This window comes from Scyliorhinus torazame, chromosome 15, assembly GCF_047496885.1.
Source record: "Scyliorhinus torazame isolate Kashiwa2021f chromosome 15, sScyTor2.1, whole genome shotgun sequence".
Classification (NCBI taxonomy): domain Eukaryota; kingdom Metazoa; phylum Chordata; class Chondrichthyes; order Carcharhiniformes; family Scyliorhinidae; genus Scyliorhinus; species Scyliorhinus torazame.
In genome coordinates, this window is record NC_092721.1 from 113704459 (window position 1) to 113826354 (window position 121896).

Here is a 121896-nt window from a genome sequence, read left to right on the forward strand (position 1 = left end):
AAATCAAATCAAATCAAATTCTGAGTGTCAACCCCGGACCTGGCGAATCCCGCACCATTTTCCATTGGAATTGATCGTATTCCACGCGGCGCCTGCGCTAGCCCCTCCACAATTGCTGAATTGATGCAGGTTCGGCATCTGTCTTGCTGTCGTGAAAGTCCACGAATCCTGCGTCAGCATCTCAGAAACGGAGAATCCCACTCCTCATCTCTTGCATGCAGAAAACGCGATGGATCCACCACCTCCCCTTCAGTGGACGAGTTTGAGGTATATCAGTGTACATTTGACTCGCTTTGATTGTCAGGATTTGATGGAGCTGAGATCCATACTAGATTGTTGGAGACATCAAGCGAAGGAGAGCAGAGTGGGCCTCGGGGGAGGTGGGAACAGAGTGGGCCTAGAGAATGTGAGGGTGAGAGCAGAGCAGACCTGGGGTGGGGGTGCCTGCACCCAACTTGATGTCACAACGAGGCCATTGAATCTCACGAGATACGACTCGCGAGATTCAACCGAACCCATGAGATGTTGTGATCTGAATCTCCCCATCAGCATATTTAAATGAGCCATTTGGCTAAGTTAAACATGCATGCACCCAGATTCCCCCGGCACCCGGGAACTAACATCCACACCAACAAGGCCTCGACTGGGTGCTTTTTAATACTGGTCCACACAAATGTGGACCAGGTGTATCTGCACCTGGGGGGTTCTCCCAGGCCATTGGAGACCCCTGGGTGGTCGGGAACAGGGCTGTGTGGCACCCTGGCTCTCCCTCTGGCATCCTGCCAAGAGGGGGATGAAGGGCGGGTATGAAAGGCCTAATAAAGGTTGGGGGGGGGGGGGGAAGAGCCGAAAGGGGGATGGGTAGGCCTGAAAAGGGGAGGCCCTGAGCGACTCCATAGCCGGGGGTTGGAGGGGTTGTGAGTGACCCTCAAGCTCACTTAGAGATCAGGGCACCCTTTCAAAATGGTAACCCAATTTCTGAGGAGCTGGTGTCACCGGCGGGTTCAGCTCTCCATTGCTGAAAAAAGATTTGAAGTGTGGGCTAGACCGGGGAGAAACACTCAAGGCACAAAAATATGAAAATCTCCGCCCCGCCCCCGCCCCCACAGCCCAAACACACTATTGGAGGGTCCCTCCCACCAGGCACCCCAGGCCCGATCGCTTGCGTGCGCACAATGCCAGCTTGGCACCTTGGCAGTGCCAATGCCATTTGGCAGTGCCACCTGGGCAGGCTGGCACCCAGATGACACTGTTGAGATGCCAGGCTGGCACTGTCAGGGCACCCATGTGGCATCTGACATGCCAGGACACCCACCTGCCCAAAGGGCATGCAGCTGGGGGCCTCCAATCCCATTTGCCATTTCTCTGTCCAAGTCTCCAACCTATCTATGTCCTGCTGTATCCTCTGACAATCCTCAACATTATCTGCCACTTCACCAACCTTGGTGTCATCTGTGAACTTACTAATTAGACCATACATTTTCCTCCAAATCATTTATGTATACTACAAACAATAGAGGCCCAAGCACAGATCCCTGTTAAACACCACTAGTCACACCCTTCCATTCAGACAAACACCCTTCTACCCTTTGCCTTCTGTGACCGAGCCAGTTCTGGATCCATCTTACCACCTCACCTCTGATCCCATGTGACTTCATCTTTTGTACCAGTCTGCCATGAGGCACCTTGTCAATTCCTGTCTAATGTTATCATAATTTGCCATTACCCAGTTTAGCACCTTAACACAAGGGTTACCCTCATACCTATCCAAAAGTACCCTTAAAATCTTATGGAATTGTGGTCACTACTCCCAAAATGTTCCCCTATTGAAACCTCAACCACCTGTCCAGGCTCATTCCCCAATACCAGATCCAGTACTGCTTCTTCTCTAGTTGGACTATCTACATATTGCATCAAGAAGCCTTTGGGAAATCAGACCATAAGACGGTGCTCCTTCTCCCGGCATACAAACTGAAACTCAAGCGGGAGAATCCAGCTAAGAAGGTTGTGCAGTGCTGGTCCGAGGAGACAGAAGAGCTCTTACGTGACTGCTTAGAGACAGTGGACTGGTCCATATTTAAGAATTCAGCGACCAACTTAAATGAGTATGCCACCACCGTCACAGACTTCATCAGCAAATGTGTGGACGACTGCGTGCCAAAGAAAGCAGTAAGTACGTTCCCCAACCGGAAACCATGGCTCAATCGCGAGATTGACTCCCTACTGAAGGACAGATCTGAGGCGTTCAAGACAGACGATCCTGACCTATGCAAGAAATCCAGTACGACCTCTGCAAAGCCATCCGAGATGCCAAGAGAGAATATCAAACCAAGCTAGAGTCACAGACAGACTCTCGGCGGTTGTGGCAAGAACTAAACAACATAATGGGCTACAAAGCGAAGTCGAACAGGATCTCTGGCAGCAGCGCACCCCTCCCCGATGAACTCAATGCATTCTATGCTCGGTTCGAGAAGGTAATCAACAATCTGCTGTTGAGTGCCGCAGCAGCCCATAATTCACCCATACCCACCATCACAGTTTCTGAAGTCAGATCGGCCTTCCTGAAAGTGAACCCTCGGAAAGTGACGGGCCCGGACGGGATCCCTGGTCGTGCACTCAGAGCCTGCGCGGACCAGCTGGCAGAGGTATTCGCGGTCATCTTTAACCTGTCCCTACTCCACTCCGAGGTCCCCACCTGCTTCAAGAAGACTACCATCATACCGGTACCAAAGAAGAACCAGGTAACGTGCCTCAATGAATACTGTTCAGTGGCCCTGACTTCAGTCGTAACGAAGTGCTTCGAGAGGTTAATCATGAAGCGCATCACCTCCATACTACCAGAACGCCTTGATCCACTGCAATTCGCATACCGCTGCAACCGGTCCACATCAGATGCCATTTCCCTGGCCCTACACTCATCCCTAGAGCATCTCGAAAACAAGGACTCCTACATCAGACTCCTATTTATTGACTACAGCTCCGCCTTCAACACCATAATCCCAGCCAAGCTCATATCAAAGCTCCAAAACCTAGGACTTGGCTCCCCACTCTGCAACTGGATCCTCGATTTTCTGACCAACAGACCACAATCAGTAAGAATGAACAACACCTCCTCCACAATAGTCCTCAACACCGGGGCCCTGCAAGGCTGCGTACTTAGCCCCCTACTCTACTCCCTGTACACACACGACTGCGTGGCAAAATTTGGTTCCAACTCCATCTACAGGTTTGCTGACGATACGACCATAGTGGGCCGGATCTCGAATAATGACGAGTCAGAATACAGGCGGCAGATAGAGAACCTAGTGGAGTGGTGTAGCGACAACAATCTCTCCCTCAATGCCAGCAAAACTAAAGAGCTGGTCATTGACTTCAGGAAGCAAAGTACTGTACACACCCCTGTCAGCATCAACGGAGTCGAGGTGGAGATGGTTAGCAGTTTCAAATTCCTAGGGGTGCACATCTCCAAAAATCTGTCCTGGTCCACTCACGTCGACGCGACCACCAAGAAAGCACAACAGCGCCTATACTTCCTCAGGAAACTAAGGAAATTCGGCATGTCCACATTAACCCGTACCAACTTTTACAGATGCACCATAGAAAGCATCCTATCGTGCTGCATCACAGCCTGGTGTGGCAACTGCTCGGCCCAGGACCGCAAGAAACTTCAAAGAGTCGTGAACACCGCCCAGTCCATCACACAAACCTGCCTCCCATCCATTGACTCCATCTACACCTCCCGCTGCCTGGGGAAAGCGGGCAGTATAATCAAAGATCCCTCCCACCCGGCTTACTCACTCTTCCAACTTCTTCCATCGGGCAGGAGATACAGAAGTCTGAGAACACGCACGAACAGACTCAAAAACAGCTTCTTCCCCACTGTCACCAGACTCCTAAATGACCCTCTTACGGAATGACCTCATTAACACTACACCCTGTATGCTTCATTCGATGCCAGTGCTTATGTAGTTACATTGTATATGTTGTGTTGCCCTATTATGTATTTTCTTTTCTTCCCATGTATTTAATGATCTGTTGAGCTGCTCGCCGAAAAATACTTTTCACTGTACCTCGGTACACGTGACAATAAACAATTCCAATCCAATCCAATCCTGGATACACCTTACAAAGTCTGCCCCATCCAAGCCCCTAGCACTGTGAGTCCCAGTCAATATAGGGGAAATTAAAATCACCTACCACAACATCCCTGTTACTTTTGCGCCTATCCAAAATCTCTCTACCTATCTGCTCCCCTATCTCTCGCTGGCAGTTAGGGGGCCTGTAATAAATTCCCAACATTGTGATTGCCCCCTTTCTGTTCCCAACCTCGACTCAGATTGCCTCATTGTACATGCCCTCCGAGGTGTCCTCCCGCAGTACGGCTGTAATATTCTCCCTAACCAGTAATGCTACTCTCCCACCCCTTTTACTTCCCCCTCTATATCTCCTGAAGCATCGGGACCCTCCAACATTCAGCTGCCAATCCTGCCCTTCCTTTAATCGTGTTTCTGTGATAGCCACAACATCATAATTCCAAGGACTAATAAGTGCTCTAAGTTCATCTGCCTTACCTGCTATACTTCTGGCGTTGAAACAAATGCACTTCAAACCACTGCGTTTGAGCAGACAGGGTGATGTTGTTCTCTTATTTTTGTTCTCTATTTCCCCTTATACCTTCTAAGCTAACACTCTGGTTCCCACCCCCTGCCATACTAGTTCAAATCCTCCGAGTGACTCTAGCAGACCTCCCAGCTTGGATATTTGCGCCCCTCCAGTTTAGATGCAACCCGCCCTTCTTGTACAGGTCACGCCTGCCCTGGAAGAGATCCCAGTGGGCCAGAAATCTGAAACCCTCCCTCCTACACCACCACTTTAGCCACGTATTTAGCTGCACTATCCTCCTATTTCTAGTCTCACTGGCACATGGCACAGGGAGTAATCCGGAGTTTACAACCCTAGAGGTCCTGCTTTTTGGTTTACTACCTAACTCCCTGAACTCCTTCTGCAGGACCTCATCACTCTTCCTGCCTATGTCGTTAGTACCTATATGTACTACGACCTCTGGCTGTTCACCCTCCCCCTTCAGGATGTCCTGTGTTCATTCAGAGACATCGTGACCCTGGCACCAGGGAGGCAACATACCATACTGGAGTCTCTTTCACACCCACAGAGGTGCCTCTCCGTGCCCCTTACTATGGAGTCTATAACTATTGCTCACCTGCATTTTTCCTCCCCTGCTGAGCAACAGAGCCAGATATGGTGCCACTGTCCTGCTGCTGTTGTTTTCCCCTGATAGGCCCCCAACAGTATCCAAAATAGTATACTTGTTAAAGAGGGGGACAACCGCAGGGGATTCCTGCACTGCCTGCCTGCCCTTTCTAGCGGTCACCCATCTGTCTGCCTGTTCCATGGGTGTGACCACGTCTCTATAACTCCTATCTCTGACGCTTTCCTGCATGCTCCTAAGTGCATCCAATTGCTGCTCCAACCGAACCATGCGGTCTGTGAGGAGCTGCCATTGGTTACACTTCCTGCAGACGTAGTCGAACGCTGGAAGCGTCACGGATCTCCCACATCTTGAAGGGCAGCACGGTAGCATTGTGGTTTGCATTGTGGCTTCACAGCGCCAGGGTCCCAGGTTCAATTCCCTGCTGGGTCACTGTCTGTGCGGAATCTGCAAGTTCTCCCAGTGTCTGCGTGGGTTTCCTCCGGGTGCTCCGGTTTCCTCCCACAGTCCAAAGACGTGCAGGTTAGGTGGACTGGCCACGCTAAATTGTCCTTAGTGTCGAAAAAAGGTTAGGAGAGGTTATTGGGTTAAGGGGGTAGGGTTGAAGTGAGGGCTTAAGTGGGTTGGTGCAGACTCTATGGGCTGAATGGCCTCCTTCTGTATTGTATGTTCTATGTTTATCTCAACAGTTAGAGCATTGCTCCGCACTGAGTGACATTAAGCACTGGTTAATTAATTCAAAATAAATACTTAAATCGATATTAGATTAAGTTACAATTAACTATATGGTCCCCGCCGCTAGATTTTTACTGTAAAATTGAATGCTAAATACTAATCTCTGCCCTCAGGTTTAGTTACTCCTCTACCTAGTTAAGCAATTAGTTTTTTCAATGGTTTTTTTCAAATTTAACACAGATTCAATCAGGTCACAGCTTTAGTGTGACATCAGTTCTCAGTCCCCCCTCCATTTGAAAACACAAGAGACACAGACACAAATACCACTTACCTTCCCAGTCTGCACTCCCCATTTCTCCCGCTCAGCTCCCGTGATCTACCTGCTACTCACCAATCAGCCCTCTCCCTTGTAGTCACCTGCAGCAGGGCACCACCACTCACTGGGAATTTGATGGTAGCCATGATGTGGAGATGCCGGCATTGGACTGGGGTGAGCACAGTACGAAGTCTTACAACACCAGGTTAAAGTCCAACAGGTTTGTTTCGATGTCACTAGCTTTCGGAGTGCTGCTCCTTCCTCAGGTGAATGAAGAGTATGTTCCAGAAACACATATATAGACAAATTCAAATATGCCAGACAATGCTTGGAATGCGAGCATTAGCAGGTGATTAAATCTTTACAGATCCAGAGATCTGGAAGGGAACATTCCTGCCTGGTGATTGTTGCGCGATGTCCGTTCATTCCCCGGAGCGGAGAAACTACGTCATCTTCTTCACAGCCTTCAACACGTCATTGATGACGATGAACATCTTGCCAAGGTCATCCCCACTACTTGCCTTCAAACAACCACGCAACCTCAAACAAACCATTGTTTGCAGCAAACTACCCAGTCTTCAGAACAGTGACGACACCACACAACCCTGCCATGGCAATCTCTGCAAGACGTGCCAGATCATCGACATAGATACCACTATTACACGTGAGAACACCACCCACCAGGTACGCGGTACATACTCGTGCAACTCGGCCAACGTTGTCTACCTCATACGCTGCAGGAAAGGATGTCCCGGAGCGTGGTACATTGGCGAGACCATGCAGACGCTGCGACAACGAATGAACGGACATCGCGCAACAATCACCAGGCAGGAATGTTCCAGTCGGGGAACACTTCAGCAGTCAAGGGCATTCAGCTTCTGATCTCCGGGTAAGCGTTCTCCAAGGAGGCCTTCAGGACGCGCGACAACGCAGAATCGCCGAGCAGAAACTTATAGCCAAGTTCCGCACACATGAGTGCGGCCTCAACCGGGACCTGGGATTCATGTCGCATTACATTCATCCCCTACCATCTGGCCTGCGAAATCCTACCAACTGTCCTGGCTTGACACAATTCACACCTCTTTAACCTGGGGTTACCCCATCTCTGGATCTGTAAAGATTTAATCACCTGCTAATGCTCGCATTCCAAGCATTGTTTGGCATCTTTGAATTTGTCTATATATGTGTTTCTGGAACATACTTCTTCATTCACCTGAGGAAGGAGCAGTGCTCCGAAAGCTAGTGACATCGAAACAAACCTGTTGGACTTTAACCTGGTGTTGTAAGACTTTGTACTGGGAATTTGAGTGTAACAAATCAAGGGCTAAAAAAGCACCTCCTCCCACCCAGCCTCGAATTCCCACCTAGCTTCAAATTCCCAGCTCCAGGCTGCTCACACCACTGGCCTGTTCAGCGTCTACAGGTTGTGATTTTCCAATTAGGAAGCTGTCCCCACCGCCTCGCACAGAGGGGGCGGCCAGGCGCACGCGCGCGCGGAGCCGGGCGGCCAGGCGCACGCGCGCGCGGAGCCGGGCGGCCAGGCGCACGCGCACTGAGAGGGGGTGGAGCAAGTGGCTGCTCCTGGGGCCCAAACTGATGTGGAGTAGGAGCGGCCGCTTGTTGGGGCTGACTTTGCCCCCAGGTGTCTCTGTTATCCTGCGGAGAGGGGAGAGTCTCTGTCTACCGAATAGCTGCAGGAGTGACTCCAGACTGAAGGTGGTCGAGGCGCTGTCAGGAGCGGCGGTCGAAGAGCAGGAGGTCCAGATCCAGGTAGCCATCGGCTCCAGGGTATAGAGAGGGTGGCAGGCCGGGTTTTGGGGTAAGGACCTGTGTCCCAACACCCATGAAATCAATTAGCTCATCCTTTCAGGGCGTTTATAATTGATGTTTTCTGGCGTTAAAATGATTTGGTTAAGTAGTTCTTGGGCTGGAACCGAAGAAGTGTGTGGAAGATGAGGACATTAAGAGTCGTTCAGAGTTTGTTCAGAATCAGTTGAAAGAGAAAGCAGAGGCACTGTACTCTGAAAGAAGAGAAATTACCTGAAACTGGCAGGCAGCATTTGCAAAAGAGAATGGAAAACACAAGAACAGAAATGAGGACGCGAAGGATAGAGCCTTCTGGAAGGGGAGATTAGGATGCAAAATAAAAATACGTATTGAGACCCCATGTGAGGCATTGCAATGGAAGCCAGTGCAAAAGACGAGCAAGAACTGAGTTAGCAAAAAATGAGGCGTTGGAAGATGTGGGATAAAGGTAATGCTAAAATAAAACCAAATGTTTTAGTAAACTCCAATAACAACACTTCAGCCTCCCTTAATGCCCGTTGTATCTGGTTGTTTTGAAAAAGGTGGTTATTGATGCACATTTAAGAGGTGAGCCTGCATTTGAAAGACATGATTGCTGACGAGATATGCAACAATTGATACGTTTTTGCTTAGTTTAAAAATGTACAATATGTAGCTTCTAACAAGTGTAAGCCACACTGAGCATCACTGAATCTTAAATTGGTTTTCAGTGTAATTCTTTAAGCAATTCGGATTGTTTAGTATGTATTGTCCAATCGCAGAATCACATCTTTGTTTTGAGTTTTGCATCATGGGCTGGTTGGGCACAGTCTGTACTTTGCCTGTTTCAAAAAGCTGAAGGCACCTATATACCTGGCATACTGGCGCTGAAATTCATACATCACATTGCTAATTTGTGTGGGACGTTTTTTTTGACGCAATATCCTATTCATAGCGAATGCCACTTGTGTTGCTGCTGCATGGTAACAAGTAACAGCATGTAAAGGCTAACTTCATCCATTGCTCACATTTTTGAGCCACCTTCCCCATCCAAGGTTATCTGAGTCATTCCTTGGTTCATTCCCAAGGACAATGCCTTGATAAACCAGAGTTGACTTGCCTGATTTGTATTTGAACAAAGCTTGGTAGTTAACTGTTCTGTGCTGCATTATCCATGGCAACATATCCACCAATTAGAGACTACTTGCCAACCAATCCGCATACTTCTCTCGTGTAGTATAAATTCCTGTTACTGTGGAAAATTCTTGTGAGCTATTCTTATAAGTGCAAGACGAAAAGCTTTGATAGCAGGTCTCAGACACAAATATTAAGCAGCCTCTTTGGAATTCTGTGGTCTTAAGCCTGACATCGATGTTTCCACAGGTTTCTTTATATTACTCAAAAGTACTTGAGAGGGTATACAAAAATTACTTTGGTGTGACTCCTAGATCGGAGATACTCAACACATTGAAAAATTCCCAGGCAAAGTGATTTTAGGAATTTATCATTGAATATGATTTTCACACTAGCACATTTTATAAATCAACTTCAATTTCTTTTTAACAAAAACAAAATTTGGATTGTCCAGTTGTCTTCAAAAATGTAGAAAATGTAATGTCATCTTAAGATCACATTAGATCACATAAGTAATATATGTTATAAGTTATATCTGCAGCTTGGCCCGAGTCATTTAATACCTACCAGCGAATACAATACTGCCTGTCTGCCACATTTAGTCCTGTACCTGCATTTCAGCACTAAAGGTTAAGTTTTGGAAGGAAACTTAAATTCTGGACGTCAAAATAAATTGGACTTTCGGTGGCGGCCATAAGGTGAACCGTCGCACAAGGTGATTCCTGCTTGGGAATTCCATTTTTGGCACTTTTTACCTGTTTAACAGATGTTGTTTGGGAAGAAAAGTGGTGTCATTTGAGAGTTTTGGTTCGTTCTTTGGCTTGTGATGTCTGGAGGTTATAATACAAGAACAAGTCAAACAAGGCGTCCTCATCTGACTTGTAAGGCCCTTGTGTCACAGGAGGGGCACAAATGGCGGACGTCCCTGTGTCGTCATTGCCCTCTCAGTGGTCAACTGAGAGGATGGTGGAATTCCCAACAGAGGAGTTTAAGAAACAGACAAGCAGTCTCTGTTGACCTGGCGAAGAAAATTGAGGTGGCGGTGGCACCATTTGTGTAACTTTGACAGGGTGGAACATGGCTGGAGGTACAGGGGTCAACGAATCAAAAGGTGGAGGAAACGGTTATGGGCCATTGTGATCAGATTGTCTCTTTGGAGGCAGAGGTAGCATTTTTGGCGGAGAGACAGAAGATATTGAAGGCCAAGGCCGATGACCTGGAGAATCATCTGAATTTGAGGATCAGGGGCTGCCAGAGGGCATAGAAGGTGCGACTGCCACAGATTATGTGACGAAGATGTTTGGGTAGCTGGTGGAGGAGGGGGTCTTCGCAAACCCAACCAGATGTGGATCGTGCCCACCAGTTTTTTTTTAAATTATATTTTATTCAAATTTTTCGGCCAAACAGAACCGCACAAAGGTTTTCCCTTTTTACAGCAATAAGACAATATAAATAACAGTGACCGTTTTTTAACAAATAGATAAATAATATCTAAACTAAATGGCAACTGCCATAACAAAAATAATATCTCTCCCAAATAATAAAATCAAACAATCCAATATATATAACCAAGTACAAATATCTATACAAAAACACCCCTGACAACCCACCTGAGCCCCCCCCCCCCTCCCCCCTGGGTTGATGCTGTTACCTTCCCCATTTCCTTTATCATTCTGCGAGGTAGTTAATGAACGGTTGCCACTGCCTGGTGAACCCCTGAGCCAAACCCCTTAATGCAAACTTCATCCGTTCTAGTTTTATAAACCCTGCCATGTCGTTTATCCAGGTCTCCACGCCCGGGGGTTTGGCTTCCTTCCACAGATGCAATATCCTTCGCCGGGCTACTAGGGACGCAAAGGCCAAAACATCAGACTCTCTTGCCTCCTGCACTCCCGGCTCTTCTGCAACCCCAAATATAGCCAACCCCCAGCTTGGCTCGACCCGGACCCCCACCACCTTCGAAAGCACATTCGCCACCCCCACCCAGAACCCCTGCAGTGCCGGGCATGACCAAAACATGTGGGTGTGGTTTGCTGGGCTCCTCGAGCATCTACCCCGTTAAATTTACTGAGCCTTGCTCCGGTCATATGCGCCCTGTGCAAAACCTTGAATTGTATCAGGCTAAGCCTGGCGCACGAGGACGAAGAGTTTACCCTACGTAGGGCATCTGCCCACAGCCCCTCTTCAATCTCTTCCCCCAGCTCTTCTTCCCATTTTCCCTTCAGCTCATCCACCATGATCTCCCCCTCGTCTCTCATTTCCCTGTATATATCCGACACCCTACCATCCCCCACCCATGTCCCTGAGATCACTCTATCCTGAATCTCCTGCGTCGGGAGCTGCGGGAATTCCCTCACCTGTTGCCTCGCAAAAGCCCTCGGCTGCATGTACCGAAATGCATTCCCTTGGGGCAACCCATATTTTTCCGTCAGCGCTCCCAGACTCGCAAACGTCCCGTCTAAGAACAGATCCCTCAGTTGCCCAATCCCAGCTCTCTGCCATGCTCTAAATCCCCCATCTATTCTCCCCGGGACAAACCTATGATTATTCCTTATCGGGGACCGCACCGAGGCTCCTGTCATTCCCCTATGCCGTCTCCACTGCCCCCAAATTTTCAGTGTTGCCACCACCACTGGACTTGTGTATTTCTTCGGGGAGAACGGCAACGGCGCCGTCGCCAGTGCTTGTAGGCTGGTTCCTTTGCAGGACGCCATCTCCAATCTCTTCCACGCCGCTCCCTCCCCTTCTCCCATCCACTTACACACCATTGAGATATTGGCGGCCCAATAATACTCACTTAAGCTCGGTAGTGCCCCCCCTATCCCTGCTACGCTGCAAAAAAAACCTCCTCACTCTCGGGGTCTTCCCAGCCCACACAAAACTCATAACACTTTTCTCAATTTTCTTGAAAAAAGCCTTCGTGACCATCACCGGGAGGCACTGAAACACACAAAGGAATCTCGGGAGGACTACCATTTTGACCGCCTGCACCCTACCCACCAGTGACAGCGGCACCATGTCCCATCTCTTAAAATCCTCCTCCATCTGCTCCACCAATCATGTTAGATTAAGCCTATGTAAGGTTCCCCAACTCCTGGCTATCTGAATCCCTAAGTACCGGAAATCTCTTGTTACCTTCCTCAGTGGTAAATCATCTATTCCCCTGCTCTGCTCCCCCGAATGCACCACAGACAACTCACTCTTCCCCATATTCAATTTGTACCCCGAGAATTCCCCAAACTCCCTGAGTGTCCGCATTATCTCAGGCATCCCCTCCACCGGGTCCGCAACATACAGCAATAAATCATCTGCATACAATGATACCCGGTGTGCTTCTCCTCCCCTGAGTACTCCTCTCCACCTCCTGGAGCCCCTCAGTGCTATGGCCAGGGGCTCAATTGCCAATGCAAACAGTAACGGAGACAGGGGACACCCCTGCCTCGTCCCTCTATAAAGACGGAAGTAGTCAGACCTCTGCCTGTTCGTGACCACACTTGCCACCGGGGCCCTATATAGCAGCTGTACCCATCCAATAAACCCTTTTCCAAAGCCAAATCTCCTCAACACTTCCCACAGATAATCCCACTCCACTCTGTCGAATGCTTTCTCGGCGTCCATCGCCACCACTATCTCCGCCTCCCCCTCTGATGGGGGCATCATCATCACCCCAGCAGCCTCCGTATGTTCGTGTTCAGCTGTCTCCCCTTAACAAACCCGGTTTGATCCTCGTGGACCACCCCGGGACACAATCCTCTATCCTCGTCGCCATCACCTTGGCCAGGAGCTTAGCATCGACGTTCAAAATGGAAATGGGCCTGTAGGACCCACACTGCAGCGGGTCTTTATCCTTCTTCAAAAGTAGCGATATCGTCGCCTCTGACATAGTCGGGGGCAACTTCCCCCTTTCCCTGGCCTCGTTAAAGGTTCTCGTCAAAAGCGGGGCCAGTAGGTCCATATATTTCCTATAAAATTCCACCGGGAACCCATCCGGTCCCGGGGCCTTCCCCGCCTGCAAGCTCCCAATCCCCTTTACCACCACCTCCATCTCAATCTGTGTTCCCAGTCCCGCCCTCTCCTGCTCCTCCACCTTCAGGAATTCCAGCTGATCCAGGAAACACATCATTCCCTCCTTCCCTTCCGGGGGCTGAGCCTTATATAACCTCTCATAGAATGCCTTAAACACCCCGTTCACTCTCTCCGCTCCCCGTTCCATCTCTCCCTCCTCATCTCTCACCCCACCTATCTCCCTCGCCGCTCCCCTCTTCCTCAATTGGTGGGCCAGTAGCCGACTCGCCTTTTCTCCATACTCGTACTGTACACCCTGTGCCCTCCTCCACTGTGCCTCTGCCTTACCCGTGGTCAGCAGGTCAAATTCCACATGTAACCTTTGTCTTTCCCTGTACAGTCCCTCCTCCAGTGCCTCTGCATATTGCCTGTCCACCCTCAGAGGTTCTTTCAACAATCGCTCCCTTTCTTTACCCTCTTGCTTCCCTTTATGTGCCCTTATGGATATCAGTTCCCCTCTGCCCACCGCCTTCAACGCCTCCCAGACCACTCCCACCCGAACCTCTCCGTTGTCATTAAGCTCCAAGTACCTTTCGATACACCCCCTCACCCTTAGACATACCCCACAACCGCCAATAAGCCCATATTCATTCTCCAGATTGGGTGCGGTTCTTTTTCCTCTCCTACCTCCAGGACTACCCAAGGTGGAGTGTGGTCCGAAATGGCTATGGCCGTATACTCCGTCCCTGTCACCTTCGGAATCCGTGCCCTTCCCAAGACAAAAAAGTCTATCCGTGAATATACCTTGTGAACATGGGAGAAAAATGAGAACTCCTTACTCCTAGGCCTAATAAATCTCCAGGGGTCTACTCCTCCCATCTGCTCCATAAAGTCCTTGAGCACCCTGGCCGCTGCCGGCCTCCTCCTGGTCCTGGACCTCAACCGGTCCAGCCCTGGATCAAGCACCGTATTGAAGTCTCCCCCCATTACCAACTTTCCCGCCTCCAGGTCCAGGATATGCCCCAACATACGCCTCATAAAGTTTGCATCATCCCAGTTCGGGGCGTATACGTTCACCAGAACCAACGCCTCCCCTTGCAATCTGCCACTCACCATCACGTATCTACCCCCACTATCCGCCACTATGGTCTTTGCCTCAAACAGTACCCGTTTCCCCATTAATTTTTTTTTAATAAATGTTTTATTGAAAATTTTTTCCCAAACAATAATTTTTCCCCTCTTACAAAGCAAACGCAACAATAACAATACAGAAATTTTAAACAATACACAAGTAACAAAACCCCTTTATCTTTGACCTAAACTAAAACCCCCCCCCTCCCCCTGGGTTGCTGCTGCTGGTCATCTGTCTTCCCTCTAACGTTCCCCTAGGTAGTCGAGAAATGGCTGCCACCGCCTGGTGAACCCTTGAGCCGATCCTCTCAGGGCAAACTTTATCTGCTCCAGTTTAATGAACCCCGCCATATCATTTACCCAGGCCTCCAGTCCGGGGGGTTTCGCCTCCTTCCACATGAGAAGGATCCTGCGCCGGGCTACTCGGGACGCAAAGGCCACAACGTCGGCCTCTTTCGCCTCCTGCACTCCCGGCTCTTCCGCAACTCCAAATAGAGCTAACCCCCAGCCTGGTTTGTCCCGGGCCTTCACCACCCGCGAAATCACTCCCGTCACTCCCTTCCAATACCCTTCCAGTGCCGGGCATGCCCAAAACATATGTGCGTGGTTTGCCGGGCTCCCGCCACACCTCCCACATTTGTCCTCCACTCCAAAGAACCTGCTCAATCTTGCTCCCGTTATGTGTGCTCTATGTAGCACCTTAAATTGAATCAGGCTAAGCCTGGCGCATGAGGAAGAGGAATTTACCCTGCTTAGGGCATCAGCCCACATACCCTCCTCTATCTCCTCCCCTAGTTCTTCTTCCCACTTTCCTTTTAGTTCGCCCACCGACTCCTCCCCCTCTTCCCTCATCTCTCGGTAAATCTCTGACACCTTGCCCTCTCCGACCCACACCCCTGAAAGCACCCTGTCCTGTATCCCCTGTGTCGGGAGCAACGGAAATTCCCTCACCTGTTGTCTAGTAAATGCCCTCACCTGCATATATCTCAAGAAATTTCCCCGGGGCAAGTTATACTTTTCCTCCAATGCTCCCAAGCTCGCAAAAGTCCCATCTATAAATAAATCTCCCACCCTCCTAATTCCCAACTGGAACCAGCTCTGAAATCCTCCATCCATTCTTCCTGGGGCGAACCTATGGTTGTTCCTGATTGGGGACCCCACCAGGGCTCCCCGCACCCCTCTCTGTCGCCTCCACTGTCCCCAGATATTCAATGTTGCCGCCACCACCGGGTTCGTGGTAAACTTTTTAGGTGAGATCGGTAGCGGCGCCGTCACCAGCGCCTCTAAACTCGTCCCTTTACAGGACTTTCTCTCCAGTCTTTCCCACGCCGCTCCCTCACCCTCCATCATCCATTTACGTATCATTGCCACATTGGCGGCCCAATAGTAATCGCCCAAGTTCGGTAGTGCCAATCCTCCTCTGTCCCTACTACGCTGAAGGAACCCCCTCCTTACTCTCGGAACTTTCCCTGCCCACACGAAGCTCGTGATGCTCCTGTCTATTTTATTAAAAAAGGTCTTGGTGATTAGTATAGGGAGACATTGAAATACAAATAAGAACCTCAGGGGGACCATCATCTTAATTGCTTGCACCCTGCCCGCCAGCGATAGAGGCTGCATGTCCCACCTCTTGAAGTCCTCCTCCATTTGTTCTACCAACCGTGTCAGATTAAGTCTGTGCAAGGTTCCCCAGCTCCTAGCGATCTGAATCCCCAGGTATCGGAAGTTTCTTTCCACTTTCCTTAGAGGCAAGCCTTCTATCTCTCTACTCTGGTCCCCTGGATGTATCACAAATAATTCACTCTTCCCCATGTTTAGCCTATACCCCCGAGAAATCCCCGAACCCCCTCAAAATTCGCATAACCTCTATCATTCCCCCCGCTGGGTCCGACACGTATAACAATAGGTCATCCGCATATAACGAGACTCGGTGTTCTTCTCCCCCTCTAATCACCCCTCTCCATTTCCTGGAGTCTCTCAACGCCATGGCCAGAGGTTCAATTGCCAACGCGAACAACAATGGAGACAGCGGGCATCCCTGTCTTGTTCCCCTATATAGTCGGAAATACTCCGATCTATGTCGACCTGTAACTACGCTTGCCGTTGGAGCCCCATAAAGAAGTCTAACCCAGCTAATAAACCCGTTCCCAAACCCAAACCTCCTTAACACTTCCCATAAATACTCCCACTCCACCCTATCAAATGCCTTCTCTGCGTCCATTGCCGCCACTATCTCTGCCTCCCCCTCCACTGGGGGCATCATTATCACCCCTAATAGTCGTCGCACGTTAACATTCAGTTGTCTCCCTTTTACGAACCCTGTCTGGTCTTCGTGCACCACCCCCGGGACACAGTCCTCTATCCTCGATGCCAGTACCTTTGCCAACAATTGGCGTCCACGTTCAACAATGAAATGGGTCTATAGGACCCGCACTGCAACGGATCTTTATCCCTCTTCAAAATTAACGATATCGTCGCCTCCGACATCGTCGGGGGTAGAGTCCCCCCTTTCCTGGCCTCATTGAACGTCCTCACCATCAACAGGGCCAACAAGTCCACATATTTTCTGTAATACTCCACCGGGAACCCGTCTGGTCCTGGGGCCTTCCCTGCTTGCATGCTTCCCAGTCCCTTAATAACCTCGTCCACCCCAATCGGTGCCCCCAGGCCTACCACCCCCCGCTCCTCCACTTTCGGGAACCTCAATTGATCCAGGAACTGCCGCATCCCCTCCTCTCCCTCTGGGGGTTGAGACCTATACAGTTCCTCATAGAAGGTCTTGAACACCTCATTTATCTTTCCTGCCCTTCGCACCGTGTCTCCCCTTTCGTCTCTAATTCCTCCTATCTCCCTCGCTGCTGCCCTCTTTCGCAATTGATGAGCCAACAGGCGACTCGCCTTTTCCCCATATTCATACCTCCTCCCCTGTGCCTTCCTCCACAGTACCTCCGCCTTTCTGGTGGTCAGAAGGTCAAATTCCGTCTGGAGTCGTCTCCTCTCCCTGTACAATTCCTCCTCCGGGGTCTCTGCAAATTCCCTATCCACCCTTAAAATCTCCCCCAGTAACCTTTCCCTTTCCTTGGCCTCTGTTTTCCTTTTGTGGGCCCCAATGGAGATCAGCTCTCCTCTGACCACCGCTTTTAGTGCTTCCCATACCACTCCCACAGGGACCTCGCCGTCGTCATTGACCTCCAGATATCTCTCAATACACCCCCGCACTCTTGCACACACTCCCTCATCCGCCATCAGTCCCACATCTAATCGCCAGATTGTTCTCTGCTCCCTTTCCTCTCCTAATTCCAGGTCCACCCAATGTGGGGCATGATCCGAAACCGCTATGGCTGAGTACTCAGCTTCTTCCACCCTAGAGATCAACGACCTTCCCAAAACAAAAAAATCTATCCGGGAGTACACTTTATGGACATGGGAGAAGAAGGAAAACTCCCTAGCCCTAGGTCTAAGAAATCGCCATGGATCCACTCCCCCCATTTGGTCCATAAACCCCTTAAGTACCTTGGCCGCTGCCGGCCTTCTTCCGGTCCTTGAGCTGGATCTATCTAGCCCCGGGTCCAGCACCGTATTAAAGTCCCCCTCCTAAAATCAAGTTTCCTACCTCCAGGTCCGGTATACGCCCCAGCATCCGTCTCATAAATCCCGCATCGTCCCAGTTTGGGGCATACACGTTAACCAACACGACCTCCATTCCCTCCAGCCTGCCACTCACCATTACATATCTACCTCCGCTATCTGCTACGATGTTCTTTGCTTCAAATGCGACCTGTTTCCCCACCAAAATGGCCACCCCTCTATTCTTTGCGTCCAGTCCTGAGTGGAACACCTGTCCCACCCATCCTTTCCTTAGCCTAACTTGGTCCGCCACCTTTAGGTGCGTCTCTTGGAGCATAACCACGTCTGCCCTTAGTCCTTTCAAATGCGCGAGCACTCTGGCCCTTTTTATCGGTCCGTTCAGGCCTCTCACGTTCCACGTGATCAGCCTCACTAGGGGGCTACCTGCCCCCCTCCCGTGTCGACTAGCCATTACCTTCTCTAGGCCAGTCCCATATCCCGCCTCCGCGCTCCCGCTCGCTCCCCCAGCGTCGCACACCATCCCCGCCCACCCACTCTTTAGCCATTTCCTTTTGGATTTCCGCAGCAGCAACCCAGTTGTCCCCCCCCCCTCCCCCCCTCCCCGCTAGATCTCTTTCTAGCATGATTGCTCCCCCATATTACTTCCGTAAGTCAGCTGACTTCAACTGACCCCGGCTACTCCTGCTCACTCCTCGACCCCCCCCATGTGGGGAACTCCCATCCGCCTTGCGCCTGTCTTCCCGCCTTATTCTTTCTGGTGCGGGAACATCCCTTTACCTGACCCGCCTCTTATGGCGCAGCTCCCTTTCCCCTCCCCCTCCCCTTCCCCATTCTCCAACTATGTCCCGTCTTTCCCCCCTCACCGGCGCCCACATTTCCCCAATGTCTCCCCCCCTTCCCTGTTTACTTCTCAATTAACTTCCACCTTAACATTAACAATAACATTTCCTGCAGCATCAGTCCCTCAGTTCCGATCCAATTTCTCTTCTTTGATGAAGGTCCATGCTTCCTCCGCCGTCTCGAAATAATGGTGTCTCTCCTGATACGTGACCCATAGTCTTGCCGGCTGCAGCATCCCGAACTTCACCTTCCTTTTATGCAACACTTCTTTGGCTCGGTTGAAGCTCGCCCTCCTTCTCGCCACCTCCGCACTCCAATCCTGGTATACCCGTACCACTGCAATCTCCCATCTGCTACTCCGCACCTTTTTAGCCCATCTCAGGACCTCTTCTCTATCCTTAAGGCGGTAAGATCGCACGATTATCGCCCTGGGTGGTTCTCCCGCTTTTGGTCTTCTCGCCGGAATCCGATTTGCCCACTCCACCTCCAAGGGGCCCGTAGGGGCCTCAGCACCCATCAGTGAGCTCAGCATCGTACTTGCGTACGCTCCACAGTCCACTCCTTCCGCACCCTCAGGGAGACCCAGTATCCGAAGGTTCTTCCTTCGCGCTCCATTTTCTAGGGCTTCGATCCTTTCAGTACACTTTTTATGAAGTGCCTCGTGCGTCTGTGTCTTAACCGCCAGGCCCAGGATCTCGTCCTCAATATCTGTCACCTTCTGCTCCACCACACGGAGCTCTGTCTCCTGGGTCTTTAATGTCTCCTTGAGCCCCTCAATTGCCTGTAGCAACGGGGTCAGCACCTCCCTCTTCAGCAGCTCCACGCACCGTCTCACAATTTCATGCTCAGGCCCCCATGTCGCCTGCGCTTTCTCCGCCGCCATCTTGTACTTCTCTCTTTCTGACCCTTTGGTCGACGATTCCTCGCGCTGCAGCCGCCGCCGCCAACAACGGTTTTTTCCTCCTTCGTTTGGGGGGGACTCCCTTCTCACACGCCCCACACCGGGTTGCGTCGTCGAAAAATTCCCCGTTGGGGCTCTTAAAAGAGCCCGAAGGTCCGTCGGAGCTGGAGCCGCCGAAGCGTGCGGCTAGCTAGGCATCACCGCAACCGGAAGTCCCTTCAGTGGCCTTGATGAGGTCTTTTCACAGTTGTTCCCTCTGCTGCTAGAATTCACTTTTGATACAGGCCCTCAGGTCAGCTTGCAGCTTTAAGCTTGCCCTTCCCCCGCCTGCATGCTGGAAGAGGCCCTGTTTATCCTGCAGCTGCAGCCAAATCTTTTACTGTTTCTGCGTGTGTCTGGCAACCAAGAGACATACCCTTCCTGGGGGACACTGTCAGGGGAATATTGCAGCCTTCTTCCCACACCGGGAAATGTCAAACAAATGCCGTGGGGGCCCTGTAAAAGAGCCCAAAAGTCCGTTCCAAGCAGGAGCTGCCGAATATGCGACCTAGCTCTGCATAGCCGCACCCGGAAGCCCGTTTCCCCATTAAGATAGCCACCCCCCTATTCTTCGCATCTAAACCCGAATGAAACACCTGCCCCACCCATCCTTTACGTAGTCTGACCTGGTCTATCAGTTTCAAGTGCGTCTCCTGCAACATAACCACATCTGCCTTTAATTTCTTTAGGTGTGCGAGTACCCGTGCCCTTTTAATCGGCCCGTTCAGCCCTCTCACGTTCCACGTGATCAGCCGGGTTGGGGGGCTCTTTACCCCCCCCCCCCCTTGTCGACTAGCCATCCCCTTTTTTAACCCAACTCCTCACCCGGTTCCCACGTAACCTGTATATCCCACCGACGGTGCCCCCCCGTCTTGACCACCCCGTCCCATAACAGCTCCCCCTTCTCCTTAGCAGCAGCAACCCAGTTAACTCCCCCCCCCCCCCCCCCCCCAACTAGATCCCCCATTAGCGTAGTTGCACCCCCCATGTTGCTCCCAGAAGTCAGCGAACTCTGGCTGACCTCGGCTTCCCCCTTTGCCCTCGGCCCCTCACTGTGCGAGGCCCCCTCCTTCCTGCGTCCCTGTTCCTGCCACAATTACCATAACGCGGGAGCAAAGCCCGCGTTTCCCACTCGGCCCCGCCCCTGATGGCGCATTTCCCTTCTCCTTCCCCTTTCCTTCCCACCGGCGCCCACAGTTCCTCATGCCCCCCCCCCCCCCAACGAGGGGAAGAGAGAAAAGTTACAGGGTCGAAGAATTAACAAATTGAAAAATCATCTCCCCCCCCCCCCCCCCTTCCCCTTCCTCGTCCCACATAGTCACCCCACCACTTTGTCCCAGAAGCTCTTCCTCTCGCCAAACTATTCCAGCTTCTCGTCCACAATGAATGTCCACGCCTCTTCTGCCGTCTCAAAGTAGTGGTGCTTTCCTTGGTGTGTGACCCACAGTCTCGCCGGTTGCAACGTTCCAAATTGAACCTTCTTTTTTTGAAGCACCGCCTTAGCCCGATTGAAACTTGCCCTCCTTCTCGCCGCCTCCGCACTCCAATCCTGGTAGACGCGGATCACCGCGTTCTCCCACCTACAGCTCCGAGTTTTCTTCGCCCATCTGAGGGCAGTCTCTCTGTCTTTGTAGCGGAGAAACCTCACCACTATAGCTCGAGGTATTTCTCCAGTCTTTGGTCTTCGCGCCAGAACTCGATAGGCTCCCTCCACCTCCAGGGGGCCACCCAGGACTCTTAAATTTTTCCTCCTCGAATTATTCTCCAGTGCTTCCAACCTCTCCACATACCTTTTGTGCTGTGCCTCGTGCGTCTCTGTCTTCACCACCAGGCCCTGTATTTCATCTTCGTTTTCAGCAGTCTTTGCCTTCACGACCCGAAGCTCCAGCTCCTGGGTCCTCTGCTCCTCCTTTAGCCCTTCAATCGCCTGTAATATCGGGGCCAACACCTCCTTCTTCAACTCCTTCTTCAGCTCTTCCACACAGCGCCGCAGGAATTCTTGTTGCTCCGGGCCCCATAACAAACGGCCACCTTCCGACGCCATCTTGCTTCGAGCTTCCCTTCCTTGCCGCTGCTCTAGAGGATCTTCTGCAATCCGGCCGCTATCCTCTCCTTTTTCCATGTGTATCCGGGGGGATTCCCTTCTAGTTTACCGCAAAGTGATTTTGGCCGTTTAAATTGCCATATGGGCTCCTATCAAGAGCCCAAAAGTCTGTTCCAACGGGAGATGCCGAAACGTGCGACTCAGCTGGTCATTGCCGCACCCGGAAGCGCGCCCACCAGTTGTTGAGACAGAAGCCCAGGTCTGGGGAGCTACCGCAGGTGATTATAGTCCAACTCCACAGATACTTGGATAAGGAAAGGATCCTGAGGTGGACGAAGGACTCTAGAATGTAGATGGGAGGGCCATTCTGTCAGAATTTTATCAGGATGTCGGGGCAGCACTGGTAAAAATGTGTGCAGGGCTTAACCAGGCCAAGGCGGCTCTTTATAAGAGCAAAGTGCTTTTTGGACTAGTGTACCCAGCTCGCCTTCGGGTCATGTTCAGAGACAGGGATCACAATTTCGACACATCGGAGGGGGCGATGATCTTGTAAAGTAGCATGGACTGGGGAGCATTGCATGAAGTTGTTGGTTGCACCTGAGTGTAGTTTTTGGATGTTTTTTGCTATTTTTCTTTTTTCTGGAAATTTGGTTCTTTGTTTTTTTTTATTGTATTGTTGGAAATGTTTTTGGGGAGAGCAATTGGGTGTGTGTATATATTTTTCCTTCCTAGAATGTTTGATATTAAAGTTGGATTTGGGGAGAGGTTTGCTGGTCAACTGTTTGTATAACTTTGATTTTTCTTCCCCCAGGTGGGCAGTTATGCTAGTTAATGGGAGTGAAGTGAGGGCGAGAGCTGTGGCTGGTTGCCTGATGGGAGGTGTTTTTTTTTGGGTTTTTTTTGCTTCATTTGTTCGTTAAGGTAACAAACCGAGGTTGGTTGTTTTTTGGGGGGGGTGGGAGAGAGGGGGGTGGGGTTTCTGTTGGTGTTGGGTGGGTTGTTTGGTGCCGGGGTAGGGGTGGGGGGGGGGGGGTGCAGATTGCTTACAATGAGGGTTTCTTTGTTCATGTACTGGCTTGAGGAGGGTGACGGTAGCCATCTTGGGTGGACCTGGAGCCGGTACAAGCTGGGTCCTGTTGACCTTCCTTGGCGGTGGTATATGGCTGGTCATAGTAAGGGCGGGGGGAGGAGCTGCTGGTGTTCATGGAACAGATGGCGTTGTGGACCCATGCAGCTTTAGATACCGAGGAAGGAGGTGTTTTCCTTCTTTATGCATGTGCACCAGATCTACTCCTATATTGATTTCTTTGTAGTGGGGAGGTCGGTGCACCCCAGGGTAGTGGGGGCGAGGTCTCAGCGATTGCAATATCTGATCACCCTATGTGGATACGTGGTAGGAGACAGGCTGCGCTCAGCGACCCCAGTGGAGTTTGGATACGCCGCTGCTCACGGATAAGGTTTTTTTTATGAGAGGATATCTTTTCCTATTGGAGATTGTGTGGATTTTAATAAGAATGAGGAGGTCTCGCCTTCCACATTCTGGAAAGAATTGAAGGCGGCCGTCAGAGGGGAAATAATCTCATTCAAGGCCCATAGAGATACGTCTGGTAGGGTGGAGAGGCTGGTTCCATCCTTTCGGTGGACCGTCAATACTCTGCTGCTCCAACGGCGGAACTTTTAGCGGTGAGGAAGAAGCTACAGATGGAGTTTGTTGGTGTCCATGGGGAAGGTGGTGAGCCAACTTCGCCGTTTGGCAGAGTCGTTTTATGAGTACGGGGAGAAGGCCAGCCGTTTATTGGCTCAAGTTGAGGTGGCAGGCAACCTACAAGTTAAGGACTCAGGGTGAGAGTTGGTTTCTGTTCCAGAGAAGATCAAGAGGTATTTTGAGACCTTTTACCAGCTATACAAGCCTAAGCCTCCAGAGGCAGACTAGACTATGGTACAGTTTTTGGATGGGTTAGTCTTCTCAGTGGTGGAAAGAGAAAGAAGGCAGGAACTGCATGCGGTGTTCGGGCTGGAGGAAATTATGAACTGTATTCCTCCGATGCAATCGGGTAAGGCACCAGGCCCGGATGCATTTCCTGTGGAATTCTATAAACATGTCGCAACAATGTTAGGGCAACATATGTTGGACATGTTTAATGATTCTCTGTCCCAGGGGTGTTACTGGCTACACTGGTGCAGGCATCGATCTCCCTGATTTTGAAAAAAGGGCAAAGGTCCATGGAGTGTGGGTCATATAGGCCCATCTCTCTGTTGAATGCTAATGCAACGCTGTTGACTAAGCTGCTGGCAGCCCATTTGGAGGGGTGCCTGCCGGCGGTAATTTCTGAGGATCAGAGGAATTTGTTAAATGCCGGCAGTTGTTGGCCAACATTAGGAGACTTCTGAATGTGGTGCTGTCACCCTCCTTGGGGGTCGATCCTGAGATAATCACCTCCATGGATGAAGAAAACGTGTTTGACCAGGTGGAGTGGTGGTACCTTCTTGAGGTATTGGGGTGGTTTGGCTTTGGGTCTCAATTAATTTTGTGGGTTAGGCGTTGGTAGAGGGCCCCCACTGCGAGCGTCTGTACCAATGTACTGAGTTCGGGTACGTTCTCTTACACGGGTACGAAGCAGGGATGTCCACTTTCGCCTTTTCTATTTGCTTTGATGATTGAGCCGTTGGCCATCACACTTAGGTCATTGGCCGGGCAGAAGGGAATAGAGAGGGGGGCATAGTGTCCCTGTATGTGGACAATTTGTTGCTGTATGTCACAGACCCTCTTTTTTTTTAATGTGGGGAAGATAATGGTGGTGCTTAGGATGTTTGAGTTCTTCTCAGGATGTACACTGAACGTGGGTAGAGTGAGATTTTCCAGTGAATCTTTCAGGGAAGGGAGCTGATCTGGGGAGGCTACTGTTTCGGCTGACCAGGACTAGTTTTAGGTACTTGGGAATATGGATGGCTCAGGACTGGGCCTCGTTACACAAGTTGAACTTGGCCAGTCTGGTCATGGAGGTGAAGGTGGACTTAATGAGGTGGGATGCACACCTGTTGTCTTTGGCAGGAATGGTTCAGACAGTTAAGACAAACATTCCGAGGTTCTTGTTTGTATTTCAATGTCTCCCAGTCTTTCTTCCTAAATCTTTCTTTCGCAGGGTCAGCAAGTTAATTTAAATGTTTGTTTGTGGGGGTAAGGCCTCCTGGGTTCGAAGGGTTTTCTTGCTGCGGGATAGGTAGTCGGGGGAGTTGGCATTACCCAATTTGATGTATTATTACAGGGTGGCAAACATTGAGAAAGTGCAGGGGTGGTTTAAGGATCTGGGGTCATTATGGGGGTAGATGGAGGAGGCATTTTGTATCGGTTTGAGCTTGAGGGCACTTGTTACTGTTCCTCTTCTGTTCTCTTCGGCTAGTTTCTCTTCGAGCCCAGTGGTAATAGCCTCTCTGAGAATATGGAATCAATTCAGACAACATTTTAAATTATGTTGCTACTGGTGCTCATCTGTGGGAATCATAGGTTTGTACAGGCTGGGAAGGATTCACATATAAGATCTGGGAGAGGGAGGGAGTTGAGAGGGTTAGAGATTTGTTCATGGGGGGTATGTTTGCTGGGCTGGAGGAGTTAGTGGAGAAGTTCCATTTCTAGGGATGGAATGTTTTTAGGTATTTGTAGATGCGGAACTTTGTGCGTAAGAAATTCTTTGTTTCCTAGCTTACTGGCGCCTTTACTTATGGATAAGGATCTTGGTGAGATTAGACATATATGGACAGACGATAGCGATGGAGAAGGCTTTGCTGGAGGAAATAAAGGGGAAATGGGAGGAAGAGTTGGGTTTGTTTTTTGAGAAGCGGGTGTGGAGTGAGATTCTGCACGGTCAATTTCACCTCCTCGTGTGCAAGGTTGAGTTTGGTACAGTTTAAAGTGCGTAGGGCTCACTTGAGGGGTGGGGGGGGGGGGCTGTCCTGGGTAAATCCGGGTTAGGTGGGGCTGGGTTGTGAGGTTATTTTTATAAAAAATTGTATAAATGTATTTGACTATTCTGTATGTTATAATTGAAAGATTTTCTGATTAAAAGTAGTTTTTAAAAAATCAACAGATTTTTGGGAAAGTACGAACATATAATAATTATTGGTGTCACAAGTGAGATTAACACTGCAATAAAGTTACTGTGAAAAGCCCCAAGTCGCCACACTCCGGCGCCTGTTCGGGTACACTGAGGGAGAATTCAGAAAGTCCAATTCACCTATCTTTCAGAGCACCTGTAGGAAACCTACGCAGACGGGGAAAATGTGCAGACTCCGCACAGACAGTGACCCAAGCTGGGAATTGAACCCGGGTCCCTGGTGCTGTGAAGCAATGAAGCAATAGTGCTAACCACTATGCTACCCTCATATGCAGTTCAAGCCCAGGTAAAATAATTTTAAATTATTTTGATTTCTATCCGGAAAATGAAAATTGGAAATAAATCAAATTTCTTGATGTTTTTTGAATATACAAGCTGGTTAAAAACTGACTCGATAGAGCACTTGTTATTTGTAAAGCTAAAACGTGGGTTTCTAACCAATAAAATGGTAATGCGAGTTAAGAGTCAGTAAATGAATCTGCAAAACCATGCGCATCGGAAAGTTGTCAGGCTAAATCTGTGGTCTGCTGTGTTAACCAGGGCGTGTGTTGTAGTGCTGCAGTTGGCCCCCCTTTCTATTGAGATTATGGTTAATGATCTTCGCTTGATGTGTGCATGCCAATATTTATTAAAGAGAAGGGTTTCTTTACAGAAGTGTTTTTGACTGCTGGTAATATTACATACAGGGCCTTTTTGTAACTCCAAAGAATAATTGTGTACTTAAAGAAACATCAGGTCATTTGTTGTATTTTTGCATTTTCTGATAAGAAAAATAGGTCTTTGGATGGTAGGGAAGAATTTTGGAGTGCATTACTGTAGTTACACCGTTGAGAATGAATGGAATATTGGCAGGAATACCACATGAAATTCCAATGAACTGATGTCCGATGCCTGAAATCAGGAGCTATTTGAGAAGCAGAAGCACGCTGAGGCTTTCCTATGGAAAATGGAGGACATGAATGGCATGGGGAGTTGACCATGAGATGAGATGCCAGTGGATGTGAGCAATGGCTTTGATAATTTGTAGTCTACATAGGCAGGTCCAATATACCCCAATGACTACAGCAGTTAAGAAGGCAGCTCATCACCACTTTCACAAAGGCATTTAAGGATGGACAAACTTGCCAGCAATGCTCACATCCCATGAATTAATGTAAAAATATTTATTATATGATGCCTTCAACATAATGTCCCAAGTCACTTCATAGAGGCATTATAATACAAAATATGACACCAAGCCACATGAGACGTCCGGGCAGATGATCCAGTGCTTTGTCATAGGTAGGTTTAAAGGATTGTTTTAAAGAAGGCATGCAAGGGAGAGAGGTGTAGAGATTTTGGGGAAGGAAATTCCAGAGTTCATGACCAAGGCAGCTGAAGGCAGGGCTAACAGTGGTGGAGTGATTAAAATCAGGGCTGCTCAAGCGGGTTGAATTAGAGGAGCACTATATCTCGGACTGAAGAAGTTTAGAGAAATAGGGAGGGGCCAGGCTAAGGAGGGATTTCAATACAAGGAGGAAAGTTTTGAAATTGTTGTGCTGAACCAGCAGTCATTTTAAGCCATTTTGTGAGTTAGGACACAGGCAGCAGAGCTTTGGATGACCTCCACTTTACGGTGGGTAGAATGTGGGAGATGAACCGTGATGAGGTCTAAAGATAAACAAAGGCATGAATCAGGGTTTCAGCAGCAGATAAATTGCTTGTGGTGAAGGTGCAGATACATGGTTAAAAACAAACCTTGTGGTGAGTTATGGCACCAAGGTTGCATCCAGCAGCCTGGTTTCAGCCTGACACATTTACCAGGGAGAGGGATGGAATCAGTGTGAGGGCAGAGTTTGTGGCAGGTACAAAGACAATGGCTTCAATCTTCCAAATATTCAATGGGAGGAAATTTCTGTTCGTTCAATACTGGACGTCAGATGAGTATTCTGATAATTTAGAGATGGTGGAGGGGTCAATAGAGGTGCCTTTGGGTAAGAACGAGGGTTGTCAGCATGCATGTGAAAATGAACTTGTTTTTAGATAATGTCACTGAAGGACAACGTACAGATGAGAAATAGGAGAAGGCCAAGGAAGGTAACTGAGAATGGGAAAAGAGAAGCCATTGAAAACAATACTTTGGCTACTATAAGGTAACAGAACCAGGTGTGTGCGGTCCCACCCAGTTCAGGACTGGTGCGGAGGCATTGTAGGAGGATGGTATGATCAACTGTTTCAAAGACTGTGGATAGGAAAGTTTGCCTTTGTCACAGTCAGATCAGATATATATGACTTTAATGAGAGCCATTTCAGTACAGTGGCCGAGGCAGAAATCCTATTCGAGTTATTTGAGCATGGAGTTCTTGGAAAAATGGGCATGGATTTGGGAGGCTGTAGCACTTTCAAGGACTATATGTGTATATATCTATTCTTGACACATATTTTGCATAACTTTAAATTCTTACCCATTTCTTTCTTTCACATCCCTCTTGCAAGTATAAACTTCTGTCTAACGCTCATTTTTCCTTCAAGGGCTGGGTACGGGCTGTACGTGTACAGAAGGAAATTACATTTTTGAATATTAATGATGGAAGTTCATTACAAAGTCTTCAAATAGTTGCACGCCCAGATTTAGATATCAGGTAAGGAAATTGACTTATTCCGCCCCCGCCCTTCCAAAATGTTGATTATATAGTGCATTATTTTATAAAGTTATGCACCTTCTTCCATGTCATGCATGTACAGGCTTTGGTGAAAATCTACACATTTGCAGTAAAGGGGACCTTTTGTTTTGTAACGCAAGAAGACCAGTTGGCCCATGTTCCTGCCAGCTGTCTGCAAGAGCAACTCGGCTAGTCCTACTGTGTTTAAGAAGAAATGTGCCTCCTTTTATATAGCAACTTATCACATCCTCCAGACGTCCCCAAATCACTTCTCCAGCAATGAATCACCTTTTGAAGTAGTATTTGTACAGCAAAGTCCCATAAATAGCAAATAAAATAAATAACCAGTTGATCTGTTTTTAATAAGAGTTCTTCCTTTTCACGTAATCAATTTCTTTAGACAGCAAATGAGAACGAGATCTGTAGACAGAATATGCTTTTTAACATTTACTAAAGGAATTGGTTCTGAAAGACAAGAAAAATCTTGATAAATTTCTCATTCTTAGGATTGGGATGATTTGATCTAATCTTTCTGTGCAACCTGTTTGAAATAAACAGGTGAACACTTCCAGTAAGTTACAAAGAAGAATTATCCAATAGACCCGTTAATCAACTTTATGTATCATGGCATAATTACAGGGCCAGTTTCGTGGAAGGTTTCTAGTAATTTATGGCCTCAATTGGATTATTATTAATCTAAAATCTTGAATATAGATACTGGATTAATTTGAAGTACTGTACATAATGAGAACTTTGGTTTGTTTGTCATTACTTTAATTACTTACATAATTTGTACCTTGTGGGCAAGGCGCCTGGAAATCTGCAGAGGACCTCAGGTAAAAAATTGTGATTTACCCTAATCTCTTAACGATTGTTGTGAATATAAATTGGTCTTCTGCTGTATTTGGTATTTTTAAAAATCCATTTATGGGATGTGGGCATCACAGGTTGCTCCAGCATTAGTTGCCCATCCCTAGCTGCCCTTGAGAAGGTGGTGATGAGCTGCTGCCTTGGACCACTGCAGTTTCTGAGGCGTAGGCACACCCATAGTGCTTATCACAGAATTGCAACAGCACAGGAGGGGAGGCCATTTGGCCTGTTGTGTCTGGGCCAACTCTATTGGAACATTTTACCTAGTACCACTTCCATACCTTCTCCTATTGCCCTGCACATTCTTCCCTTTCGGGTAACAATCCAATTCCCTCTTGAATATCTCGATTGAGCCTGCCTCCACCACACTATCAGACAATGTTCCAACCACACACTATGTGAAAACATTTTTCCTCATGCTGCCATTACTTTTGCCAATTACATTAAATCCGTGCCCTCTTGTTCTTTCAACAATGCGAACAGTCTCTCCTTATATACTCTGTCCAGATGCCTAATGAGTTTGCATACCTCTATTACATCTCCTCTTGACGATCTCTTCATGAAAAACAGTCCCAACTTTCCAATCTATCTACCTGAAATACTTCGGCCCTGGGATTATAAGACATAGGAGCAGAATTAGGCCATTTGGTCCATTGAGTCTTCTCTGCAATTCATTCATGGCTGATATGTTTCTCATCCCCATTCTCCTGCCTTCTCCCCATAAACACTGAGTCCCTTTTTAATTAAGAACCTATTTATTCTCATGAATCTTTTCTGCACTCTCTAATGTCTTCATCTTTTCTAAAGTGTGGCGCCCAGAACTGGACACTACTCCAGTTGAGGCTGAACCAGTGCTTTATACAGGCTCAAGACTTTCTTGCTTTAATCTTCTATGCCCCTATTAAAAAAGCCTAGGATGCTGAACGCTTTATTAACCGTTCTCTCAAACTACCCTGTCACCATCAATGATTTATGCGCATATACACCCAGGTGCCTCGCTCCTGCACCCTCTTTAGAATTGTACCCTTTACTTTATATTGTCTCCCTGCATTCTTCCTATGAAAATGAAACATTTCACACTTCTCTGCATTAAATTTCATTTATAACTAATAAGCCAGTATAACTCCTTGATGCACGCTACATCAATATGCTGATTTTGACTAGTTCAGTACAGTCCTATGCAGTTCCAAAGGTTCATTTAAGAATTTAAATGATGGTATTTGAGGTTATACAGACACGTGTTAAAGCTGCAAAATTTAAATACGTGATTTAATTCCCCTACGAAGCATGATATTCTCTCATCCACGCTTCACATTCGCATTCATTCTCTTATATCTCCAAGCTGAGTTTTATAAAAGTGTTTCTGATCCTTGTTAATATAAACTCTGTATTTTGTTTTACAGAGGTATAACCTTCGGCAGTGCAGTTGAAATTTGGGGGAAACTGGTACAGAGTCCTCACAAGAAACAAAGTATAGAGCTGCTAGCTGATAAAATCAGATTGGTTGGAGCCTGTAATTCAGTGGTATGTTTGGTCTCCAAATTCTATCTGTCAATTCCTTGTTATAACACCATGCAATTTACTTAATTTAAGATTTGTTTCTTCCTCAATATCCTTCTCTTCCATTAGTCCTGCTGCAAAATATTTCTCAACTATCTCCAATGTCAGTCTCTTCTCTCCTAATGTATTACTCTTTATTTAGGGTCCCATGTCACAATTCTCTGTTTACTGATCCATTTCTAGAATGCTGCTTGTTTTAATTGTCAGACTTGGCTCAGTCATTGCACCCTCACCTCCAGGTTAGAAGGCAATTGGTGCAGGCTCCACTCCATAAATTTGAGCGCATAATCCATGTCGACCTTCCATTGTAGTACTAAGGAGCTGCTCCATTTTTGGAAGTGTTGCTATTCCGATGACGAATCAAGGCTCTGTCTACTCTCTTGTAAAAGATCCCCCGGCAAAGCTCGGAAGAGCAGGGAGATTTTCCAGGTGTGCTGACAAGCATTTCTCCTTGAACTAACATAAATGATTAAATCCTCCGTTTTAGTTATCTCATTTGTGGGTCTTTGCTGTATGTGATTTGACTGCTGTATTTACCTGTATTTCCACTATGTTTGCCAAAGGACATCTTTGCAACATCCTGAGGTTGTGAAATGTACTACAAAAATGCTTGTGTCTTAATGTTTGAGATTCTCTCCTCAAATTCCCTCCTGTTTCCTCTTCCCCCTTTAAATTTCTTTCTTATTCTATCATCATTTTTTTGATCATTTATCATACCTGTCACTTATGTATTCCTCTACTTCAATTTTAGTCTATTTCCATCCTCCTAATTTTATAGGTTTGAACGCTTGAAAATTTGTGTGGTGTATATATCTAATCCTTTTTTAAAACTGTAGATCAATAATGGAGTATTTTATGTGCCAGCTTCTATCTCATTTTGGCTAGCTCACTGATCTTTCCAAATATCGCTTATTCAACCACTTCTCCCTGTTTTTGAATTCACTTTTTTCCATTTCTATTTGGACCTTAAATCTAATAATTTTATGATTACTCCTGAAGTTCTCTGTTAAGCTGATTATTAAGGGATCAATGTTAAGACAGGGCAATTTGGTTCACCGTTTGAGGGATAGGAGATGATGAGAATGTAAAGTGAATATGTACCCTGGTTATACACAGAGAACTTTGAGAATCATTCATTTTATGCATACTTGCACAGTAAGTCAGGGGCTTTTCCTATGTTTCTTTGATATTCATCATGGAATTTATAGTGCAGAAGGAGGCCATTCGGCCAATCAAGTCTGCACCGGCCCTTGGAAAGAGCACCCTACTGAAGCCCACCGTATCCCTGTAACCAAGTAACCCCACCTAACCCTTTGGATACTAAGTGGAAATTTAGCATGGCGAATCCACCTAACCACACCTTTGGACTGTGGGAGGAAACCAGAGCACTCGGAGGAAACCCACGCAGACACTGGGAGAAAGTGTAAACTCCACACTCCCCCCGAGGCCAAAATTGAACCTGCGTCTCTGGAGCAGTGAGGCAGCAGTGCTAACCACTGTGCCACCATGCCACCCCATTGGACAATGTGCCTATGTTACAACGACATCTATTCAAGTGCATCATTGCCTATAATGCATTTTAGGACAACCAGAGGTTGTAAAAAGCTCTATATAATTGCAGGTCTGTCTTTTTCATATGGACAACTTTCTGTTCCTATGGTGTGAACATTTGGAGCCCCCTTCTGAATGTGGTCAACATGTTTAACACAATCCTTTCTCGATAAGTTACCACAACAGAATACTGCCTGTATTTTTCACAATTGTTTTTTCTTTCTCATATTGTGTACGTTTATACTTGATGTGAAATTATAATTCATGATTTAATTATGTAAAAAAGTGAAAAAATCTCCAATATACTGTGGAGTACTGTCCCACACCTGGGGCAGTCTTGCAAATATTCTTGTAACTGTCATTTAAGAGTGACATTAACAAAGATCTGGAAGTATGCGAAATGTCTTACCATTCAGCTTTCCGCTGGGGGGGGGGAGAATACATTGCATAAGGAGACCATAAAGGGAAGAAAATTAAATTAGAATTCATGTTGATTTTCTCTTTGCCGTTCTGTGCCATCATTTTTTGTAAACTTCTGTCAGTTTTTGTTTAATTTAAATTTAGTATTAATCTTTATTTCTATTGTCTGCTAGATAACTTGCAAAGTATTCTCACATTGTTTACAGTGTAGATCAAATTTGCCTGAGAATATACTTGCAATAGTATTTTCGATGTTTTTATTTAATCATAGGATTTGCCATTTAAGATCAAGGAAAGGCATTCACTGGAATACATAAGACAATTTCCTCATCTTCGTTGCAAAACAAATGTTTTCAGTTCTCTCCTCAGGATACGAAGTGAAGCTTCTGCAGCTTTTCATTCATTTTTCAAGGTAAGTTCAGTACAATATACAGAAGTATTTGTATTGTACACATAAAATTATGGTAAAGTTTTTATGTATGCTTAGAATCTGTGCTTTTACACAACTTTCTAAGATTCAAAAATTGCTTCATGAATTCTGCCTTCCTGTAATCTGACCAACGCAGCGAAATTTTCACTGATGCTAATAAATTTCCAAGATGAGGGACTTCCAGGGACAGCCATGGAGTGACCGGTCACACATTTGGTAGCTCCCGCTCAAGGCGGATTTTTTGGGGCTTTTCCCCGCCCAAAGGGCAAAGCATTTGAGTGCAAGAGGTACAGGAGTGCCTGGGGAAGGTTTTACTCTGGTGGATGGATCCATGGACTAGGAGTGGGGCAAGAAGGAAAGAGCTGCTGGAACAGGAGTCTTTGTGATGCGCCACAGGAAAAGACAACGGAGGGCAAGGGGGCTGCTCTGCCACCCAGTGGTCAATGGAACAGTTACTAGAGTTCCTTAATGGAAAGTTCTGCCAGCAGAGGAAAAAGGCCCTGGAAGACCTAGTCAAGGTGGTGGAACCGATGGGATCAAGTGTGGAGCAGAGGCTGGAGTCCCAGGGCCGGGCGATCCAGATAGTGGAAGAAGCGGTGGGGGAGCATGAGTAGCAGCTGGCCTTGTTGGTGGCTGAGGTGGGTGTGATGCAGGAGACCCAAAAGAGGCTGAAGGAGAAGGTGGAGGATCTGGAAAATCACTCCAGAAGACAAAACCATAGAATCTTGGAGATGCCCAAAGGCATCAAAGGTACGGAGGCCGGCATGTACGTGGCTAAGATGCTGGAGCTGATGGGGGAGGGAGCCTTTGACTGGCTCCTGGAGGGCGACCGAGCGCACAGGGTGCTGATGAGGCTGCAGATGGGTGAGCCGCCAAGGGCGACGGTGCTGTGGTTGCATCACTTTTTGGACAAGGAGAAGATTCTCCGATGGGCGAGGCAGACAAGGAAATGCACCTAGGAATGGAACAAGCTGCAGGTGTATCAAGACCTGGGAGCAGAACTGGTAAAGAGGAGGGCTGTGTTCAACCGGGTCAAGGTGGCCCTCTTTAAAAGGGGAGTGAAGTTCAAAGTATTGTACCTGGCCAGCCTATGGATAACTTTCCAGAAGCGAAAGTACTATTTTGGCACGCCAGAAGAGGCGATGGACTGGGAAGAGTGAGGACATTGAATTTTGGAAGAGTTTGTGTGGTTTTTTTTTCTTTTTAGTTTTTTCGTTAAAAAAAGTATTTGGCGGATTCTCTGGAGAGCAGGTTTTTGATGGGGAAACATCGAGGGTGGGTGCATCTATTGTTACTTTTTAGGGGAGTGTGGCTAGGTGGTAGGAGGGGAGTTGGGTGTGGTATGGAAGCTGGAGGCTTTCGGCGAGGGCCACCATGCTAGCTGGAAGGGCTAGTTGACGGGAGTAAAGTTGGAGGTTGTCAGGAAGCAGGCACGGGGATGGAGTTGGTATTTTCTTTCAGGATGAGGGAGGGTTGCTGACAAGGGTGTGGTTGATGTAGCGCAGTTGGAAAAGGATCGACTACAGTGGTTGCATGACACGGGCCAGGAGCTGGCCCCCCCTCCCCCTTCCCGACCAGGCTGGTCTTATGGAACATGAGGGGGCAGAATGAGCTGGTCAAACGGTCACGTGTGTTCATGCACCTGAGGGGTATGAAGGCGGACGTGGTCCTTTTGCAGGAGATGCACCTGATAATAGGGGACCGGACAAGGTTGAGGAAAGGATGGGTGGGGCAGGTGTTTCTCTTTGGACATGAAGATGAGGGGGCTGGCGGGTGGCATTCGAGGTGGGGAACATTGTGACAGATAGGGAGGGGGATGGTCGTGATGGTTAGCGGAAAGCTGGAGGGGATGCTGGTGGTTGTGATAAGCGTTTGTGCCCCAAATTGGGATTATGTAGATTTTATAATGCAGGTGTAAGGGAAGATTAGGGAATATCAGGCACTCCAGATTTTAGTACGGTTATAGAACAAGGCTTAGACCGGTGGAGTCCAAAGTCGGTGATGGTGTCGGCAGTGGCGAAGGAGCTGAAGGGGTTCATGGAGCGCATGGGTGGGGTGGCAGGGTGGACCTGTGGAAGTTTGGGTGGCTGAGGACAAAGCAATTTTCATACTTCTCCCATGTGGACTGCGTGTGCTCCTGGATTGATTTTTTTCTTGTTAGATAAGGCGTTGCTGGCAGGGGTGGTTGACTCGGAGTATTCGCCGATTGTGGTTTCCGACCATGTGCCGCACTGGTTGGATTTGCACGTGGCCTGAGGGGCATGCCAGCGTCTGTAGTAGAGACTGGATGTGGAGGTGTGCAAGTGGGTGAGGCTGTCATTCGGGGGTACATGGAGCTAACCGACTCGAGGGAGGTCACGGCTGCCACGCTGTGGCAATAGTCAAGGGGAGTTTACCTCAATTCGGGCGCATAGGGGCTGTTTAGCACAGGGCTAAATCGCTGGCTTTGAAAGCAGACCAGGCCAGCAGCACGGTTCAATTCCCATAACAGCCTCCCCGAAGAGGCGCCGGAATGTGGCGATTAGGGGCTTTTCACAGTAACTTCATTGAAGCCTACTTGTGACAATAAGCGATTTTCATAGGAAGAAAGCAGAGCAGGCGGAGATGGCAAAGCTGGTGGACGAGATTTTGAGGGTAGACCGGAGGTATTTGGAGGCCTCGGAGGCAGGGCTGTTGAAGGAGAGGCAGAGGCTCCAATGGAGTTTGGGTTAGTGTCTCCGGGAAGGCGGTGGGGCAATTATGGAAGGCCAGAGGGGCCGTACATGTGTACGGGGAGAAGGCGAGGAGGATGTTGGACCATCAGTTGAGGAAGCAAGAGACTGGCAGGGTGATTAGTAGAGGAAGGGGTGATCAGGGTGGGGTAGTGTTGGACCCGGAGGGGGTGAATGGTGTGTTTCAAGCATTCGACAGAAGGCTATACGAGTCTGAGCCCCCCCCCCCCCCCCGGATGGGCTACAGTTTCCCAAGGTAGAGTAGAAGCTGGTTCAGGGATTTGGGGCCACTATTGGGTTGAGGGAGGTGATGGACAGCATGAGGGCGATGCAGGTAGGGAAGCCCTGGGGCTGGATGGGTTCTCAGTGGAATTTTGTAGAAAGTTTCAGGTGGAGCTGGGGCCACTGCTGGTGAGGGCATATAATGAAGCAAGGGAGAGGGGAAACGTCTCCCTACATTGTCCCAGGCTTCCATCTCCCTGATATTAAAAAAAAGGACAAGGATCCGGAGCAGTGTGGGTCGTACCACCCGATATTGTTACTGAATGTAAACAAGCTGTTGCAAAGGTGAACAAATCGAGAACTGTGTCCCGGGGATGATAGGCAAGGACCTAACGGCGTTTGTGAAGGGGAGGCAGCTGACGGCGAACGTGAGAAGGCTGCTTAATGTAACCATGATACCTTTGGAGGGGCAGGAGGCAGAGGTAGTGGTGGTGATGGACGCGGAGAAGGCGTTTGATCGGGTGGAGTGGGAGTATCGTCTGGGGCTGTTGGGCAGTTCAAGTTTGGGCAGGGGTTTGTGGACTGGGTCCGGCTGCTGTACAAGGTGCCAGTCGAAAGTGTGCGGGTGAACCGAGTGAGTTTGGGGTATTTTAGACTGCATTGGGGGACGGGATGTGGGGGGGCTGGCGCTGCCGAACCTGATGAACTGGACGGCGAACATCACTATGGTTAGGAACTGTGTTGTGGGGGAGGAGTCCGTGTGGGGGCAGATGGAGGCTGCATTATGTGGGGAACGAGTTTGAAATTTGTTATCAGCGCCTCTGCCATTCTCGCCGGCCAGGTACTCCGTGAGCCCAGTGGTGGTGTAAGCTGTAAGGTTGTGGTGGCAGTAGAGGCAGCACTTGGGGCTAGAGAGTGCCTTGGTATGGGCACCGATCTGCAAAAACCATAGGTTTGTGCTGGGGAGGGAAGGGGGGATGGATATGAGGTTTCGGGAGTGGTGTCAAGCAGGGATTGAGCGATTTGGTGACCTGTTCGTAGGGGGCACATTTGCGAAGTTGGCGGACCTGGAGGAAGAGTACGAGCTGCCCAGAGGGAACGGGTTTAGGTACCTGCAGGTCTGGGATTTTGTAAGGAGAGAGGTGCCGTCCTTTCCTGGGCTGCCACCCCTGGGATTGCAAGACAAGGTACTGTCGAGGGACAAGATATGGAAGGGGAAGGTGGGAGGGGGCTCTGGTGGGAGATATAAAACGCAAGTGGGAGATATAAAACGCAAGCGGGAGAAATTGCTGGGAGCGAGGTGGGGACCGAGAAGGTCGCTGCCTGGGGTGAGGTAAGTACTGATTAACTTACTTACCTTGCCGGTCAGCTGTTTAGTTCGGGAGTGAGAGCTGGGACCTTAGAAACAGCGCGGGAGCTGCGAGGCAGAGGGGACCGTTTAAAAGGTCGCTGCCTGGGGTGAGGTAAGTACTGATTAACTTACTTACCTTGCAGGTCAGCTGTTTAGTTCGGGAGTGAGAGCTGGGACCTTAGAAACAGCGCGGGAGCTGTGAGGCAGAGGGGACCTTTTAAAAGGTCGCAGCCTGGGTGAGGTAAGTACTGATTAACAACTTACTTACCTTGCAGGTCAGCTGTTTAGTTCGGGAGTGAGAGCTGGGACCTTAGAAACAGCGCGGGAATTTGAAAAAGCGCGGGAGCTGCGAGGCAGAGGGGACCGTTTAAAAGGTCGCAGCCTGGGTGAGGTAAGTACTGATTAACAACTTATTACCTTGCAGGCCAAGTCGATTTCAGCAGGAGCGGAGCAGGCTAGTCCATTTCAGCGGGGGCAGTGCGGAAGTGATTTCTGGGAGGTAAGTCTCTCCTTTAAATTTTTTTTTTAATTTTAGTGTTTAAGGTGGGAACAGGAAGTCGACCCGCGGACTTCTGGGAAGACCCTCACCAATAAATTCTGGTGGAGAGGAAACCCGAGAAACTACACGTGTAGTGTCTCCCACCCGCCCTCCTCCTCTAACCTAATAATAAAACCCATTGGTGTGAGGTAAGTACCATATTTTATTATTGTTATTAATATTTTCTTTTATATAAAAAATTTAATTTAGTTGTTAGCCAGATCTTGGTAGAAAGTTAGAGGGATGGCAGGGAAGGGAGTGCAATGTTCCTCCTGCAGGATGTTTGAGGTGAGGGATGCCATTAGTGTCCCTGCTGATTTTACCTGCAGGAAGTGCTGCCATCTCCAGCTCCTCCAAGACCGAGTTAGGGAACTGGAGCTGGAGTTGGAAGAACTTCGGATCATTCGGGAGGCAGAGGGGGTCATAGATAGAAGCTTCAGGGAATTAGTTACACCAAAGATTGGAGATAGATGGGTAACTGTAAGAGGGACTGGGAAAAAACAGTCAGTGCAGGGATCCCCTGCGGTCGTTCCCCTGAGAAACAAGTATACCGCTTTGGATACTTGTGGGGGGGGGGACTTACCAGGGGTAAGCCATGGGGTACGGGCCTCTGGCATGGAGTCTGTCCCTGTTGCTCAGAAGGGAAGGGGGGAGAGGAGCAGAGCATTAGTAATTGGGGACTCGATAGTCAGGGGCACAGATAGGAGATTTTGTGGGAGCGTGAGAGACTCGTGTTTGGTATGTTGCCTCCCAGGTGCAAGGGTACGTGATGTCTCGGATCGTGTTTTCCGGGTCCTTAAGGGGGAGGGGGAGCAGCCTCAAGTCGTGGTCCACATTGGCACTAACGACATAGGTAGGAAAGGGGATAAGGATGTCAGGCAGGCTTTCAGGGAGCTAGGATGGAAGCTCAGAACTAGAACAAACAGAGTTGTTATCTCTGGGTTGTTGCCCGTGCCACGTGATAGTGAGATGAGGAATAGGGAGAGAGAGCAATTAAACACGTGGCTACAGGGATGGTGCAGGCGGGAGGGATTCAGATTTCTGGATAACTGGGGCTCTTTCTGGGGAAGGTGGGACCTCTACAGACAGGATGGTCTACATCTGAACCTGCGGGGCACAAATATCCTGGGGGGGAGATTTGTTAGTGCTCTTTGGAGGGGTTTAAACTAATGCAGCAGGGGCATGGGAACCTGGATTGTAGTTTTAGGGTAAGGGAGAATGAGAGTATAGAGGTCAGGAGCTCAGATTTGACGTCGCAGGAGGGGGCCAGTGTTCAGGTAGGTGGTTTGAAGTGTGTCTACTTCAATGCCAGGAGTATGCGAAATAAGGTAGGGGAACTGGCAGCATGGGTTGGTACCTGGGACTTCGATGTTGTGGCCATTTCGGAGACATGGATAGAGCAGGGACAGGAATGGATGTTGCAGGTTCCGGGGTTTAGGTGTTTTAGTAAGCTCAGAGAAGGAGGCAAAAGAGGGGGAGGTGTGGCGCTGCTAGTCAAGAGCAGTATTACGGTGGTGGAGAGGATGCTAGATGGGGACTCCTCTTCCGAGGTAGTATGGGCTGAGGTTAGAAACATGAAAGGAGACGTCACACTGTTGGGAGTCTTCTATAGGCCTCCAAATAGTTCTAGGGATGTAGAGGAAAGGATGGCGAGGATGATCCTGGATAAGAGCAAAAGTAACAGGGTAGTTATTATGGGAGACTTTAACTTTCCAAATATTGACTGGAAAAGATATAGTTCGAGTACAATAGATGGGTCATTTTTTGTACAGTGTGCACAGGAGGGTTTCCTGACACAGTTTGTTGACAGGCCAACAAGAGGCGAGGCCACATTGGATTTGGTTTTGGGTAATGAACCAGGCCAGGTGTTGGATTTGGAGGTAGGTGAGCACTTTGGGGACAGTGACCACAATTCGGTGACGTTTATGTTAAGGATGGAAAGGGATAAGTATACACCGCAGGGCAAGAGTTATAGCTGGGGGAAGGGCAATTATGATGCCATTAGACGTGACTTGGGGGGGATAAGGTGGAGAAGTAGGCTGCAAGTGTTGGACACACTGGATAAGTGGAGCTTGTTCAAGGATCAGCTACTGCGTGTTCTTAATAAGTATGTACCGGTCAGGCAGGGAGGAAGGTGCCGAGCGAGGGAACCGTGGTTTACCAAAGAAGTGGAATCTCTTGTTAAGAGGAAGAAGGAGGCCTATGTGAAGATGAGGTGTGAAGTTTCAGTTGGGGCGATGGATAGTTACAAGGTAGCGAGGAAGGATCTAAAGAGAGAGCTAAGACGAGCAAGGAGGGGACATGAGAAGTATTTGGCAGGAAGGATCAAGGAAAACCCAAAAGCTTTCTATAGGTATGTCAGGAATAAGCGAATGACTAGGGAAAGAGTAGGACCAGTCAAGGACAGGGATGGGAAGTTGTGTGTAGAGTCTGAAGAGATAGGCGAGATACTAAATGAATATTTTTTTGTCAGTATTCACTCAGGAAAAAGATAATGTTGTGGAGGAGAATGCTGAGCTCCAGGTAAATAGATTAGATTGCATTGAGTTACGTAGGGAAGAGGTGTTGGCAATTCTGGACAGGCTGAAAATAGATAAGTCCCCGGGACCTGATGGGATTTATCCTAGGATTCTCTGGGAGGCCAGGGAAGAGATTGCTGGACCATTGGCTTTGATTTTTATGTCATCATTGGCTACAGGAATAGTGCCAGAGGACTGGAGGATAGCAAATGTGGTCCCTTTGTTCAAAAAGGGGAGCAGAGACAACCCCGGCAACTATAGACCGGTGAGCCTCACGTCTGTAGTGGGTAAAGTCTTGGAGGGGATTATAAGAGGCAAGATTTATAATCATCTAGATAGGAATAATATGATCAGGGATAGTCAGCATGGCTTTGTGAAGGGTAGGTCATGCCTCACAAACCTTATCGAGTTCTTTGAGAAGGTGACTGAACAGGTAGACGAGGGTAGAGCAGTTGATGTGGTGTATATGGATTTCAGCAAAGCGTTTGATAAGGTTCCCCACGGTAGGCTATTGCAGAAAATACGGAGGCTGGGGATGATTTAGAGATGTGGATCAGAAATTGGCTAGCTGAAAGAAGACAGAGGGTGGTGGTTGATGGGAAATGTTCAGAATGGAGTTCAGTCACAAGTGGAGTACCACAAGGATCTGTTCTGGGGCCGTTGCTGTTTGTCATTTTTATCAATGACCTAGAGGAAGGCGCAGAAGGGTGGGTGAGTAAATTTGCAGACGATACTAAAGTCGGTGGTGTTGTCGATAGTGTGGAAGGAAGTAGCAGGTTACAGAGGGATATAGATAAGCTGCAGAGCTGGGCTGAGAGGTGGCAAATGGAGTTTAATGTAGAGAAGTGTGAGGTGATTCACTTTGGAAGGAATAACAGGAATGTGGAATATTTGGCTAATGGAAAAGTTCTTGAAAGTGTGGATGAGCAGAGGGATCTAGGTGTCCATGTACATAGATCCCTGAAAGTTGCCACCCAGGTTGATAGGGTGTGAAGAAGGCCTATGGAGTGTTGGCCTTTATTGGTAGAGGGATTGAGTTCCGGAGTCAGGAGGTCATGTTGCAGCTGTACAGAACTCTGGTACGGCCGCATTTGGAGTATTGCGTACAGTTCTGGTCACCGCATTATAGGAAGGAGGTGGAGGCTTTGGAGCGGGTGCAGAGGAGATTTACCAGGATGTTGCCTGGTATGGAGGGAAAATCTTATGAGGAAAGGCTGATGGACTTGAGGTTGTTTTCGTTGGAGAGAAGAAGGTTAAGAGGAGACTTAATAGAGGCACACAAAATGATTAGGGGGTTGGATAGGGTGGACAGTGAGAGCCTTCTCCCGCGGATGGAAATGGCTGGCACGAGGGGACATAACTTTAAACTGAGGGGTAATAGATATAGGTCAGAGGTAGGTTCTTTACGCAAAGAGTAGTGACGCCGTGGCATGCCCTACCTGCTACAGTAGTGAACTCGCCAACATTGAGGGCATTTAAAAGTTTATTGGATAAACATATGGATGATAATGGTATAGTGTAGGTTAGATGGCTTTTGTTTCGGTGCAATATCGTGGGCCGAAGGGCCTGTACTGCGCTGTATTGTTCTATGTTCTATGAGCAGAGGCCCTGCTGGGGGTCAATGCGTCCTCGTTGTGTGCGAGGCTAAGCCTCATTCAGTTTAAGGTTATACAGAGGACACGTATGATGGTAGCAAAGATGAGTAGGTTCAGTGCAAGATAGGTGTGGGCAGTGTGCTCCACGAATCATGTCCACATGTACTGGGCGTGTCCAAGGCTGAAGTGGTCCTGATGGGTTTGCGGTTATATTGTCTGAGGTGCTGGGGATGGAGGTGGCCCCGAGTCCAGAGGTGGCGATATTTGGGGTGTCGGAAGATGCAGGAGTTGAGCGGGTGAGAGAGGCCAATGTTTTGGCCTTTGCCTCCCTGTTGATCCGGAGACGGATCTTGCTTGGCTGGCAAGACTCTGAGCCACCAAAAACGGGGTGCGAGTGAGCGGCCTGGCAGAATTCCTGAGGCTGTAGAAAGTCCAGTTCATCTTGAGGGGGTCGGGGGATGAGTTTGCTCGGAGGTGGAGGCCGTTTATTGATTTCTTTAAGGAGGTTTGAAGGGTCAGCAGGTGGGGAGGGGGGGGAATGAGGGTCAGGGTAAGGGGATTAAAATGGGGAAGGCGGGATGGAAGATGTGGCCGGTGTTAGGGGAGCGGTGGTGGGAGGGGGTGTGGGTGTTGTTTGATCTTCTGCTTTTGTTTGTTTACACGAAATGCCTTGAATAAAATATTTTAAAAGAAAATGAATTTCCAAGTTGATGAGCAAAATCAATTATCACAAAAAGCTTCTGATGTCATCCTTCTGTTGCTAACTTTGGTTGGCTCTTAATTTATTGCCCGTTGGGTCTTTACTGAATTTGCTCTGTTTCTATAACCTTTGCTCTAGAGTCACCAGGTATCTTTATGATACCGCCACGAGGTTCAAGTTCAAGTACTGATCAATAACTCAACACACCAATTAGTAAGATTCAAATCAACACACATTTATTATACACAGTAAATCACTACTCATGCATAAAACTCTACTTACTAGACTATCTCTACCACTAAAAGGCCTATACTTAGCTTCGGAACTGGCCCACTAGGTCAGGGGAGCAAATGGCCTTTCGTTCTATTCTGAGTCTGCAGGATTCGAAAGCTGGTATGGACTGGTAGCTAGGAGCGCCTATCTCGTAGCGTGACTTACTTGGTTGTTGCGGCAGCTAGGCAGGTCACTGTCAAGGGTTGTTTCGTGCTGCTGAGTGACCCTGCCAAGAAGGACGAATTTAACTTGGGGGCTCTACTTTATAGTCCCCAGGGGCTTTGCGCCGTTCGGGGTGGACCCCGTATCTGGTTCCAAGTGATTGGACTACGTTCCAATCACTTGGATCGATTTCTCCAATACTGGACCCGTTCCCTGATCGCTGGGCGGTCCTGAGTGTCCGTTGGCCTTCCTTTGTCTTGGCCCCTGCTGGCGCCGAGGAGTCTGGCTTGGCCTTATTCACCTTAAATGTTTCAATTGTTCCCGGGGATCGCCAATTAATATGCAGATGGCTGCTGGTTTCAGAACTGTCTGGGTTTCTGCAAGTTCTAATACACAGGAGACTTTGCACCTGCTAGTTTTTCCTGGCCTGGCTGAATTTCCCTGCATTCTTTGCGGATCTCCATTTTAAGTCGGGAAGTGGCCAACCCAGATGGCTACACTTCAAACCAACTTCTGCTTTAAAACAGCATTAAAGTATTCCACCTACTCTTCACTGCAGAGAGGGGAATAGAGTTAAATCCAAAATGCCTAGCCCGCTAGTTGACATTCCTTCCCTCCTATGTTTGATTCCCTCTTGAATCAGCCTGCAACTTCCACTCTCTGCGCCTTTTGGCATCTTCCTAAGGGCCCATTTGAGACATCTCACCACTTGCAGGTAACTCATTGCATCAGCATAATGACTTTAGTAGAAACTTGGTTGATGGATCAAGACAGCTTCCCTCTGCTGATGATACCCTCCATCACTTGTCTGGCCCAGAACACATGTGGCAGTGTGGTTCTTGGGACTAAATCATATTTTCATTTGACCTACTCTGATACCTCCTCCTTTGAGTAACTTGCCTTATTCCATCTCTCTCGTCTTTCTTTTAAAATCCTCATTTCCTATTCCACACATGACAAATTTCTTAAAGATGTCTTCACTCCTTCGCCTCTGCACAAGTGGCTTCTTCATCCAGAGAGTGGTGAGCCTGTGGACTTCGCTACCACAGAAAGTAACTGAGGCTGAGGCCCCAAAATTATATGTTTTCAAGAGGGAGTTGGATATAGCTTGGGGCGAAAGGAATCAAACAATATGTTGGGGGGGGGGGGGGGGGGTGCGTGGGAATAGGCTATTGAGTTGGATCATCAACCATGATAATGAATGGTGGAGAAGGCTCGAAGGGATGAATGGCCTATTCCTGCTCTTATTTTCTTTGTTTTTCATCTTCCGTTAATTCAACCTCCATCTCAATTCATCATGCTCTCTGATTTTACTGCCGTTCTATCACCCCTTAATTTCTCTCTCTACATAAGCTTTCCAACCCATATTCACAGCTAGCCTGTTGACCCTGCCATCTTCACAGGTCCTCCCTGGTTCCATCATACCAATTACAGTTAAGACCTTTTCTGATTTTTTTTTTCTCACTTGTATCACTTGCTACCAATCTTTCTCCTTCCTCATCTCTACCCTCAGTTCCTTCATTTTTCGCCCTGATAAAGCACTTCTTCAAGTCACTTGAGCAGTTGTAAATTCTTAACTGTCCATCCGATGATTTACTGTTCACTTCATCTGCAGTTTTGATGTCCCTTTCCCCATTAGAACTATTGCCTTTTTTACTGGTTGTTCCTCTAGTAGGGTTTTCAATTCTGTGCCCTTAAATCTATGGGCACAGGCTGGACTATTAGTGGTGGACAAGTAGTTTAGTCTTCCATCGCTGGGTTTGGTTGGACCAAATTCAGTTTAATGCTCTGTCAATATTGGTCACTATTCCAGGATCAGTCTGGAATGCAATGATGGCCACAGCTTCTCTTCACTGCAGATGGACAAAGATGGACCCAGATAGCTATAAATCAGAGCAGAAACACAACATAAATCCCATGGGACATCCAGTACTGGGGCCACTGTTTTAAAATAAAGGCTTGCCAATTTAGGGCAAAAGGTTTTTTTTTTTTTTTTTTTAAAAAAAAAAAAACATTTTACTGCAGGCATTTTCAAATATATACATAAAGAAGAAAAAACACAAAAATGAACCGCAGCAACAGCAGTCAAAACATTCTTACAATCCCCCCCCCCTGCTTTTTTAACTTGTAACCCAACTTGAACTGAAAAAAGACCCCCCCGCCCTGACGACTCAATACTCCTTAAAGAAGTCGATGAACAGCTTCTGCCTCGAGGTGAACCCCTCCTCTGCCGCCCTAATGGAAAACATATCGTCTCTAAGCGCAGGAACTCTGCCAAATCACTACCCACACTCCTCCGCTCCACGGCTCCGAGTCCCACCAGCCCAATAAAATCCGTCTTGGGCTATCAGGGTGGCAAAGGCCAATACGTCGGCCTCTCTACCCATCTGCACTCCTGGATCCCCCTACACTCCAAATAATACCACTTCCGGACTTGTAGCTACCGTTATTCCCAAAATCTTTGACATCATATCTGCAAATCCTGTCCAAAGCCCCTTTAACCATGGACACACCCAAAACATATGAACATGGTTCTCTGACCTCCCCATTGCAATAAGCGCTATTCCAAAGGCTCAATCGCCAGGGCAAAGAGCAGCGGAGAGAGCGGACATCCCTGCCTCGTCCTGTGCAATCCAAAGTAATCTGAGCTGACCCCTGTTAGTCCAAAGACTTGCCTTAGGCGCCTTATACAACAGCAGAACCCAGTCGACCATCCCCTACCCAAGCATAAACCGCCCTAGTACCTCGAACAGCCTCAACACCCGACCAAAGGCTTTCTCCGCTTCCCTCGCCACAACCACTTGCACTTCCCGGTCCTCTGAGGGCATCATAATGACATTCAATAACCTCTGGACATTTGTCAAAAGCTGAGGCGCCCCTTCACAAAGCCCGTCTGGTCCTTGTCTTATCACCCCAGCACACACTCCTCTATCCGCGTAGCCAATACCTTTGCCAGCAACTTTGCATTTACATTCAACAGCAAAACTGGGTGGTACAACCCACACTGCTCCAATCCTTGTCTGTCTTTAAAATGAGCGATATCGAAGCCTGAGACAACTTTGGGAGGGGGGTGTGCTCACCTCTCACCATTGACTCTTTATACATCTTGACCAACGGGTCCCCAGCTCCGACACAAACTTCTTAGAACTGATGTGGAGATGCCGGCGTTGGACTGGGGTGGGCACAGTAAGAAGTCTTACAACACCAGGTTAAAATTCAACAGGTTTGTTTGGAAGCACTAGTTTTCGGAGCGCAGCTTCTTCAGAAGGAGCTGCGCTCTGAAAGCTAGTGATTCCAAATAAACCTGTTGGACTTGAACCTGGTGTTGTAAGACTCCTTTCTTAGAACTGGGCTGGAAATTCATCCAGACCTGAGCCTTCCCTAAATGCATCGACCCCACACAATCCTCAGCCCGATCGGGGCCCCCAATCCCTGCATCTCTGCCTCCACCACCCTCAGGAACTCCAGCCCATCCAAAATCCGGCTCAAACCCTCATCCCTCACTGGAGGCTCCGAGCTCTACAATTTCTGGTAAAAAGCCTCAAACACCCCTTTCACCCCGTCCGGCTCCTTTACCACCTCTCCCGCCATCTCTCATCCTGTCTATTTCCTTCACTGCCACCTGCCTCAACTGATGCAGAAGCATCCTGTTGGCTATGCTCCATATTCACATAATGCCCCCCTGGCCCTGTGCAGCTGCCCCACCGCCTTTCCTGTGAACACAAGCCCAAACTCCAAATGGAGCTTCTATCTCTCCTTCAGCAGTGCCTCCTCGGGCGCCTCCGAATACTTCCAGTCAACCCTCAGAATGGCCTCGACCAACATCAACCTCTCAGCCTGTTGCTACCTCTTGTGCGCCTGGACCGAGATTAATTCCCCCTTTACCATTGTCTTCAGCGCCTCCCACAAGGTGGAGACAGAAACCTCCCCTGCCTCATTCTGCTCCACATAGTTTCGGATAGCCACCCCACTTCTTGCAAACCTCCTTATCTGCCAATAACCCCACGTCCAACCTCTACTGCAGCCGTTGGGGCCTCGACTTTGCCACCCACAAATCCACCAAATGCAGCGTGGGGTCAGACACCACAATCATCAAATACTCCGATCCAATCACCCCCACCAACAGCAACCTTGTCCAGGACAAAGAAATCAATCCGGACGTGCGAGATGTACAAAAATTTGTCATCCTCGGCCTCTCAAACAGCCACGGATCTGCCCCTCCCATGCACTCCATAAACCTCAACAGCTCCTTTGCCATAGCCGACACCTTCAGGGACTCGGACAGAACCAGTCCGACCTAGGGTCCAGCGCTGTATTAAAATCCCCTCCATAATCAGCCGTTGCGTGTCCAGGTCCGGAGTCTTTGCCAACGCCCACCTCAAAAACTACATATCGTCCCAATTTAGGACATACACATTCACCAGCACCATGGACTCCCATTCCAACCTCCCACTCACATCACAAATCCATCCCCAGGGTTTGTCACTCTTCCCTCGTCACTCAAAAGCCACCCTCTTATTGATCCAACACTGCCACCCCCCTCTTCTTCATATCCAACCCCGAATGGAATACCTGCCCTACCCAACTCTCCTCAACCTCGTCTTGTCTCCCATCTTCAAATGCGTCACCTGAAGAAGCGCCACATCGACCTTCAAACTCCTTAAATGAGCAAAAATGCGAGACCTCTTAATCGGCCCATTCAATCCCCGATCATCCACCGAGAGTTGTTTCTTTGGAACTCTCTTCAAAAGGCAGTGGAAGTAGAGTCTTTGAATATTTTTAAGGCAGGGTGGTAATAATCTTTATTAGTGTCACAGGTATGGGCACTAAACCATGCGCTGGTTTAGCACAGGGCTAAATAGCTGGCTTTTAAAGCAGACCAAGGCAGGCCAGCAGCGCGGGTTCAATTTCCGTACCAGATTCCCTGAACAGGTGCTGGAATGTGGCGACTAGGGGCTTTTCACAGTAACTTCATTTGAAGCCTACTTGTGATAATAAGTGATTTTCATTTCATTTTTCAAGTAGGCTTACATTAACCCTGCAATGAAGTTACTGTGAAAATCCCCTAGTCGCCACGCTCCGGCGCCTGTTCGGGTACACATGGGAGAATTCAGAATGTCCAATTCACCTAACAAGCAGACTTTCGAGACTTGTGGGAGGAAACCCACGCAGACAATGGGAATACGTGCACTGTCTGCACAGGCAGTGACCCAAGCTGGGAATCGAACCTGCAACCCTGCTGCTGTGAAGTAACAATGCTAACCACTGTGCTACCGATAGATAGATACTTGATAGGAAGAGGGTGAAAAGTTATTGGGGTAAGCGGAATGTGGAGCGGAGGTTAAAATCAGATCAACCATGATCTTATTGAATGGCAGAGCAGACTTGAATGGCTAAGTGGCCTCCTCTTGCTCCTAATTCAGAAGTTTGTACCTTCCTTGTGAGAACCAAATCCAGCACTACATTTTAAAAAACTTTTTCATGGGTGTCACTGACGAGACCAGCATTTGCTGCCCATCCTGATTTGTCATTAAACCACCACCTTGTACCGCTACTGTCCACCTGGTGCAGGTAAACCATTCAGTGCTGTTGGGAAGAGAGTTGCAAAATCTTGGTCCCAATTTTAGTCTCTTTAGTAATAAAAGAATATGCTGGAAAACTCAGCAAGCCAGGCAGTATCAGGAGAAGAGAAATAGAATTATCGTTTACGGTCCATAACCTTTCAACTAGCTCTACTGCATGATGGAAAATATAATTTTTTTCCTATTTCACATTCCGTGAATTTGTTCAAAATTTACTGCTGCACTTAAAAGCTTTTTGGACTTGGATGCTGGACTCTAATTTTGAAATAATGGGCGATGGGGTCTGCTATTTGTACTGACATTTGTTTTTTGTAGAAATAGTTTATTACTGGTGGATTTCAGATTTGTACGTGAGATCACTTTCTTATTTCTACTGTCCAAGCCTGAATTTATTATGCATGTGTTTTAAAAAATATAATTGGATGTTGAGCTCCAGAAAAAATCCTAAGTACAGGAGGAAAGCTGTGCTGCTGCATAGTGCTGAAGTTTGTAATGACTAAATTGAATGCAGTAGTTGCCAACAGCATAGATGAGAATTTGAGTGTCAGCAGACAAATCCTAATGCAAGTGCATGATCAGTGAGGCTTTTCAGCAAGTGTGGACAAAATTTGTATTAAATTGTTTAAGGCTCTTTGCAGTGTGCAGAACATAGTTAAATGAATGAGTATATAATAACTTTGTAATTTTTTGTTCAATTACAGGATAATGGATTTGTGCACATACACACACCCATAATAACATCAAATGATTGTGAAGGAGCTGGGGAGCTCTTCCAAATTGAAGTAAGTACTGTCCAGAATTAGAAATTAAGTAGACAGATAATATACAGAAGATTTCATAGAATCCCTATAGTGCAGACATTCGACCCTCTGAAAGTGCACTCTGCCGAGGTCCACTTCCCCGCCCACCCAGCAACTTAACCTGCACATCCATGGACACTAAGGGGCAATTTAGCATAGCCAATCCACCTAACCTGCACATCGTTGGACAGTGAGGAAACCGGAGCACCCAGAGGAAACCCACATAGGCATGAGGAGAACGTCCAAACTCCACACAGACAGTCGACCAAGATTGGAATCGAACCTGGATCCCTGATGCTATGAGGCAACAGTGCTAAACTCTGTGCCACCACATTTCTAAATTTCTCATAGCGCTGATGCACATGCATTGAAAAACCCTACAGTAACCAATCAATTTAATGAACAAGAGCTTGCAGGTTTTCTGTTACTTAAAGCAACTGGATTTGGATTTTGTTTATTGTCGCGTGTACCAAGGTACAGTGAAAAGTATTTTTCTGCGAGCAGCTCAACACTAGTGGTCTGAAATGCAATGGTGTCACTCTAAATTATAATTAGCCGAGCTGAAAAATGATGATGATGTTGATTAGCTCTAATGGAGTTTCATTATCATCAAAGAGACGCCCTAGAGCGTGGTTGCTAGATTTTTCCGCCTCCTGTCTGAAGTGATTGAGTCCTGTTGAGGTAGAATTCTCCAAGCTCAGCTATGTCCTCATTCTCCAAGTAGCAATTGTAGGTGCATGTGTGTGGGTGATCCCACACACTAACATTGTGCTTGAAGTCCAGTGGTCCTGTGAGACATGTTGTGAGATTTATTGCTCGCTCAGTATAATCCAGAAGACTGTAGTAGCCACCTGCTGCTATGCGGCATTTACAAATGCAATGACGAAATGAGTAATTACCACAATATTGAATATTTTGTTGGCGTGTGATATCCATGCCTTAAATACCTCTAGACTTGTCTATTCCAAGATACTCTTGGCTATATTCCCATATTTTACCCTCTATAAACTTGAGGTCATTCAAAACTGGCAACAATCCCATTCCCCTATTGCCCCTGTGCTTGCTGACCTTCAGTGGCTCCCTGTCAAACAATGTCTTAATTTTAAGTTTCTCATCCTTGTCCTCAAACCTCACCTTGGCCTTGCCCTTCTCTGTAATTTCCCACAACCCTCCCAAGATATCTTCACTCCTCTCATTCTGATCTTTTGAGCATTCTCAATCCTCATTGCACCGCCACTGGTGACAATGTCTTCTGTTATCTCGGCCCCAAGGTCTGAAATTCCCTCCCTTCCTCTCCATTTCACTTTTCTCCTTTAGGATACAACTTAAAACCTAGTTATTTAACCAAGCTTTTGGCCATCTGATCAAATACCTCCTCATGTGACTCGTGCCATACTTTGTTTTACATTCTCCCTGTGAAGCGCCATTGGCTTTTATTACGTTAAAGTTCTCCAGAAATGTAAATTGTTCATTTCTATACCTGTTACATAACTATTTTCTACCATCAAAATAAAACAAATCTTACTGTGTACAATGTAAGGAACTGTATTTTCCAATTACAGGTAGGTTTTACATGTGTAACTTATGTATACTTTATATGATTTAAAGAACAAAGTATTATTTTAAACAGCACATTGCAAGAATATACTTATTAAAAATGCACTTTACACCATAATATCAAAGATACAAGAAGGTAAAGGAGCAAAACCCATATTCCATGAGTGCTGTAGAAATAAGAATGAAGTTGTCACTCAATTTAGCCAACTAAAATAGAGCCATAATCAACAGAGTAAATACAATATTGAGTTGTATATTCAAATCCATGAACTCCAAGCCAGGATGCTATAGGGTAAGCTGTACACTGCTTTGGTCAAACCTCACTTTGAATATTGTCTTTAATTCGGCTGACCAAGACACAAAAGTAGGAAGCAGTGCAAAGAAAATAGCCATAAAATCAGACCCCAACATCAGAGGTCTGAATGTGTGGAAGAACTAGCAATCCTTGGGCTTTTCAGTCCACAAAGGAATCATCTGAGAGGTGATTTTATAAGACCATAAGACATATGAGCAGAATTAGGCCATTCAGCCCATCGATTCTGTTCCGCCATTCAATCATGACTGATATGTTTCTCATCCCCATTCTCCTGCCTTCTCCGCATAATCCCTAATCCCCTTATTAATCAAGAACCTATCTATCTCTGTCTTAAAGACACTCAGTGATTTGGCCTCCACAACCTTCTGCGCAAAGAGTTCCACAGATTCACCACCCTCTAGCTGAAGAAATTCCTCCTCATCTCAGTTTTAAAGGATCATCCCCCAGCCTCGGGCTCTAATTTTTCCTACAAGTGGAAACACCCTCTCCACGTCCACTCTATCTCAGCCTCTCAGTATCCTGTAAAGTCCCCCTTCATCCTTCTAAACTCTTGAGTACAGACCCAGAGTCCTCAACTGCTCCTCGTATGACAAGCTCTTCATTCCGGGGATCCATCTTTTCCACAGTAACTTCATTGCAGTGTTAATGTATGCCTACTTGTGACAATAAAGATTATTATTATTATTATTGTTGTTGCAAACCTCCTCTGGACCCTTTCCTAGACCGGCACATCCTTCCTTAGATAGGGGGCCCAAAACTGCACACAGTATGCCAAATGGGGTCTGACCAGAGCCTTATACAGCTTCAGAAGTACATCCCTGTTCTTGTATTCTAGCCCTCTCGACATGAATGCTGATGTTGCATTTGCCTTCCTAGCCGCTGACTGACCCTGCATATTAACCTTAAGATAATCTTGAACCAGGACTCCTAAGCCCCTTTGTGCTTCTGATTTCCTAAGCATTTTCCCATTTAGAAAATAGTCTATTTTCTAAAATCTATACCTCCATTCTTCCTACCAAAGTTCATAACCTCACATTTTTCCACATTGCATTCCATCTGCCACTTTGTCCACTCTCCTAGCCTGTCCAAGTTCTTCTACACCCCCCCGCTTCCTCAATATTACTTGTCCCTCTACATATCTTTGTATCATCTGAAAATGTAGCAACAGTGCCCTCGGTTCCTTCTTCCAGATCATTGTATGTATATTGTGAAAAGCTGTGGTCCCGACACCGACCCTTGAGGCACACTACTAGTCACCGGCTGCCATCCTGAAAAATACCCCTTTATCCCCACTTTAATAGATTTTATTAAAATATACAATGAATAAAGAGTTGGATCAGTAAATTTACTTTAGACTAAGTACTTGAGTAGGACCAAGGGATACAGATTAAACTAATTAAGAACAAGATTAGGATGCACGTCTAGCAGTTTTTCTGTATCTAGGGTGATCAATACATGAAATTAATTTCCAAAACCTCTGGATTAATTTAAGCAATAATTTGGTTTCTTCCCAATTGCATATTGGAAAGACCAAAACCTTTGGTTTGAAGTCTCCACCACGAATTCTATTCCATAACCACTTACTCCATCCCACCAAGGCCCGGACCAAGGGGATGCACAAGATGCAAAACACCGGAGCCTGTGCCTTAAGAGGGTCTGGGCTCATGATACCGAAGACAGTCAAAAAGACAAACACAAAATGCTGTCGGGAGAAGATCATATACTGAATAGCAGACGGGTGATTGGCAGTGACAGGTTGACGTGCTAGGCAGTTCACAGTTGCGACTTTGTAGTGATACGGTCATGCGTTGGACGTAGGGGATTGAAACCCTGTGTTGAGGGACTGGTTGGTTTGTGACAGGATCACTTGTAAAAGGCCTGATGGGTGACAGTTAGTCAGGGTCACGTGTTGAGCGCATTGAGGCATTGGGAGTGGAGGGATTTGAGGGAATGGGAGGCAGCCATGAAGCGGTGAAGAGCAATGGAGGAGGCAGCAAAAGAGCTGTTGGAATCAGACCGCGTTATACAAGTCAGATCAAACATTATCAATCTGGGGGGGGGGTGGGGGGCAGTAGTGTTGGACAGGTTTGGAGAGTGACAAATATGACACCATTGTTCAAGAAAGGATGGTGTAAGGAGTTTTCTAGTAACTATAGACCAGTCAGTTTAACTTCAGTGGTGTGTAAGGTTAATCAGGCAAAATCAGCACTTGGAGAGGTTTGAGTTAATTAAGGAGAACCAGCACAGATTTCTAAAAGGCAGATCGTGCTTGACTAATGTTGCTAACTTTTGGTTGGTTCAATTGGCTCTGTTTTATAACCTTTGCTCTAGAGTCGCCAGGTATCTTTCTGATACCGCCACGAGGTTCAAGTTCAAGTAATGATCAATAACTCAATACACCAATTAATAAGATTCAAATCAAAGCACATTTATTATACACAGTAAATCACTACTCATGCATAAACTCTACTTTCTAAGCTATTTCTTTCACTAACAGGCCTATACTTAGCTTCGGACTGGCCCACCAGGTCAGGGGAACAAATGGCCTTTCGTTCGGGTTCTGAGACTGCGGGATTCAAAAGCTGATATGGACTGGTAGCTAGGAGCGCCTATCTCGTAGCGAGCGTTGACTTGAGACTTGCGTTCTTGGAGGCAGCTGGACAGGTCACTGTCAAGGGTTGGTTCGCGTTGCTGAGTGACCCTGTAAAGAAGGATGATTTGAACTTGGGGGCTTTACTTTATAGTTCCCAGGGGCTTCCCGCCTTTCGGGGCGGACCCCGTACCTGGTTTCAAGTGATTGGACTTTGTTCCAATCACTTGGTTTGATTTCTCCAATACTGGAGCTGTTCCCTGATCGTTGGGCGGTCTTTAAGTGTCAGTTAACCTCTTTTGTGTTGGCTCCTGCTGGCGCCGAGGAGTCTGGCTTGGCCTTGTTTACCTCAAATGTTTCGATTGTTCCCGGGGATCGCTCATTACTATGTAGATAGCTGTTACATTACTATGCAGATGGCTGCTTGTATTGATGCTGTCTGGGCTTTTGCAGAGTCTAATACACAGTAAACTTGCACCTGCTAGTTTTTGCCTGTGTTGGCTGAATTTCTCTTCAGCCTTTGCTGTTCTCCATTTTACATCTGGAAGTGGCCAACCCAGGTGGCTACACTCCCTCCTTGTGATCCTAACGCGAAGCACGAAGGATCACGTAACTGCGTTGTCTTCATTCCCTGACCCGGTGAGCACTCTTCTATGGCCTCTACACTGACCATAACTATGCAAGAAAATTTTAACTGACAATTCTAAGTGGCGCTATGTCAAAACAGGGACATGCATTATAAAATAAGAAAAACGGTACCTCTAACTGTCCTTAATAAACTACACTCACTCAAACATTCAATCATACTAACTTCTTAAACAATACACACAAAACCATGGTGGCATTATTCACGTTTTTCCTGGCTTGGCAGTCAAGCTCAGGATTTGTACGATTGCTCATGGAACACATTTATTTATTCACAAAAAAAACGCAAACAAATGTTCTTTATTATAGATCGCAAGGGTCTGGTCATAACCGAAAATAGGAGATATTATCCTATATACCGGGCGCGAGCGCGGTAGGCTCTCCTTCGCCATTTCCTCAGACGAATAGTCTGCACGATGCAGCAGAGTATCGCCAATACTCGTAGGCATTCTATCAAGTAGGACAGGGAGTACCAGGTTATAAATCTGTCACACCAAGAAGGTGTGGTGTCGCTTGTGACTGGGCTCTGGGTGCTATGGGGAAGTGAATCAATGGCTGGAGGGGTTGGGGTCAGGGGGTTCACGTTTGCGCGCAACCAAATGTTCATTAGGGTGATGAGCAACACTGAGGATGTCCTCATGGTTCTTCTTTCTCTTCTCTTCTCTGGAGCTTCTGGGGTTCTGTGGGATCAAGCATAGTGTCTGTTACTATCTTGGTTTAATATCTCGTCTGTTAGTATGTCTGTTCTTCAGTACCAATTCTCCCTTTACAATTTGTCGCCATGTGTGACTCCCTCATTTATTTTTTTTAACCGAATATTCAGGACAAGACACACTTAACAATACTGAAACAGTGCGAGCCGTCTCGCAGGCTGTGTGATTTACCATCCAAATGTTTGAGGATGTAAATAGCATAGGGATGGCAACCTAAGGGTCACCTGAAACAAAATAAACATTTTTGAACGAAAATTGCCGAAATGAGGTGCGTATCGGCCGCGACGGGTAAGATTTGGATGGAATCCCCGGGTAGGACGGCGACCAATGCCGTGTGTGCTCTACCCGAGCGTAGCTGACCAGAGGGGGGTTCCCAGGCAGGGCGGGTCCCAATGCCGTTTCTCCATTGCCTGAGCAACCAACAAGAACCGGCAAGAAAAGTAGTCATCGTGGGGGTTGCTGTATTGGTTCTTCCTTCGAACCAGAAGGGCAGTTACGAACGGGGGTCTGTGTTTCTGTCGACAGACTAGTTCCACTGAACTGACGTCTGGGACATTAACAAGTCTCTGTGGACAGACTAGTTCCTCTGAACTAGCGTCCGGGACAAACTAGTTTCTCTGACTGCCAGTGGGCGTCAGAAGGGTGGCATTGGGCTGTGAAATTTTTTTTTCCGGGCGTACATACAACATTTAACAATACAACTGCAAACAACATTAAACATGCTGCAGATTCCATCAGAAAGGACAGCGTTTTCTCCCAAGCAGTTCCTTTTTACAACATCATCTGGACACCTGTTATCGGTTGCGAACAGGGTCGCAAAGGGGTTCTCGTTTTGGGAGTCAGACTCAAATTCGTCATCTTCTCCCGGATGCCAAGCTCTCGAGTGTTTTTAGAGCGGATAGGGCTGCATGGTGTGATCTGGGATCCGTCTCGTCATTCCGGACGAGTCTGTATGAGTTATTTCGGTGCCAAAAGGTGGTGTCTAGTTCTGTGGGGACGGAATCGGGGTCGTCATTGTAGGTCGGTGGTGGGGTTTGTTTAGGAAAGTGATCATGAAGGGATCACTCGAATCATGGTCAGATACGCTGGGTGTGGGTCCTGTTGCATGGGGACAGTGGGAGGCGTGCTGTGGCTATTGTCCGAGTCACAGTCGCTGTCGCCGCTGCTACAGTCTGTGGGCGATCCGGGGTGGAGTGTATAGCTCGGGGGTGGAGTCGGGGTTGAGTCCGTGGCTGGGCTGGACGTGTTGGGGGAGGGTAGGGTTACGTTGGCTGTGGGTGGGGCGTGGTCTGCTGCGTCGAGCATGACGTGGTGTGTGTGGATCGACTGTGTTCCATATGCCTTCAGCTGATTGATATGGATCCATGCAGTCTTTCCTTTGGGATACTTTATTTTGTAGACGGAAGGGCTGACTTTGTCCGCAATGGAGTACGGACCCCAATACTTCGGTGACAGGAATGTGCTGGAATTGTATACGGAGAGCATGACTTGCTGTCCTACACTGAACTCAGTCGCATGCACTGTCTTATCGAAACAGGCCTTGCTCTGTTTCTTTCTTGTGCCCAATTTCACTGCGGCTGTTAGCTGAGCCGTTTTAACATTCTGTACCAGTTGTTCCACTGCTTTCTCGTATGTGAGGGCCGTCACCTCGGGGCTGGTCAAATCTAATCCCAATAAAAATTCTGTGCCTTTCATGGGGCGTCCGGTCATGAGGGTGTGTGGGGTGTAACCTGTAGATGTTGAAACCGTATTTCACAAAAACATCAGCGCAAAAGGGAGGACTGAATCCCAAGTGGTGTTGTTTTGCTGGACTATTTTTCTGAGGGTTGATTTTAGGGTCCGATTCATGCGCTCCACGATACCACTCGACTGGGGGTGGTACGAGATGTGGAATTTTGGGGTAATGCCAAATATCGTGAGGACGTTCTTCATGACACGTCCCGTAAAATGGGAACCTTCGTCGGATTCAATGCTGTGGGGGAGTCCCCATCTCGTAAAGATGTGGTGGGTTAAAATCTTGGCTGTGGTCTTTGCCGTGTTCGTTCTGGATGGGAATGCTTCCACCCATTTTGTAAACGTGTCTATCACCACGAGTACATACTTATAACCATTCCTGCAAGGGGGCAATGGTCCAATATAATCAATCTGGAGGTTAGTCCAGGGGCCATTAACGGGTCGGGTGTGATTAAGCTGAGCCTTTTTGGCATATCTGTCCGGATTGTTCTGGCCACAGATGAGGCAATTCGCAACATAGTGAGTTACATCGTCTTTTAAACTCGGCCACTAACAGAGCTGCCTGAGGTGGGCTGTAGTGGGATCAATTCCCTGATGTCCATGACTGTCATGGAACAAACAAATGAGCTGATTCCTGTCCTGTTCAGGAACCACACAAAGGGTGTCTTTTAACACCACACCGTCATGTGTGGTCAGAGCATTTTTAAACCTATCGTAAGGTGCCATAAATTTTCCTTTTAAATTCTCCCTGAGATTGCTATCCTGCTTATGGGCCTGCATTAACTCCTCGATATTAGTCTGCGAGACCTGAACCGCATTCACTGGTGCGCTTTCGGGGGGTGTCCAAAAATATACGTGCCTGGAATCTGCTTTTGCCAGTGCGTCGGCTTTTACATTTCCAGGGGGGGGGGGGGAGGAACAATGGTGACTACGAACTTTAACTGTTCCAAAAGTCCTGCCATGGGCTTTTTCTAGAATGTGACGGAGCAATGGGGCTGAAGGGAGGGGTTTTCCGTTTGCGGAAACGAATCCTCTTGCTTTCCACAGGGGTAGGAATTCCGTAAGGCTGTTGCGGACATAGAGGCTGTCCGAATATATGTCTGCTGGGCTGGGGAAGGAATCTGGGTATTCCACTATGTATGTGATGGCCGCAAGTTCTGCAGCCTGCGCGCCTAAGTGTCCTGGTAGTTTTATTGCTATTTCTTCTAGGGCGCGTTCCTGCGCGTCCTCGACGTAAATGCCGCATACTGTTATGCGCTTCCCTTCTAATATTGTGGAAGATCCATCCATATATATCCTAATGGGTTTGCGCGTGTCTGTGTGCTTGGGGCTCTGGGTTGAACTACCTATCTTTCTGGGGGGTGTTTTGCAATAAAGGGGCCTGTGTTGTGGTGCGGTGAGATGATTTCACATTCATGGGAGTTCCGGGGTACTGTAGGTTATCTGCTAAGAAAGTGTGGTTCTTGGTCCTTTTAACAGTGATGCCCCGTCCCTGCAAAAGAAGGGTCCATCTGGCTGCTCTTATTTGACTGACTGTACCGTCCTTGGGTCGTCCGTCCAGTAAAAGTTGGGTGGGGGTGTGTTCTGTGAGGGTTGTGATGGGGTTCCGTCCAGTTATGTAAGAAAAATACTGAACTGCCCACAGACCTGCGAGCAGGAGCCTTTCACAGGCTGAAAATCTCTGCTGCACAGCATCTGAAACTCTGGAGGCGTAAGCCACGGGCCTTAACTATTCGTGCCGTTCCTGGAGGAGCACTACCGAAAGGGTGCGGTCTGTGCTTGCTACCTCTATAGCGTAAGGGGAAAGCGGGTCTGGAACTTATAGTGCGGGGGCTGCTATGAGTGCTCTTTTCAACGAGTCCACAGCATCCGTATGCTGCGGACGCAATTCCCAGGGGGCTCCTTTCTTTAGGAGGTCTGAGAGGGGTGCTGCCTTGCTGGCAAAACCGTCAATTGGTTTTGGCAATAGCCAACCAGTCCTAAAAACGACCGAAGGGCTGAAACGTTCTGGGGAAGGGGCAATTTGGCAATCGAGTCAATTCTTTTGTGCTCGATCTCGCGTTTACCATGTGTGATAATTGTACCCAAATATATCACCTTGTTTTCCAAAATCTGGGCCTTTTTGGGGTTAACTTTACATCCAATCACTTGTAGGAGTTCCAGCAGTTCGGACAGAAGCTCGATGTGCTTCTGTGTCTGTCTGCAGTAGTAGGTCGTCTACATACTGGACCAGACATTCGGGGCAAGAAAATTTGGCGAAACCATTTGCCAGCTGTCGGTGGAAAATGGAGGGGAGTTGTGGAATCCTTGTGGAAGGCATGTCCACGTGTACTGCTGATTTTTAAACATGAAGGCAAATTTGTATTGGCACGCTTTTGCCAATGGAATGGACCAGAATCCATTACTGACGTCCAAAACCGTAAAGAATTGTGAGTTGAGTCCCTGTTTAAGCATGTTCTCGGGACTTGTGGCTACCGTGGGGGCTGCTGCGTGGGTGACTTTGTTGAGTTCCCGGTAATCGATGGTCAGTCGCCACGATCCATCGGGCTTTCTCAGTTGCCAAATCGGGGCATTATTCGTGGAGGCTACTGATCGGAGTACGCCCTGCTCTAATAAGCTGTCGATAACTTATTGCGATTTCTCCCTCTGCCTCTTGAGAAAATCCATATTGCTTTTGGGGTCTAGGGTCAGGTCCTGTGATTTGAACGGAACCAGTCATCCGGCCAAAGTCGTGTTTATGGGTCGCGAATGCTGTTTTGTTCTTTTGTAAAACTGCCCTAACCTGCTTGTCCGTGCTAATCATAGTCGGGTCAAACCAAAATTCGATACTGCGCTAATCTTGTTTGCATATTCTCCTATGGTGAGCGTTACGGGGGCTCTTGCGGATTTTGCCATTCTCCAGACACGCTGGTTGACTGGATCAAAGGACAGATTGTGGGAATTCATAAAATCTATGCCTAAAATGTGTTCTGCTGTGTGGGGTAGATCAACTAAAACTATGGGGTGATTGGTGGTGATGTTGCCGATTTGAATGGGTACAGGGGCTGTGAAGTGTCCCTGCTGTGAGTGGCCTGTAAAGCCGCTAAGGGTGATGGTGGCTGTAGTGGGCCACGTGTCCTTTTGAAACATGGTGGAGGAATTGATCGTGGTGCGGGACCCTCCTACGTCCCAAAGAAACTCTGGGCTGTCCCCGTATTTTTGCTGCAACTACCGGTCGTCCGGACCTATCCCAAAGGGTGTCGCAGACCCAACTGGGGGAGCCCGAACACCGTCAGTCCGTTCCGTTCAGGTCCGTCTGATCTGAACGGGTGCTCACACTGTGTATGGGCTCTGTCTTATTCTTATTCAGAGTGCCTGCCTGCTGGGCTCTCTGTTGCTTTTATGGGGCATTCCATTCTCTTGCAAAGTGTCCCAACTGTCCACAGTTGTAACACTCCTGTGACTTTTGTGGGGGGCTGTTCTTACCTTCATTTACTCATGCGGGGTTCTGATGTGCCTTAACTGCGTGTATGTCTGCTTCTGGCTGCTGTTCTTCAGGATTTTTATTCGTGGGTTTGTTTTGAACAGATTGCTCCCAGGTGCGGGACAATCTTTTTACAACCCATTTCTCATTATGAGCCTCCTCTGAGGGATCATAATTGGCTTCAGCTTTTCGTCCTGTTTCGGTGGCATGGGAGATAAGGGTGCGGGTCCATTTGGCCATGTTGTCTGGGGACAAATTAGTGCGGTCTAAGTCTCCGAAAACTGCTGCGAAATGGATCCACAAGCCTCCAGCAAACGCTGTGGGATGCTCGGTTTTCTTTTGCCTGCACTTATTGAGGCTGTCTATGGGGTCACCCCTGTTATACCCGATCGCGTCTAGGATCGCGGTTTGCATTTCTGCAAGGGTGCCTCCTCCTACATTCTGTGGGTTGAGAAGGGCTGCTACGACCGAAGGGTCTAGACTCAAAACTGTGAGCTTTACATGCTCTCGCTCATCCAGGCCGTACATGGTAGCCTGCTGTTTTACTCTGGCCAAGAAGTGGTGGGGGTCTGAGGTGGGGAGGAACGTTTTGATTTTATCGCACGCGTCCCATAATTGGGTGACTTAAGGGGGTGGTGTACAGAAATTCCGTGTCGTCCGATGTGGCTGTGCGGTGTGTGGTGACTGGGTTCATTAGAGCCTGAACTATCTGCTCTGTGGGGGGTTGGGCGCTTTTCTCTTCTGGGGCTTTCCCTGTGCACATGTTCCCTGAACATATCTCTGCGCTGTCTCACTCAATTCTTCCCAATCAGGGCCGTCTTCCTCATCTAGCTGTGATCCAAAGGTTTCCTGGAATCCTTTTTGAACTGAAAGCAGAGATTGCAGTTCTGCAATCTGCTTCCGGCACTTTGCGTGGTCTAATGAGCTTTGTCTTTGCTCCGTGGTGGCAGCATGGAGTGCTCTTAACGCTGCCTTCAGGTCACTACACTGCCTCTGCAAGGCCTCTACCTGCTTCTCGGTTTCCTCTCGTACCAGGACTGCACGTTGTGTGTCCTAATAGGCCTTTTCGTACTGGGATTGGAAGCTGCTTAAGTGCGCCAGACAAGACTGGTGTGCCCCCTTGGCATCATCCACCTCTCTGTCCTTTGCTGCTAATTTCCTCCTCAACTCTACGTTCTCTTTCTCTACCTCACTGACATCGACCTTGCTCATTCGATGTATGCCTTCTATCTCTTTCCGGAGCGTCCTAACGGCCTCCTCTGTGCCTCGCAATTGTGCCAAACAGGACACGATTGCCATCGGCTCGCGAGCTTTTCCTAAGCTCTTCTTGTGAATCTCGCTCAGGTTCTCCCACCAAGTATGTCCTATACTCCCGGGACCTGTTCCCTCATTTTCACAGAATTCGTTCCAAAGGGGCCATCCTTTCCCTTTGAGGTACTTCCTGATTTCCTCTTCCCAAACGGGACACTGTCCTACTTTGCTGCTGCTCGCTGCGACCACAAATTCTTCGGGGTTCATGAGGCGTTGCATTGCCATCTTTCTTATCTGAATACTTCTCTTAAAATTTGGAACGAGGAGTATTAAGGCGGTTCTGTAATTACGGGTACGGCTTTGCTATTTTCCGGAATACAAACTCCCGACAGTTTTGTCGCAACAAAAATCTATCAGTATTACCTTATTGGCCTGTTAGTTACGCATGCATTAACACACTTCCGAATTATGAGGATTGATCAGAACTGCTTGAACACCTGTGGTTTTTCTGTTCCCAATTGGATTTCTAATTCAGATTTTTGGGTTCTCCCGGAGTGGTTAAGCCACTTCTCGATCGGGTCCCGTCAGGATGTCACCAGTAATATGTTGCTAACTTTTGGTTGGTTCAATTGGCTCTGTTTTATAACCTTTGCTCTCGAGTCGCCAGGTATCTTTATGATACCGCCACAAGGTTCAAGTTCAAGTAATGATCAATAACTCAATACACCAATTAGTAAGATTCAAATCAAAGCACATTTATTATACACAGTAAATCACTACTCATGCATAAACTCTACTTTCTAAGCTATTTCTATCACTAACAGGCCTATACTTAGCTTCGGACTGGCCCACCAGGTCAGGGGAACAAATGGCCTTTCGTTCAGGTTCTGAGTCTGCGGGATTCAAAAGCTGATATGGACTGGTAGCTAGGAGCGCCTATCTCGTAGTGAGCGTTGACTTGAGACTTCCGTTCTTGGAGGCAGCTGGACAGGTCACTGTCAAGGGTTGGTTCACGTTGCTGAGTGACCCTGTAAAGAAGGATGATTTGAACTTGGGGGCTTTACTTTATAGTTCCCAGGGGCTTCCCACCTTTTGGGGCGGACCCCGTACCTGGTTTCAAGTGATTGGACTTTGTTCCAATCGCTTGGTTCGATTTCTCCAATACTGGAGCTGTTCCCTGATCGTTGGGCGGTCTTTAAGTGTCAGTTAACCTCTTTTGCGTTGGCTCCTGCTGGTGCCGAGGAGTCTGGCTTGGCCTTGTTTACCTCAAATGTTTCGATTGTTCCCGGGGATCGCTCATTACTATGTAGATGGCTGCTACATTACTATGCAGATGGCTGCTTGTATCGATGCTGTCTGGGCTTTTGCAGAGTCTAATACACAGTAAACTTGCACCTGCTAGTTTTTGCCTATGTTGGCTGAATTTCCCTTCAGCCTTTGCTGTTCTCCATTTTACGTTGGGAAGTGGCCTACCCAGGTGGCTACACTGATCGACAGGAATTGAATTTATTGATGAAGAGAATGCACTGGTTGTTGGCTGTAGGCATTTTAAGAAAGGGTTTGACAATATCTCTCAAAAAGCCTGTTAACAGAATTGAAGGACATTGAATTGGAGGGTCATTGTCAATTTGGATAAAAAATTGGTGTAAGGACCAAGTGCGGTAGTTATTCTTCATACTGGAGGATGGTAGGGAGTGGTGTGTCCCCAAAGGTCAGTGCCAGCACCATTGCGTTTCTATATATAAATGACTTGATTATTGGAATACAAAGTAAAATTTCACAACTTGATGACGATACCAAACTTGGCAGTGTGGCAAGCATTAAGAATGATGGCATCAACTGCACCATGACAGATAGGGTAGCAGAATGGAATTTAGTACAGATAAGTACGAAGTGAAGTTAAAACGTATGTGCAGGGTCAGAAGGACCTGGGGATTTGTTTATGGATCTTTGAAGGTTGCAGGACGTGTAGAGAAAATAATTAGCAAAGCATGTATGTTCTTATGATTCATAAATAGAGGTATTGAGTGCCAAAGGTGGGATTTACTGCTGATGTTTCTAAAGTTCTGGTGGAATATTGCACCCAGTTCTGGTCACCACGGCTGCGAGGAAGTAAGAGGCTCCAGAGGAAGAGATTTACCAGAGTGGTTTCATGATGAAAGATTTTAGTTAACAGGTTCAGTTGGAGAAGCTGGGGTTGTTCTCCTTAGAGCATGGGAGGTCAAGGGGAGATTTAATGGAGGGGTACAAGATCATGTACGGTTTAGATAAGGTGATAGTATTAGGCTCACGATACAAGGATTAGAGGGCACAGGTTTAAAGTTTTGGACAAGAGCTGCCGGACGATGTGTCAAAGAGCTTTGGGTTGGGGGGGCAAAACCCACGCAAACACAGGGAGAATGTGTAAACTCCACACGGACAGTGACCCAGAGCCAGGATCGAACCTGGGACCTCGGCGCATGAGGGTGAAGTGCTAACCACTGCGCCGCCTGGGTGTCGCTGTCTAAGCTTGAGAAAAGTTTTTTTTTAATGTACTGCCTGCATCTATGGACTAAAATTGTACAGGTATATTAACACTTGAGCTGTTATAGGTGTCTTAGACAATATTTGAGGTGTTAAAACTTGCCATTATTGGTGTATTCTTCACATTGTTAAAATAAACAGCATTGAGAGTTACATAACATATTTTAACTCTTTTAACAAGTTTATCATGAAATGGTTGTTTGAATTCAACTAATAGAAATAGGTGAACTTGCATTACTTATTTCTTTTATGTTTCAATAGAATGCAAGGCAATAGTTATTTATTTTACAGCTTTACCAATTGCAAGGATTAACAGCAATGAATTAGTTTACAAAGAAAATGTATATATCAGAAAAGCAAGGTGGTAAATTCCATGCAGTGATTCTTTGTTGCCACAAGATGGTAGCAGTATGTTTTTAATAATGATCATCAATGTAACAATTGCTGAGCATCATCTTAGCAGCAGGCTGGCAGCAAATCTGCAGCTAAACCAAAGCTTGGTATTATTTGTATGTTTGCGAATGTAGCAGAAACCCTGCATGCTTGCCATATTGATTTTTCTGGCTAACCACCTCTTCCAATTTACAAAAAGACAGGAAGTATTCGATACATGGTAGGTCCATTGGCATCGGACAAACAAACATTGGGCTAGTGCTTTGGGTAGGAACTCTTTATTGCAAATAATTTATTACTGTATTAAGTCTTACTGAACATTTCGTTATTTTTTGGAAATTATGTTTCTTAAATGTTTTCACATTTTATTCAAACGATACAAAAGGCATAAACAAGCAATTTTTACAAAATACCAACCCCAATACCACTCCCCCACCCTATCCCCAAACCAACAAAACTAACCGCACAAGAGGCAAATAACGCCCCCCCAACAGCTAACCGTGACCAATTCTCTACAGTACAATACAAGCAACCGCCATCTTCGATAGAATCCCTCAATCAACCTTCTCGTAGTGTATTTGATATCTCGAGGTGCAAAAACTCTTAAGTCCACAAGACATGCCTAAGCACTCGGCAGTGTCACCAACCTCCAACCCAATAGGATCCGCCTCCATACCACCAATGAAGCGCAGGCCAGTACATCCACTCCTGCCCCCTCACCAATTCCAGCACATCAGAGACCCCACAAATCGTAGGCACTGGACAAGGTTCCAACCCCACATTTAGGATCGCTGATATGGTGTCAAAAAAGGGCCTCCAGAACCCCACCAGCTTGGGGCACGACCAGAACATGTGCGCGGGCCACCTCAAGCAGTGCATGCACCTGTCCTCCACTCACTCAAAAAAGCAGCTCATCCTCGCTTTAGTGAGCTGCACTCAAAATACCACCTTCAACTGGATAAGGCTCAGTCTTGCACAGGGCGATGTCAAGTTCACCCTCCTTGGCTCCTCACTCCACACCTGTTCCTCCAGTACTGGCCCCAACTCCTCCACCCATTTTGCCTTCACCCACTCCACCGAACTCCATTCCTCCCCCACTATTCGCTGGTATATGCCAGACGGTACTGCCTTTCTCTAATCCTGGGCAGGATAGAATCCGCTCCAACAAGGTCGATGATTGTACCACCGGGAAAGCCAGAAAAACACCTATTCCCAGTTCCACACCTGGAGGTACCTAAAATACATTTGCGTTCACTAGCCCAAATTTTTCCTTTAACTCCTACAAGCAAGAAAACCGCTCCTCCAGAAATAGATCTCCCACCTTCTCCAACCTACTCTCCCACAATGCCCAAATGTGGCATCCAGTTTTGCCCGCTCGAACAGTTGTTAGCACAAATGGGAGCCAGCCATGAAACTGCCCCCAAGTTCAAATTCTTGGCGGACGTGCCTCCAGATTTTTAGCGTGGCCACCACCACTGGATTTGTTGATTATTTTGCCGGGGATGTGGCGCTGTTACCAATGCCCTCAGGCTTGTCCCCCTAACTGATTCCGATTCCATTCGGTCCCAAGCCCCGCCGGATCCCTGTGCCACCCCAGCACTTTCTCCCCGATGGCCGCCCAATAACAATACAACAAATTTGGCCACTCCAGCCCCCCTACCTGTCTCTCTGAAGCAGCCCTCTCCTCGGACCTTGCCCACCCAAATAAATCCAGTAATAAGTCGGTCCACCTCTTGAACAAACAACTTTGTCAGAAACACCGGGAGGCACTGGAATAAAAATAGGAATCTTGGCAACATATTCATCTTAACCGACTGAACTCGGCTCGCCAGCGATAACAGGAGACTACCCCACCTCTGCAAGTCCGCCTTGACCTTCCCCACCAACCTCGTGTAATTCCTCTGATGGAGCTGTCCCCAATGTCCCTCCACCTGGACCTCCAGGTACCGAAAGCGAGTCACTACCAATCGAAATAGCAATCTCCCCAATCCAGTTCCTTGCCCCGGTGTCCCTGTTACTAAGTGTCCGCACTTCCCTTTGTTCAGCCCGATAAAGCCCCTAAGCGCCACAGAATCCCCATAATACTCCCCACGGATGCCTCCGGGTCCCTAACATAATATTACATTGTCAGCATATAACGATACCGTGTTCCACCCCGCCTCTAACAATCCCATTCCGTTCCATTGAGGCCCTCAACGCCATGGCCAAAGGCTCAATTACCATTGCAAACAACAAGGGTGTCATCAGGCACCCCTACTTCGTACCCCGACGCAGCCGAAAGGCCCCAGAGGTTGTCTTGTTCGTACAGGCCCTAGCAAACTGAGCCGCATACACAGCCGCACCCAAGACACAACCAAAGTGTTTCTAGTACCATAAAGAGGTACTCCCAGTCCACCCGGTCAAATGCCTTCTCCGCGTCCAGAGATCCAATGACCTCCATCACTGGACTGGCCGCAGGAGTAAGCACCACATTAAACATTCGCTGACAACCACCACCCTTCACGAACCTTGTCTGATCTTCCCCTAATATCTCCCAAGAGGCACGGCTCTAGTCTTAATGCCAATACCTTGGCCAGCAATTTGGCATCTATGTTCAGCAGGGAAACCGAATGATATGGAACCCACACTCCTTGGGATCCTTGTCCTTCAGGAGTAGCAAGGTGGGCACTGCCCCAATGTCTCCGGAAGGGAGTCCGCCTTATTGAACATTTGTATGGGAGATTCTATTCCTCTTGCACTCTCTGCTTATAGTGCACATGATACCACTAAATAAGACATTAATGTTCATGTGGTTAACTGTAGAGATATGCTCCTTCATGAAGTACTGTATTAAATTTAGTGAAACAGATGCAGTAAGGGTCAAATGGAATAAACAAAAGGATTGTATGTTTGTTATTAGGATTTTAGTTTTGCACCAAGTTGGAAGGCTTTGTGACTGTAGCATATTTCTGTCATGTTTGCAAACACTGCAAAGACTTCCTATAATCGAGCAATCACATTAGCAACTATCTGAAGTGGATACACTGCAAGGATTATTCTCCTGGTCAGCATTATCCTATCACATCTATTCTGCTGATTATGTTGAATACTGTACATGGCTTTTGACAAAAAGAAATACCTGTCTGTTTCATTGACACACATATTGCTGCAGTCAATTTTCAATCACTTAGTTTTAAGGAGAAGTCTGGAAGATAAATCATTTTGAATGAAAGGATGAGCAAATAATTTACCATCTCTGCGAAAATAAACCTCGATTCATGTGCAATGTTTTACTTACACTACCTTGTATAAGGGCACTCAGAAAAACCACAGCGTGGGGCAAGCTGAATATTTGGTGTTGCAGACTCTGGGCCAATGGTCAAACAAAGTCGGATTGGAACTCTGCTCTGTTGCACTGAAATAAAAATGATGCTCTGAAGATTGTAGCTTGTGTTTACAAATTATAGGAAAATCGATTGAATTTATTACACAAACAGCTTTTGTTTACTTTTGTGCCTTTAACAGAGTAATATCCCAGAACACTTTCATCTGAGGTGTAATTTTTAAAAGATTATCACTACGCGGGGTTATTTGCACTGGTGGCCATTAAAGCTTACCATCGCAAAATATTAAAGGGAGAAAGGGAGTTGGAGAAGGAGGGGCAGTTAGGAACGGAATTTGTGTGGTGTCCAGACAGCTGAGGGAAATGTTTGGTCAGTGAGTGGTGCAGGGCTAGAGGATGTTATGGAAGTAGAGAAGGACAAGCTACGAAGGCACTTAAACATGCACTGAGAGTTCTAAGCATGATGATAGGAGGGCCCAGGCAAATGCAGATTACTGACGGTAGGAGTATGAATGAGGGAGACTTTGACGCGGAGAAGGCATTTGACCAGGTGGAGTGGGAGTACCTCTGTATGGTACTAGAAAAACTTTGGTTGGGTGTGGGGTTTGTGTCCTGGGTGCAGCTGCTGTATGCGGCTCAGTTTGCTAGGGCCTATACTAACAATACGTCCTCTGGGGCCTTTTGGCTGCATCGGGATACGAAGTAGGGGTGCCTGATGACTCCCTTGTTGTTTGCGATGGCAGTTGAGCCATTGGCCATGGCATTGAGGGTCTCAAACGAAGATTCAGATGGGTGAGCTAAAGATTAGAGGGTGGAGAATGGGAGGCCAGGAAAGAGCATCAGAGGTAGTGGTGCCTGGAAGTGTCAAAAGGATGGATGAAAAGTTTCAGCAGTAGATGGGCTGAGGTACGGATAACAATTTGGTGAAACTACACGACTATGATGGAGAGGATATGGAGTTGGAAGTTCAATTTGGGGTTGAATAGGATGCTCAGGTTCAGAACCGTCGGGCTTAACTTAAGTTCAGTGGTGGTGATCAGGAAGAACGATGGAACCAGTGGTGAGGGTACAGAGCTTGTTGCGGGGTTTATAATTTCCCAGTGTTTATTTGGAGAAGATTGTGACTCATGTAACACTGCACATTGGACAAGTAGTCTAACCACAGAGATATTAGAGGGGTCGAGAGAGGTGGAAGAATTGGGACTGTTTCTCCTTTCATTTGCTAAAGATGCAAAAATAATTTAAATAAACATCTTTCAGCCACTAAATTCAGATTATAATTTAAAGATTCTGAATTATACACTAAATATGAAAAGATGCTTAATTCAAGGAATCTTTTTATTTTTTTACAGCCTGCAAGTAAAACAGCTGAGAAGCAGAATAATGCTCATTTCTTTGATGTTCCTTCCTTCTTAACTGTGTCTGGACAGCTGCATTTGGAAGTGATGATGGGGTAAATAGCATTTTGGTATCTACTTTCTGTGTACAAAGTTGTTGTCCTTTATTTGACTTTTGATTTACATTTCATTATCCCGCTTTAAGAATGGAGTTAGAACGTAGAACATACAGTGCGGAAGGAGGCCATTCAGCCCATCGAGTCTGCACTGACCCACTTAAGCCCTCACTTCCACCCTATCGGTAGCACAAGTGGATAGCCAGGGTCCCAGGTTCGATTCCCCGCTGGGTCACTATCTGTGCGGTGTCTACACGTTCTCCCCGTGTCTGCGTGGGTTTCCTCCGGGTGCAATGGTTTCCTACCACAGTCCAAAGACGTGCAGGTTAGGTGGATTGGCCATGCTAAATTGCCCTTTGTGTCCAAAAAGGTTAGGAGGGGTTATTGGGTTACGGGGATAGGGTGGAAGTGAGGGCTTAAGTGGGTCGGTGCAGATTCGATGGACCGAATGGCCTCCTTCTGCAATGTATGTTCTAAATTCTGGTAAATGAAATATACTTGGATTTCCAAAAAGCATTTGATAAGGTACCACTCAAAAGCAGTAAAACATTTAAAGAGCCTGTAGAGATCTACCTTTCGCTTCAAGTGCAGTTTTGCATACACTTTAAAACTCGGTAGAAATTTGAGCTACACTTCTTGGATGCGAAGTAAGAATCTTTTAGTGCCTCTACTGATTACAATTGAGAGAAACTTAAATCTATTCTCAATGAAGCCTGGCCAGCAAAAGTCTTAAAGTGAAGTAATTTATATAACAATTTTAACTTTCAAAAATAATACAGAAATGGTTTCTTGCTTGAGACAAAGACAGCTTGCGCAGACTTCAAGAGTTTTAGAAGGGAAAATATGAAAATAAGGATAGCGAATAGTCAAGTAAAAGTATAGATTGATCCGGATAGAAAATGGCTGTCCGAACTCTCATGTTTAAGGAAAATGTTATCAGTCTGAGGCCATCTCTCCCTACCCCTATGTCGTCTTGATTGGTTTGGGTGAGTTTCAAATACATTTGATTGGATAGTTAACTGTCAAACCTCAATGTGCAACATAAGTTTTAAATTTTTCATGTTTGAATTTTTATTTGTGCTATGGAATGTGATTTTGTGCTGTAATCGAGTCTGGTTCTTACTGGTTTTCTGCTGATTCACATTCTGTCCATATTCTGAACAATGGTGGATTCATTTTGCTATGGTGCTCATTCTGACCATGATCTGATTACTGGTACAGCTCATTTTTAATATGAAACTAATTTTGAATTCTGTTCATTAGAATAGTCAGTTCATATTGTCAGTAAAAATGTTGCATTTATCTCCAGCTAGTTTGTGGATATGTCAAGTTCTGTACCTCTGTTCAAGTTGTGTGTTTTGTCATGACCTAAGGTTATGAATACTGAAATCCTTTTTAAAATGGGTTTTAAAGACTGGGCTTTAATATTTACATTAAAATGGCCTTTTACCTATCAGAAATAGCTGATTTCCTTCAGTGCCGATGGTGTCGGGGGTAGTATATTAGCATGGATAGAGGATTGGCTAAATAATAGAAGGTGGAGTTGTGTTAAGAGGGGCATTTTCAGAATGGTAACCTGTAACCAGTGGAGTGCCACAGGGATCAGTATTGCGGCCACAATTATTTACAATATAAATGACAGACAAGGGAAGGGAATGCAGTATTGCCAAGTTTGTGCATGACACAATAGGTGGGAAGGCAAGTGGCGAGGATGACATCAAGCCTACAGAAGGAAGTGGGCAAAAACTTGGCGGTTAAAATGTAATGTCGGAAAATGTAAAGTTATGCACTTTAGTAGGAAGAATAAAGTTGCTGAATATTATTTAAATTGAGAAAGACTGCAGAAAACTGCAGCACGGTATTGAGGGTCCTCATGCATAAATCACAAAAAGCTAGTATGCAAGTTCTGGTAATTGGGAAAGCAAATGGAATGTTGCTCTTTATTTCAAAGGGACTGGAGTATAAAAATAGGCAAGTCCTGCTATAACCGTATAAGGCACTAGCTAGACCACACCTGGAATACTGTGAACAGTTTTGGTCCCCTCATCTATGGAAAGTTATACTGGCATTGGAGGTAGTCCAGGGAAGGTTTGCTCGGTTGTTCCTGGGTGTGAGATTTTATTATGAGGAGAGGTTGAGTAGGTTGGGCCTGTACTGATTGGAGTTTAGAAGAATGAGAAGGGCCCTTATTGAGACATAGGATTCTCAGGAGGCTGAAAGATTGTTGTCCCTCTTGGGATCAGCGGGCATAATCTCAGGGTCACCTTTAAGACCGAGATGAGGAATTTCTGTGTGGCATTGTTTGCCGCAGAGGATAGTAAAAACAGGGATTTTATGTATGTTCAAGGCTGAGATAGACAGATTTTTAATTGATAAGGGAATCTTCAGGTTATGGGGATAAAGCATGAAAATTGGCATTGAGGATTATCATATCAGATCAGTCATGATCTCATTGAATGATGGAGCAGACTCAATGGGCCAAATGGCCTACTCCTGTTCCTACATCAGGAGTGTTGTTGGAACTGCTCGCATCCAGGCAAATGGAGTGTATTCCATCACACTACTTTCTAGTGTTTTGTCGATGGGGACGGGCTTTGGGGAGTCGGGAGGTGAATTACTTTCCATAGGATTCTTAAGCCACTTATCTGCTTCTGGAGTCACAGTATTTATATAGCTTACCCAGCTAAGTTTCTGGTCAATGATAACCCCCAGGCTGTTGATCGTGGTGGATTCAGTGATGGTAATGTCATGGGGCAATTGTTAAATTCTCTGTTGGTGGAGATGGTCAGTGTGGTACGAATGTTATTTGCCATTTGTCAGCCCAAGCCTGGATATTGTACATGTCTTTCTGCATTTTCACATTGACTACTTCAGTATCTGAGGAGTCGTGAATGGTGCTGAACATTGTGCAATTGCCAGCGAACATCCCCACTGCTGACCTTTATAATGGAAGAAAGGTCATTGATCAAGCAGCTGAAGATGGTTGGGTAGATCTCTACCCTGCATAGCTTTGGAAATCCGCAAAATTGCATAAATCTAATCATAGAAAGGAGCAATTCACATCCCAGAACATAATTTGCTTTAATCCGTCTGTATTAAACAATCAAATTAATATTTCCATATTCTTCATCTACCAGTATATAACTGAGCTACTGACTACTTCATATTCTCCAAGGTTTGTGAAATAAAAATTTCAAACATTCTTCCCTCACTTGTATGTTTTCAAATACTGTAGCAATTATCCTCTTCTCCAATTTACATGCAGCAAGGTCCAATAGACAGATAAATGACTAGTTCTTGTTGTTTTGAAGGTGTTGGCAACATATATTCCTGTCCTCCTTTATATAATGCCATGGAATCTTGTGTCTGCTGCGACATGGCCCTTCTCACAATGCCTAGATCATGTGCTCAAATGCTGGAGTGAAGCTTGAAATACTTTGTCTTAGGTGCAAGTGTTCTACCACTGACCCAAGTTTACATTTGACTAATAATGTAAGTACAGCTTTATTAGCCTGTTTCTGATCCTTCTGACGTCGGCGTGGTTTCACCAGTTGTCTTGGGTAAAATATCTAATGATTTCAAGAACAAAACAAGTCTAAACAACATTTGCTCAAGTGTTCTTTGTCCAATGTCATAAAGATCTTCAATCTGTAGCTAGTTATTTTGGGAAAACTTCCATTTTCTGTCTCCCCTGTGGCTGATGATATTTAAGGTGAGATACTATTCCCAGGCACAAGGACTATATTTAGGACTTGTTTTCATCAAAATTATTTATTGATGCAATAAAACATAAGAAATAGGAGCAGGAATAGGCCATACGGATCCTTCAACCTGACTTTAATTGCAGAAACAATGTGAAGAATGGGCAGGAGTGCTGCATGTGAAGGATACATTAGGTTCAGAGAATAGGGGAAACATTACTGAAGGTAAATAAATGTTTTCCCTCACTGATTATTTAAATACCTAATAGGTAGGCGGGCTTCAGTGGTGCCAACAACTAGAACTGGAAGAGTTATGCTTTCATCTTCAATGCATGCGTTAAGGATCAATACTTTAAAATGAATTACTCCTTTGAACACTACATTGAATTGATTAAATATAAGCAGAAAATGCTGGATAAACTCAGCAGGCCTGGCAGCATTTGTGGAGAGAGAAACAGTTAACATTTCAAGTCGATATGACTATTTGTGACGAATGCAGGATTTTAGAGATATTGGATTATAAACATTTGGCAATTTAAGGGTTAACAGCCTGGGTTAGTTATGTTTTACTGCAGTAGTCATGTTTTTAAAAGAATCTTGTTTTGCAAGGCCAGAGGTGAAATTGACCAGGGTCAAAGGTCTGGGCTAATGCACTGGGTTGTTTGACTAGCAGGGGAGTCCTTGGGGAGTTGGTGTTTTCAGCCTGGGGAGATGGTGCCATTGCTGGATGAAGCTAAGGCATTCAGACAGTTTGACTAAGCTTTGGAGTTGAGTTCTGATCTGGCTACCCTTTAGACCACAAGTAAAGTCCTTTGCTCTCATAGTAGGATTGTTTAAAAAAATTAATATAGATTGAGCATCCCTTATCGGAAATGCTTGAGGCCAAGTATGTATCGGATTTCAGAATTTTTTAGATTTCGGAATATGACGTGCATCTGGAGCGCGCCTTGGGAACTGCACATGTGCGACGCACCTTGGGAACTGCGCATTGCCCGGGAACCTTCCCAGAGCCTTATGGGATTTTCCACTTGTGATGTCATGTCAGCACTCGAAAAATGTATGTGGATTTTGGAATTTTCTGGTTTTTGGAATTTCGGATAAGGGATGCTCAACCTGTAATATTTAAAGCAGTGCAGACTTGCCTGAGGACAAGGGAAGAAGCTGAAACAAACTAGTTGAAATAGCTTTTTAAACGCATCCAGTCAGAGTCTGCAGGGATTCTAACAGGAGTCATATCTGTTCTGGAAAGCAAGTATCACTCTGTACCATTGGGATTTGGGATGGATTGAGAGCTGTAGATTTGTTTTTGTTTCTTGTTGTTTAATTGGAAATAAAGATAGTATTTAAGGGTATTGTATTTACTGTATTGAGTAATATTGTTTAAGGGATAATTATCAGTTATATTCGGGTGTGATTGTAGGAGCGGTTTCAAGACCTGTGTATTGAGTCAGCTTCCACGTGGGGTTAATCCCTGTGGCGCAACTCAGTACAGCGAGGGAAAAAAACGACAACCTGGACAAAATGGCTATTTAATCAAGCTTGTTACATGTACACTCAGAACAGACTGGATATCTGCCAAGATCTGTTCTGCCGAACAAAGTCCAGAACACAGTACTTATACAATGTTCAAAAATCAATAGCCCACCCCAGTTGGATGCGATCCAATCCCTGAAGCCGCTATGTTTAAACTTATCCAAAAGAATTGCAAGCAGTGTCTAAATGTCATCCAATAGAATTGCAAGCAGCACATGATTGATCCTCATCCTGACAGCTTTGCTTACTAGTAATTTGCTGTCCATTCAATGTCTGTGAAAAGCAGGACAGAAAAACCAGCTTCTTTTTTGCATTGTTTCACAAAGACAAGATATCAGAAGTGACGTCCTTCCGGACAAGTTAGCTATCCTAAATCCCATTTGATTACCTACTACTGCTAAGTCCTAAAAATACATGTTTAATGGTTAATAATGATTACTCAGTCCTATAATTCATCTCAATCCTTAATGAAGTAATTTATGTAAAGTTACTCTAGTGGCATGCTAACTATTCAGTTTTAAGAGGTATCATGGCTGAACCCCACCCCCCTTAAATCCCCCCTTTTGGCCCTTGGCTAGCCCAAGAATAGGCCATTAAAGAGACATACTGAATTTGTTGGAGTCCGGCTGATGTGTGGAATAGTCAACAGGTAAGAGCTGTAACAGTTCCTTTTTTACTAGGGAGCGACAGTCTGTCTGCCAGCCCTTAATGCGGCGTCTCACACAACAGAGCGTAATAAAAAAGACGAACAATATAAACAGCCGCAAAAGTACAACAACATGCAATATAATACGTATCCATGGATGGATATTGCCATTCAGTCCCCAATTCCATATTTTAGAGAAAGAATTCTGTGACTGAAACAGTTCCGCAGCCTTCTCGCGTGAGTCTGGATGAGCTCCCGCTCCTTGTTCCAGAGGTGGTCAATTTGCGTTGCCTCCTTCCGAAGTCCTTCCCAATCGGCCCGCAAGCGCGGGATGCGTGGAACTCCCTTCTGGACATATCAGTGAATCCGCTGGTCATCGTCAGTTCGCTCAAGGTCATCCGCGTCCACGATGGACACATCCCTGTATGGAGTCAGTTCATGTCAGCCAATGGTAATAGACTTTGGATAAATTGGTTAGAACAACATTATGCCCAGACAATTCACACACACTGCCTCACTTGGTATCGTTGTTATATGACGTAACTCATTAATTGTTGTCTGATATGGCTACAACTGTTTAAGTGCCTTCCACACAAGCTGATTGACTTGCTGGCTAAGGTCTGAAGCCAGTTCGGCATCCTGGTAAACATCCTGAACTTGAGCTCTCATTTGCCCTTTCATAACCTCAATCTCTTCACTTATCTCCGCAATGTCAAGGGCTTCCAGTTCCACTATGTATCTCTGTTGTTACTTACGTATTTTCCATCCACTCCAGTCCAAACTCCCGCTCTCCAATGCTACAAACCACCCTTGACCATAGCAATAGTCTGGTAAATGTAGGTTGGCGAGATTTATCATAACTCTTACATGTTCATATCCTGATACTATATTCACTGATTCATCAATGAGGGTCAGAACAACCCGTGTCCCACAGTGTGGCTAGTGATATGCTCATCACATTCGGGCTTGAGGGTTGTCCTTGGACTCGTGGTTGTAATCGAGCCAGAGCTCGCCGGTGTCACGCCGGTGGTAGGCTTCGACCTGGTCCCCACCTGTACCCTGTGGGGGTCCTTGCTTCCTACAATATCCTACCCGATTCTTGGGGTCCTGCGCCGACTGGCTGCCTACCTCACTTCCCCAATACAAAGCTGTTAATCTATCACATATCATCTCATGATTTTCAGTACGGTTAGATGCCTGGCAGGGATCCATACAGTGAATTACCAGACGATCCCCCACAAACCCCTGCCTACTCCAAGCTGTCATTTGGTCATGAACTACGCCAGAAGCGTCCCGACTGTCAGTGTACAAGTTGATTTGCTTTCCCTTGCCCCATTGTTAGAGCTATTAATCCAGCTATTTGTGCTGAGTGGTTCCCAGGGATCTGTTCTCTTGCAATCAACTCACCTTCACTATCCACTACAGCCCATGCCGTACGGGGCTCCCTTCCTTTATACTTCCTTGCTCCATCCACATATAAGTTGCTCACTCCTTCTCCCACCAGTGGGGTCCTCATCCTGACAGCTATGTTTACTAGTAATTTGCTGTGCATTCATTGTCTGTGAAAAGCAAGACAGCAAAACCAGCATCCTGGATTGTTTCACAAAGACAAGATATCAGAAGTGACGTCCTTCCGGACAAGTTAGCTATCCTAAATCCCATTTGATTACTCATTACTGCTATGTCCTCTTAATACATGTTTAATGGTTAATAATGATTACTCAGTCCTATAATCCTTCATAATCTTTAATAAAGTAACTTATGTAAAACTACTCTAGTGGCATGCTAAGTATTCAGTTTTAAGAGGTATCATCGTTGAACCCACCCTTCAGTGATGTTAAAGAATTTAATATTGTGTTAATAATAACGTTTTGTTTTAAAATACCAAATCCCTGTTGTGTTGTACAGTCACTCCTGGGGCGAAGTAATCTTTCCACACAGTTTTACAAAATAAACTAAAATATTGGGGTTTCGGTCCAGTATCCTAGCCACTGTTGGGGTCTGGTCTGGAATCGTAATACCTTCTACAGAACTGAAGAGGGATGGAAATATAACGAATTATATATTTGGAGCCTGGATGTGGAGTTACTGGCAGGCAAGGTGGTTTGCGGCAGGGTGTGGGTGGCAATCCAGAATTATGTGGAACTGAATAAGACGGGAGAGGTTTCGGTCTCCTGTCTGTGGGAGGCCCTGAAGGCATTGGTGATTGGTGGAGGACATCTTGAAGGTGGATCGGAGGTATTCGGTGGCACCGGATGAGACATTATTAAAGGAGAGGCAGAGGCTCCAGATGGAGTTTGGGCTCGTCTACGGGAAAGGTGGTGGGAGAACTGCGCAGAGCGAGGGGGAGGCGGGGGGGAGGGGGGGGATAGATGAGCATGGGGCGAAAGCAAGTAGGATGCTTGCACACCAGTTGAGGGAGCAGGTGGGCATCACGTTGGCACAGTGGTTAGTACTGGGACTACGGCGCTGAGGATCCGGGTTTGAATCCCGGCCCTGGGCCACTGTCCATGTGGAGTTTGCACATTCTCCCCGTGTCTGCGTGGGTTTCACATCCACAAATCAAAGATGTGTCGGTTAGGTGGATTGGCCACGCTAAATTGCCCCTTAATTGGGTACTCTAAATTAAAAAGAAAAGTTGAGGGAGCAGGTGACGATAAGGGAAATTGCGAGGGTGAGACGTGAGAGGGGTAAGGCGATATCGGAGCTGAATGGGGTTTTTGAGGCTTTTTATCGGGGTGTGGATAAGTCTGAGCCCCCGACGGAGGATGAAGGGGTAAGACGGTTTCTTGATGGGTTGGAATTTCTGTGGGTTGCGGAGGTGAAGGGACTGGGGCCCTGATCAGGTGCGGGAGGTTATGGACTGTGTGGAGTCGATGCAGGTGGGAAAGCCCCGGGCCCGAACAGCTTCCCAGTCGAGTTTTATAAAAAGTTTGGGATGGAGCTGGAGCCCCTGCTCGTGGTGATGTTTAATGAGTCGAGGATGAGGAGGGAGCTCCCCTTACCCCACACTGTCTCAGGCCACAATTTTGCTTATCCTAAAGAAGGATAGGGACCTGGAGCAGCATGGGTCATATCATCCGATTTCACTGCTGAATGCAGATGCCTTGTTTCGTTGTATGCGAACAACCTCCTTTTGTATATTTCGGACCCGGTGGGGTGCTTCAATAAGATCACGGAGAGCATATGCTGGGGGAGTTTGGCCGCTTTTCGGGGTATAAGTTGAATATGGGGAAAAGTGAGATGTTTTCAATCAACGGAGAGAAGGCTGGTGGAACTGTCATTTAGATTGGTGGGGACGAGTTTTTGCTACCTTGGGATACAATTTGGCGCGGCTGGTGGAGGGAATGAAGGAGGACTTTAAGAGGTGGGTTGTGTTGCCATTGTCAGTGGGCCAGACAGTGAAGATGACAGTGCTGCAAAGTTTTTGTTTGCATTCCCCAAACCTTTTTTCGGAAGGTGAACGTATGATTTTGAAGTTTGGGGGGGGTGGGGGGAGGCCCCGCGGGGTTAGGAGGGTGTTCCTGGAGAGGGAGCTTGTTGTTGGCACCCCTTCCGCTCTTGCCGGTCAGGTACTGCACTGGCCTGGTGGTGGTATCAACGCTGATGGTCTGGAACCAGTGTAGGCAGCACATCGGTTTGAAAGGCATTGGTTTGTGGCGCTGTTCTGTGAAAATCATAGTTTTGTGCCAGCAGGGCTAGAAGTGGGTTTCTGGGGGTGGCTGCAGGTTGGGATAGAATGTTTCGGGGATTTATTTGTTGGGGAAAGGTTTGCAGACCTGGAGGGGCTAGAGGGGGCATATCATAAGAACATAAGAACTAGGAACAGGAGTAGGCCATCTGGCCCCCCGAGCCTGCTCCGCCATTCAATGAGGTCATGGCTGATCTTTGTGGACTCAGCTCCACTCTCTGGCCCGTACACCATAACCCCGAATCCCTTTATTCTTTAGAAAGGTATCTATCTTTTCCTTTAAAACGTTTAAAGAAGGAGCCTCAACTGCTTCACTGGGCAAGGAATTCCAGAGATTCACAACCCTTTGGGTGAAGAAGTTCCACATAAACTCGGTCCTAAATCTACTTCCCCTTATTTTGAGGCTATGCCCCCTAGTTCTGCTTTCCCCGACCAGTGGAAACAACCTGCCCGCATCTATCCTATCTATTCCCTTCATAATTTTATATGTTTCAATAAGATCCCCCCGCATCCTTCTAAACTCAAAGGGGAATGGATTCAGGTATCTGCAGGTTAGGAACTTTGTTATTTGGTTTAAGGTGGTGCACAGGGCCCATATGATAGTTTGAAGGATGAGTCTGTTCTTCTCGGAAGTGGAGGATAGGTGCGGGCGGTGTGCATGGGGCACTGCGAACCATGTTGTTCTGTTTGAGAGGATTTGGAAAGGGCTTTTCGGAGGTTTGTGGCAAAGGTTTTGAGGGCAGAGATTGCTCCGAGCCCGGAGGTGGCGATATTCGGAGTGTTGGAGTGTCGGGGAGAGAGGCTGACATCTTAGCCTTTACCTCCCTGATAGCCCAGAGGCAAATATTGTTGTGCTGGCGACACTCGGAGCCCCCGAAGGTCGGGGTACTGGTAGCGACTTGGCAGAATTTCTGCAGCTGGAAAAGATCAAGATCACCATTTGTGGGACGGAGGAGGGGTTCACTTCGAGGTGGAAGCTGTTATTGACTACTTTAAGGAGGGTTAAGTTGCGGGGGGGGGGGGAGGGCGTTGGTTTGGGTTGTGGTTTCTGGTTGGGGGATGACAAAAGGAGGCGGATGCCGGGAGGTAGGCGGGCCAATGGGGGAGTTTCTGAGAGAAGGAGGAGTTTTGTGGCTTGATATGGTGGTGGGGCTTGTATTTCTTTTGTCCTTTTGGTTTTGCGGTTTTGTGTTTATAAATATTTACAATTGCCTTTGATAAAATGGTTTTAAAAAAGAAAGAGTCTGCTGTGTTGTGGAGGTGTGATACTCAGGAGCACAGAGGTTGAAAACAACAGAGCTTTATTTACAGTGTGTTATCTCTTGCATGGCTTTTTGTCCGACTCTTTCCCGCGCTAGGACTTATAACATTATTTCCGGTGAATACATTAATACAAAGCTTCACTAGAGCTAATAAGGATAAATGCAAACACATAACATTTCCATCCCCCTTAAATTGAACATCCCCAATCGGTTCAAAACAAATTCAACATGAGCAATAGTCAATAAGTCTAGAGGTCGTCACTCTCTGAAAGGTTGACGACGAACCTCTAGCGCCTTCTTCACACTGGTGGTGACCTTTGGCATTTCTGTCTTTGCACTAACATCATTGGTGTTTGGTTTAACCAAAGTTGACATAGGAACTAGAGCCGGCATTGTCAAAGTCTGGAGCGTGGGTCGCGGGCAGGTGTCAGGAGGGTCGCGATGCTCTCGATCGCGCAAATCCACGCGCAACAGCCGCAGCAGCCAGCTTTTAATAATGCCGGCTGCAAGCGGCCTTCAAAATGGCCACGAACATATTTTTTTAAAATGCGACTGCACTGCGCATGTGTGCCCGCTCATCAGGATGAGCGGGTACGCATGCGCAGTGCGGCCGCATTTGAAAAAATCTGGTTGCAGCCTTTTTGAAGGCCGTTCGCAGCCGGCATTGTTAAAAGCTGGCTGCAAAAAGTTCAGTGAGAATGATGTGATTGGTTTCTTTCTGATCTTTGATGCTGATGAAGTGGAAATCTCTTACTCCAAGAATGGTGAGTGATCCAACGATGGTTTCACCGCAGCTGTAACTTCAACCAAGAGATGTCAACTTTTTCATCTTGATTTTTAAACATTCCAAAACAAAGTGCCTGCAGGTCATATTTGGAAGCTTTATCAATTAATTGTTTTTTAAATGTCTTGTATTTTTAAAACATTTTTAATTGTAATGTTTAGGTGAAATGTGGTGAACCTCCAATTTCTAGAGGATGAAAACATTTTCAGTTTCTGCATTTTTTTCCTGTTAAACTTTATCAAATAAACACCACCCCCCATGCACTTGTTAAAAAAGCCGGCTGCTGCAACTGTTGCTCGCGGATTTGCGAATTCGGAGACGCAGAAGATTTTTTTTTAAAAATCTTTCTGCCTGAAGGGAGGCAGAGAGCAGGTCACATCCCCCGAACATTGACATCACGTGCTTTGGGCGCGATTGCGATTCGTCCATTTTGTTAGCAGCAAATAAGGTAAGAGAAAATGGTGGGTCGCGAAGGTCGACTGGCGTGGGCCGCGAAGGTAGGCCGGCATAGGTCACAAAGGTCGGCTGGCGTGGGCCGGGAAGGTCAGCCGGCGAGGGTCGACCGGCGAAGGTCGGCCGGCGAGGGTCGCGAAGGTCAACCGGCGTAGGTCGCGAAGGTCAACCGGCGTGGGTCGCGAAGGTCGGCCGCCGTGGGTCGCGAAGGTCGGCCAGCGAAGGTCGGGCGACATGGGTCGTGAAGATTGGCCGGATTGGTTCCCGAAGGTTGGCTGGTTGGTAAAAATGGGTCCCGGAAAAAACGTTTGAAAAACACTGAACTAGAGGTTGTCCTATGATCAAGTGTATGATCAGAAGGTGAGATGTTGCTTTTGTCAACAGTGTCTGTTGTGTTGGGGTTGTAGGAAAGGGTTGGAACTAGCTTTTCCACATGCCCCAAATCTGTTCTTCCAGCCAGCAGCTGGCCTGCGTGTTCCCTCCTGATAATCTCTGGTCTGGACAGTATACGAGATGGTGGCGGCAAACCATTTCTTCCCTGTGGGTAATTCCTAGCCAAAACTACTTGTCCTTGGTAGAAAACTATGTTTTGTCTTGCTCTCCCACTGTTCTATTTGGATTTGCTGTTGCTGGTGTACAATCTCTTTAGTTTTTGGAGGTTTCAACAGATCAAATGCAGAACGTAATTGTTTTTTCATCATTAGTAATACAGGAGAGGGTTTGGTCATGGAATGTGAAGTATTCCTGTGCACCAGTAGGAACTTGTTAAGATGTTTTGTTCCTGGTTACTCTCGAGGTATATTTTATATTTTGAATGAAACATTCTGCCAGTCCATTAGTAGTAGGGTGGTACTGCTGAGGACCTGAGTTTGATCCCGGCCCTGGGTCACTGTCTGTGTGGAGTTTACACATTCTCTGTGTCTGCGTAGGTTTCACCCCCACAACCCGAAGATGTGCAGATAGGTGGATTGGCCATGCTAAATTGCACCTTAATTGGAAAAGAATAATTGGGTACTCTAAATTTATTTTTTAAAAAGCAAGGTACAATATGGACTTAATATGTTGTATATCATTCTCTTGTAAGAAATGTCTGAATTCTTCAGATAAATTAATGTCTGTTGTTGCTTACCAGTTTTCCAGGGAATCCAAGATGGCTGAAGACTTCTAACCTCTCCAATAGTCCTCTCAGATTAGGTAGATTTCACCACCGCACCCTCTGGTTGCTTGGTGTGAGCATCAACCATTAACAAGAACATATGTCCTTCTAAAGGTCCTGCAAAATCCACATGCACACGCTGCCAAGGTTCTTCAGGCCATTCCAATGGACGCAGCGATGCTAAGCTTGGCAGATTTCTTACCTTTGCACAGGAAGAATATGTTCTAGCTTTCTCTTCAATTTCCGAGTCCAGTCCACACCACCAGAAATAATTTCTTGCTATTTCCTTCATGTTTATGACTCCACAATGGCCCTTGTATCTTCTTTAACACCCACTTAGAAACAGAATTCCAACTGTTCAAAAGGAGATCAGTCAACCACTGAGTCTGCACAAACCCTCTGAAAGAGCAGCCTACCTAGGCCCCTACCCCGTAACCCCATAACCCCACCTAACCACATCTTTGGACTGTTGAGTGCAAACCAGAGCTCCCAAAGGAAACCCACGCAGACACGGGGAGAAAATGCGAACGCCACACAGTTGCGCAAGGACGGAATTGAACCCGGGTTTCTGGCGCTGTGAGGCAGCAGTGCTAACCATTGTGCCACCGTGCTGTCCATCTCACCGGCGGTGGAATAATCATTCTGAGCTGCTATAGAAGACATCCTTACTGTACTGACAACTCCAATCTCCTGGAGTAGTAGGATTTCAGCTTGGGTGCTGGTTCCGATGTCTTCCCTCGAGATACCATATCCATCACTTCTGAGAGTATCGGATCACTGTGTTTCCTCACCTATTAGAGGTGAAATAAGTGTTGTTTAGTTGTTCAAAGTAGAAAATATTCCCTGCCTAGGGATTTGCAGGTTAGCTGAGGTTACAGGGCTAGGGTGGGGGAGTGAGCCAGGGCAGGGTGCTCTTGGAGGATTGGTGCAGACTCAGTGGGCCGAATGTCCCCCTTCTGCCCTGTAGGGATTCTATGGATTTGAGCAGTCTGACGAGCTACCTGACGGTGGTAATCTTGAAAGTTTATCCGCAATATGTCGACTTTTAAAAAAATTTGGAGTACCCAATTAAGGGGCAATTTAGCTTGGCCAATCCACCAACCTGCACATCTTTGGGTCTTGGGGGCAAAACCCACGCAAACATGGGGAGAATGTGCAAACTCCACACAGACAGTGACCCAGGGCCAGGATCGAACCTGGGACCTCAGCGCTGTGAGGCAGCAGTGCTAACCACTGCACCACCGTGCTACCTTATGTAGACTTGACTGTCGGTAGCAATGTCCATCTTTGCATTCTACTTGTGGCAAGTGACAGAATTACCGTGTGGTAGCTAATGGACAATGATCCGTCAACAGTGTGAACTTTCTCACATACAGGAATTGGTGGAATTTTTTTACTCCAAAAATTATCCCTCAGGCTTTCTTTTCAATCTGGGAATAGTTACTTTCAACTTTGCTCAAGGTTCGATGAGCAAAAGCAATGGGTCTTTCTTCATCCAATGGCTTGATATGAGAGACCACCGCTCCCACACCATAAGGAGATGCATTGCAAACTAACTGTTTGGGCAACATAGGATCAAAGTGCGTGAGAACTTCAGATTTAAGTAACGCTTATTTGACATACAGAAAAGCGTTATTGCATTTATCCAACCATTTTCACTTGTTCTGACACAAAAAGGTTATGTAACGGTTTCAGAATTATTGCCAAGTTTGGGTCATATCTTCCATAGTAGTTCAACTGAAGGAACATAAATGAATAATATTCTGAGGTGCAGGCGCCTCCCATGGTCTCAACCTTTGAAGGAGGATTTGTGAAGACGAGTGGCCTCAATCACATATCCCAAATACTCAGTGTAGGATTGGGAGAACGCTCACATGTCCTTACGGACTCTCAGACTGAGGGCGAGATTCTCCGACCCCCCGCCGGGTCGGAGAATCGCCGGGGGCTGGCGTGAATCCCGTCCCTGCCGGTTGCCGAAGTCTCCGGCACCGGATATTCGGCGGGGGCGGGAATCGCGGCGCGCCGGTTGGCGGGGCCCCCCCCGAGCGATTCTCCGGCCCGGATGGGCCGAAGTCCCGCCGCTAAAATGCCTGTCCCGCCGGCGTAAATTAAACCACCTACCTTACCGGCGGGACAAGGCAGCGCGGGCAGGCTCCGGGGTCCTGGGGAGGGGTGCGCGGGGCGATCTGGCCCCGGGGGGTGCCCCCACGGTGGCCTGGCCCACGATTGGGGCCCACCGATCCGCGGGCGTGCCTGTGCCGTGGGGGCACTCTTTCCCTTCCGCCTCCGTCACGGTCTCCACCATGGCGGAGGCAGAAGAGACTCCACTGCGTATGCGTGGTAAGCTGTCAGCGGCCGCTGACGCTCCTGCGCATGCGCCGTCTGGAGATGTCATTTCTGCGCCAGCTGGCGGGGCACCAAAGGCCTTTTCCGCCAGCTGGCGGGGCGGAAATTTGACCGGCGCCGACCTAGCCCCTCAAGGTTGGGGCTCGACACCCAAAGATGCGGAGCATTCCGCACCTTTGGGGCGGCGCGATGCCCGTCTGATTTGCGCCGTTTTGGGCACCAGTCAGCGGACATCGTGCCGTTTCCGGAGAAATTCGCCCCATATCTCCCAATCTCTGGAGAGTCAGCACTGGACTCTGCTCAGTCCATTGAGCAATTGATTCATTGTTCTATGAAGCAATGCAGGAGCACAAGAGGTTTGAAACAACAGAGCTTTATTTACAGTGTGTTATCTCGTACATGGCTGTTCTCTCTGTTTCCCGCGCTAGAACCTATGATGCCACTTCCGTCGAATACATAGTGCAGCAAAGCTTCACTGGAGCTAATAAGAATTCATGAAAATACATAACGGTCCATCATTCAGGACTGCGATGAGAAATTTTGTCAGTCAAACGGTTGTGAATTTTTGGAATTCTCTACTTCAGAGGCTTGTGGATGCTCCGTTCTTGCGTATATTAAAGACTCGGAGACAATTTTTTGATTTCACTAAGTCAAGGGATGTGGGGAGCAAAGAGGAAAGTCGAGTTCGGGCAGATGATCAGCCATGATCTCGTTGATGGCGGAACTGATCCAAGGGGCCATGTGGTCGACTTCTGTTTATGTGCCTATCGACAGATTTAGCTGGAAACATAATTATGAATGAAATCAGCTTGTGAACAAAGTACTGACAAAATGGTAATGGAAATATATTCCTAGAAATTAAAACGCTTCTTTTCCAAATTTCCTCCTTTACTTTTTCTGGGGAAGCAACAAAACCCCCAGAAAAATGGTGTAAGCGATCATTTAAATTGATTCTCGAGAGGTTCTAATCTTTCGTTTACGAGGACATAATGTTTACAGGATGTTATTTCTTGCAGATGCTTTTGCATACCACCAAATATACAGCTGCTGAGAGCCTTCAAAAAAGACTTTCCTAGTGCCAGTCTCTGATTAATGAAATACATCCTGTTAATTTCTTTAATTTACTGAATTCAACCAATATAATTTGATCTGCAAAACTATAATTTGATCTGCAAGATGGCAAGTTTGAACATCACTTTCCAGAGTTAGCTGGGATATCGAGTTATGTTCAATTATTGTTTAGCAATCTTTATATTCATGCTTTGCTGAAGAAATTGTTCATTTTAGACTGATCGGTGATCGGGTCACAAACATAAATATTTAGACTGATAAATTTACATTGAATTAAATCTAACACTCTGCAATCAAAAATAAAATCTATTTTTCATTAGCATTGGAATAATTCTTTGTAATATCTTTATTTATGATCTGCCCAGAACCTGTTTCTGTTCAATGAAAAATGTTGAAGTACAATTGATAATGTAACTAAATTCGAGAAAGTTGTTGCAAGGCTAAACAAATGTGAAGTTTTTTTTAGCTTGATACATTGTTTAATAAATATATACACAAACAAAAGATGATTTTATAAATTTATTAGTGCTTTCACTGAAGTGTATACCTTTGGACCAACATTTCGAGCAGAGAATTCCCAAACCAGAAGACATTTAGCGGAGTTTTACATGGTGGAAGCAGAACTTGCCTTCACTGAAAGCTTGAAAGATATTATGGAGGTAAAGATTTAACAGTTGCAAAAACATTTGATACTGTACTACATCAGTGGTTTTGTCCGCTGCTATCTGTATGATCTAAAGTAGATATGTTTGATTAAACTGCTGCTGATAATGACATAACTGTATACCATAATCATCTATTGCTCTCATATATTTTATAAATCAACATTTCTCTCACCTTGAAGAGAGAGCAGTTACTGTTATGTTATTTTTTTTTGTGACCATTTATTCATAATTTTTATACATGAGATAATGTGCAAAGATGGCTTTATAATTTTGCTTTTGGATCAACTGCTTAATTATCAAATATTCAAAATAAAGCTGAAACCACAAATCCATAATTGAACTGTTAAAAGTAAAAACTTCTTGAATTTGTGTCAGTAACTGCAAAATAATATAGTTTCCGTGTGATCATTGCACAGAGAAATGCCAATTGACTTGCCCTTAGTTACAGATCTAGATTATTGGATCAGTTATTCTATATATTTTTCTTAAAATTTCCTGTAACTTTAATGGTCTGTTTTAAAAACTCAATCAATTCACCCATGCTCATTTTTGTGCATTCCGTGCTCCCATTTTGTAATTCATGCAGCCTGATTGAGCAATTGATAAATGATAATCATGATGACTTTTCTCAATCGTATACATCAGCCCTGTAACTGTGATTTTGTGCATCAGCCATAAATTCTGCGCACCCACCCTCCCAAACCCATCATCACAAAATCTCCTTGACTATTCATTCTAAACAATAGACGGTCTCCGATTTGTAGTTTTATACCTTCAAACTACTAAACTTTTTTGCTCGGATTTTGAGTTTAGCTTTGTTTAAGGTATTTAAAGTTGCCAGGGAGACTTGAAACTAAAGGTTATAAATTAAGGATTATAAATTCTAACTTTTTAATTACCCTCGATTTGAGAACTGTTGGTGCTGGCAATTTGAAATAAAAGCAGAAAATCAGGCATCATTTTAGTTCTCCACACCATTTGACCCTCTGACCAACCCCATGAGCGGCATGGTAGCACAGTGGTTAGCGCTGTTGCTTCACAGCGTCAGTGAACCGGGTTCGATACCCGGCTTGGGTCACTTTGCGGAGTCTGCACATGTCTGCATGGGTTTCCTCCAGGTGCTCCAGTTTCTTCCCACAAGTCCCAAAAGACGTGCTTGTTGGTTGAATGCTTTGACAAAGAGTCATTGGACTCGAAACGTTAGCTCTTTTCACTCCCTACAGGTGCTGCCAGACCAGCTGAGATTTTCCAGCATTTTCTCTTTCGTGCTTGTTGGGTGAATTGGACAGTCCCTCTGTGTACCTGAACAGGCGCCGAAGTGTGGCGACTTGGGAATTTTCACCGTAACTTCATTGCAGTTTTAATGTAAGCCTACTTGTAACACTAATAAAGATTTTTTTTTTTAATTACTTGGTCTCCCATTGTTCCAGTGAAGATCAACATAAACACACATCCCTCATTTTTTAAATTTATTGTAAAGAGTTTTGATGGAATTAATAGAGAGAAACTGTTCCTTCAGACTAGGAATTAAGACCATAAAACATCAGAGTAGAAGTAGGCCATTAAGCCCATTGAGTTTGCTCCGCTAATCAATAAGATCAAGGCTGATATGAAATGATAATCCTGCCTTATCCCCATAACCCTCGATTCCCTTGCTGATTAAAAATTTGTCTATCTCAGCTTTGAACATGTTTAAAGATCCAGCCTCAACAGCTGTCTGAGGTAAAGCATTCCACAGATTTGCTACCCTTGAGATAAGAAATTCCTCCACATCTGATTTAAATGTACGACCCCTTACTCTGAGATTATGCCCTCTGGTCCTAGACTCTCCGACAAGAGGAAATATCCTCTCTGCATCTACCCTGTCCACCCTCCTGGGAATCCTATTGTTTCAATAAGATTGCTTCTCATTCTTCTAAACAGGCGCAACTTACTTAACCTCTCTCCGTAAGATCCCCCCCATACCTGGGATCAACCTAGTGGACCTTCTCTGGACTGCCTCCAATCATAGAATCCCTACAGTGCAGACAGAGGCCATTTGGCCCATTGGGTCTACACCAACCCTCTGAAAATGCACCCTACCTAGGCCCACTCCCCAGCCCTATCCTCTTAACCCCACCTAACCGTTGGATGCTTCGGGGCAATTTAGCATAGCCAATCCACCTAAATTGCACATTTTTGGACCGTGAGAGGAAGCGGGAGTTGATACTCACCAACAACAACCTACTGGAACTGGGGGATCTGGACACACTATCAACCATCAAGTCCCTTACATTCCTGAGCATCCTGAGGAACCCGGTAACAAACAAGAAAGATTATCATCTGTATGTGATCTACAAAGTCCCACAGGTCAGAGTCCAGGATTTCCAGAAAGTAAAGCTGAAGGAACGACAGGAAGCGGATCGACTGTTCAAAGACAAATGTGGGGCGCAACTTGCAAATGATATAACCAAGAAGACAAAGACTTTTACACCAGGCGCAGCGTTGTCAGGAGAGAAGAAGAAAGCTGGTCCTTCTGGTCCCGAAGTAGAAGCAATTAAGAATGCTAGAAGGGGAGGGGAAAATGTGCAAACTCCACACAGGCAATCACCCCAGGCCAGACTCAAACTCTGGTCCCTGACACTGTGAGGCAGCAGTCAACTTCGTGAACATTCTCTGCACTGCCTTCAATGCCAGTATATATTTACAGTAAGAAGTCTTACAACACCAGGTTAAATTCCAACAGGCTTGTTTCGAATCACTAGCTTTTGGAGCACAGCTCCTTCCTCAGGTGAATGAAGAGGTGGGTTCCAGAAACATACATACATATGTGTGTGTATATATATATAGATAGACAAAGTCAATTATGCAAGACGATACTTTGAATGCGAGTCTATGCAGGTAATTAAGTTTTTACCGGTCCAGGCGGAGCAACTGGAGAGAGGGATAATCATAAGTTAAAGAGGTGTGAATTACCTCAAGCCAGGACAGTTGGTAGGATTTCACAAGCCCAGGCCAGATGTTATTGTATGCATTCTCTCTCTTCTCTCCTCCCACCCCCAATGTTATTAGTGTCTTCCACCGTGAAGACTGACGCAAAGCATTTGTTTAACTCCTCTGCCATTTTCTGGTTCCAAATTATTATTTCCCCAGTCCCATTCTCTACGAGGCCCATGTTCACTTTGGCCTCTCCCTTCCTTTTATATATTAAAAGAAGCTTTTGCTGTTCTTTTTTTTATATTACTTGCTAGTTTACACTCCTAATTTATCTTCTCATTTTATTTTTTTGCTGGTCATGTTTTTTTTTGAACTTTCCCAATCCTTTGGGAAATACTCATCATAGAATCATAGAATTTAGAGTGCAGAAGGGGGCCATTCGACCCATCGATCTGCATAAGCCCTTGGAAAGAGCACTCTATCTAAGCCCACGCCTCCACCCCATCCCTATAACCCAGCAACCCCACCTAATCTTTTTGGACACTAAGGGACAATTTAGTATAGCCAATCCACTTACCCTGCACATCTTTGTACTGTGGGAGGAAACTGGAGCACCTGGAGGAATCCCCACGCAAGCATGGGGAGAACGTGCAGACTCCACACAGTCTCCCGAGGCAGGAATTGAACCTGGGACCCTGGAGCTGTGAGGTAGCAGTGCTAACCACTATGTCGCTATTGCCACATTTTGTTTTCAGTTTAATGCTATCCTTAACTTCCTTGGTTAACCATGGATAATTTACCCCATTCCTAGAATTCTTCTTCCTCATTGGGATATATCTTTGCTGTGAGTCATGAACTATTTTCAGAAATGTCGACATTGCTGATCAATTGTCTTTCCTGCTAAACTCCTTTCCCAATCCATTCCAGCCACCTTTCTTTCCTTTCATTCCTTTAGAATTATCCTTATTTAAGTGTGGCACAGTTGTTACTGACCCAAGTTTCTCACTCAAATTGAATGCTAAATTCTACCATGGTCAATCATTGCTTCCTATGGGATTGTTTATGAAACATGTCTCATTACACATTACCAAATCCAAAATAGCCTTATCCTTGGTTGGATCCACAACATATTGTTCGAGGAAATTGTCCCGAATACACTGAGTTCTTCCTCGTGGTTATTTGATTTTCCCAATCTGCATGAAGATTAAAGTCGCCATGATTCAAGTACTGCCTTTTTTACATACCATTATTATCTCCTGATTTATTCTCCGTCCTACAGTATAGGTATTGTTTGGGGGCCTATAGGCCCCGACAGTGTCATCTTCCCTTTGTTATTTCGTACGTCCACCCATATGGATTATACTTCTTCCGATCCAAAATCATTTGCTATTGTACTTATTCTATCTTGTATTAATAAAACTACCCCACCACCCTTTCCTTCCTGTTTGTCCTTCCGAAAAGTCACATGCCCATGAATATTTAGTTCCTAGTTTTACTCTCCTTGTAACCACGTCTCTGTAATAGCTATAAGATCATACCTGTTAACCTCTTTATTTAAGGAAGGATATGGTGGCATTGGAAGCAGTTCAGAAGTGGTTCACCAGATTGATTCCATGGATGAAGGGTTTGACATATGAGGAGAGATTAAACAGTTTGGGCTTATATTCGCTGGAGTTTAGAAGGGTGAGAGGGGATCTGATCGAGATATATAAAACACTAAACGGGATTGATAAAGTAAATGCAGACCAAATGTTCCCCCTTGTGGGGCAATCTAAAACAAGAGGTCACAGATATAGGTTGAGAGACGGTAGATTTAAACTGAGATGAAGCACTGTTTCTTGAAGAGGGTGGTGATTTTATGGAACTCGGTGACCCATAGTGCGGTGGAGTCTGAATCATTAAATGGTTTCAAGAGGGAGATGGATATATTTCTGATTTTAAAATGTGGGTTTAAGGCATATGGGAACAGGTAAGGAGGTGGCTTTGAGACCAGGAAGAGATCAGCCATAATCTGATTGAATGGCGGAGCAGGCTCGAAGGGCTAAATTGCCTACTTTAAAAAAAATATTTTATTCAAGGCATTTTCATGTAAACAAACAAAAGCAGGAGAACAATCAAACAACATTATAAACAATCTACACCCTCTCCCTGAAATTGGCTACTTCTGCTCCTAGTTACTATGTTCATATGCCCTATGTAGCCTCATTTGTGCCGTTAATTCTCTTATTTTGTGGCAGATTCTTCATGCATTGAAGTAAAGAGCCATTAATTTTGCCTTGTTACCATTTCTTCCCTTTTTGACCCTATTTGTTGCTTTTTTATTATTTTGTACGCTCTTTGTCCCTTCCTGTCACACTCTGGGTGACATTACCTAAATAGCTGCCTTGTAATGCTGTCATATCCTTTTTCTTTGTAAGCTTACATACCCCATCTACAGAACTAGCTCCCTCTATTTAGATTACTCATCTTTACTTCCCGAGCTATGCGGTTTGCAAGAACACTGGGCCCAGCACTGTTCAGATGTAGGCCATCCCAACGGTCTAGCCCCCACTTTCCCCAGTACTGATGCCAGTGCCCCAATAACCGAAACTCTCTTTTCCCATGCCAGTCTTTGAGCCACGTATCCATCTCTCTAATTGTATGTACCTTACGCCAATTTTCACGTGGTTCAGGTAATAATCCAAAGATTATGACTGTTTCGACCCCCGACACAGACAGAGCTTTCTATAGCATCTAATTCCCCTCCTATACTTCCGAGTGTGAGCTGCACAGGGAACTAGGGGCGGAGCTTTTTCCCAATTGGAGGAGCTCCCTGCAGAATATAAACCCTGACCTGGAAGCAGTTCAGGAAGGAGACCTTGCAGGGAGGAGTGATTATTGTGACTAGTATGGAATAAAGTGAGTTGTACCCTGTCAGGCTGGCCTCTCATGGAGTCTTTGCCTCCATCTACAACACTAACATTGGAGGTTCTGTTGTTTAATTTAATGCCTAGCTCCTCAAGCTGCAAAACCTCTTTCCTCAATCTATCCATGTCGTTGCTACCGACGTTGACCACAACAACAGAATCCTCCCTCTCACACTGCATGTTCCTCTCCAGTTCAGAGCAGATGTCCCGAACCCTGGCACTGGCAGGCAACCGGGGCTCTCAATCCTGGCTACAGAGAACAGTGTCTATTCCCCCAACTATACTGTTCCCGACTACGTCTACATTTCTCTTTTCACCCCCACTTGAATGGCTCCCTGTACCACAATATTGTGGTCAGTTTGCTCATTCTCCCTATAGTCTCTGCTCTCGTCCACACATGGAACAAGAATCTCAAATTTGTTGGACAAGGGCAGGGCCTGAGACTCCTGCCGTGCTAACCCTTGGTGATGAGAGGTCATCAATTTATGACTGGCACCAAAACAGTGCGAACATTTCTGTATCCCGTGGGTTGATGGACCATGAAGTACTTTGCTACAAGGAATGGTTAATGCAAAGATCCTTTGAGGGAAAAATTAGAAAAATATTTGAAGCAGTGTAAGATCATAGTCACAGGAAAAGAACATGGCAATGGTATTAGTTGACCTATCTAATGTTGTATGGTGTCTATGATTTTAATATGAGCCAATGATTTTTGTATGAATTTAACATTACTAAATTACTTCTGTACGCTATATATACCCCAATTTACAAATTATACAATTTTCAGTTGCCTTCACGGCTTCATCTACCTGTATTTACACTTTCTGGGATTATATATTTGAGTGTTAAGTTATAAATTACATCCTATGTGCCTGTGACAAAGGTAAACTAGTCCTCCTTGTCATTCTCCATCTTCCTGCAATCTTTGACACAGTTGATCTCACTATCCCCCTCCAATGCCTCTCCACTGTCATCCAGTTGGATTGAATTGCACATTCCTGGTTCCATTATTACTTAGCTAATTGTAACAAGAGAATCCCCATCAATGGATTATCTTCCCATTCCTGAATCTTACCGCTGGTGTGCCTCAGGATGCGCCCAAATATTGATCCATATTTCTTATCCATCTTGATACCATCAGCTGAAAACTCAGCGCCAGTTTTGACAAAGTGTCATCTGGACTCGAAACTTTAGCTCTTTTCTCTCCCTACAGATGCTGCCAGACCTGCTGAGATTTTCCAGCATTTTCTCTTTGGCGCCAGATTCCACAGGTACACTGACAGCACCAGATTCCACTTCGCCACCACCTTGCTCGAACCCTTTATTTGTCTCTAAATTATCAGGTTGCTTGTCTGACATCTAATACTGGATGAGTAGAAGCTTCCTCCAGTAAAATTGGAAAGATTGAAGTTGTTGGAGTTGGTGGCACTCCCTTACCACCAACTCCATCCTCCTCCTTAGAAGCTGTCTGAGGCTGAACAAAACTGCTCACAATCTCGGTGTACTAATTGAGCACAAAAAGAGCTTCGACCACAAATCCATACACTCACCCACATGCCACCTATTTCCAGCGCTATAAGATCACCCAACTCAACTTTCTGGTGCCAAAACCCACATTCATACTTTTTCTATCTCAGACTGGGATATTCTATAATCGCATTTTGCTCCCCCATAAACTTGTGGTCATCCAAAACTCTTACTGCCTGTGCCCTAGAGTTCAAGTCCCAGTATGGCAGCTGCGGAAATTAAATTAATTTGCTTAAATCTGTAATAAAATACTAAAACAGTAATGGTGACAATTAAACTATGGTTGTTAGAATTCATCTGGTTCACTCGTGCCCATTAGGAAAATACATCTGTCGTTCTGACCTGGTTGAGTGTGACTCTGTAGCCATGACAACGAGAGTGACTCTTAATGATCCTCTGCAATGACAATAAAGCCCCGTGTCTGTGTGGGTCTCACCCCAGAACCCACAAAGATCTGCAGGGTAGGTCAATTAGCCACGCTAAATTGCCCCTTAATTGGGAAAAAAAAATTGGGTACTCTAAACTTTTGCAAAAAAAAAATCTTTCCAACAACAATAAATGTTGACTTTGCCAATAGTATCCACATCACTTGAATTAAAATATGTATTTATTTGTGTGCTGTTGTTTTTTGACTTCATTTCATTTCAGAAGGGCTACAATGTCTGCCACTGGTTTTGACAGTATCATTTGGTTTCACCAGGTGATGGAAAACCTCTTCAAGTCTGCGACCTCATTTATTCTTTCAAAAAGCCCAGATGATGTTGAACTCTTCCACAAATATGTAGCTCCAGGACAAAAGGTTTGTATATTCTATCTGATCTTGCAGTTAGAAGATTTGGTTATATTTCATGTTCTCTGCACTGAGATTTATATAAATACAAAGATGATATCGCATTTAGAAACCATTATATTTGCACTTCTGTGTTTCTAGCAGTTTATGTGCAAGTTTCCTAACATTATAGAAATCTAAAATCCTTGTTGACCAGGGCAGTTTTAACAAAGAAGTCAGACCCAAAATGTTTTAATTTCCCTTCACTCCACAGGTACCGCCTGAGTGGAGCGTTTGCAGCATTTTTTGTTTTTGTTTCAAATGTCTAAGATCTGCAGTTTTAGTTGCTTTTATTAGCATTGTCAGCATTTACCCTTTCAACCCCAGAAAGTTGACACATCCTTTAAATTAACATAAAGGTGACATGAATTTTAATACCACATTCAAAAAAGGCATTAAGAATTAATTTCAGAGTCGGCATGGTGGCGCAGTGGTTAGCACTGCTGCCTCACGGCTCAGAGGACCTGGGTTCAATCCCGGCCCTGGGTCACTGTCTATATGGAGTTTGGACATTCTCCCAATGTCTCCATGGGTCCCACCCCCGCATCCCAAAATGATGTGCAGGGTAGGTGGATTTGCCACACTAAATTGCCCCTTAATTGGGAAAAAAATAATTGCATACTTAAATTTATTTTAAATACAATTTTATTGAAAAAAATTATTAATTTCACGTGTATACATTTGTGTAGGTGAAGCTGTTTTGATTCTGAACTGATGTAATGTGAAGAATTGTAAAATGATACAAATTAATTTCAACTGAAACAAAAATATGTGTGGATGCTGGAAATCTGAAATAAAAATTAGAAAATAATGGAAACAATCAGATCATATAACATCTGTGGGGCAAAAAAGTTATTTGGGTCAATAGCTTTTCAAATGAACTGCAAGATGCGAGAGATGAACAGTTTTTAAGCAAATACAGGATGGGGAAAGGGGCAAGGGGGCATGATAAGATGGAAGACAGGAATGATTCTATGACAAAAGAGATTATGGCGCAAGGATGTGACAATGTGTCTCACTCAGGAAAGTGGGTGGGAGGAGTGAAATTCCTTGAGCTGATGGGGAATTTTGGGGGGACAGTGTTGGGCTGCTGCATAGCCTTCTGTAAAAGAGATTGGTGATTAATTTTGGTCTTTTTATTTATAGGAGAGGGTGGAACAGATGCTGAAAAATTCATTTCAAGTGTAAGCAAGTCACTTTGACTTTTTTTTTTAAATGTACTTTTTTACTTTACTGCTTGATTTTTTTTTTACTGTTTTTGTAGAGACCTGCAGGTTTGGATTCCTTCAGTTCTACAAGTGACTTTTTTCCTTTTTTGTGTTGATTGTTTTTCACCTTTGATATCAGATGCATAATTCCTCATCATGTTAAGATTATCAGAGGTAATATAAAAATAATGTTAAAGTAGGAAGTTTAAAAAGTCACAATGCTCTCCAGGTTTGATTGTGGTTAATCAGAATGTTTGGACCATGTTATAACATCTTGTTCAATGTGAATATAATTTTTAGGCTTTCCTATACTGAAGCAATTGACGTTTTGCAGAGAAGTATGGAAACCTTCAAGTATGAACCAAAGGTAAAGAACATGTTCTGAATATAATTTCATTTTGCAAAATTGCAACAGTACAATTGAGCATCTAATTTTTTGACCATTTTAATTAGATGGCTTTTCGAGTCAAGTTGATTTGCTGACTCTCTCAATTTCTTCACAGATTTGAGCTGTGATTTTGTTCAATGCTTTTACATCAAACCTATGCTGACTATTGTTTCAAGTTCAGCTTTTCAAAATGGCTATAAATCAAAAATAAGGAAATTGCTTGTTTGAAAAGTATAATTTTGGTTCCCCATAGTGATGTACATTTAAAGATGCAACTTTTTTACCATAATTATACTTCCTGTAGATCACACATTTTTTGCCTATTTTCTGCAAGTTCATTGAGGGAAATAAATGACTTTTCCATATTTTTCCTTTTGGAACCTAAGGTTGTGATAAAGTATGAAGTTTATTGTTCATGTTCAGCTTTCTTCACTGCTGTGTCCCTGCCTTTCTTATCTGCTTTTCTAACCTTTTACTTCTGTCTTCCTTATTTGGTATTTCTATTTTTTTCTCTGACTATTTCCTTGTTTCTCTTGCTTGCCTTTAGCTCTAATCTTTTCCTTTTTTTGATACCCATATCCTGAGTTGGGCAGTAGGAATGTTGTAACAGTGTCAATGGAACACTTTTTTTTGAGTGCTTCTAGCTTCTACAAGCACAGGAGATTGTGTTGATCAGGTATACTCAGGAATGCATTGCCCAGATTGATATTCCCATGAGGAATCCTGTAGAGATGAAAAATGTATTGTGTACTGTTAAGTGTAATTCCACATGAAAAATTTCTTTAGCATGTACTCTAGAACAGTAGGCTGTTAAAACAGATGTATCAGTTTAGTTACCCTCTCCTGAAGTGCTCTTATTTAATTTTAAACCATCTGCTTCAGTGCAGATGCAGCCAAATGGGGCCAGTGGCAGTAATTTCTACAGCTTTGTTTTATATAAGAGGAAGTTATGAAGCACTGTACAGGACTGGATTTAAAAACATAATAGACATTTATTGGCATTTCTCCAGTTACTGGCATTTTCTGAACAGTTTGAAGTGTTTTCATTAATTCAACTTTGTGATCTCCATCTATGTTATTATGAGTGTTAAGAACATAAAATAGCATGCTCTCAATTGTTTTTAAAACTTAATGACTAGATCCTAACTTTGACACTTGCAAACATGTCAGTGTCAGATTTAAAGCAGTCAGCACAGTTGTCTGTACTGTCTTGTATGTAATAACCTCTAATTACTTAAATTTGAATGTCTTCCACTTATTGGAAAACGTATAATAATGGGTATTACATTATATGGTGCCAACAACACAAACCTACGATGTCCATCTTCAAGCTGAGCAGAACTAATCAGTGTTTTTAAATAGAAAAACATTGTCAATGTTTGTTTTAAAATATGCCTGGAGGTACCGTATAAATGAGACCTGATATGATTGTTTTCAGGGTGTGAGTGATAATTTTATGATGTGAATGGAGAACACTTTTTATTACACTTGTGAAGTGATGTGAAGTATGCACTCACTACCTATTTATGATAATGTGGAACAAATCTGCCAACTGCAACCATGAAAGAACAGATTTAAAACTTGTTGAATCTAACAGCTTTTATACCATTCAGCTTTGGGGTTTGAAAACTTGAGACTTGCCCTGTGCAACTGCGTGTGCCTCCTCCACTTGCCTGTACCTAGTTTCTTCCAATTGAAACTGCAGATTAATGCATGCAAATCCATAGAGACGGAAAGTTAGTCTACCAAATTTTCTTTGTTTGGTTTCTGTCACTTAGCAGTGGCATTTTAAAAATAAATTACTTGGGTAATTCCAATGTACATTCCTTTACAAATAAGTTCCTGAATGAATTTGGCTATCAAAGATATTTGGAAACAAATCTAGTGCATAATTTAAAAACAAGTGCATAATTTAACTGTGTTACAACATCTACGTTTGTCATGAAAATGAAACAGTAATTTCCTTAGATTAGCATGTTTGCCATTCTGATAATGAGTAGGGGTAGCATTTGCATTGACATTACATCTGGTATACAGCAAACATGATTCTGTAATTCTGCTTAGCCATCATAACATATTTGTGGGAGGCATCCTGAGGTACTTAATCTTTGAATGCATGCATAAAGCTGGAAATGAATTTTCATTTTTAAAGCAAGTAGTTTAAAGGACAGTTAACTAGTGTTTCATTCAAAATAAATACTTCTATATCATCTTTTTACTGTGCTGTACTATAAATTTAGAAAGGGGTTGTTATTTAATTGTATTATTGACTGTAGGTTTACAAAAGCTCTATGTATCTGCATATATCATATTAAATTGTTTTTGTTGATCTAAGGTACTGTGCATTAGTGGTGAACTAAATATTGACTCTCCTCTTTTGCAGTGGGGCTGTGACCTACAGACTGAGCATGAGAATTATCTGGTGGAGTACTGTGGCAATATCCCTGTTTTTGTAGTTAATTATCCTTATGACATCAAGCCCTTTTATGCCAGAGATAATCAAGATGGACCTCAGCATACAGTAAGCAGAAATTGTATGATTTATGCGTTGAGCATAATAATACCAAACATAAACCCATTAGATTAACTCCTCTGGTAATGGGAGACATTATGTTTTAAAATCTACTAATCCTCCAAATTCTGACTGAATTTAGCCTCTTGCAATTTTTTTTTTTGTTCAAACCGAATGTTTCTTGTAATTATCATATAACTAAAGTCCAAATCTTAGAGAATAGACAGCCATTTGAGAAGCAACAACATGAGTGTGCCACACTGCATTATGATCGAAGCATATGTTCTATCCCTGTTTATTTTTTATTTTGTACAGATAATTCATATTATACACAGTACACATTTTTGAATAGCCTTTGCTATCCAGTGAAAAATTGTCAATGAAAATTTGACTCAAAAGTAGTTTTGTGGATTATTTAAGTAAATAAAACGCACTCCACCTTAATGAAAAAGGACAATGTGCAGTTTAAACTTAATACATTCTCAAAGTGCTCAAAACAAAATTAAACCCAAATGCATATTCCAATGGTTGGATTATGTTACTTTTGACAGAGTATTATGTTTGACCAATACAGCACCAAGTGAAATAGTGAATGTAAACATAGAAATTGGGGGAAAAAAGCATCATCTGGATGCATTACTTTATAAAATGGTTTCACCTTAAATATGAATTTGCTTAATCTCAAGGTGATTAACACACATATTTTAAGATTGAAAAAAAATCAAAGAATAGTACATTTCCGAAGGGGGCCATTGAGCTGGAATCAGCTTTTTCAAGTAGTCATCCAGTTAGTCCCAAGTTTTCTCAATTGAGAATTTTTCTCCTTCAAGTATTTATCCAATTCCTATTTGAAAACTACTATTGAAACTATATCCACCAGCATACCAGACTGTGCTTTCCAAATCCTAGCTAGTTCGTTGAAAGAGCTTTCTCTTATGTCACCTCTGACTCCTTTGACCATCACCTTAAATTTGTGCCCTCTATCAACCCTTCAGCCATTCAAAACAGCACCTCTTTAGTTACTCTATCTGAACCCTTCATGGTTTTAAATCCCTCTATCAGATTTCCTCTTTGCCTTCTCTGCTCTAAGAAGGACCATCTCTGCTTCTACAGCCTATTTTTCTTTACTCATTCATGGAATGTGGACATTGCTGCTAAGGCTAGCATTTATTGTTCCTCCCTGGTTGCCTTCAAGGAGGTAACAGTGAGCGACTACCTGAAACACTGCAGTCAGTTTGGTGTTGATACACCACAATACAGATGGGTGGAAGTTTGAGGAAATTAACCCCGCAACAATGAAGGAATAGTGATAAATCTCCAAATCTTAGGATGGTGTATGACTTGGAGGAGAACTTTTTAATCCCTATAACTGTAACCTCTTGTCCATGGAATCATTCTAATAAATATCTTCTGCACCCTCTCCAAAGCCTCATGTTCTTAAGTGTGGTGGCCAGAATTGGAGACACTACTCCAGCAGGAGCTGAACTTTGTTTTATGTAGGTTTAACATACTTGCTTTTTGACTGTGTATTTATAAAGTCCAGAATCCTATATAATTTTTGAATTTATTTGTAATCCTTTAAACATATGTGCACAGGTATCCCTAGGTGACTCTGATCTTGCATACCCTTTTTAAAATTGTACCATTTATTAAATATAGTTTTTCCTCTTTCTTCCTATTAAACATTTTGAATCACACCTCTCTTTGTCGCCTTTCATCTGCCGTGCCTCCACCAGTCTCTCATGTCCTCTTGACGTCCATTCCCATCTTCTTTACAGCTTACTACACTTTCAAATTTTATCTTCAAATTTTGAATTTGTGCCCTCCAGTCCAAGTCATTATTAATTCATGTATATGACAAACAGCAGTGGTCCTCGTCCTGAACCTCTGGAATATCGCCATATTCCTCCCTCCAGTCTGAAAACAGCTGTTTACCACAACACTCTCTTCTATCCCTTAGCTAATTTTGTATCCATGCTGCCATCCCTTTCATCCCAAACGGTTGTGAATCTATGGAATTCCCTGCCCAGTGAAGCAGTTAAGGCTCCTTCATTAAATGTTTTCAAGATAAAGACAGATAGTTTTTTGAAGAATAAAGGGTTATGGTGTTCGGGTGGGAAAGTGGGGCTGAGTCCACAAAAGATCAGCCATGATCTCATTGAATGGTGGAGCAGGCTCAAGGGGCCAGATGGCCTACTCTTGCTCCTAGTTCTTATGTTATTATCCCACGTGTTTGTGTTATTAACCAGTCTGTTCGACTATTGCAGACATGTTAGATTTTACAAAGGACTCTGATTGTCGGAGAATTATTATAAAGGAGAGCGTAACCTCCATCAAGTTGCTGGAGTATAGTTGCAGGGCACCAATCATAGCACAGTCTTTGGACCAAGAGTTTGATATTGTGCGTAAGTCTGGACAGTGAGTGGCCATGAAGGACATGACAGCTGAACCCAGTCATGTCTTTGCACGATATCAGCAATCCAATAATTAAGGTCAAGAGGCAGAAATGTTGGATGATGTTCACCTTCCTAACGAAGAGTAACTGTGACCTATTGTTGCATCAGTTAACTCAGAACTGAGAATGTGAGAATCAAAACTGAGCCCTCACTAGTATGAGTGGACCAGCTACTGATCATCTTAATTGGTTGAACATTTAATGCATCTCATTTTGGTGTATTTAAGGAAATAAAATATGTTACGCTATATGAAGTAGGGCAAAACAATTATTTCTATTTTTTTCCATTATCACAGCAAATGTCTGTGTCCATCCACAGGATAAAATATCATTGTAATTGAGTTTAGTGTTCAGGCAAAGCCGATTCAGCTTTGCACGGTTACAGTGCTGTGATCTTTCAAAAATGAGTAATGGGTTAGATAGAATGAATTAATCTTGGCATGAAGTAAACTGAAAGATTACATTTATACCTACCATGCATTTTTTTAATGATTGAGTATTGAAATCAGTGTGAGGCTCACAGGAAGAATGATTTCTATGGATAAAAGCAAAATATGACGTGCTGGATATCTGAAAATAAAAGCAGAAAATGCTAGAAGAACTCAGCAGATCTCAACAGCGTTAAGCTTTTGAGTACATATAACTCCTCTTCAATGCTAGAATTGATATATATGGGGCGTCTTTGAAAGAATCACCCAGAAACTATTTTACGTTTGTGTTGCAACGTTAACATAGCATCACATAGAATTTACAGCACAGAAACAAACTGGCCTACGCCAGTGTGTGTATTCTCTATATGAGCCTCCTCACACCCCACTTCATCTAACATTGAAGCCTAGACTTCTATTTCCTCCCTCGTGTACTTATCTAGTTATACAAGTAAATGCAAACTAGTCACCTCAATTATTTTTATAACCAGGGAAGAAGGACATTTTGAACGGCAATTGCAAAAATGAGAGCAAGTGATTGAAGGCAAAGTTAAAATGGTGCACTTAGAGGAGGAACCTTGGGCGGAATTCTCCGATTCCCCTGCCGGGTCGGAGAATCGTTGGGGGGGCGGCGTAAATCCCGCCCCGCCGAATTCTCCGAAGGGTGAACCTGCCTCGGAGAATGGCAGGGGCGGGGCACGAGAAATGGAGGTGAGTGCCGGGGGTGGGGGGGCTGAGTACGGGAGGGGGGGGTGTGAGTGCCGGGGACGGGGGGATGAGTGTGCCGGGGGGGGGGGGGGGGGGGGGGTGGGGGGGGGGGGGGGGTGGGGGGGGGGGGGGGGTGCGCGGGGGCAAGGGGGTGTTGTCTGCCTGCCAGGTGCCATCCTCCAACAGTCACGGCCCATGCAGCCCATGCCACCTGGCTGGGGGGAGGGGGGGGGGGGGGTACAGGTAATGATGACATGTCGTCCGTTCCGTCATGTTTTCTGATCAGCCAGCAATGTTGGCCGCCATGGCGGCAGCCGCTATTCTCCATGTTGCCCTGGAGGAGGAGGAGCGTGCCAGAGAGGCGGCGCAGGCAGCAGCCGCCCAGGCTGGAGGGACACCCGCCCGACAGGACGAGGAGGAGGAGGCAGGGGGAGCTCGTAGTGGAGGAGGAACACAAGGAGGGGGAGAAGGACGTTGCGGTGCCACTGCAACGGAGGCACCCGAGGAGGCCCCGTGTGTACCGGCCTCGGTTGTCGTACCAGGACCTCACACCGGGGAAATGCAGGAGGAGACTCCGGATGAGCCGGGAAACCGTGGGCACACATCTGCCACCTGCTGGCACCGCGTGGCACGGGGGGGGGGGGCCCTGAACTTTTATGCCACGGGGTCATTCCAGACGCCAGGTGGGGACCTGTCCGGCATCTCGCAGACATCGGTGCACCGGTGCAATCCGGGGTAGTGACAGACGCCCTATATGCCATTGCAGACCGCTACATCCACTTCCCTGTGGACCGTGCCAGCCAGGATGCCCGGGCCATGGGCTTCTATGCCGTGGCCGGGTTTCCCATGATCCAGGGCGCGATCGATGGGCTGCACGTCGCCGTGAGGCCAGCTGCAGATAACAGGGCCGTGTTCACCAATAGGAAGGGGACCTATTCCATGAACATCCAGGTGGTCTGCGATTACCGCATGATTATCCTGCACGTCTGCCGCCCGGTACCCGGGAAGTGGTCCAGGGCGCGATCAATGGGATGCACGTCGCCGTGTGGCCAGCTGCAGATAACAGGGCCGTGTTCACCAATAGGAAGGGGGACCTATTCCATGAACATCCAGGTGGTCTGCGATCACCGCATGATTATCCTGCACGTCTGCGCCCGGTACCCGGGAAGTGTACATGACTCATACGTGTTGTCGCGGTCTTACATCCCCGGCATGTACGAGGGACGCCACCCCCCGGCTGAGGGGCTGGTTGATGGGCGACAGGGGTTACCAGCTGCAGTTGTGGCTGATGCCTATATGGAGGCCACAGAATGACGCGGAGAACAGCTACAATGATGCCCGTGCAGCGAAAAGGGATGTGATAGAGGTGCTTTGGCGTGCTCAAAATGCGTTTCAGGTGCCTGGACACCTCTGGGGGCGCCCTCCAGTATCCGTCAGATAGGGTCAGCCGCAATCATTGTGGTGTGCTGCATCCTGCACAACATAGCCCAGCAGAGGGGCAGAGTGGAGGAGCATCAGGAAGAGGCGCAGTCCTCCCCAGATGAGGGGGGATGGGGGCAATGGTCAGGGCAGACGGAGTGGACATGGCGGGTGGCTGTCCACCGTTACCAGCTGGGCCAGCGGGGCACGGGACAGGCTGATAGCCGCCCGCTTCACTGACTAGGGGGCGTGGGAATCGGCGAGTATGGCCACATACCGCACAGCATGGCAACACCCGAACACCCTCAACCCCACCCCCCCCCCCCCCCCCACCTATCCACCCCACCCAGCATCCTCGCCCCCCCCCCCCCCCCCCCCCCCCCCCCCCCAACCACACCCACCCCCACCCGCATGCACACTACCCCTCCATTGCAGATCCACCTGCGGCACTACGGCCGGGCTCTCACGGGCGCCGGTGGAAGCGTGTCTATTGCAGGCCATGGAGGATGATGACAACCCGCTCTGCAATGAGCTCCTGGCTCCACATTGTTGGATGATGTCTGACCCATGGCCACAGTACCACCATCCACCCAGACCATCCCTGCATGCGGCTGTGACACTGCAAGCGCACGGAACTGTCCTCTGCCGGGGGGATGGTGAGGGTGGCCCAGGGGGAAGGGGGCAGACTCACCTGAGGCCGACGTAAGACCACCCCCTCACACACACACTGGCGCTGAACGTACATGACACCCCCGCACGCTTCAGACAGAGCACAAAGGCAGCTTCTGTAGGTGTTAAAGTGATTTTAATAACAGCGCAAACACGTGCCCTAGCCCCTAAAACTCGTCTGTGACCTGCACCCGTGCCAACTTACTCAGTGTCTAATTGTTTGGCCTTACGGGCCCTTTGACTACACCTAGGTGGTTCCCCAGACTGTACAGCAGAACTGGAGGTGGACTCCTGCGATTCCTGCCCTCTGACTCGGGATCCCTTTGGCGTCCGTTTCCTGGGGCGTCCTGGCCTAGATGGGCCAGGCTGCGGCCTGGGCGACTGGGATGGCGAGCTGCCAGCCTGTCGTGCCCATTGGGGGGGGGGTGTTGGGGGGGGGGGGTGTTGGGGGGGGGGGGGGGGGGGGGGGGGGGGAAGAGTCCGAGGTGCTACAGTGTTCCTGGACCTCCCCTACAGGGGGTCCAGGGACGGGCGCCAGCAACTCCTCCTCTCTCGGGGTGCCCAATGGCCCCCAGGCCGCTACATGGGTCGGGGGTGCGAACGGACCGGCCATCCAACGCCCCTCCAACACCTGGCACTGCCAGTCCTGGAGGCCCGTGCTGGTATCGACAAGGGTCTGCAGGTTTGCAGCCATAGAGCTCAGGGAGTTGGCCTTCTGTCTGTGACTGTGCGACGCCGGCCAGCACGTGGGCAATGGTGCCGATGCCCTCAACGATGGCCTGCTGAGACTGGGCCATGGTCTGCAGGGATTGGGCCATTGCCTGCTGAGACAGGGGCCACAGCGTTGAGCACCTCTGCCATCTGCCGCTGGCGCTGGCTTATGGCCTCCTGTGAGAGGACAGCCATGTCCTGGGCCACAGACGCCGCCTGCACGGAATGCCCCAGGCCTCGCATACTGCTTCCCATGTCTGACACAGTCGCACCCCATTGCCTCCACCGCGGACGCCACCCGTGCGGTGTCGGCCTGGGTGGCACGCATGACCGGCCACCACTCCCAGCTCCTGGACGCGGGTGCACTCCTCCACCTGCGACTGCAGCCGCTGCAAAGCCGACCCGTCGCCATCTTCGCTCGTCCCAGGTTCGGTGGTTGCATCGGGGCTATGGGTGGGTGTGTTAACTCCAGGAACCCGGGATCCATCTGGGCAGCAGATGTTCGCTTGCACCATGATGCCCTCCGATCTCCCGGCCCCTCTGCTGCTCCTACCTCCACCTGCTGTACCTGTACGGCTGTGTTGTGCGCACCAGTGAGTGTACCAGACGCCTCATCACTAAAGTGCCCAACCGAGGTGAGTGTCTCTGCGTAATGGAGGGGGTTGGAGACAGCAGTGGCGTTGAGTCGTGCGCATCGTCCGACTCTGAGTACATGGTACTTTGGGGTGGCGGTTCGTCTCCACCCATCCACTCTGTGTCACTGTCCTGTATTTCGGTGTCCTGGGTAGGGCTGTCCTGGGTAGGGCTATCCTGGGTAGTTGTTTCGTGGCTCGGCTGCGACGGGGGGCCTGTGACTGCTGCCCTCGTCGCTGGGTGACACACGCCTGCGTCGCCGCACCCGCACGAGACAGGGGCATCGTCTCCCTATTGCTCCAGGTCTCTCTCTCCCGTGGTCGCCGTGGGGCATCCTGCGGGCGTCGCGTGCCAGAGGGTCCGGGTATCTCCGTATCCCGTGGTCGCCCTGGGGCATCCTGTGGGCGTCGCGTGCCAGAGGGTCCGGGTATCTCCGTATCCCGTCGTCGCCCTGGGACATCCTGTGGGCAGTCGGCATCTGTGGGGATGGATGCCTCGACGTTTGCTCCTGCAATACACAATGAAGCATGCATGGTTAGACACACAGGCGGTGATCAGGTGATATGGGGGAGGGGGGATATGGGGGAGAGGGGATATGGGGACGGGCTGTCGGTGGCTCACTGGCTGGTGGGCCCCCGACCTCTGCATCAGCAACCTCCCGGTCCTCGGGTCCGCCAGCCAGTTCCAGGGCCCTTTCCTCATGTACGGTGAGTGGCCTCTCATCATCTGGGCCCCCTCCAGTCATCTCGTGCTCCCTATTGTTGTGTGCGCGCTTCTCCTGTGGGGGGTGGGTGGGTGGCCGGGGTAAAGGGCAACAGTGTTAGACAGGTATATGAATGCACGCCATCGGTTGCGCGTATAGTGCAGAGGTTAGTGTTGGTTTCACCTAAGGGGTGTGCCGCACATCGGGCAGGGAGGGGGGGGGGGGACTCACCCTGGCTGCCCTGACAAGGTTGTTCACCTTGTGGCACTGGGTGCCTGTCCGTGGTGTCAGAGCCACAGCACTGACGGCCTCTGCCACCTCCCTCCACAGACTCCGGCTGAGGCGTGGGGCAACCCTGCGGCCCCGTCCGGGGTACAGGGACTCCCTCCTCTCCTCCACTGTGTTCATGAGCGCCTCGATGTCGCGGACCTGGAACTTCGGGACTGCGCGGCGGGCGGCCATCTTGTCGGGTCTTCCAGGGTGGGGTGTGGACGTGTCTTTTGAGCCGTCACACCGTGCGGCGTCACCGTCCACGTCGGGTGATGCCATCGTGAATGGCGTTACGCCGCTGCTAGCCCATTCGGGGCCGGAGAATTTGCATTGTTTGGGGGGGGGGGCCCAACGCCGGAGTGATCCGTGCCGTTTTTGGAGCCGGGTCCCGGACATCGCGCCAGTTTTTGGAGAATCCCGCCCCTTTTAAGTGGGTGTGGGGGGAGGGTGGTGAGATAAAGAAAGGTGATATGGAAACTTTATTGCAGAGAAGTCATGGTGTAACTGAAAGCTCGGTCACCGTCAATAATGAAAATGAAAATCAGTAGCTGTACAGAAGCCTAGTGTTGGCAAGCTGAGCTGGAGGAAGTTACATAAGTGTGAAGAAAGGTCCTGGAGCAATGTGTAAATGAGGATAACCGGAAGTAGTCACAAAATCAAATGCAAAATTACACAATTCACACAATTTAGAATCCAACATCAGCACACTGAAGGCAACAGCTGGGTTTAATTTTCAATACAAATACAAAGATGGATTTTTGCTATTTCTCAACAGTATCAAAGAGTCTGAACCCAGGTGCCAGTACATTTAAAAAAATATATATTTTTATTGAAATTTTCAGTTTACCAACATGTAAAATATTCAATTAGATTCATACAATAGACAAAAAATATTCCCCGCCGCATATTACCCTACTTGACAGTGTTCATTATTGTTTAGATAATTGTTGAAATCTCAACTTCAAGATTTTTAATTTATGAATCTTGTATATTAAAGTCACCAAATCTACAAACTATATGAAATAACAGATTTAAAACAACAGTCAATCACGACCAAATTTCAGGATAAATAAACTGTCAAGAACAAGGAACAATACAGCACAGGAACAGGCCCTTCGGCCCTCCAAGCCTGTACTGGTCATGATACCAACCTTTGCCACAACTCTAACCACTTCCTTGTATCGTATCCCTCTATACCCATCCTATCCATGTGTTTGTCAAGATGCCTTTTGAATGCCGTTAATGTAACTGCTTCCACAACCTCGCCTGCTACGTGTTCCAGGCACTCGCCACCCTCTGCGTAAAAAAACTGCCTTGCACATCATCTCTAAACTTTGCCCCACAGACCTTAAACCTATGCCCCTTGGTGACTGACCCCTCCACCCTGGGAAAGAGTGCCTGCCCATCCACTCTATCCATGCCCCTCATAATCTTGTAGACCTCTATCAGGTCACCCCTCAACCTCCGTCTTTCTAATGAAAATAGTCCGAGTCTATTCAGCCACTCCACATAGCTACCACCCTCCAGACCTGGCAACAACCTGGTAAACCTCCTCTGCACTCTCTCCAAACCTCCACACTCTTCTGGTAGTGTGGCGACCAGAATTGTTCTCAATATTCCAAGTGCGGCCTTACCAAGGTTCTATACAACTGTAGCATGACTTGCCAGTTTTTATACTCAGTGCCCCGTCGAATGAAGGCAAGCAATTTGTATGCTTTCTTGCCTACCTTGTCCACTTGTGTTGCCACCTTCAAAGATCTGTGGGCCTGCACGCCCAGATCTCTCTGACTTTCTATATTCCTAAGGGTTTTGCCATTTACTGTATATTTCCCCTCTGTTAGATCTACCAAAATGCATTACCTCACATTTGTCCAGATTAAACTCCATTTGCCATTTCTCTGCCCAAGTCTCCAACCTATCTATGTCCTGCTATATCTTCTCACAATCCTCAACACTATCTGCCACTCCACCAACCCTGCTGTCATCTGCAAACTTAGTAATCAGATCGGCTACATTTTCCTCCAAATTGTTTATGTACACTACAAACAACAGAGACCCAAGTACAGATTCCTGTGGAACACCATTAGTCACAACCTTCCATTCACAACCCTTTGCCTTCTGTGACCAAGCCAGTTTTGTATCCGTCTTACCACCTCACCCCTGATCCCGTGTGACTTCACCTTTTGTACCAGTCTGCCATGAGGCACCTTGTCAAAGGCTTCACTGAAGTCCATGTAAACAACATCCACCGCCCTCCTCTCATCAATCATCTTTGTCACCTCAATAAAAAACTCACTCAAGTTAGTGAGGCACGACTTCCCCTTCACAAAACCATGCTGTAGAGCGCTTATGAGTCCGTTTGTTTCCAAATGGGTACAAATCCTGAGAATTCTCTCCAATAATTTACCTACCACCGATGTGAACCGGCCTACAGTTTCCAGGATTATCCCTGCTACCTTTCTTAAACAGCGGTACCACATTAGCTATTCTCCAGTCCTCTGGGATCTCACCTGTAGCCAGTGAGGATACAAAGATGTCACTCAAGGCCCCAGAAATTTCCTCCCTTGCTTCCTTCAATATTCTGGGGTAAATCTCATCCGGCCTAGGAGATTTATGTACCTTAATATCTTTTAAAAGACCCAATACCTCTTCCTTTTCGATGTTAACATGATCCAGACTGTCCACAGGCCCTACCCAAGAATCATCTTCCACAAAATCCTTCTCTTTGGTGAACATTGATGCAAAGTACTCAGTTAGTACCTCATCCATTTCCTCTGGCTCAACACATATAGAATCCCCCCACTGTCCTTAAGTGGTCCAATCCTTTCCCTGGCCACCCTCTTGCTTTTTACGTATGAATAAAAAGCTTTGGGATTCGCCTTAATCCTACGTGCCAATGATTTTTCATGACCCCTCCTAATTTCCCGCTTCATTACCTTTCTACATTCTTTGTACTCCTCAAGAGTTTCGACTGTTCCCACCCTTCTAGACCGTACAAAGTCTCATTTTTCATTTTGACTAGGTTCACAATATCCCACGTTATCCAAGGCTTCCTAAACTTCCCATACTTATCCTTTGTTCTCTCAAGGACGTGATTTTCCTGAATCTTAATCAACTGTCACTTGAACGACTCCCAAATGTCCAATGTTGATTAACTATCCAACAGCTGCATCCAGACCAAATTCTTCAATTCCTGTCTAATGTTATCATAATTTGCCTTTTCCCCAGTTTATCACCTTAACGTGAGAGTCACCCTCGTCCCTGTCCAAAAGTACCCTAAAACGTACGAAATTGTGGTCACTACCAAAATGTTCCCCTACTGAAACCTCAACCACCTTTACAAGCTCATTCCCCAGTACCAGCTCCAGTACTGCCCATTCCCTAGTTAGACTATCTGTATAATGCATCAAGAAGGCTTTCTGGATACACCTTACAAACTCTGCCCCATCCAAATCCTTAGCACCAAGTGACTTCTGGTTCTCCTAATTCAAGTCAGACCAATGACCCATTTTCCCACACAAAATGCTAATTTTTATTACCATTTTAAAACCACAGACTGAACACAAGGCAGTTTGTTTTATTGACATATCTACAAAACTGAGAGTTACCATTATCAGGATTAAAGTCTCATTCCCAATTGTGAACTTGAATTGAGGACACCTGTAGGACACAGATTCAGTTTTAAAGATCTGATATTAGGGCGAATGAATTAAAAACTATGTCTGAACATAAGAAATATGTTTGAGCCTGCTTTGCCATTCAATAAAAATATGGCTGATCTGATGGTGCCTTTAACTCAATTTTTCTGACTGCCTCTCATCATTGACTCCCTTGTAGATCGAGAATCGGGCCACCTCAGCCTTGAATATATTCTTTTTTTTTTTTAGTACCCAATTCTTTTTTTTTCAATTAAGGAGCAATTTAGCGTGGCCAATCCACCTACCCTGCGCATCTTTGGGTTGTGGGAGTGAAACCCACGCAGTCATGGGGAGAATGTGCACACTCCACACAACAGTGATCCTGGGCCGGGCTCGAACCCGGGTCTTCGGCACCATGAGGCAACAGTGCTAACCACTGTGCCAGCGTGCCATCCCCGCCTTGAATATATTCAAGATCCTAATCTTGACTGCTCTCTTTAGGTACAGATTCTCATCTTCTAGGAGAAGAAACTCCTTCTCATTGCTATCTTAAATAGAAGACCCTTTATTTTGAAACTGTACCCTTTAGTTTGAGTCTTCTCCTGCCCCCTTTGTCACACAAAGGGAAATATCCTCTCAGCATCTTCCCTGTCAAGCCTCCTCAGAATTTATGTTTCAATAGGATCATCTCTCATTCTTAACTCCAGTGAGTATAGGTCCTAAGTGTTACAATCCCCAGTGAGTATAGGCTCTAAGTGTTACAATCCCAGTCGATGTAATAACTGGATGGGAAGATCCAAGAATGTAATCCTGTAACTTCAAAATAACTGCACAGTAATCTAGGTACAGTCTCACCAGTGCCCTATACAGTTGTAAAGAGGCTTCCCTACTATTATATTCCATCCCTGTGCAATAATGGTCAACATTCCATTTTCCTTCCCAATTACTTGCTCATCTTTTTGTGATTCATGTACCAGGGCACCTAGACCTCGCTCTAGTGCAACATTCTTTAGTCTCTCAATTTATCTAATATTATGCTTTTCTGTTCTTCCCACCAAAGTGGACAACCTCTCATTATATTTCATATGTGAAATATTTGCACCGCCTCCCTTTGCAGAATGAAATAAATGAAAATGTGACCTTAATTTCAAATATTGTGCATAATCTTAACGTTTTAATGGTATTAGGTGGCAGCAGTGGATCTTCTGGTGCCTGGTATAGGAGAATTATGTGGTGGAAGCTTGAGGGAGGAACGACTTGATCTGCTTCAATCTCGCTTAAAACAGTAAGTGTTGCAGCCAAAGCAGTTTACTTACACTTATACAGTAAAAGTGTCTGAAGTACACCTCTGACTACCCATTTTGAATAATATTATGGATTTAGATCTGGCTTAGTCATATATGTTAATTAATTGTCTTCATGCTTAAGAACAGATTTACCAAAAGTGCTCGGGTTTGCTGACTGGAGCATAAGACAGGATATTTGAAAATTCAAATCCAACAGGAACAAAATGTAAATCTACAATATTACAACAGATTATTATGATTAACAGCTTTAAATTAGGCATGCATACAATCTCAAGTTATAAACATATCAGGCTTCCCTTTAATTTCCAGTATGGATGTGAAGCATACGTTTTGCTCAACATTGGATTTATTCAAAAACTGTGGCAGGTATGCTTCATTTTATTTTACAAGAGGAGAAACTATTCCATACCTTGAGGCGTGTTGTGGAGGGCCAATAACCCTCTTCCATTTTTCTCCTTCTGTCTTTAATCCCAGATACACCACCTGGCTCTGATGCATGCACATGTGGCCATGTGTAGGTTCAAATATGCGATTGAGGCAATGGATGATGTAGTGAATAGATGTAATTTCATTTCAGGACATTTGAATCAAGCTAAGATTAATACAATGAAAATTTAATCTCGGCAGGTAATACCTGCAATGAATTTCATCCTTGTTTCCAGTGGGTATGTGCCTCTGGCTTAAAACTAATGAATAAATGTAATGTAGCGTACTTAGATTTATATAGACATCAAAATGTTTGTTGTCTGAAATGGAAAAACTCAGTGATGCAGTAAAGTGTGGTTATGGCACTTTGGGGAGGGAATAAGTGGAACTTTACATCTGTTTTTTTTTTTTGCTATACCAAGCAAACGTAGCGTATGCAGCTATAATTGTTTAAAATAGAAGTTATAATTTCCTGATATTCCTCACCGTGACTGCATTCCTCACCTTGACTTCATGTAGTTTTTTAAATCATGTATCTATTGAATTTGAACTTCTCCTTTAGCTCTTAAATTTGGTGATATAATAAATCTGAATCAGCAGTACTGATTTCAGTTAGCTTGCTGAAATCAACATGTTATATCTTAACTCTGGCTTCCTGTTGAGTATATTTGAGTGAGAATGGATATCTAATATCAAGATTTGCATTGCCTTTCACACTTCAGGAATATATTTGAAGAATTGTTTCAGGCACATTAATGAAGGATCAATGCAGTGAATCTGTTATGACTGTGATTAATGTATTGTACTCTGCATTCACTGGTCCATCAAATAGATGTGTTGAAAGAATCCTCGATGTCTTCATTTTGTGTGTAATGTAATGCATGGTAAAGTAGTACTTCCAGGACCAAATTAATTTAAAACATTCACATACCACCCTCATAATCCTTACCATACCCATTTTAAAGGAGCATTCTCATACAAGTGAAGAGATGAACAGTTCTTGAATTCTCACACTATCTGAGCCCTTTCAGAACAGTGACAGTAATAACCACTGTTTTTTTAGTAATGCAGTTTAAGCAGGATCCTCCCCAAGCAGCTTATGTTGAGCGATGAAGCTATCTGAGCTCTTCCAAGTTTAAATGTTGAAAGATTCTTTAGATTTTATTTGCCAGTATGTGAGACAAATTCCTGATTGCCCACGTGTCTGTTCACTATGTTCTATCTTACTTTTTCAATATATAGAATTATAACAAGAGAACAAGAATAAAAGAAATCTACACAAAATGATCCTTTAATCATCATAGTGAAAATTGTAATTTCTATTGGTATAAAGTGGTATAAAACAGTAGTGATGTTTGAGGTATATTGTTCAATGGACCAGTTGTGAAGTTTCTTACGAATTCTTACAGAGCGTTACCAATCTCATGCACCTCCCTCATCAGTTTTGCAGCATTGCGGAGGCTTGGAAATAGATTTACCTCTATTAGGGAACCTTTGATAAAGATGAAAATATTAAATATTTGGACAAAATATTTTGTAGCCATCCAGGCAGCTTTCAGGAAAGAAACCTTTGGAATACATGGCCTTTCGGAAAATCTGGCAAATCACTATTCCAAAGACCACACTGAAAGATTAAGACCATAAGACATAGGAGCGGAAGTAAGGCCATTCGGCCCATCGAGTCCTCTCCACCATTCAATCATGGCTGATTTCAACTCCATTTACCCGCTCTCTCTTCATAGCCCTTAATTCCTCGAGAAATCAAGAATTCATCAACTTCTGTCTTAAAGACACTCAACGTCCCGGCCTCCACCGCCCTCTGTGGCAATGAATTCCACAGACCCACCACTCTCTGGCTGAAGAAATTTCTCCTCATCTCTGTTCTAAAGTGACTCCCTTTTATTCTAAGGCTGTGCCCCCGGGTCCTAGTCTCCCCTGCTAATGGAAACAACTTCCCTACATCCACCCTATCTAAGCCATTCATTATCTTGTAAGTTTCTATTAGATAGAGTTGTGAAATTAATGGCAAAATAAATTGGATTTAAAGGTGGTTAAAAGGTCAGAAACCCAACCTGAGGGCATCTAGGAATGGGCAATAAATTCAGCCTTGCTAGTGTCATCCACATTCTGGGAAATATTTTGGGGAAACTATTTTGTTCGGAATTGGGGAGCAGCGTGCCACCAGATTCTGTTCTTGGACCATTTCTGTTCACTCAGTCCAACAGTGGTTTAACTATTGGGCTTGGAGAAATTCTGTTCAAATGTGGGGATTTGATTGAAATAGGCTCTGTGAGTAATTCTTGGGTCTAAGGGAGGTGATGTTGATTAGATGGTGGAATGAAGAGTGGCAGTTGAAATTTAATGTTATCTTCTGTGAGGTGGTATATTTTGGTTTTTAACAAAACAGTATTTATACTTTCGATTCCAGATTAGGTGAAATGGCAGCAATTTACAGGAGGTGGGTGGATCGTGGCCGGGTTCAGAACATTAAAAGCAACACGCGAAGTGGATAAGACCACTTAAACAAAAAAATAAGCAATCTGGGTTTTAAGGCAATCTGGGGAGGTGATGGCGTAGTGGTATTGTCACTGGACTAATAATCCAGAGAAACAGAGTAATGCTCTGGGGACCTCGGTTGAAACCCCACCATGGCAGATGATGAAATTTGAATTCAATAAAAATCTGGAATTAGAAGCAATCATTGATGATTGTCGTAAAAACCCATCTTAATTCATTAATGTCCTTTAGGACATTAAAGGACATTCATTAATGTCCTTTAGGTGCCATCCTTACCTGGTCTGAAACTCCAGATCCACAGTTGTGTGTAGTTGACTGTTAAATGCCCTTTAAAATGGTGTAGAAAAACACTCCGTTCAATGGCAATAAATGCTGGCCCAGCCAGCGATGCCCACATCCAATGAATAAATAAAAAATATATAATTTAAGATGTAATTGTGAATTTATGTAAAATTTAAATGAGTTTTTGGGCTTCACATTATCGGAAAGGAGTTGAAGCAATAGGAATGAAACGCTCCAGAAATTACTAGGGTGTCACTTGGCGTGATGCAGATATCAAGGTCGACAAAAATTGGAGCTGATTTTGCATGGACAGAGGAGATGATGCGGTGATTTGAAAGTGCTGTGAAAATGATAAAGGGCTTTTGTCAATGCTGGGCCAGACTCCAATTACTGACTGTTATTACCTACTTGTACATTCCATGCTGAGCTTTAAGTTGAGGTATAGTTGGGCAAGATGACTATAAGTAAAATATTTCAGACAAATGCGACAACTTCCTGCAGTTCACTCCTTTGTGGCCATTTTAATAAAACTTCTATTAAATAGTATTTTCAAACCTGTAAATATACTTGCATTAAAGATATGGTCACTTTGTCAAGAATTACGGACATGGTAGACCAAATGGCCACCTTCTGTGCCATAAATCTTTCTATGTTTCTCTAGGTACCTAACCCATTTATATGTTTCCTATAACTTTCCTTTTTTTGAGCATCATCTGTGGGTAAAGGACTCATCTGTAGATTCCAGATGCTGGTCTTTGTTCAGTAATGTGTCCATGCTCCATTGATGGTCAGCAGAGAAACCTGGAGTGCATTTACCAATCATAATTGATTTACCCATAGCTGGAGTTTTTGCTGACTGCTTGAAAGGAGTGTTTCATATTCCATGCCGACTTTTGCCACAACCCATCACATTGGTCTTCAATCAGATATAAATTTTTAATACAGTTTTCATTTTTTGAATATTCCAATATTAAATTGTGCATCGAGCAGATAAAAGGAAAAGAAAGGTTGAACGAACTGGTTACGCCAATACAAATTGGAATTTAGTAGAATCAGAGGTGATTTTATTGAAACATATATTTGAGGGGACTTGATGGGGTGGAGGATGTTTCTCTTGTTGGGGAGCCTCGAACTAAGGGCCCTTGGAATTCTCTTGCCCAGAAAGTAGTGGAAGTTGAGTCTTTGAATTTATTCAAGGGAGAGTTGGACAGTTTTTTTGACAGACAAGAGAGTCGAGGGTTATGAGGAGCAGACGGCAAAATGGAGTTGAGACAACACCAGATTAGCCATGATCTTATTGAATGGTGTCCTACGACTCCATCTATGTTCCTGAAACAAAAAGTTGCACAAAGCAGACTATACTTTATAATAATAATCTTTATTGTCACAAGTAGGTTTACATTAACACTGCAATGAAGTTACTGTGAAAATCCCCTAGTCGCCACATTCCGGCGCCTTTTCGGGTACACTTGAGGGCGAACTCGGAATGTCCAATTCACCTAACAAGCACGTCTTTCGGGACTTGTGGGAAGAAACCAAAGCGACCAGAAAAAACCTACGCAGCCACGAGGAGAACGTGCAGACTCCGCACAGTGACCCAAGCGTGGAATTGAACCCCTGTCTCTGGCGCTGTGAAGCAACAGTGCTAACCACTGTGCTACCGTGCCTCCCATGGTAGGGATAGTATACAAAGTATACTTCTATTAAAAAGTAAATACTGTTGCTAATAATAAGCTCTAATACTTTCAAGAGATGTGGCACCCATTCAGTATATTTTCTGTTGATCTTCAATTCGGTGGATGAAGTGGTAGGAACAGGGAGTTGGTTACTCAGAAGGTGAGGGAAAATTTGGTTATAGATTGGCATTGTTCAATATGAAAGGTCTTTTAACTTTTGCTGACCACAAAAGGCACTTAAAATTGAGAAATTATATCTTTAGGTTTTTGTGAAAGACTAGAAAGACTCTTTGCAATCTTAGGATGTTAAGAGGCAAATGATTTATCCCCTACGGTAATTAATCTAACTGATATTATTTATTCTGTTGCAGGCATGGCCTTAAAGACACTTATCAATGGTAAGCAATTATAGTTCTTAAATTAAGTAAGTACTCATTGAAATTGTAGTTCCATGGATCTTACCTCAAGTTTGGTTATCACTTTTTTACTGCAGACTTTCCATAATGTCTAAGTTCCTGAAATTGTCTTCAATCTTGAGATATCAGTCACAATAAGCTTGGTCGTCTTCTGCTTACCACCCTCCAACCCACTATGTTTAACATCCTGTCAAAGGAAAAAAGCTGCTCTTACCTTAACTAGCTCTCAATTCCAAATGCCATCCACTGCGACCATCCATCCATCACAATGTTCTGCCACTGTGAACCTACTAAATTGCTTCCTCATATTTCCCTTGATATTCTCACCCCATAAAAATACTCACTATCCCCAATTCTATCTTTGCCATTTCCACCCAATCCCCACTCCATCCCAGCACAGTCCCCATCCCTTGTTCCTTTCAGTCAGAGAGCTGAAAACTAGTGCACCTGATGCATAGCTGGTAAAATCATTCATTGCCAAATTTGGTTCAGCTATGTGAAACAGCACCATGTCTTGGTCGTCTCAGTGAAATTCTCTTTAAGGTCAGTGTTTGGTCAAAGGCATCTGTTTTCTGTGCATTTGCTCCTCCAATTCCTTTTTTCCACCCTTGTCTCCAGTACCAAATGTGACAAGGTCATGAATTTCTTCACCTCTTAAGAATATAACCATGTGACCAGCTACCTGTCTGCTACCTCCTTATCTTCCCTCTCCATCTGTTTTAGTTTGATCCTCATCACTTTGCAGCTTCTCTCCCATCATTCTCTCTGAACTCTCCAAGCTAATTTCTTCCATGAAAGTAGCCTCCAACTTCAGATCGCTTCCAACTGAAGTCTTGTCCCTGTTAGCTCAGACACTGATCCCATTCCTTTTATCTTTAGTCTTGGAAAAGCTCCAAACTGCCACTGAGTTCCATAACCATTTGCTCAAGCTGACTGCATAAACCTTTGGTGTCTTATCTAACCAACAATTGAGTTTCAATGCCACCACATGTTACCCATCATCAAGGTTGCTTAATTCCACTATTGCATCTTTTGAGTGGAACACTATCTCTTTCTCTCTTTATTTAATCTATTGTTACTCCTACCCCATTCCTCCCTCAGTCCCCTGTGAAGCACATAAAGGGTCTGATTCTCCCAAAAGGGAACAAAGTCCCCTCGCGAGCGTGTTTAGCTGTTTGTTTCCCGGCGCTCGCAAGAAACACAAGGCTACTCAACGCTACTTGAGGTGAATAAAGGGCATGAACGGGAAACGCGCGGCCAAGGCAGCACATAGCCTAGTTTCGTACTGCTCGCTGGAACGCCCCAGTGTAGTGAGAGATAAAAATGGCGACCCAATCTCCGAGGCTCCCGAAATGATCCCCGACCTCCCCCCTACCCGAACACGGCATAGGAGGGCCCCAGCCCACCCCACTCCACCCCCACCAACACCCACGCAGGCACCCTGGCCTGATCGTGTACGTGCAAAAAAATGCCAGCTTCGCACCTTGGCAGTGCCTATGCTGGCTAGTAGTGCCATCTGGGCACCTTGGCAGTGCCAGGCTGGCACCCAGGTCAGGCTGGTACTAGCAAGGTGCCTGGGTAGCATCTGCCACACTAGGGCACCATCCTTCCCAAAGGGTATGCATCTGTGGGGCCTCCGTTCCCCCTGGGAAACCCTTGGAAGTGCCCTCTGTGTGAAGAAATTTCCCCTCTGGTCTCTTTTGTATCTCTCACCTCTCAACCTTAAACCTATGCCCTCTAGTTCTAGACTCCTCTACCTTTGGGAGAAGATGTTGACTCTCTACCTTATCTAATCTCCTCATTATTTTATAGAGCTCTATAAGATTACCCCCAAGCCTTCTACGCTGTAGGGAAAAAAAGTCCCAGCCTATTCAGCCTCTCCTTATAGTTCAGAACATCCAAGTCCTTGCAGCATCTTCGTAAATCTCTTCTGCATTCTTTCCAGTTTAACACTATCCTTCCTATAATAGGGAGACCAGAACTGAACACAGTATTCCATGTGTGGTCTTACCAATGTCTTGTACAACTTAAACAAGACGTCCCAACTCCTGTATTCAGTATTCTGACCAATAAAACCTAGCATGCTGAATGCCTTCTTCACCATCCTGTCCACCTGCGACTCTACCTTCAAGGAGCTATGAACCTGTACTCCTACATCTCTTTGTTCTGTAACTCTCCCCAACTCCCCACTATTAACTGAGTAGGTCCTGCCTGCCCTGATTTGATCTACCAAAATGCATTACCTCTCATTTATGCAAATTAAACTCCACCTGCCATTTACGGCCACTGGCCCAATTGGTCAAGACCCTCTTCACGATCCACTTTGCCACCAATCTTGGTGTCATCTGCAAACTTACTAACCGTGCCTCCTACATTCTCATCCAAGCCAATTTTATATCCAATTGGCTACCACACCCTGGATTCTATTAGATTTAACCTTTTGCGACAACCTACCATGTAATAGTCTACCTTCACTAGTATTTAGTTACAGTCACACTATAAACAATAGATTAAACCTGATTCAAATAAATAGACACCTAAATAACCTGTTACAAGTACTTGAGGTTTAAGCCACGTCATGTGGTATTTTCTGCTGTGTAGCAGGATTGATGTGAACACAACCCTCAAATCGGATCTTGATTCACGTTCTCCAATTTGTATTTTCATGGCCCAACTGAATAAAAAAATCAATTGGCTCTGAGAGGTTTCCTGTGCAACATACTTTTTTTTTTTTAAATAATATTTATTGTCACAAGTAGGCTTACAGTAAAGTTACTATGAAAAGCCCCTAGTCACCACATTCCGGCGCCTGTTCGGGTGCACAGAGGGAAAATTCAAAATGTCCAAATTACCTAATAGCACATTTTTCTGTACTTGTGGGAGGAAACCGGAGCACCCGGAGGAAACCCATACAGACACGGAGAACATGCAGATTCCGCACAGACAGTGACCCAAGCCGGGAATCGAACCTGGGACCCTGGCACTGTGAAACCATACCGCTAACCACTATGCTACCATGCTGCCCATGTGAATATTGGAAAAATTGCACAAAGAATGCTGCAAAATGTTCTTCAAAAATACATCTACAAGTGTAATTTAATTTAAAATCTTTGACCCAACCCTAACCTTGCCAAGCAGATTTCATGACAAACTGGATATGCCATGGGGGCGACACTGCTGCCTCTCAGCGCCAGAGACCCGGGTTCAGTTCCAGCCTTGGGTGACTGGCTATGTGGAGTTTGCACATTCTCCCCGTGTCTGCGGGGGTTTCCTCCAGGTGCTCCAGTTTCCTCCCACAGTCCAAAGATGTGTAGGGTAGGTGAATTGGCCATGCTAAATTGGCCCTCCGTGTCCAAGGATATGTAGATTAGGTGGGGTTACTGGGATACAACATGGAAGTGGACCTGGGCAGGGTTCTCTTTCAGAGGGTCGGTACAGATTTGATGGGCCGAATGGCCTCCTGTGCTGTAGGAATTCTATGCTTCTATTGCATCCAACTCTGAATTGGGAATTTGCACGTTGCAACTAAATTCTATGTAATGCTTCTGCTTTTTAAATTAACTCATCTCTTATAGGTATGAGGAACTTCGACAGTTTGGATCGGTGCCACATGGAGGATTTGGATTAGGATTCGAACGATATTTGCAGTGTATACTGGGTGTTGAGAACATTAAAGATGTTATTCCATTTCCAAGGTTTTCTCACTCTTGCCTTTTATAAGCAGAAAAGGAACAAATCATGTTTTACGCTTAAGTTTTTATTTCAAGAAATACTGAACCTTGCACATTTAGCAGAGTATTTTTGTGAACTGTACAGTATTTTAATCAATTCTTCAACATTCACATGCACGATTTGTAATCAGAAATGAGGAAGGTGACCTATCATTGTAACCTGAAACAATATTAAAATAAAAGAAATTTAAATGAAGTGAAAATGAAAATGTCAGTATTTTGTGGCAGTAGTTATTGCACTCCTTTCTGATAAATGTTGGATAAACACTCCCATCATGCATCATTGTATATGAGTGAAAGACTGATTATATCTGAGAACTGTTCTCTCAAACTTCTTCAGGTTTGCTAATCTTTGTTCTCAATTAGTAAATATATTTTGGTCGTAAGAGAAATTAACTTCTATTTCTCTTTCAGCAAGTAATCATTTTGTACTGCGTAATTTAGGCCTTACTGTAGTGTATTACACATCAAGTTTCACTTAAATGAACTGGCTGGGCACAACTGTTCAGATATTGAGTTTATTATGTTATCTATCACTTTTTTGGTTTCATGCTCTGCTGGCATAGATTCACTTGTACTGTTGTCCTTTTGTACCAATTAGATTTATTCTCTGTATAAAGTAAGGGTGCA

The 121896-nt window shown here is 45.9% G+C and overlaps 1 protein-coding gene across 2 annotated transcripts; it reads left to right on the top strand.

The window, feature by feature from the left end:
* Positions 1-7771: 7771 nt before the first annotated feature.
* On the top strand, positions 7772-121475 carry nars2 (asparaginyl-tRNA synthetase 2, mitochondrial). Of its 2 annotated transcripts, XM_072476565.1 has the most exons (15): positions 7772-7988; positions 28309-28418; positions 30713-30833; positions 33112-33252; positions 49625-49705; positions 69583-69683; positions 86853-86985; positions 95041-95139; positions 96316-96353; positions 96678-96744; positions 99149-99286; positions 112099-112196; positions 112528-112584; positions 117491-117517; positions 121111-121475. In XM_072476565.1, exons 1-15 carry the CDS (start codon positions 7815-7817, stop codon positions 121253-121255), a joined length of 1530 nt encoding a protein of 509 aa, XP_072332666.1. In that variant the 5' UTR covers positions 7772-7814; the 3' UTR covers positions 121256-121475. The 2 variants fall into 2 exon arrangements, with proteins under 2 accessions (XP_072332666.1, XP_072332667.1); XM_072476566.1 differs by lacking the exon at positions 112528-112584 and having other exon boundaries at positions 7774-7988.
* The last annotated feature ends 421 nt before the right edge of the window (positions 121476-121896 follow it).

What these genes read in the sequence shown, in the direction of transcription:
- nars2 (XM_072476565.1), top strand. Translation starts at nt 7,815, where the DNA reads ATGTGGAGTAGGAGCGGCCGCTTGTTGGGGCTGACTTTGCCCCCAGGT. An exon ending in GGGAGCTCTTCCAAATTGAA is followed by an intron (nt 49,706 to 69,582) that starts GTAAGTACTGTC and finishes ATTTTTTTACAG; the next exon opens with CCTGCAAGTAAAACAGCTGA. An exon ending in GCTTGAAAGATATTATGGAG is followed by an intron (nt 86,986 to 95,040) that starts GTAAAGATTTAA and finishes TGGTTTCACCAG; the next exon opens with GTGATGGAAAACCTCTTCAA.